Source organism: Pongo pygmaeus, chromosome 2, assembly GCF_028885625.2.
Source record: "Pongo pygmaeus isolate AG05252 chromosome 2, NHGRI_mPonPyg2-v2.0_pri, whole genome shotgun sequence".
Classification (NCBI taxonomy): Eukaryota; Metazoa; Chordata; class Mammalia; order Primates; family Hominidae; genus Pongo; species Pongo pygmaeus.
In genome coordinates this window covers 157,539,381-157,656,140 of record NC_085930.1, presented here as the reverse complement: position 1 = coordinate 157,656,140, position 116,760 = coordinate 157,539,381, and the positions used below count along the sequence as shown (strand labels likewise).

The following is a 116,760-nucleotide window of genomic DNA, read 5'->3' as shown; positions in this document are numbered from 1 at the left end:
ATACTTCCCAACATTAGCATGTTCAATTCCAATCCTGGAAAACATCAAGTCCTGGAGTGATTTTTGCCACTTTCATTGGTCCAAGTGGTCCAGTCAGGGTCCCTGGCATCCTCTTGTCCCACTTCTGATCTGCTTTCCACACCCTAGCCTAGTTGGTGCTCCAAAAACACTGTGACCATTTCATTGATGACTCAGTCTCTTCAATGGATTTTCATTGTTCTTAGACCAACGTCCCCAGTCCTTAACGTGACCTCTAAGCTCTGCCCGACATGGTTCCTACCACCCTCCCCAGCCTGTACACATGCTCCTCTTTCCTCAGCTCTCTAAATTTCACCCTCGCTGGCTTTCTTCTTACACTTTTGGGATAGTCACAGGCCTGGAAGGGGTGCTCCCTTTGTCCAGCTAACTGTGACTTATTTCTCAGGTTACAGCACTTTCTGAGGGAGGCTTCTCCCCTACATCAAGCAGGTAGACTTTTTGTATGTTCTTTTTGTGTAGTTCATCCAGCACTTATTTGATTAATGTAAATTAGATTACTAATTAATAAATGGTTAATTAATGAGTTAATTATTTGTGTAATGTCTGTCTTTCCAAAGGGCCTATACACCCATTAAGGGCAGAAATGTCATCTTTTTTTTTCATTGTTCTGTCTTCAATTGCTTAGCAAAGTGCATGGCATGTAGTGGACAGCTGATAAAATAACTTCAGTGAGCCGAGACAAAAGCTAGACCAAGAAAGATGGTGTCTTTTCATGTATGCCAGGTTTAATAGTCCTAACTTTCCCTTTACATTTCTTCTTAGCTCACAAGCCTCCCGCTGTAATCAGTGCATCTGCACCCTGACGGTCTTGGCCAGCACCCCAGGATGTTAACTCCTATACAGCTGACCGGATCCTCACTGTGCACGGCTTGCTTAGTCATTCGTTTACATCAGTTTTTCCCCAAAGAAGTAGACCATATGTCAGGCTTTCCAATGGTAATGATTCACTTTTATTATGATCAATATGAAAGGATCTACCTAGTTTAATAGACCCAGAAACTTAAAAGAAAGATTGGGATCTGTAAAACATCCAGGCAAACCAAAATAAGAATTCAAGAAAGAAAAGAAACGAAAAATGGGAATTTTGAAACAAGGCCATCAGCTTTCTCAACTAGTACAGGTGTTTCAGGACGTAGCTGGCAACATACTTGATTGCCAGCAAGGTCTCCTCGCAGGTAGCCCGGATCTGGGATTCCGGAAGGAGGAAGCCATATCTGCCTGTATCTCGGAGTTCAAAGGTGAAGGAATATCTGATTCCTTGGTCATAAGCCCAGTCGTCAGAGCCCCCAGCAGCAGGATCTGAAATGTGCAAACAGCAGTGAAAAAAAACTTTAAATCTAGGAAGGAGCTTTAAAAAATTGCTAGTTTCTTTTTTTCATTACAAATGTTTCACTGTGCAAAATATTTTGAGTAGGCCAATTTTCTAGTAAACTGGATCATAAATGTTATGGGGGCTGTTTTAAAAAATTACTCCAATCTTATTAAATGTGTCACTACTTCACTTTGTAGAAATGATGTGTTTAATACTTCAGAAAGGATGTAATGTGTAATGCAAAATTCCCAGTGTGCTTGTATGTTACGGTAAACTACACTTTATATGTGAAAGGATGTGTATCTCTCAGGAAAATAAGGAAAGCCATATGATGATTGGCAAGAGGAGAAGACTCTAAACCCAGCTGAAACTGTGCCAAATGATAAGATTGAAGAAGCTGAGGCCAGGGCTATGCCTTCATTTTCATATTTTTACTGTTTATCTAGCATAGGGCCTGGTGTAGATAAGGTATTTGTTATTAATTTATTCAATAACAATCATGTTGTCACTAACACACAGAATATGTATTAATTAATTCATTTGTTCATTTATTCACTCATCTGTTTTTTCAGTCAACAATTGTATAGCCCCCACTGAACAGCAGACTATGGGCTCAACTCTGAAGATGCCAGAACAAAGGAGAGATGTTGGCTCTGCCCTCCAAGGTCTTACAGTGTAATGGAAAAAGAAACCTAGTTGAACTGAATAAAACATGCACCAAGTTCACCATATATAAATAGGTGGGCTATCTCTGCTAGAAACCCCTTAAGAAAACAGTATGCCTCATATGATTCAGAGCAGTTTTTTAAAAAAATAAAAATAAAGAAAATTGTATTCTGCATAAAAGCTTAAAATAAATCCCAACAACTCAGGACTGGAGCCTCTCCAACTGCACTGGAGGCCACTTGATGATGAGACCGAGTCTTTTTTCATGTGTGTGTTTCAATTTTTTTCCAACCTCAGGCAGAAAGAAATCATTTGAAGGCAAAGGAAGATATACGTAGAAATTGAAAACGAGGACTGTGGAATGTGCCTTCCAGATAAATCTAAGCTGCAGCACCCAGAGCTCTGGGGTCTAGCCCCTACCACTCTAGCCACTTGCTTGCATACACTGAGTGACTAATTAGAGGGACTGGTGTCTACCTCTTGAAGGTGACTTGTGCCTCAGGTAGCCCTGGTACTTGTCGTCTGTTTAGCCAAAAAAAAACACTCTGTCTTTTTTTGTTTTTTTGAGATGGAGTTTTGCTCTCGTCGCCCAGGCTAGAGTGCAGTGGCAGGATCTCAGCTCACTGCAACCTCCGCCTCCCAGGTTCAAACGATTCTCCTGCCTCAGCCTCCCGAGCAGCTGGGATTACAGGTGCCCGCCACCATGCCTGGCTAATTTTTTGTATTTTTAGTAGAGATGGGGTTTCACCATGTTGGGCAGGCTGGTCTCTAACTCCTGACCTCAGGATCTACCCGCCTCGGCCTCCCAAAGTGCTGGGATTATAGGCATGAGCTACTGCTCCCGGCTGAAAACACTCTGTCTTATATTTTCCTCCAGCAACAATCCTTTCAGATAAAACTTTTGTGTCATCATCTCGGGAAGTTAATTCTGATACTGTGGGGTTGGTTGGTCTTTGGGTGTGTTCTTTCCTTGTGCCTCCTAGCATCACAGCACTTAGCACCTGTATCACAAAAGACTGCTTATTTTTGCTGCTTCCCTACGGCTAGTTCTTTAAAGACTGCCCTGATCTCCCTCCTTCCTTTTCTCTTTTCATCTTTTCTTCTCTCTTTTCTTACTTTCTTGTTCTCTTAGTGCCTAGTAAGGCCCTGGCACATAGTAAGTGCTCAGTAGATGCTTACAGACAGCAAATGTCTCTGTGGGTTGAAAAGGGTATTTTTCTCCTCCTCCCTTTTTATTTTGAGATAGGGTCCTGCTCTGTCACCCAGGCTGGAGTGCAATGGTGCAATTATAGCTCACTGTAACCTTGAACTCGTAGGCTCAAGTGACTCTCCCACTTCAGCCTCCTGAGTAGCTGGGATTACAGGTGTGCATGACCAGCTAATTTTTTAATTTTTTTTAGAGAAAAGGTTGCTATGTTGTCCAGGCTTTCCCTCCTTTTTTTTTTTTTTGGAACAGAAAACTGATTACATATTTTAGAAAAATTTGCTGTGAGGCAAAAGCCACATGCTTTAAACTATCAGAAAAGAAAAGCCCCAGAAACCATTTGTTGGCTTTTTAGGCACATGGTTCTTTGCACAGTTCTGAAGCCAAGACTCACAGATTGTTGTAGCTCCCGGGCCATATGTGTACTTGGTGCCGTGCAGTGAGGCAAGTTCTTTCACAGTAGCTTTAGCCAGGGCATTCTGCAAAAGAAACAGCAATAAGTAAGGAAATAAATAAAAGCACACTGCCAAACAAATGTCCTGTACATTATTGTTAAGGCATTCAAAGCATGTAAGTAACAATTTGGATCATATTATATGCTTATTCAGGACCCATTTTCATTTTTCTACTTAACCTAGTGATATGATCCAAGTAATTCTTGTGCAAGAATGTCTTCCCTAATACCCTCCCCAAGCATTCACTCTGAGCCTCTATTTATCTTGTCTTGTAAGAGTTTGTAAGAGAAAAGCAGGAGACAAGGAAGTCTTTATGGTTGTGCAAAGAAGTTGTTTACCTGTTTGCAGGCAAACAAACCAAAACTCACGCACGCAAAAACTCAAAGAAAACAAAGCAAAAAACAAAACAAAACAAAAAACACTTGGCAATGTGGCAGGTTATAAAGCCAGATTAAGTTACAATAGGGTTGTGTGAGTCAGGGCAGGAGAATTAGAAACTGCACATAGGAATGGCTAGTCAATGCAACATTCAGTGCCAGCATGAAAATGCTTAGGAATTGGCAGTTCCAAGGATGAGTGGTAGCTCCAGCTTGGAAATTTTTTAGACTAAAAAGTTAGAGAATATTCATTCTATTTCAAAATGCAGAACATTTGAATTTCAGAATTTAAAAAAATTGTTAAGTATTAACTTACGTGTAATCTTTTTTCTTAGAAGCATCATCACCTTCTCATAAGAACCATTGCCCTCCAGTTCCCTGCACCCCACTCCTAGGGAAAGGCTCTCTGCACTCAGAAACTCTGTGGTAAAACTCCACTGTCATACTGCCTACTTAAATAAAACACTGGAGAAGCAAGGCCTGGCTCAGCTGTCTGGGGAATACAGATTTGAAAAACAAATTGTTTACTGCAGAAGAATTAGCCATAATTCATTCTGGTTATGAAACCAGCTATATTTCATACTTTGGCATTATAATTACTTCTTCTACATATGCCTGGAAAACTGTGAGGTTGGTGATGAAATCAGAATAATATGATTTTTACAAAGTAGGAATTTTCCTTCCCTTATTCTAATGTTGAAACCAGTTTAGTAGAATCTTATGTCAAACTGATGAGGGCGTGGCCATAAGACTTCAAGGATTCCAATTCCTATAGCATTAATACTTCATCAGCCAGGTGGTAAATTAGAAAACTTAAAAAGAGTTATAAAATGTAACTCATTATTTTCTGTTCTGGTCCACTGAAATGATGCAATCAGCTTCCTGGAACTAACATTATTCTCAGAGTTTTGGGTCGGTACTTGCAAATTTTAGGGTTCCATTTTCCTATTTCTAAACTGATAAACTAAGACATGCTTTCTCTAACTGCATGAAATCTTTACTGTTGTGGCCTAAATATATTGCTCCTCTTGTTTAATCTTATTGTAACAAAGACACTAGATTTAGGTTTTTTTAACCCTTTGTTTAAACCCTTAGGTTCCCCTGCCAATTGAAACCAGAACCAGTTAAACATTACATAATGCTCATAATAGATTTAAAACCATCTTCTAGAGATGTGAAACCTGGTGAGGCAATAGTTCTTTTTGTAGGTAAACATGATATTTTCTACCATTCTACAATTTCTTTAACTTGCCATTTATCAAAGGAAATCTCTAGTTAGTTATTTATCTGAAAGGCAGAACCTCTGATCTTAAAGAATTCTTATTCCTTCCCAGGTTGCCTTCTTCAGGCTTTACTTCAATTTTTCCTTAAGCCTTGAATTATTATTTTTAGTTAGTAGAAATATGATTCTTCAATATTAGTTCCAAACATATAAAGTTACGAAGACTAGAGAAGATTTAATAGTCATTGTCATTATCTATCGGACTCGTGTGTTGATTGATTGTCTTTCAAGTCTCTCAATATATTTACTGGTGCAATGTAGTAATACAGTTTTCAGCCAAAACCAAAGGGGGCTACTTGTGATCTGTTATCTCTTTTGACCTATTATATCAATTTAGACATGATTTCCATTAAGGCCACAGAAAAATGTTTAGTTGTCCTTTCCTCAAACCACACTCTGGGCATGTGAAGTGACATCCGAGTTCTCTCTACACTGTCATCGGCATCTTTTGGAAACAGTTGCTCTATTTTTTTTTGATGCTGAAGCAATATCTGAGGTTGATGTGAGCTTAAAAAAGTTGTTATTTTATTCCTGTCACAGGCGCACACTGGAGGAACATTTAGTTTGTGTCTCAGTTCTCAGCTCTTGTCCTCAGTTGCTCTCTCATCTTGATATCTACCTCATCTCTCATCTTCTGAAGATCACCTCATCACCATGTCTTCGATGGCTCTATCATGTCAAACCTCTTTTGGCAAAAACAGTTGTTGCAAACCAGGTCCGGCCTTGTCTCTCAGGCTACATCATTTGTTGTGCATTCCCGTGTTCCTTCTGAGGTAGATTTTCCTGAATTACTTCCCTGTACACCCTTTCCTGCTTCTCCTGACCTCCATGACTGTGGGTACCCTTTTCTCTTCACTGGAATCCTCTTTCTTTCTTTGCTAATATGGATAATTGCTATTGTTTTTCCAGATTCAGTTTTAGTGTTATCTTCTTTGTGAAGCTGCCCCTACTCTCTTAGGAAGCATTGAGCACCTCTCCTTTTTAGGGGCCCACACTTTTATCAGGGTTCACTGTATGCTATAATCAGTTGTTTTTGCATCTGTTTCCTTACCAGGTGAGCTCCTTGAAGGAAGGAATTGTTGGCTATTCATTTTGTAACCTCAGCAGATTGCACAGCACCTAGCACATGATTAGTCGACTGAGTCTAACACTCTGGCTTAGGGGCATTATGAATAATCAAGATTTGGGTGGAGGTGCAGAGTGCTGAGCTTTGCAGAGGCTGAACCCACCTGAGTGGAGATTGGGGATGCTTCTGGGGGAGGACAGTGGTACCATTTATTGATGGTTGATAGGATGCCACATTTAGACGTTGACATCTTCTGTGCATTTTACTTATTTCTATTAATTAAAAAAAAAGTCTATGAATCCTTTCTCTTAGCCCCTCCAAGGCCAAAAGACAAAAAAAGTCAGAACAGACATTGATCAAATAAAATATCATATTTTAAATTCCAATTATGTTAACAAAAATCCCTGGAATCAGTGTGGGTCTTTTCTTTAGAAGAGTTCAAATAATTTCACAAATGTTACTCATTTATCTTCTCAACATTATCTGTCCACATTTCACCGACACAGAATTTTCTAGCAGAATGGAATGCCATCTGGGGCAGCAAGCTCAGTGGGAATGTTCCAATCAACCCGGATGACTGACCCCTGCCAAGAATGGTAGAGAGAAAGGTAATTCTTGCATTTGCTACAATTTAGAGTGGTAACTCTTTTCCCTTCATGTTTCTGTAAAAAGAGATGAGGGCAGATGATGGAAGAACCGAGAAGCAACGACACAGCAGAGAGCTCGGTCCATATCTTGAAACTCCAATTAGTGATGATTTCTATAAAACTTGCCTTTTGAGGGACATCTTACATTGTTTCTCAGTGGATTCAAAATCAGAACTAACATTTACATAAAAACTTAAGCTTTACAAAGAGCTCTTGATAAGAGCTAGATATTTTTATCCCCATTTTACAGATAAAAGAACTAACACTCACAGAGGATAAAAGAACTTGCTCAAGGGCACACAGCCCCATAAGTGGCTGACTTGAGCTAGGTTCTTCTTTCTTTAAATCCTCTGCTCTTTTTCACTTCTCCTTGTGGCCTTGGAATACTTCAAAAGAAGTGTTGCTGGAGCTGGTTTTACCAATTGTAAAGAACAGAAGGAAGCTAAATATAAACCAGCCTGGGAGAAAACTTTGCTTTCAGTCAAGGCCAAACATGGTCAGCTTTTATTAATCCTTAGCTATGAATTTTCACATCTTATGCATGTTCTCTTTTGTCATCTGTTTCCTCAAAATGAGGCCTTGGTCCTAGAGCAAAAGACAGAGAGAGTCTAAAATGTCACATCTAGCTCACAGCCCAAGAGACAAAGTAAAAGCTAGTGTAATGTTTCTCCAGGCATTGAATTCCAAGGACCTGGTGAGATGAATAAGGAGAGGATATTCTTTTCCACTGACCTGCATTCCCATCGAATACATGATAAAGAAACTCCCCTTTCGTGACTGTGCACACAGCCCTTGTTCCAATCTCTTGTACGTGGCCAGCATCATGACGGGGCTGCCTCTTCTAATCTTCCAGTGACCCATTATTACAGTATAAGGAAACAAAAGCTCCAAACCAACTATAAGGTATAAAACAATTTAAAGAAAATTTTCTGTAGAACTTTGTTTCTAACTGAAAGTTCTGAGTTTAGCCATCTCTATGGGTGAATATTTGTGATAAGAGAAACATCAAAATAACCCTTAACTGCAGTTTCCTTCCTTCTGTCCTGCGATAATGGGTAAATTACACCAAGGGACCAATAAGAAACTTAACTTTTATAATTTTGGTGCAAAAGAAGAAGCCCTTACGGTCTATAAGCAGGAACCAAGGAAGAAAGCACTTGAGACCTGAAAAAGCAAATATGTTTTGAGAAAAAGGAGGCCCTGAGATTAGAGAAGGGCAAGGAGTTAGGAAAAAGTTTGGCTTAGGAGAACCAGGCCTGCCGATTTCCACAGAGCCCACGGGGAGTGTGGGAACGCTTTCACTGATGAAAACCAAACTTTTTATTTGGCTGATCTGCATACATATTTTTAAGCTCTTTGAAATTCAAGGGAAATATGAAGTGTGAGTCAGCTGAAATTGCGAAGTCTAGAGAATGTATTTATTTATTTATTTATTTATTTATTTTTTCTGGTGGAAGTGGAGTTTCTCCCAAATAAATAAATACTGTCTAATGGGGGATTTGTAGGTTCTCTTGCACTTGAAATTTGCAGAACATTGTAAAGTTTTGTGAAGAAAGTATAAGATCCTGTGAAAGGCAAGAGCCTTTGTCCAGGAATGTGACTTTGTTCTTATCTTTATTTAAAGCAAGTTTCTCAACCTTGGCACTCTTGACATTTTGGGCTGGATAATTTGCTGGGGATGGGAGGGCTGTTCTGTGCATTGTAGGATGTTTATCAGCATCCCTTGGCCTCTACCCACTAGAGGCCAGTAGAGCTCGACAGTTATGACAACCAAAGATGTCTCCCAAACATTGCCAAATGTCATCTGGGGGTGGGAGTGGGAGTGGGGGGCAAAATCAGTTGAAATGGAAGTCATATAAAATATTTAGTTATGGTAAACTAGAATTTATTTTAGGAAAAAGATTAAAAAGAAAGACAACTGATTTTAAAGGTGCTATGAGAATGCCTTTTTCTCTGTTGATGACATTACAGGTATCTTTTAAACACCTCTGCTAGGTCACTCTTGCTAAAACATCACTTTATTCCCAGAACTTTCAGGCTTAGCAAAAAATACAGACTGACCAGTTAAATTTAAATTTCAGATGAACAATAATTTTTCAGTATAAGTCTGTCCCATGAAATATTTGGACATGGTTACAATAAAAATTGTTTGTTGTTTGAATTCCAAATTCTACTGGAAGTCCTGTAATGGACCTGCAATCCTATCTTCCAGGTCCCTGGCTCCGGGGCCCACTGTGACACAGGATTCATCCTGGCATTCAAATGCCTACACAACCTGGTTACCTCATTGATTGGCTGTTGCCCCTACTCTTCCCTGAGGGGAACACTCGATACGGGATGACCCCCTTCTACTTCCTTCCTCAACTTCATCTTTCAGTTTCTCCATTGCTCATTGTTGGCTCTTTTCTCTGCCTAAAACGCCCTATTCCTTTCTCTGCCACTCAAATCCTGCCCAGACTTCAAAGCTCAGAACAAATTGCATCCCCTCTCTATAATCTTCACTGAGCAGCTTCAGCAAACATTGCTATATTCCTCTCCTGAATTCTTACTATTGCACTCATTGGAAACTCCCAATTCTGTTCTCCTTTTGTTTGGTTTCTGGTACCCAAGTCTTATCATTTCAGTAGGATTGTAAGTTCTCAGTGGCAGGAAACATACTTTATAATGAACACTTAATAGGTGCTCAATGAAATTTCTTTCTTTCTCTTTCTCTCTTTCTCTTTCTCTCTTTCTTTCTCTTTTTTTTTTTCTCTTTTTCTCTCCTTCTCTCTTTTTCTTTCTTTCTTTTCTTTTTTTTTTTTTGAGACAGGGTCTTGCTCTGTCACCCAGGCTGCAGTGCAGTGGCATGATCTTGGCTCACTGCAACCTCTGCCTCCTGGGTTCAAAAGATTCTCATGCCTCAGCCTCCCAAGGAGCTGGGACTACAGGCATGTGCCACCACATCCAGCCAAATTTTTGTATTTTTAGTAGGGAAGAGGTTTCACCATGTTGGCCAGGCTGCTCAAACTCCTGACCATAGTGATCCTCCTGCCTCGGCCTCCCAAAGAGCTGGGATTACAGGCATGAGCCACCAGGCTTGGCCATGAAATTTTCGATGATTGATAAGCCATGTACTGACCAGGCCTAGTAGGAGAATTTTATCAGGCCAAGAGGTCACTTAAACAGCATAATGGTGAATAAGCAACTAGTTTATTAAATGAATTCTGAGTTTGTCATTTAAAATTTTTGTCTTTTAAGTGAGAGTATGAAGTTGGAAACAATTCCTGCAGCAGATGTTTTGTGCCTAAAGCCCTGTTCACCTAAGCCTGCCTGAAAGCAGAATTGTGGCTTGCTACTCTTGCTATTAGGCAGGGGCATGGTGCAGCTGTGAAGAGTGATGTGCATGGGTGTGTGCATGGCCCTGCAACTGTCTGCCTTCTAATCACAATATTTCTTCCCTCTGATTTTTATCTTTAATCATAATTTTGCATTATACTCACATTCTTGAGGAGAGCAGTGGACTTCTTAGTAATGTCTTAATTAAAACTTCAATTAAGCTGGGCACGGTGGCTCATGCCTGTAATCCCAGCACTTTGGGAGGCCGAGGTGGGTGGGTCACGAGGTCAGGAGATCGAGACCATCCTGACTAACACGGTGAAACCCCGTCTCCACTAAAAATACAAAAAAATTAGCCGGGTGTGGTGGCGGGTGCCTGTAGTCCCAGCTACTCGGGAGGCCGAGGCAGGAGAATGGCATGAACCCAGGAGGTGGAGCTTGCGGTGAGCCAAGATTGCGCCACTGCACTCCAGCCTGGGTGATAGAGCCAGAATCTTGTCTCAAAATAAACAAAACAAAACAAAAAACTTCAATTAAGAGGCAGTGAGTGAGTTGCCACTGGACTGGAAGGTGTTAGAATTTGGAAGTAGCTTTCTATCTTTTGTTCACATTTAATAATTTTTCAGAAAGTCTGTCATATTTCTTCTGGTTACTGTTATCTTTTTCCTCATTAATGAATATATCTCTCTCAAAAGAATGGGCCAGAATCATAAAGACTAGGCTATGAGAAGTTAGTCATCTTAGCTAACCAGAGTACATCTTTATTAATGTCCAGAGGCAGAGGTAATTATGATGTACTGTGTGGGATTAAAGACTTTCTGATGAATGCTCTTCTGCAAAGCAGTTATATGGGGTACCACCATAGAATGTGGCCACTTAAATATGTGTCTGTGTGTCTTTGGAAATTGAGGCAGCCTAGAAGATTCTTCAGAAGCCAGTAGCCTTAGACCCAAGGCTACCCTGACTACTAGTGTTGGCTTCGCCAAGCATTCCATGTCTCAGCTGGAAAATGAGAAACAGACCAGATAATTTCTAAGACTTTTCTAGGCATAACATTCTGTGCTTCTAATGCAGAGAAATGGTGCAAGACTCATACCCTGGATTGGCACCTTTGTATAGTGCACTCTGCTTTCCATTTTGTTAATCTGTGGAGAGGGACAAGATACTTGTTGGCTGGATATTCTTCTGGCTTCCCGTTTTTCACTTTGAAGTTGTATTATTATTATTATTAACAGTGTCATGTAGACATCTTTGCAGGGGAAGGTGTACCAAAGATTGGGAGCTTCTTCCTGCCCAATAAGTGCAGCCATATGGCTAGGTTTGAGAGCCTTTTCTCCCAGTTTTAATTTCTCTGACAATAACAAGGTCACAGAATTCAGTATTTCATTGTCCTTTAGAATTTTGGAAATCTAAATTCATTGTTTTTCTTCTAAGTCTTAAAACTTCCTTTGATGGTAGTGGCAACTTTATATTAAAGAGGTCTACACCGAGAGACTGGACAGTTTATGAGGCCATTAGAAGCTCCGAGTGCACTTTGTATTCTTGCTTTAAACAATATAGTATGAGTAAAAGCAGTTTGCAAATGGGAAAGCATTATATGTGTAAGATATTCTTGTTATTCCATCTACTTTCTACTGCTTTGCTAAACATATCTTTTCTAGTAGTCTTCTCTGCAATCCATACAATACTTTTCCTGTTCTTTACTTCATTGGTCTTTTGCATTCTTATCTCTTCCTTTCTTCTGAAGGTTGTCTCATGATATGAGCAATTATTAGGCAAGCTGCATGTAAAATCATTCAGAAATGAAGCCACGTACATTTTTATCATGACTCAGATATCAAAGGACTGCTGCTTATAGGATGTCCTAAGTTTGGGCTGAAAATGCTAACATAAGCACAAAATAATTTCCTTTAGTCTAGTCTTATTCTCCTTGAAACATATATATTTTTTGCTATAAATAAAATAATAATTTTATAGGTATAAAGAAAAATAGAAATCTCTTGTACACCAATGACTTGGCAGAACGCTGTATAAGTCCTCATTGTTTCCTTTAAATTTTAATGTGGTATGATGCAAGAATTCATCTTCCTAATGTTTTACTACCTTTTGTTTTCTGCAGCAGAGTCACATTTCTCTATGTAAGAATTAATATGGAGGCACTAGATTTGGGTGGAAAATTAACTTTTCTAGACCAAGACTTATTTTTTTCCCCTTGAAATCCTCATTGTAAATAAAAACTGTAAAAATGTTAATACTGATATTTTTGAGAGACTCATATTCTTTTTTGTCTATACATATATTTGTAATTGCACTATAGTTAATGAGCTTGTTTTAGCAAAATGTGCTCTGGAAGTAAGTAAACTAGAATTCTACAATATAAGAAAAAGTTGGAAGGATCTCCAGCTACTCAAAATATTAAAGTTGCTTTGGTGTGCTAAACTAAATTCAGACGCCAAGTGAATCAGATAATCAAATAACAGTCACCTTAAGTAGCATGCCACTTACTAGTGGCATTTAAATATTTCTTTTAAGATACTAGAGAAAAGCTTAATCAATAGAGAAAATTATTGGAAATTAAAAATAACTTTTAAATCAATGAGTATGATACATCAAATTAAGTTTTTGCGTTTTAGTCACCTGTCTTGTACTCTGGTAAAGATAAAAGTGGCATGTACTTTTATTTGAACTTTTTAGTTTTGAATGTGTAGAAACAAACATCCGAGATAAGATTATTTTGTGGCTTGTGCTTTTTCTCCTTTCGAGAATAGATTATAAACATTTTACTTTGGTAGAATTCTACTTATTATACTTCTTTGGCAATTAGAATTTAACAATTTTGGAGGACAGGATTTTGAATAGTATCTCTTTTACTATTACCTCTCCTTGACTTTAAACAAAGAAGTGACTCTTAGGGAAGAGTATCAGTGACTCATGTTCTGTTGGAACATTTTTACACCATTTGGCACACATGTGAATTGGCCCATTAAACTTGCTAACTCTGAGGCTTGGTTCTTTTACTGGAGAAAATTCCCTTAGGAAGTAGCAAAAATTATTCATAATATTCTAAAGGCAGGACTTACTTGCCTTTTTTTTTTTTTTTTTTTTTTTTTTTTAAGAATGATTTGGAGACTTTTAGGGTAGCCCAGATTCTGGTTGCTATTGTACACAACTAGTGGCAACAAAGCTGTCTCATCACTAAAAGAGCTTAAACTTATTCCTCCAATAAGAAAATGTACTGAATAAGAAAACTTTGGCAGCTCACCTTCCTGGAACACTTTAAGCTTTATTCTTTAGTGTTGGTCTTTTAGTAGTTACGTCTAAAACTAGTTGATATTGAAGCAAACTGGATATATATACGTTATTGCTACCCTTAATGTGTTTTGTAATTTTAATTTTTATATTTTAATTAACTCACTAGTATGCAGTTATGACTTTGACTTTCTCTCTTCTGATATGGCACAACTTAAATATATTTACATGAGTTATACAAACTACATACCCCCACCTCCTCTTTTCTGGTGGCCAGAAATTTTGGACAGAAATGAGAAGCTAACCACACCCATCTGTGGGAGAGCAAGACTGTGAGCACCCATTGGGAACACATACAGACCAAGCTTAAGTGAAAAACTGAAATGCTTAGTGGTGCTAACATATATACATACATACACATATATATATATGTGTGTATATATATATGTATATATATATATATGTGTGTATATATATATGTATATATATATATATTTTTTGGCCATGGATGGGGAAAAATGAAAAGCTTTTTGAAAAATTGTATTTTTTTTAAAGAAAAGGGCCCATCCAACTATTAGCTATCAATTTTCTAGGAGACTGGGTTATTTTTCTGACTTGTTCTCAAAATATTTACAGCATTACATATTTTGGTCTCTGAAAGACTGAATCTGAAAGTATAAAACAACAATTTTCAGTTTTAAAGTTACTAGGTCTTCAAATTTATGCATTTAGGTAAGCCAAATATCCATGTCATTGTCTAAGTGGAATACATTTTTTTTTTTTTTGGCGTAACTCAAATGCTTTAAATCTTATATTTGCTCTTTTAGTTTATTGGTGCCAATTTCTGGCAGCCAGATGTTTCATAAATTAAAGAAATATTGTTTGAAAGATTCGAACATGCTTATTTAAAAAATTATTCATTGACATGTGATATTTCTCAATGAGAAAACTCATTATTTAGCTGCTCAAGTGATTATGTCTTGATTGTTCAATAAGATTGCTAGTTTCATTGATGTCAGAGATTCTTACATTTCTTTGCTTTATTCCCTGTATGTGGTAAAGACTCATTCACATTATTTGTTCATCGATTGATTTACTTTTGAGTCTCACCCAATCAAAAAGTGAAATAAACAATTTTAGTATTTAATAACTAAACTTGATATCACCCAAATGTGACAAATCCTAATGACATCTGCTGTGCTCTGCTATGCTCTAGATCTGTGACAAATTCAGCTCAGGGCAGCTTGACAAAACTGACTGAAAAAAAAATATGTATGTGATCAAGCAACTTTGTTGATTATCTCACATGCATCTGAAATCATCATGTAAGTCAGCATTGTGGTGAAGCCAGAGGAAATGGAAATATTGTCATTTTGAAGATTAGTCAATAAATCACATGTGGGGAACAATTTCCTGAGTGAAAATTGTATTTCTTTTAGCCAACTCCAGATTCCTTATAAATCTGTAATAAGTTTTTCAATTCTACTACCAAAAAAGTCAATAAAGGGACTTCCAGAAATTGTTCTTATAATGATTTTTTTTCAGGATTAGAATTTAAAAAATCTCAACAGTAAAATGTCATACCTACTACTTTGCTACTTACCAACTCAGCATTGTTCTCACCGAGTTTGTAAGCATATGAGTAAGGGTAAATCATCATTTGGGAGTATGAGTGGATTGTCAGATATGCCTTGATGGAAGAGAGGTTGTTGCGGATGAAATCAGCCAGGGCCTTGGTCTCCTTTTCAGACTCTGCAGCAGGTCCACAGTAAGTTTCGTCACAGGGGTTTCGAGAGGCTCCAATTTCTGGAAAAACATATGATGTTAATGGCAAGGATCACCTAGTGAAGTTCTTGTGAGGATGTTTCAAACTTTCAAATTAGGGAGTTGTTTTCGTAGGAGTCCTTATCAAGGAGTCCTTAAAGTTGTCCCTATTATGTATATATTATATAGTAAAATAGCGATTTAATCACAGGATTAGGATGGTATGTTTTTAAGCTAACGTGGTAAAAAGTGGCACAAGGAATCACCAATGTGTCTCCGTGTAGTATTACACAATGATATCAATATAGTGTAAGAAAATTAACAAGTAAGGGACAAACTAATATCCATGAAAAAATTATTACTATGATCATTCTTAATTGCATTATGATTTTATGTAAATATTTATTTAATAGCTGTCTCCCCCTCTAGACTATACATTCCATGAGTAGTAGGATTATGTCTGGTTTGTTCAGCCTTATATTTTCAGCATCTAGCACAGCTGGGAACACAACAGAGTTCTCAATATGTTTTGGTCAAATGAATTAAACTGTTTTTTTTTTTTTCGGTGCTTTTAGAAAGTTAGAACTTTAAAATATAAAACTTTGCAGTTTTTTTTATTTTAGATACTGTTGTGTTTTCATATTTTTCCTCTTATGTTTTTCAACAGATACATGCAAAATGGCTAGCCAGATACTTACCACACCAACCAGCATCAAAATTTCTGTTGGGGTCTGTGCCAATGCAGCTAGATCCAGCATGGGTGGAGCGAGTCTTTCTCCAAAATCGGCTCTGAAAGTGGACTACATAGTTAGGATAAATATAATAGAGAGTGGTTGGTTTTAATTTCATCAGCCTCTCTCAGTATTGGTGCATATACCTTGGTCCAGGTGTAGATGTAGCCATCAATATTGAGCACAGGCAGGACATAAAAGTCTAACTTGTTGAGAAGCTCTGTCACTTGGATCTCACGTCCATAGGTACGAACAGCCTGTATGTGAATTATGAAGAGGAATTTCATGGAAAAATGGAATTATGATGCTGTTAAAATTTACAAAGACTGTTGAATGCTAACTTTGGTAATAAAAGCAGCATTTCCTATTGAGGTGGACAATATTAATATTTAAAAAGCAATCAGCAGATTACTACCAATACTTGATATTTTTATTTATAATTGTTATTTCTAATTCTTCTTTGCTTCCAGGATATTTCTATTGCATCCTTCTTATTTTAACTTTTTACTTTAATGAGAAACTTATTTAATTAAAGACTCCTAAAGAACATATATACTCATTTAGGATAACAACTACAGTAGCTTTTTACAAAGTTAGTAGTGTATAAGTGTAAGTAAGGTATAGAACTTACTAGTTCTAGTAAGTAAGAAGTGTCTGTGGATAGCTGTGTATGTTCCTAATAATGTCATTTAGAAATGTATTTCTTTTCTATAAAACCTCCTGTAGATGGTCTCACTAGAGGGAATGTCCAATATAACAAGGTAATGAGAATGCCTCTCATAATAAGCTCACACTCATGGATTTTGGGGAGGCTCTCACCAACACTCCAAGCTGCATAGTAATGGGAGTTTCCTTTGTTGTCTTTCTCAAGGGACAATCCTGTTGTCTCTGTTAAATAATGTAGATACTTATCTACGAATGAGGGACATCATGCCCATTTAATACGTTCTCGTAGTCACAGTCCCTCTGCTCCAGCATCATATTAAACTTAAATTCAACCCTTCCCTAGGCTTGCTTGAATAAACTTTAAAGTAGGTTAGACTTCTATGTGTGAACAGTTTTTATATACTGTTTGTAATTATATATATAAATTAATTACAATATTACATGATAAAGCATGTGCTTTTTGGGTTAGAGGAGCTATACAATCATGTTCTTTTAATTGTCTACAAATTGGAAAAATAGTAAAATTTAATTCTAACATCCAGTTATCCTCTTCTGAAAGGCAGATGGTGAGCTACATAGTGAAGCTAAGTGATGCCAATCTGATACATAATGTCTAGAAACCAAGACTACATAACAAATATGTACGGAAGTGCTTCACAAAAAAATTATGTTGTATATAATAATATTCTTATATATTTAAAGCACTTCAATGTTTTCAACTTTTAAATTTGAAATAATTTTAGATGTACAGAAGAATTGCAAAAATAGTTCCGACATACCTGTCATCCGGCTTCCTGAATGTTACCATCTTACATAACCATGGTATAATTATTAAAGTCAATAAATTAACATGGATACAATACTATAAACTAAACTATAGACTTTATTCAAGTTTCACAAGTTTATCCACTAATGTCCTTTTTCCATTCTAGGTTCCAATCTAGGATCCTACATTGCCTTTATTTGTCACATCTCCGTAGTCTTCTCTGATCTGTGACAGGTCTTCAGTCTTTTTCTGTTTTATGACTTTAACACTGTTGAAGAGTGCTGGTCAGTTTATTTTGCAGAATGTCCCTTACTTTGAGTTTGTCTAAATTATTTTTCAAAATTAAATTTTGTTTACGATTAAAGGGAGGTCATTCATTTTAAGGAAGATTATCACAAAGGTGATATGTCTTTTCACAGCATAATATCTGAAGCTACGTTATATTGATATGTCTTATTTATTATTGGTGATGTTAACCTTGATCACTTAGTTAAGGTAGTTCCTTCTGCTAGGTTTATCCACTCTAAGTTTTCCCTTTATAATTAATACTTTTTGCGAGGAGATAACTTTTAGACTCTGTAAATATCCTGTTTCTCCTTGAACTTTTACCCACTAATTTTACTTCCATCTGTGGATTTGCCTGACATGATTATTGCTGTGATGTTCTGGTGATGATTTTATGTTTTGCTCATTCTTTGTACATATATTAGTTGTAATTCTTCTGCAAGAAGGAGTTGTTCTTTGCCTCTCTTTTATTTATTGAATCATCTATACATATCAGTAGAGACTCATGCATATTTTAAAACTTGTTTTTAAAAGGCTTTTACATACATCTTATTATTAGAATGATAAGGAATGAAAAACAGTATCATTTAGAGTAAGGACTACTATGCACTCTTTTCTTTTAATCTGAAGTGTACAATGATTGTTAGCCAAGAAATAATGATCAAATTGGTTTAACCACAACCATTAGCTGTTACATGACCAATCACTATGCTAGTTGTTGGACTCTCTACCAAATGTGGGTGAGAAAGTTCAGATGAGTGAAATTCAAATAAATACAATTTTTCTTTTTTAAAGAGATGAGGTTCCACCATGTTGCCCAGGATGGTCTCCAATTCCTGGGCCCAAGCAATTCACCTGTTTTGGCCTCCCAAAGTGCTAGAATTATAGGCATGAGCCACTGCACCTGGCCCATAAATAGAATTTTCTGCCTTATAAAGGTCTGTTGGTGGAAGTTGAAACTAATTTCCAAAATTGGGAACTTGTAATTGTGTATTTTTTTCTGTGTTATTATTCTCTCTAGGTTTTAAGGAATTAATTGAAAATTAAAACATACATTTCTCTTTGCCAAAAACCACTCTACACACTGACCTCTCTTACAAACCACTGGCAGAATGCAGGAGAAATCCACTCTCTGGCATGGAAACCACAGTCCATGAAAATGGCAGGCTTATTTTGTCCAGCTTTGCCAACCTATTGCAAACAAAAGGAAAAGGGAAACCATGATTCATCATAGGACATTCAGGGGTTAACCTCCACTACCCGTCTGGGCTTGAGACTCAACAAGTGAAACCTGACAGCAGCAAGAGCTGGATCCCATGATTAAATTAAAATATAATACTAACACAGTATGTTCTCGCTTCTAGACTCACAGTGTTTGAGCTGAAAGCTTATATGGCTGTTTATTATTTTTATTAAGCTTGACAAGCTCATATTTTCAGATGATGCTTGATTACCCTGCTTAATTGTACTCATGTGGAGGTTATTTTCAGCTGCTGTTATTAGGTGACATGACCAAGACAACTGGATGAGTAATTAGAAGTAATCATGATTGTTGCTAATCTTGTAAGAATTTTTACTACTCTTTCACTTATTCCCTGTCTTTTTATTTCCTTCATTAGAATTACATGACAAAAATGGTGTTAGAAAATGACAGAAACAAATTGTTGATGTACTTTGTAATGTTGTCTGATAGACATGAAGTTTATGAACCTGTTTAGCAAATGGATTTGCAAATGACAGCTGGGAAAGAAGAATTTCATCAAGGCAGATAATCATTTACATTGCTTACAGGAATGTGGTTAAATTTATAGGTCTTCTCTTATTTTATTGCATTTTTCCTTTTGAATAAATCAAAATAATGATTTAAAATCCACATATGATAAAAGAAGCTGGGGAATCTGGTTCCCTCTGGGATGTAGGCAGGAAAGAGTTATAACAATGTTTGGGATAAGCATGTCTGTGAAACAGATGTTCATGTGTTAGAATTCATTGATTTAAAGCCCTCAGACATGGCAAGGTCATGGTTAAAAATGATTACCTTTAGGAGGTAAATAGCACGTCCTTCAAATGTGGTTCCGATAACACTGCGAGAGATGAGGGCTGGATTCTCAGTGGCGACTTGTTGAGTCCAAGCCTCTATCTACCAAATGGAATCATTTGTAGATCAATGTGGCATTCTTGGTTCAATTCCCAAAGCAATATCTGTCTAAATCATGTGCACATCATACCGTTTCCCAATTGTTGTACTTCTCATAACTGTGTCCTGTTGCACGAACCCGGCTATCAAACTGAGCCTCCACCACATTTCTCAGGTTGCTTATCAGTACCCTGCAACGAACCAAAGTGGGTGTTCCTGTGAACATAAGTGTATTTTTCCCCAGTGAACACACATAAAACCCCAGAGCCACTGCTTTAGTAGATGGAACATTGCACTCTCTATAAATTCTCATGTTGTCCTCTGGTTCTTCCTGATGACCTTCAGCTGCTCCAGAGAGATTCTGTTACTGACCATAAAGAGTGAGTAAGTCACTAAGAAGGATACTGGAGAGTGCAAGCAAGGTAGGATCTTCCTCAGCCCAAACCTCAGGTATTTGACTATCTGTGAATCTTAAACTTGGAAAATGGTTGCTCCTGGTACCTGGGACATTTTGGGTCAGGGCCTTGGGCTTCCACACAACAGTATGTACTCAAAGCCTATCTTTGGTCTTTCTTCCTCAGGACTTTTCTGAATTTAGAACTAAAAGTCTTGCGTTCCAGGAAGCTACTCAGTCCTGGGTAAATGGGAGGAGTTGTCACTTTGGACATGTCTCTAGGTTCTGAGAAAAATATCTTGTCTGGAAATTCAGAAATATTAACAAGCTGAAGATTTACTTGGTAAAAGAAGAATGGGTTTAAAAAACTAGTTTCTATTTGCTTGTCTTTTGGGTGGTTTAAGTAATCTAATAATGGTTCTGTAGCAAGGTAATATGAAAAGTGGTAACAGAAACCTTTGAGGCCTACCTATTTAGAGAAATGAATTGTCCAGGTGATAGTTTCTATTATGAGGCCAGTCTGAAGGGGTGTGTGTATGTGTGTGTGTGTGTGTGTGTGTGTGTGTGAGACTTCACTTCCCTTTCTACTTTGAGTGAAAAGTATGCTTGGAAGAGAGAAAAGTTTATGATCATTAGTATCCTTGATCACAGTACTGTGAATATTACAGACAGAGGCCACTTTGCAGAAATTTCTATTATCCACAATTAAACCTTGAAATGATTTTATCTGACATGCAGAGAATTGCAGACACACATCAAAAGTGTGTCTTCTCCTCTGGTTGCCCCAAGGACATTCTGATGAAGTATGTCAGGGACATCCTCTGAACCTTCCTCCTGGTCACTCCTTCAATTGGTGAACTTGGGTACGAACTTGTGTCTGTTTTTAGGAAGTGTAATAAATTAATACTAACTGGGATCTGTTTCCTAGCAAAAGACAAACACTTTCTTAAGGTCTTAACTATCTTAAGGTAGTATTTAAAAAGGAAAAAATGCAGATTTTAAAAGTTATTCCATGGAGAAATATTTTCTATTGAGCAGCTGCCAATGCTTTGTGAGTGTATTAGTTTTCTATGGCTGTTGTCAGTTGCCACAGACTTAGTGGCTTAAAACAACATGAATTTATTATTTTATAGTTCTGTAGGTTAGCATTCCAACACAAGTCTCACTGGGATAAAAATGAGGTGTGGCTAAAAAAGAGTTATCAACAGGGAAGCTCCAGGGGGACAATCTAACTCCTTGCCTTTTCTAATTCCGAGAGGTCACCTGCATTCCTGGGCCATACCCTTTTTCTCCACCTTCAAGGCTTCAACAGCGGATAAAGTCCTCACATCCAATCACTGTGACCTCTTCTCCCTCTCTCTTTCACTTTAAAGACTCATGAGTTAGAGTGGACATATAGGACAATCCAGAATAATCTCCCTATTTTAACATCAGCTGATTAGGAACCTTAATTCCATCTATAACCTAAATTCCTCTTTGTGATAAACATGACATATTCACATGTTCTGGGGATTAGGATATAGAGTTTTTTGGGGACCATCAGTCTGTCTGCTATAGTTAGGAACAGTGATTTTAGTCAGCACTATAATTATATTCACTATCCCAGTTGAATTGTTAAGGAATAGGGTGGAAGTAGAAGGAATCACGAATGAGGAATCAAAAGATCAAGGTCATAGTTTTCCCTAACCCATAAATTGGCTTTAGAAAAGTCATCTAATCCCTGGACCTTCATGTCATAAGTTTCAGAAGGGGGTCGTTTGATTAGTAAATATTCAACATCCTTTTCAATTCTAAAATGCAGTGGCTTGATTCCAATCCATAAGCCTTAGTCATTTACATATATGTCTTCCAAGTTTATGAAAAAAATAAAAATTTGCCAGTTACCACTGTCATAACTCAGGAAAACGTGGAGGAAAACTAAAAAATAGTTCAGAAAAATGATATTCAAGGATAACAAAAAACTAAAAACAGACTAACCAAACCAAAACAAAGCAAGCCAAACAAGACAAAAACCTGGAAACAAACAAACAAAAAAATCAACCGGCAGAAACTGCTAAGAGGACAATTATGTCTCGATATCATAATGTGAAAGAACAAATCTTACCTAATAAGGATGAGCTTCTCGGAATGAAAAAAAAAAAAAACCCAAGAGGACCAGAAAATGACATCCTCTTTCATTTCAAAGCTTCCAGAACATATTGCTATCCTCTTACCTGCACCCAACCCTTGAGTTCAAATTATTATTATTATTTTTGTTTATTTATTTTTGAGACAGAGTCTCGCTCTGTCGTCCAGGCTGGAGTGCAGTGGCGCGATATAGGTTCACTGCAAGTTCTGCCTCCTGGGTTCACGCCATTCTCCTGCGTCAGCCTCCTGAGTAGCTGGGACTACAGGTGCCCACCACCACGCCCGGCTAATTTTTTGTATTTTTAGTAGAGACGGGGTTTGACTGTGTTAGCCAGGATGGTCTCGATCTCCTGACCTCGTGATCCACCTGCCTAGGCCTCCCAAGGTGCTGGGATTATAGGTGTGAGCCACTGCGCCTGGCCGAGTTTGAATTATTTAGGAGGATCAGTGACTGTGTGGGGGCTGGCATTTTGTTTGGTACTAAGACATTCTGTTAGAGTTATTACTACGTTAAATATTAAACATTTTCATCAATATCCAGGACAAAGAAGCATAAAAAACCAGTTAGTTAAACTGAAGATGACACCCAAGAGTAAAAATATCCTCTAGTAACTTGCAAAAGAGCATCAGAGTGAGGCTGAAATGTGTTGCTGACTTTTGCTTGAAGGCGGGGGACTGACCTCAAATGATCCTTCCCAGCCCTGTGGTTATTTGATTTTATTAGATTTAGGACAAAGTACTACTTTAGCTATATTACAAAATATTATTACTAAATAATGAGCTTCCATTCTAGAAGATTAAAACAATGCCTCACAGCTCCAAAATAGAGAAGCATGTATAGTATTTTATACTTTTATATGCTCGTTTTATAGTGGTGCCATCCAACTTCTTTTTTTTTTTTTTTTTTTTTAAACACACAAGCAAATTAAATAACTGGGACTCCCAAAAAAGCAAGGAACACAATGTCTGAGAAGTAAAGAAAGACATGACTCAGTTTTATCCCCTTTCAGATTTCTGGAAAATAGAATATTTGATCAGTACCTGGACTTTGTACCCACTGTTGTTGAAGAACATTACTATGTGCCTATTGCTGTCCTAGGACACCTTCCTGTATGCCTCTGAAATATGCAGAAAAATGCTGATATACGTGTCAGCAACAATCAGTCTCCCTGGATCAAGTAGGGCAAAGCAATCTTTCTACAGTCTGTAGCAAGGAATTCCATGGAGGGCAGGCCACCTAAAAGTTCTGTCAACTTAGCTTCATAACCATAAGTTGGAGATTTACACTATCTGATTCCTAGTCTTTCTGTTACTAAGAGTGAAACTTTGTCATTTAAAACTACAGTTATCTTTCTTTTTGCACATATTTTGATTTTTTTCCTATGATAATTCAGGATCTGATTAAAGCTGCCAAATAATACAGGTCTTGGTGAAGAGGGTTGGAAACACTGAAAAAATCTGAAAAGTTATTTTGGTAGAACTTGTGTGCAGTGGATGGCTCTTGTTATATACAAACACTACTGCAAATTTTTGCCAGCCGGAAATCGTCTAAATACAAGTTAGTTACCATATGAAGTAATAATGGGATGCACAGGGACTGCTTGCAACCCCAGCAAGGATATTGCTGGTATGCTTCTCCAGGATTTCCAGGGACTTCTTATTATTTAATATTTAGAAAATTATATGCTACAAATGTGCTAAGCAGCGAACAGAGAAGCAAAAATTAACAAGCTCTTAGCCCTCAGGGGATGTCCTATGTTCTAGAGGAGACAACATTCATACACAATTCCCAAAAAGTTCACCACTAAAAAAGAAAGTGAATTTTCTATCTGATTAAATAGAGATTGAAATTCTATCAGAAACATTTTACTGTTTTGTGATAACGATGGAATTAAGACATTCAGGTAGCTAGGGTTAATCTGTGGTCACTGATCTTTGTTTTTCTTAAAGAATTACAAAGAAACTCATCTTTTTGAATGCTACTGAAGGCTCCAAGGACTAGAATTTTAGATGTCCTTTTCAGTATAATAAAAAGAGCAAAATGTTATAGACATGAATCTTAATCACATTTTGAGACTTACCAGGTTATATCTTTGTTTTAAAAAGACAGTCAATTCTTAAGGTCACATTTTGACACTTCCTTCAGGCAGAAAGCACATAAGCTTTGTGAGGCATGATAATGGGGTTAAACATAGCAGTTACTGTTGACTCTTAAAAAAAACGTATATCTTTGTACAACAGTAAACCATAGCAGCATTCTCAGCAATATAATACCAGTTGTAATTTATTTATATATATATTTTTTATTTTTACAACAGCCCTTTGAGAGAGGCATTATATCTTCATTTTATTGATAAGAAAGCTGAAGCTCAGAAAGGTTGAGCAAATTACCCACAATCACACAGCAATGTGCAAAGCCAGGATTAGAATCTAGTCTGTTTTTTTCCCAAAGCCTTTACTTGTTGCACTATGCTACCCACTTCTCCTGATGGAGGTACAGATTTTATAGGTGACAATTCTGACATCTTCACTGGCACAGATACTATTCTTTTACATTTTTAAGATGTGAAAAACAAGAGAAATTTCTGCTAAAATTATATAGGCTACATTTTTCCAAAACATAATGAAGACTTGAGCTTGTGATGGGGGATTGCTGGATAAACATTTGAATGTTCAGGACTGGAGCCCAAGACTTTGTCTTTGTTCCTCCCTAATCTACCCCCTGGAGGAGGACCTCTGCTGTGTACTTGAGACCTTATTTCTTCCTTCCCTCTTATGCAAATGTCCTGGGTTAGCATGGTCTCTCCCACTTCTAAGCCTTAGCATATGGTCTGTTCTCTGCCTAAAGTATGGTTTTTTCCTTGTCTTTGTCTGGCTAATCAACTCCTACTCATCTTTCAGTTCTCAGCTGAAGAATCATTTCCTAGGACAGCCCTCCCTGACCCCTAGACTTGGTCTATTCTTCTGAACTCCAGCTCTTTACTCTTCTTTCCATCTATTAAATACTACTGCAATTCCTTACTTAAAGTCTGTTTTCCCCTAAAGGATGTGAGGCCATATCTGTCCTTATTAGAACTTGATACATGTAGACATTCAATATTGGTTTGTTGGATCAGCAAATGGACAATTGCCTTTACTTAGGAAGACATTCTTGTCATGAAAGACCTAGATGAACGAAAGTGGTATTCAGTGAGGGAGACAGGTTCAGCTTAGCCAACTACTCTAGTCCTTTCTTTGCATCTTTCTCTCCATGCCTTCTTCTACCATTAGAGATAGTGGTGGGACTTTAGAGAAAAAAGGACAGAAGGGCCATTCAGACTGACTCTAGACTTATCCTTCTACTAAAAAAAGCATAAATAGCCCTCATAACTCACAATAGGTCTGGCTGATCCCCTGGAAAGAAGAGCTGATAAGATTTGGGGTTAAAACTATGTCTAGCTGAGAATAGAGTATCCATTGGTTAGGCCTGTACTCTATACATTGCTTGTAAAATGGACCAAGTCAGATATCTGGCAGAAGACTTGGGGTTCAAGAATAAAAACCATTTTCATTAGAGCAATAACTAAACACAAAATCCATCAGAACTGAAGTCTTAAGACTTGGAATCCAGGGCCAGCTCTGCCATTACCTATTTGTGGGGTCCTGGGGAAGGCATTGGTCTTGGTCTCATTTCTTCCTTCCCGGAGTTATTCAAAGGCTCAGATGAAAGCATGCATGGGAGAGAATTTTAATATTTATAAAACATAAACTTACTTGTATTGTAGTTCATTCTGCTCTAGAACATTCTCCACAGTGACAATATCTTCTGCTTTAACATGGAAGTCAACTGTACTGTGAGGTTTGATTTGTGTGACAGAATCTGGCTTCCAGAAGTCAACCTGAATAAAGAGCAAGATAAACTATATTGGATACCTATAATTCAATGGGTGAATGATAATCTGCAAGCACATTATTGCTCTACTGAATTGAGTTATTTTCAAAATCAAATCATCCATGAAATCTGTTGAAAATATTTCCTTTGAGTGAACAAGGGTTGGAACCAAGCACTTAGATGTTGATAAAAGTGTTTACAAATATATACATAACCTTGATTGATTATCAATGAACATGAAAAAACATATAATCATTTCCCATAGTGCTAGTTGGTTGTATTCTGTAACTGTCCTTTTCTATTTATTGATTTTCTGGATCACTAACTTGTTGGAATAGCAGTGTTGTGGTAATGGATCTATGTGCCAGATGAATGATGAATTAACTAGAACTACAAAATTTAATGGAGAAATATGAAGCTGTTTTACTTTTTAATGGACTTATTTTATGAGTTTATCTTGGAAGTCATAGTAATATGTGGAACCAGGAGCATCCCTGACCTGTGGTGGATACATCAGGAAGAAAAATGGTATCTTTTCACAATGGATATATTGGCACTGTGGCTGGAGACAAATTGCTCTTGGGGATTCAGTCATGTACTGACATTTTCATTGATTCAGTTACTCATCAACTATTGTGAGAACCTACAATATGCTAGGCTCTGTATCTGAGACTAGGAATACATTAGTGGGCAAATCAAACATGGCCTTTGTCTTTATGGGGGAGACATTAGAGAAGATGAAGCCCCAAACATCTTTTTTTTTTTTTTAATCTGTGGATGTATGGTTTTAAGTATCACTTTTCAGTGGAAAAATATTAACTAAAACATACTGTGTCTTGTAGGTGTCTGTTTTTCTCTTCCTTGCTTGTGCTGAGTGGAAGCCTACAAGTCTGAGGTCAGCCTGACATTGGGTCTTTCTTTGTCCCTGTGTCTCAGCCAATCTCTGTTCGGATGTTTGCGCACTGCTTTGGGGCTAGAGATGTGTCTGATGGTGATATTTAGGACCACTGATTGGAAACTTGGAAGGGAGTTTGGGCAGACTTAGAGGTTGTGCAGCAGAAACTGACGAGGTAATACTATAAGACATCTCAGTTTCAGATACACTTGTGGGGCTCCCAGTAACCTATATTCTGTCCTGGTAAGCTTCAAACCACTGTAGAAATCTAGAGGTGGTGAGTCACGAATCAGGCCCATAAGGAATGTCAGGGCAATGGGAGGCAGGGATACTGGTGTTCCAGAAGAAAAAAGCGTGAGTGAGGTTGTCACAAAGGGATTGAAAGGATAGAGTATCAATGTTTGGATAAGCATTGGCTGTAGAAGGTGACCTAGTGAGTCAAGGATGAAAGGTTAAATGAAGTGAGGAAGTATAAAGACATGCTAAGATAAGGACAGGGAAAGCAAGGGGCTGGTGACAACTTCTAGTTAGCCAACATTGTGGAGAGAAGGGCAATGACGATAAGCACATTATAAGAGAAAGCATATTTTTGAAACTTAGCTCTGAATTTGTGTTCCTAATAAACACCTGTCATTCTATGGTGTGGTGGGAGAGAGAGGTATGTCTTTATTATAGACAACAAGGTTGAGAATTGGCAAAGTACATAAAGTCCTCCACGTATCTGTAGCTGACCAGACAGTTTCCTGCTGATACATAATTGCTGGGACCTTTTATTGTGCTCAGTGTACTGCCCTTGCTAAGATCTGCCTCTCTGTACCTGAGGGCTCTTTCCTCTAGAACTGGGAAAACCCAAATTATCAGCTCCAGGTAGACAGGAGATACCAGGGAAATTACTGTTTGTGGTTCAACCAATAATCCTGAAAAGCAAATGTTGAACTACTCCAACTCCTTCACCTCTCAGGTGGGATAATTCTGAAGTGTGTTGTTTGTACACATTCCTAGAGTTTCCCTGTGGGTTTACCTCCAGTTGTCCTCTGTGGTAGCTGGCTTAACACTGTTTCCTTTGTTGGCTGCCTTTACTTCTATTTAGCACTCCCCACTTCTTTACCAGGGCTCCCTGCACTTCCCAGATAAAATTCTTTCCCTTGAATCTTTGTCTCAGGGTCTGCTTTGGAAGAGCCTGTGTTAAGATGCTAGCTTTCCACTCAAAGCATCAAATGCTTGGCATGATGTTCTTGGTGGTGGTTCTAGCAGAACCTTGTGTATGTCTAGTGCCACTTCAGAACAGCTTAATTTCTTATAAATGGTTTTCTTTCTAATATTAAACTGAAAATTGCCATCTGTATCCTCCTAAGCTCTTACCCATTGGTCCTACTCTGCCAAATATTAGAAGAGTATATATATGTAGAGAAAGTGTTACTTTTAAGATTACAGTGTGAGCATTATGGATTCTTTAAAAGGGGGCAAACAAATCTCATAAATATATTTGACAGAAACTTACAGACCTAACCTGAGGTTGCTTAAAAATTTCCATTTGACATGGAGAAAACCAGGATAGCAAATCCGTCAACATACAACACTCTGGAGTGTTGCATGTGTGACACAGACCCACTATACTGGAGTTAGTCTCTGGTACTTCCTAGGAGAAATATGGCTGGAAATCAGGAGCAATGCTATAGCCTCACAGCTGTTTACCAATGTACCAAATATGAATATAGGTAATAAAGTCAAAGTAATAACATAAGGTGATAAATATAAATTTCAGAAATTACCAGGACCTTGTGAATGAGATGTATGTCTGAAATATAAACATGGAGTGAAATATAGGATGTAGATGTAGGGAATTAAACTATACATTATGAAGTTAGAAAACTGAAGTTATAAAATTATAAAGGTGACAAAGAACCATATAGAACATTTGTTGGATGATCAAGAGATATCTTTAAATGATAGCATTATAAGAATATCAATTTAATCAGCCGGCTGCCTAACAACTAAAGAATCCTTCCTAAAATATCTCGTAAAACTAGCCTAAAAGCAAGATAAAGTAGCATGCCAACCTGAAATTTTTCCAGGAATAAGATTGGCCAATAAAAAAATAAATATTGGTGTTGGGGATCTTTTTTTCTTCAAAAATTTGCATGAATTTGTTTCTTCACATTGCATTTGACTATAAGTCAAACATCTGATAGATTTTTCATTTATCTTGGTGAAATTTTCCTTTTTTGTTGGAAAAGAAAACAACTTCTACTCAAGCCCCAATTCCAGACAGCAGGGAGGAACTTACTGGTACAGTAGGAATGATAAGAACATTGGAAGACAGTAACCATGTTACTCCAGGCATAGAGAAAAATGCACCTTAAATTTGAGAAACACAGACTTCAAGACAGTCCAGAGAAAAGTGAATAGGTTTTATGTTGAATGCCTTCAATAAAGGAACAGGCACAACTCTGATTGTGAGGAGATAAAATAAAATCCTTACTATTCAATTATAGATTAGAAAAGAAGGGCTGCTGGAGTACAGTGTGGTCACAGATCTGCCCAATATATTCAGCATTTAAAAGGACATGTTCAAAAGCTGAGAGGAAGGACACATGGCCAAGGATGAATACAAAGACTGGATGCCCTTGTAATGATCTTATCAGGAAGGCTACAGCCCAGAATATGCTGTTCCCATAACTGCTAAGGAGAATGAAAATCTCATTTCAATCATGTTGAAAATAAAAGAATAAAGAAGAAATATGTGTCCCACTGCTTGGAGCTAAAGCATGATGTTTGCAGCCAGAGGAAAGAAAGAAGCCCTATTTAACTGTTTTTTGGCTTCTGTCTTTTCCAAGAGAGAGTTACGCTATTCCTTGTTTATTCTATTACTACTGAGAGATGAAATTACCACAAGGATAAGTACAGATTTTTTCATGTTATGATTTAAACAGAAATACCTTCTTTGGAAAGAGAACATTGAGGCCCAAGGTAGATGAGGACATAGGTGATTGATTATACTAGCCATATAAATTGTATTCAAAATCCCAGATCTAATGATAGTAATAAGAGCAAACACATATAATTCTTACTATTTAAGTTCTTTCTAAGTGTTTTATCTATATTAATTCATTTACATCTCACAACAATCTCCTATGTAAATAGTATTATCATCTTCATTTTACAAATGAGGAAGTTGAGACCCAGAGAGGTGTCCAAGTTTGACTAACAAGTAGTAAGGCTAGGAATTGAACCCAGGCAGTCTAAGTCCAGACTGTCTGCTCTTAACCACTATGAAATGCTGAATTTTGGATAACTAAAAAAATACCGCAGATGTGATTGCAGAACTTTCTCAGCAATCTTGGAAGAATCAGAGCTTGAAGGGCTCACTGGGGAGTAGAGGGGGCAAGTTTTAGATTTTATAAACAAGAAAACAGGTGAAGCCCAGAAGCAGGAGCTGCTGGGGCCTGGCATGGATTCTGGCAAAGCTGCAGAGTGAACTGGAAGCAGATGGATTGTGAATGCTGAGGAAAGGAAGCTGTGGTCTCTGGGAGCCAGTATGGTTTAAAGCAAGAATAAGTCAGGCCCAATTAACTTCACCTTAGTTTTGGATGAGAGCACTAACCTGGTAGAATGTTGAATCTTGATCTTAGTAAAGCATTTGATGAAGTCTCTGCATTGATATCTTTCTTTATAAACCAGAAAGCACCAGGCAGAGTTACCACTAGGTAACACCCCCCTAGCTTGGGTAGTCGAGTAAACTTATGCAAGCAGAATAGGTTAATGAATCTCTTCAGTGCTTAACACTATGTCTGGCACATTGGAGATTCATGATAAATATGTACTGAATGAGTGAAACATCAAGAAGGCCTCTAATTCTGTGACTCCTGACCTACTTAATGTTTTCTTTTATCAGTGACAAGGATAAAAGTCAAAAAGACATGATTATCAAACTTGTTGGAGATACAAAGATAGGGGGAAGAATTATTGCCCTGGATGACTGAATTAGTTTTCTAAAAGATCTCAACATGCTGAAAACAGGCTGTCAAGATAAATCTTAAAAGTGTAAATTTAAAATCCTACATTTAGGTGAAAAAAGTCAATTAGGTAAGCACAAAAGGAGGGATATCCTGTTTGAGGGTGATTCATGTGAGGAAAAAAAATTACCTAATGGTTTTGATTGAACACAGGTTAATATAAGCTCATAGTGTTCTATGACTGTTTAAGATGCTAAAAAGAATCTTAGGCACCATTAATAAATGTCTGCTTTACAAATGAAGGCAAGCAATGGCCCTGTAGTATATATTAATCAGAGCACACCTGGAGGTCCATTGTCAATTCTGGTAACTACATTTAAAAAAAGAAATATAGACAGAAAGACTGAGCTGTATCTAGATGTGAGCAGAATGATCAAGAGTCTGTAAACCAGTGCTAAGAAAAATTACGGAAAGCTTGAAAAAGATAAATCTTAGAGGTAACATGATATTTGGCTCAGCTAAGCCCAACAGGTCAAAGTTAGAGAAGGAAGCTTTCAGCTCAGAATAAGGAAGAAAACAGTTGGAATGATTTGTAAGGCAAGTGGGCTATTCCAAAAAGTAGTATACGAACTATGCCTGGAAGTATTCAAACAGGTATTACCAGGGGTAGTAACTGGGGATGCTGTTTCCCAGAAGGAAATTCCAGATTTGAGTGGATTGCTGGAATAGATGAGTTTATATTTCTTTCAATTCTGAACTTCTAAGACTGTGGTTATGACACTCTCCACCTTCTTCTTCCTTCCTCTATGCCTTAAAAGCTACAAAATGACTATACATGTGTATATATGTATATGTGTGTGTGTGTATAAGCTAGCAGATTATTTTATATATTTATGAAGAAACAGCATTGGCCCAAGTGGAACTACTGTATTTGTGGTCAGCAATAGCTTCCTGCCACATTATATATACAGTTTAAAATGTCAGTTCTCACCTCATATATAGTGGATTAAAAAATTAGCACAGAGATGTCAGTTTTTTGAAAGCAAAAGAAAAGTGTGAAAATCACTCATGGCTTTTTACCTTCTTTTTCCCGCTCACGTCATATCATTAAAGGGACCTGAATCGAGGTCATGAAAACCCAAGCTGTTTGATTTGGAATGAAAGAAAATCAAAGAGGACAGATGATACATGGGATGTGGAAATGAATTTGAAGTTGGACAAAAGCCCAGTTTTTCAATAATATACAAGTTGATCATTTTTCTCTTTTGCCTCAGAAGGAAAGTGACTGCACATTAGATGTTCTGTGACCTTCGTGACAGTTCCAACTCATCCAGTTGTCACACTGTCAGCTCTTTTAAAAGTTACCATGGATTTATAATACTACAGGGCTTATGGCAATCTAATTTAGGCAGAAAAAGAAGACATTATGGCACTAAATGTTTTCCAAGTTTTTATTTCTTGCTACCAAAAGTGCTATAGTTAATATTTCATGTTATTTTTTTCCATTGTTGGAATCAGAGTGCGATCTAAGATTTTAAATTAGATGTGAAGTAAATCAAAACTGTTACTTACCTGGGTCGTGCTGGCCAACTCGCGGATTATGTTAATGTGATTTTCATCTTCAACTTTAATACGGAACACCTTCTCGCTGAATAGTGAGATAATAGAAGCACAGAAAATTTGAAATGAGTAATGTGTCCAAATTTTGGAGCTAGCAAGGAAGAAGGACTTGCTCCTTAAAGATGGCTTACTTACCCTTCAAAGTGCTCACCACCATGATGAGCAGATGCCAGGGCCACAGTCGCCAGAACCAAGAGCGCCAACATTGTGTCTGACCAGGTCTAGTGGGTAGGTCTCATCTGCTTTTATAATCCTGAATGTTCTTTGCTTTCTTCTCCTGATTGCAAACAGGAACTATCATATCTTGATTAATAGTTTTCCTGGCATTGTTGCCTTGGTAGCTGTGTAAAGTCTGAGAGGGTATCTCTCTCAACACCTGTGGAAATAGAGTAAATACTCTCAAATTCAACTTATTTAATTTGGATCAGAACTTGATTAGTCTGAGAGTAAATTAGATTTAAATAAAATCTATTTTGTATTTTTTTCTGTTTTGAATTGAGAATTACATACAATAAATTCTACAGATTTTAGTGTAAAGTTTGATGAGTTTTGACAAATGTGTAAACCCATGTAATAAACATCCCAAGCAAGATATAGAACATTTTCATCACCCTAACAAGTTCCCTTGAGCACTTTTCCAGTCTATTTCTGTACTCCTCTCAGGCAAATGTTACTCTGATTTCTAGCTTTATACATTAATTTTGCCTGTATTAAACGATGTAAATGAGATTATACAATATATATTCCTTTGTTTCTGGCTTCTTTCATTCAAGATAATGTTTTTGAGATTTATCAGTATTTTTGTTTGTATTACCATTATTACCATTGATATTATTTTTGAGACAGAATCTCGCTCTGTCACTCAGGTGGGAGTGCAGTGGTGTGTGATCTCAGCTCACTGCAACCTCTACCTCCCGGGTTCAAGTGATTCTTTTGCCTCAGACTCCCGAGTAGCTGGGATTACTGGAATGCACCACCATGCTTGGCTAATTTTTGTATTTTTAGTAGAGACGCAGTTTCGTTGTGTTGAACTCCTGGCATCAAGTGATCTGCCTGCCTTGGCCTCCCAGAGTGCTAGGATTACAGGCATGAGCCACTGTGCTCGGCTTTGTTGGTATTATTGGTTTATTCCTTTTTATTAATAAGTGATATTCCATTGTATGGATATGTCATAATTTGTTTAGCTTTTTGCTGTTGATATATATTTATATTGTTTCCAATTTTGTGTTATTGTTAATAAGGCTGCAATAAATATTTTTGTACAAGTTCTTGGCATGTGTTTTCATTTAAGGGGGTGGACATGTGAGTGGAATTGTTAAGCAATAGTGTAAATCTAGGTTTAACACAATAAAATTCTGCTAAACAATTTTCCCATGGTGGTTTGTACCATTTTAAGCTTCCATCAGTATCTAGTGGCTTTGTGTTCTCTCCAACACCTTGTTATTTTTAGTATTTAATTTTGGTGTTTCTAATGAGTGTAAAGTGGTATCTAATTCTAATTTTAACTTGTATTTCCCTGATGATTAGTAGTGGTGAACATCTTTTCATGTGTTTATTGATCATTTGTAAATCTTCTTTTGTGAAACATCTATTGAAGTCTTTTGCCTTTTTAAAGAAATTGGTTGTCTTTTAATTCTTGTGTTGTAGCCATTCTTTATATAGTATGGATACAAGTCCTGTGTTAGAAATATATGTTCCAAATATTTTTCCCAGTATATGGCTTGCATTTTTATTTTCTTAGTGTTATGTTTTGATGAACAGATGTTTTTAATTTTGATAAAGTTTGTTTACCAACATTTTTCTTTTATAATTAGTGCCTTTACATTTTTTCAAAGGAATTTTCCTTATCTTAAGGTCTCAAACACATTCACTTACTTTTTTTCTTATAAGAGATTTGTAGTTTGGGGTCTTTATGTAAGATGAGTCTTTAGTGTAAGATACGAATCATTCATTATTAAAATATGGATATTCAGTAGATCCACTATTATTTGTTGAAAAGGCTTTTCTCACATGTTCTAGCACTTTCTCTATGGATCGTAATGTATGGTAATGGCTCTTTAACCTTTAAGAAAATTTGTTTATCATGAGAAACAAGGAGACAAACCAAAATGAGGGACATCCTTCACAAAAACTGACTTTTACCCTCTAGAAATGTCAATATTATGAAGGATAAAGGCTGAAGTACTAGTCCAGATTAAAGAAGACTAAAGAGACATCCTAGATTGGATCCTAAGTCATACACACACACAAAATGCACTAAACATCACGTTAGCCCTGGGAGGCATTAAGGTCGGCCCCAACTCACTGGCCAAGGTTGTTATGGATGGTAGAATTACCCTAGACTTCCTCCTTGCAGGCCATGGTAGAGTTTGCGCAATAGTTAATATTGTTAACAATAGTTAACCATCAATGTCTGCCATAGACAGACAGGCAGCTTTTTCCTTAAGTTTCAGTATTGACTGTTCCACTTCACCTGAGGCAAAAATCTGCGTACAACACATTTTTTTTTAAAAGTTAAAGAGCCATTACCATAATTTGAGATCCATAGAGAAAGTGCCAGAACAAGTGAGAGCTGGTCAGGCACTAGATGACTCCATGCCTCACTGAGGAAAAATAACCAAACATAGGCAAAGGAAATCCTCAGAAGCCAAGAGACAAAATGTCATCATATGCAATCTTTGTGCAAATTTGCCAGGAGGAGCACACAGATGCTTCAGTCGATTTCTCAGAGTTTTGTAAGAAGCACTCAGAGAAGTGGAAGACCCTCTCTGCTAAAGAGAAAGGAAAATTTGAATACATGGCAACGGCAGACAGGGCCTGTTGTGAAAAGGAAATGAAAACCTATATCCTTCCTAAGAGGGGGAAGAAAAGTTCAAGGATCCTAATGTGCCCAAGAGGCCACTTTCAGCCTTTTTCCTGATTTTGTCCCCAGATCAAAGAAGAACATCTCGGTTTATCCATCAGTGATGTTGTAAAGAAACTGGGGGAGATAGGAAATAACACTGCTGCAGATGACAAGCAGATTTACGAAAAGAAGGCCGTGAAGCTGAAAGAATAATATGAAAAGGATATTGTTGCACTCTGGGCTAAGGAAAGCCTGATGTAGCAAAAACAGGAGTCATTAAGTCTGAAAAAAGCAAGAAAAAGAAGGAAGAGGAAGATGAAGAAGATGAAAAGGATGAGGAGGAGAAAGAGGAAAAGTTGAAGATGAAGAAGATAATGATAAGTTGGCTCTAGTACAAGTTGTTCCCCTTGTCTATAAAGCATTTAAATCCCCTGTAAACCCTCACTCCTTTTAAAGAAAATATTGAAAGGTAAGGCTGCCTAAGATAAGTTTTTAAACTGCATACTATCTTTTTCTGTATGGTTAACACACTACTAAATGTATCTTCTGATTGTCCTGTCCTGGTGGTATTTTCAATAGACACTAACGTTGCCTGCCACAGTACTGGGATTATAAATGGGTGTGGAAATTTAAAGTAGGTTCTTGTCAGTGCACAGCCCAAATTAGTTATATATGAGGATGGTAGTTTTTTCATCTTCAGTTGTCTCTGATGCAGTTTATATAAAATAATTGTTGTTCAGTTAACTGAATACCACACTGTAATTGCAAAAAAAAAAAAAAAAAAGTTACAGCTGTTTTGTTGATGTTCTGAATGCTTCGATGAAAATGTTTTTATTAAACAAATTAAAGCCTAATTACATAACCTTCTGGATATAAAGGATATAAATGGTCTATATATTGATACTCTATCAACACAACTGATTAAAAAGTTGAAAATTTAGGCAATTCATTGACTTTGACAAGTCTGATTCTTTTGTGGGTGTTAATTATTTCCTTTTCTGTATAGTCTCATAGTGTTTTGCTTTTATTTCTTCATATTGTTTCTTTATTTTTGTATTCGAGTTGAATATTTGTGAAGCTTTCTCCTTTCCCTGAGATTACAAGCTCCTTGAGATATCAAACTGTCTCATTCACTTTAATTTGTTTTTTAGCAAGTGCAAAGTACTTTGTTGAGTGGAAGGATATAGAAATAATGACAATCTGACATTTTCACAAGAAAGCCAAATTATTTTGGCATTGTTCAATAATGACATTATAGGGAGAATAATATGAAGACAAATATTGCTTTCCTAGGAAGTAGAATTTTATTCTTCCCTTGGGTTAATAGCAAACATACGTTCCAGAATTCCCTTTTGGTTATGAAAATTTACATAAATAAAAATTATAAACTTATCTGAAGCCATAAAATCATCTTACTCTGACCCATGTATATATTCTTAGAATTGAGTTTCCTTTTAACTTCTTAGAATCTTCTCTATTTTCAGAATTAATGATCGAGTGGTGTACATATAAAATGTTTTTTCCTGAGATCAGTTGACTGGGTGCATTCAGGGTGGTGTGGTCATAGACACATAGGATGTCTTTTTTATACTATGCTTTGGGTACCACAAAAATGATACATCACATTTGCTTATTATTCATGGATTTGTTCTAAATTGTCCTAATGTAATCTGCTTCGTACACCACATTTTATTCTGTTGCTGATTCTTCCAGATTCTAACCTCATTGCTCACTGTTCTGCTTTATGTATTTTCCTCCCCACTGACCTTGCCTTTTGGATTTGGCTTTTGTTAATGTCTTTCTAGCTTCAACTTTTGCAATCCATCAACCCCAATTTGGGTTCTTTCTTCACTTCACTTTCCTAATTTCCCCTTGTTTGCAACCAAAACTAAAAGTAAACTAGCTAAAAGAGAGAACTTGTTATTTATATAACTAAAAAGTTTAGCAATAGTGTTGACATCACAGGTTTAGTTGATGATATTGAAACTGCCTTTGCAAAAATTATAACAGCAAGAAAATTATGACAGTGAAAAAAAATCTGACCTAACCAACTCCATTTTGCATCTGACCTCCAAGCTGTTCTTGTTTATTCCTGATTCCTGAGTGTAGGGTGAACTAACTTTAGTTTATAATTGAAATTTGAAACAAATATGATAATATCCCTTTCCCGAAATAAACCCCCTCCTTGCCTGGGGACCAGACTGCCTTTGTAGGACTAACAAATTAGTCACAAGGTGAGAAATTATGGCTTAGGAACCAAACAGCTAGAGGCCACAAGATTCTAAACCTCTTCAATTGCTACTGGGGATAATATGACTATTGTAAAACCTAAGATTGTTGCTTAAGATATTTTTCAGACCCTGTAATCAATGGATCAGCTAGTGCCACCCAGATCAATAAACTGGCTCATCTGATCCTGTGGCCCTCTCCAGGAGCTGATTCAGCGTAAGAAAATAGCTTTGACTCCCTATGATTTCATCTCTGACTCGACCAATCAGTACTCTCTGCTTCCTGACCCCCTACCCAACAAATTATCCTTAAAAAAAAAAACCCAGTCTCCAAATTTTCAGGGAGATTGATTTGAGTAATAGTAAAACTCCGGTCTCCCATTCAGCCAGCTCTGGGTGAATTAAACTCTTTCTCTATTGCAATTCCTCTGTCTTGATAAATTGACTCTATCTGGGCAGTGAGCAAAATGAACCCTTTGGGCAGTTACAATGTTTGTTAAGCCTAGGCCTCTATTTTTGGTCACCTGTGTCGTGTAGTTACAGAATGGCCACTAATAAGTACAGTTTTGCATCCTAGTGGATTGGTAACCCTATTGAAAAGATAATTTCTTTTTCCCCCAAATTCTATTTTTTTTTTTTTTTTTTGAGGCTGAGTCTTGCTCTGTTGCCCAGGCTGGAGTGCAGTGGCACAATCTCTGCTCACTGCAAGCTCCACCTCCCGGGTTCATGCCATTCTCTTGCCTCAGCCTCCCGAGTAGCTGGGACTATAGGCGCCTGCCACCACACCCGGCTACTTTTTTTTTTTTTTTTTTTGTATTTTTAGTAGAGATGGGGTTTCACTGTGTTAGCCAGGATAGTCTTGATCTCATGACCTCGTGATCCGCCTGCCTCGGCCTCCCAAAGTGCTGGGATTAGAGGCGTGAGCCACCATGCCCGGTCTTTTCCCTCAAATTCTAAACCAAATATTTAGATTGAATCTCAGTGGACCAACTTAGACATGTGCCTCTCTATCTGGAACCAATTCTTGTGGTCAGGATGGTGGGATGTGCTGGGTTGCCAGGCCAGGGTAACAGGATCATCCCTAGAACTCTGGCATAAACTCCATGCAAAATACTTAATGCAGCTACTACTGCTGCTGCTGTTGCCACCCTTTCCAGAAGAGATCTTGAGCAATCCTCACTTCTGTTTGTCACCAGCTTCCAAGTCAAAGTGAAAGTCATAGGAGGTTAGTGCCCTTGCTACTAGGAGGCTGGGAAAGTGAGGGTCTGACTTTAACTTTGATGGTAGGAAGTGTCTCTGCCTCCTATGGCTCCTTAGCTAGAGCATTCCCCAGTCTTAGGGTGTGGGGTTCAGATCTGGACAGCTAAAAAGAGTGACCAATATCCACTAAAGGAGGACATAATTATTTGTAGATGGCTTGTGGTGTGCTGTACTTGGAACTGTTAACACACTGGAATGTTTATCTCAATCCATACACTGTGATTCCAAGTGGAGGGCGATTAAGATTTTCAGTTAGTAATTAAATTTTTTTTTGTTAGATGTGAGGGAAATCAAAATATCTTTCCCCCAAATATACTTCTTTGACATATTTTGAGTTGTCTGTTCAGAAGGCCTGCAAACAGAAGTAGCCCTGCAAAGTCTTTCGTGGGGGAAGTATGCATCTGTGGAGAATCCACATTGATGCAGCCAGTTTTTCTATGAGGCCTTCCTTCTCTCATTTATCCAGATCTAGGAAAGATTAATTGAAGAGTCTGACCCCTTTAAAGGTCTGAAAGAAACATTTACTATCTCTTCCCTCTTAGGGCTGCTACCTGTGAGGTTTCATCTGCATAACAAGGCCACTTTTGCTAGCCTTGCCTCTTCTTCTTCCCCTCCCATAACCTGTTTTGTCATAGTCCAAGCCCTCATTCTTTCTGTAACCTCAAGATGGCATTTGACCTTCTGAACCCCATTGGAAGGTGGAGAGTAATCAGTCTGTAGTTCTTCCCTGTGTGCACATTAATACATTTGTTTATCTTTTCTCCAGGTAATCTGCATTTTGTGAGTTGATTTTTCAGCAAAACTTCTGAGGGCGAAGGGGAAGTTCTTCCTTGGCCTCTACAGGCACACAATAATTTTTCCATAGATTTTGAAATTTCTGCTTTCCGTTTCACGTACATGTTTTAAATTTCTTTTTTACTTAAAGTTTAGTGATTAATAAGGCAAGCGGCACCTTTGTGTCTGTTTGTGTTTCATGTAACAGCGTGAGATTTTGGAGACTCTCTGAACTGTCCATGGTGTGATAATTTATCCCATGTGATGTCTCAATTTCTGGAAAAGGATTTCCCCAAGCCTTCCATAATATTAAGTAGAAAAGGGTTCTGAGGTCAAATATGTTTGCTTTAAACTAAAACAAACAAGCTCCTTTAGCGTAAGGTTTCTTGGAGTCTTTAATATGCATTACAAATCATCAAAAAGGGACTCTGCCATACAGCTATTTCCCAAGCATGTCTCACAGTAGAGGGTTGGGATAACCAAGTCCAGCTAAAATTAGAAGACTTACGACCACTCCTGTGATTTCAGTGCATTTGGCTCCGGAATATTTTCTTCAAAGGCATCAATTCAGACCAGTTATTTTGAGAACACATTTTGGGATCTTTAGACAGAGTACATAATTACAATTATGTAAACTTAAACATCTGGCCCTGTGGATTCGTGGTCTCTTGTTCAAAACCAAAGAATTTATTGTGATTTCAATGTTAACGTTCTTCAGCTAATTGTTACGGGGTATTCAGAGATGAAAAGGGCTTAATTGTGTTCTTTAAGACCTACAGTGCCAGGCAGGCAAACAGGCACAAAAACTAAAGGAGTAGTTCTCTTGACTCTTCTTTTTTCTTTTAGGGTGTGAGTTTAACAACTGGGCCAAATGATGATTCTGGAAAAACCATTCTCTCAACCTGAGTGCTACCTAGAACTGATAAGTAAGGAGTAAACAGAAGGCTGTCTTCCTCTCTGTTAAAATGGCCAGATGATACCAGGGAAGAGAGAGAAATCAGAGAATGAGTAATTCCTGTTAAGTCAGAGGAAACAGTTCTAATTACTTGGAGAAGTTCAAGTACTTTGTACATGCATTTGTGTCTGTTAGATACCGAGTATGCTAAATCAAGTTAAGCCTAAAGCTGACTACTTACATATTTTAAGTTTGGCCTATAGGTTTCCCTGTACATACTGAAGTACAAACTAAATAGAGGTGTATACAGATGTAACCTACACTTGTGCCAATAACTGAGTTTTGGCCAATCAAAGGGGGCTAACTGTTCAAACCATGTTCAAATAAGGTAAATGCTGAGCTGTACCCAGTCTGGCTGTTTCTGTACCTCACCTCCATTTTCTATATGCCACTTTTCTTTTTCTGTCCATAAATCTACCATGTGGCTGCGCTGGAGTCTCTGAGCCTACTCTGGATCAGGAGACTGCCCGATTTATGAATTGTTCTTTGCTCAGTTAAACTCTGTTAAATTTAATTTGTCTATAAACAACTAGGAACATTTTTATCTGAAAATTATTCTTTCAGAAATCCTGCATCATTTGCAAATTAAAATCACAATAAGATACCATCTCACACAAGTCCGAATGACTATTGTTAAAAAGTCAAGAAATGACAGATGTTGGGGATGTTGTAGAGAAAAAGGGATGCTTATACACTGTTGGTGGGAATGCAAACAAATTCAGCCCTTGTGGAAAGCAGTTTGGAGATTTCCTGAAGAACTAAAAATAGAACTACCATTTGACCCAGCAATCCCCTTACTGGGGATATACCCAAAGGAAAATAAATCATTCTAATGAAAGACACCTGCATTTGTATGTGTGTTGCAGCACTATTCAGAATAGCAAAATCATGAGCTCAACCCAAGTGTCCATCAGTGGTGGATTGGATAAAGAAAATGTTGTATATACACACCACGCAATACTACACAGCCATAAAAAAGAATGAAATTATGTCTTTTGCAGCAAACTTCATTGCAACTGTAGGTCATTATTCTAAGCAAATTAATGCAGTAACAGAAAGCCAAATACTGCATGTTCGCACTTATAAGTGGGAGCTAAACATTGGGTACACACGGACACAAAGATGGGAACAATAAACACTGGGGACTCAAAAAAGGGAAAGGTAGAGGGGGACAAAGGTTGAAAAGTTACCTATTGGGTACTATGTTCACTACTTGAGTGACAAGATCATCAGAAGCCCAAACCTCAGCATCATGCACTACACCTGTGTAACAAACCTGCACATGTACACCCAGAATCTAGAATTGAAAAAAGAAATCCTGCATTTTATCATCATCATTGATAAAGTTCAGAAAATGCTACTCCAAAATATGACCTTAGAAGAACAAAATATGCCACCTCAAAATATGCCTCTTAAGCCTAAGGATTATTTTGAGTTGATTATTACGGGAAACAAGAGACATAGGAGAAACTCTAAAAATAGAGTAGAAGTTACCATTTGTAAAAAAGTTACATCTTTTAAAAAATGTTCCTTTTGTATGAGTATCTCTGCTTTGTTCCAGGAAGAGAAGGATGACTCCAAATCACTAGGAAGTATTATTAATAGAGAATATTGACTGAAACCTGCATAGTAAACCTCTTTCTGTTTCAGTGGATGATGGTATTTACTCTACCTTCTTAGATGTATATTCTTGATATTTACTCATTTTGCTTTGGGTAGCTCCCATGTATACATGATGTATACATGTTAATAAACTTCTGCTTGTTTTTCTCTTGTTAATCTATCTTTTGTTACAGGGATCCATCCCAATTGAAAGAGGAAAAATTATTTTTCCTCTCGTATTATTATTGTCATTATTTCCTCCTCCTCCTCCTTTTCATCATCATATTCTATCATCAATTCCTAGACCACTTACTATGAAAATAGAACTTTGTTGCTTCAATTCTGATGTTAAAAAGGCAATAGGATTTTATAGTACAGAAGAGGCAAGCTCCTAAATGGGGAGTTATTTCAGAAAAGAGTTAGCTTTTGTTTGTTTGCATCCAATCAAAACAACTGATTCGTTCAGTCAATTCAGTAAAAATTCTCCTTTTATACACCTTTCTTAAGTGAACTGTCCAGTTGTTTGTGAGGCAGCCAGAATTACCCTGTAACTTGATGGGTATAACTGATTGATGACCTGATCTACTGGTATTGCTCCAAGGAGGGCAAAAACAACCTGAAAATGTTGTACAGGTGCACCTATGGCCAGTTAGTTTTGTATAATTATACTTAATATTTGAATAAACTCTCTTTTTATGGTTATGAAAAGAGAGGCTAGTAAACGTTTTCTTGGCTGGGTTTCCTTTTTGGCATCTACTAATGTTGGTATATGGTTTTATTTTTATTTCCAAACATGATCATCATCATTAATGGGCATAGTCTGCATATCTCTGGTGGGAATGTTGTTTGTTACTGAATTGCAGACCAGTATTTTGAAAGCTAGGAGATAAACACAATTGCTTCATTCCATAAATCTTACCACCTGAGTCATCAATTTGAGGTTCCTTATTGAAATAAGGAAAACATATTTAATCATGCAAATATTTGGAAACTCCAAGCATATCTCTATTTGGAATTTGGGAGATAATTAAAATGGACAAGTTATGATTGATTAGTGCATGAAGAATGGACTAGTTAAAAGGCAGTTGGTTCTCTTTCTATTCTTATATCAACACTTCATCAACAGGAATTAAGAAAACAGCATAACTAGGCTCCAGCTCCTCGCTGAGGGCAATTAATCAGGACAGAAGAGTGGGGAGGTAAACTGGAATGCTGCCAAATAAATCAACCTGTTTTTGTTCCTACATTTATCTTTGTTAATTCTCATAGGCCATCTTAAGAGTCTGATCTTTGATTCATGTAATAGGTAATAAATTTCAGAAAAAAATTCCTAGGTATTTTGAATTAGTAAATTACATGTTATATTTTCATATTAATATTTCTTGGAAACAAACTTATAAGAAGAGGTACATTTCTACTTTTAATTCAAATATGAGAAATATTTGTTTTATTCCAGTTTATAAGGTAAGGGGAAACTATTTTTATTCTTAAAATGCTGTAACAGAACATTAAAGCTCTTTAAAACCTTTTGAGGAAAGGGCAGGGTTTTAATAAATAAATGTTAATAATATAAAATGCCATATTGGGTAGGAAATAAAAGCATAAAGTCAATTCAAATGTCAATATTTTCTGACAACCTGTTTACTATTTACCTGATATGAATCTTCAAAAAGGTCTTTGTTCTACTTTGCATGGCTCCAGTTCAATTTCAATTTATTTTAAAAATTAGTTTGGAAGGGCAAGCCCCAGGCACACAGATAATGCCGGTGATGCTGTCATTTGGCAATCCAGTTCTAACCACCAGATTGATTTCTTTTTTTTTTTTTCTGTTTCCGATTCTAAATCATTGAGACTCTAGTTTCTTCCTACTATATTACCAAACGGTAATTTTATAAGCAAACCTATAATCAGCATGGTTGATACTTGAGGGAAACAGGTTGACAATAAGTTCTCTTGGAGTCATTTGAAAAAGTTGGCATTTGAGTGCTCAAAAATATGATCAATGTAATGGATGTTAGACATGGATTTTTACCCTTTAAGAGTGAAATATTTTAATATTGGGATGTTTCATAGTTCCTTTGGAAAACTAGGTATTATATTACCATACTTTTATGTAATAAAAATCCTTCCAAAGAACTCTGAGAATTAAATGGCTAAATTGACAACTTGTTTGAGATTTAAAAGATGATTCCAGAGTTTTTGATTGTTCAATTTTCTTTTATGTCAGAATTTTGATCTCCAAATGCAAGAAGGGTTGTGCTTGCTTCACAATTAATGACCTAATTTTGCAGCACTGCATGATGCTCCCCAACATTGATCTGACTCGGAGGCAAGTCTGTTCAACATGATGTCAGCAAGAATTATTTTGACAGCTGCCAGAGCAGTAACACAGACTCAAAAAGTTTTCATTTTAGTACGTGGTGTTCCAGAATATTGGTTTGGTGTATACATGCCAACGGACAATCAGACAGTAGCATAACATTCAAGAGAACTCACAAGGAAAAGTGATCACAACAATTAAACAAAGCATCAGTTTTCTCAGTGAACATTAGAAGATAAACCCAAGCACACAAAAATATCCCCTTGAATTTCAAATGGGAATAACAGAATCAAAGGCGTATTCTTCCTCTTGACGGTCTCTGGTATTGCATTACAGCCAGAATAGTGATTCTAAACCACATGAAATGCCTTCCCTGATCTATGGAGTATTGGCTGTTGACAGGTCCTACTTACTCAGAGGAGAGTGCCTCTGTGGATGGGCTACAGTTTTCATTCTCAGGATTGATGGTCTAGCATCAGATTCCATGATAAACTTGCTTGAAGCATGGTCTTGTGTTTTCTAACAGTGTTATTAGATAAACATTTGGTATCTGCATTTCAGAGTGGTAACACAAGGATAAATCAAATAGCAAATTAAATTTAGGTATGCCATCTGCTGCCTTTATTTTATGAATTCCAGCCCATAGGACATTGACTGGGCATGAATGTCTAAGCCATTGTCTTTTATGGTCAGACTTACTACAAACATTGGACAAATGTTCATCCAAGCTGTTGGTCTTCTTGGAAAGAGTAAAATTCAGCAAAAGTGAATTTTTTTTTTAGTTGTTGTAAGTTTTTTGTTTTAATAAAAATAAACCACAACAGAAGAAAAAACAGCATGTACTCATTTCTCCGAGTGCAACATCTCAGCAGGCTTTAGGAACTCATCTGCGAGGGGTAAATTGTTTAATGCGTAATTGTAAGCAGAACTGTGAAAAGCCATATTAGGCTTCCATGATTTTATTCTCTTCTTCTGGTAAAAGATCATTACTTCTCCCTGGGCCCCTAATGGTTAAACCTCTTACTACTTTTCTAAGAAAGTTCTTGATTTCTTCTGATGGTAACTCTTATGCCATGTCTTTACTCCCCAGTGGTTTCATTAAGAATTTATATTTTCCTAGTGCTTCTGAGGAAATTTCTCTTTATTTCTTTTATGTAATTTTTATTTGTAAATTAGAAATAACTTTACAAATAAAAATTAAATATATTTATGGTTCATTTCTTGTTTTGATATAGTATGTATATTGTGGAATGGCTAAGATGTTTAACACAGGCATTACCTCACATACTAGTCTTTTTTTTGGTGATGAAAACATTAAAAATGTATTCTTAACAATTTTCAAATATTCAATATATTCTTATTAACTGTAATCGTCATGACATACAACAGATCTCTCAAACTTATTTTTTTCTAACTGAAATTTTGTGTCCTTTGACAAGTATTTTTCTTACCAAATCAGTATAAACAGAATAAGACATTTTCTTATTCTTTTCAACACCTATATTTTTAAAACTCTTCATTTCTTGGGAAGGCAATAGGTATATTTTCCTTGAGTAGTCTAATGTAAAGTATGAATTTACAGACATAAAATTACATTTTGGTGCTCTCGTTTGGAGGCGGTTTTATCTTTTAATATTGATGCCAACCTGGTTTTTTAACATCATTTGCTCACAGTGGTTACCAGGGACTAGTAGTGCTGCATTTCAAGGACTTTTGCAGGTTTTTAAGCTAACACCATAAAATGAGTTCTCTATTTCTGAGGCTAATAAAAGTCTTAATGATATGTGCATCCAACAGATGGGACAGAGGGCTATTTTGGCAGTGGGCAGTTGAAATCAGCCCTCAGTTGTTTGTATAAGGCACTCACTAAAGTCAATAAAAGGTAATTTTCACACACAATTTAGTTCAGAGTGTAAAATGTTGGGAAGTGTAGCTGGTATAAGTCCAATGGGCATAAGGGTAGCAGTTGGTAAAAGTTGTGTTTGATGGCAAATTTTAACTGACAGAGTGACAGGTTGATCAAGAGAAATACAGACCAAGTCACAAATTGTCAGCCATGGCAGGGCTTCAGAGGCAGTGTGAAGAACACAGCCGAAGCAATTACCCCCAACATCTCTTGCACAAGCATTAAAAAAAGGATTAAAAAAATCCCTCTCGCTCTCTTTGTGCTCCCAGTCTTCTTCCTTCTCCACTTGCTCACTCCTGCATTATACCCATTTTTGAAATTATTTGTTTGCTCATCTTTCCTCTTAGCATTTTTTTTCTAACAAATATTCACAAAAATCAATACTTCAGTGTAGGAGCATCATAAATGATACCAGGAGGATCCAGAATATTGTCCATTCTGGCCACACAGGGTCAGGTGTGTAGCTCAGATCTCCTGATGTGAAAGAGGGACTTCATACATTCTCCCTAGTTACAGTGAGGGATATGATGTTCAATGAAGAAAAGGTTTTAGCGAGGCTGAGAAACCACTCTGGAGACAGATGGATAGTAACTTTTAGTGACTTTACTCTTTTATGCATTTATGAAATGAATTGTTAATGATTTATGCATATAAATAGCTTACATGTATTTTGGAAATTAAACAAAATATGAGTCAGGCCAGGCGTGGTGGCTCACACCTGTAATCCCAGCACTTTGGGAGGCTGAGGTGGGTGGATCACCTGAGGTCAGGAGTTTGAGACCAGCCTGGCCAACATGGTGATACCCCATCTCTACTAAAAATACGAAAATTAGCCGGGCATGGTGGTGGGCGCCCATAATCCCAGCTACTCCCTGGAGGCTGAGGCAGGAGAATCGCTTGAACCTGGGAGGCGGAGGTTGCAGTGAGCCGAGATTGCGCCACTGCACTCCAGCCTGGGTGACAGAGAGAGACTCTGTCTCAAAACAAACAAACAAACAAACAAAAAAATGATTAGACAATGTTTTTGACATTTTGTTTATCTGATACTGCTGAACTCTGTATATGTTTTAAATATATGCATGGCAGGTATGTAGAACAGGCTCATATTCTGGTTCTTTCCATTGTTAAATCTTTGAAGTTAGGTGCTGCAATTCTATTCACCAAGAATGTATGACATGAGAAATGAGATCATAATTACTGAATAAGTAATATTTTGTTAGATTACTACAGGGTTTCTCAATCTTAGCATTGTTGACATTTTGGGCTGGATCATTCTTTGTTGTTGAGGACTGCCCTGTGCATTGTAGGATATTTTGGAGCATTCTTGGACTCTGCCAGTTAGATGCCAATAGCACCACCCAACCACCTGCTCAAGTTGTATGTATTAGTTCATTTTCATGCTGATGATAAAGACATACCGGAAACTGGGAATGAAAAGAGGTTTAATTGGACTTACAGTTCCACATGGTTGGGGAGGCCTCATAATCATGGCAGGAGGTAAAAGGTACTTCTTATGTGGCAGAGGTAAGAGAAAAATGAGGAAGAAGCAAAAGCAGAAACCCCTGATAAACCCATCAGATCTTGTGAGACTTATTCACTATCATGGGAATAGCCTGGGAAAGATCGGTCCCCATGATTCAATTACCTACCCCTGGGTCCCTCCCACAACATGTGGGAATTCTGGGAGATACTATTCAAATTGAGGTTTGGGTGGGGACACAGCCAAACCCTATCATTCCACCCCTGGCCCCTCCAAATCTCATGTCCTCTCATTTCAAAACCAACCATGCCTTCCCAATTGTCCCCCAAAGTCTTATTTCAGCATTAACCAAAAAGTCCACAGTCCAAAGTCTCACCTGAGACAAGGCAAGTTCCTTCCGCCTATGAGCCTGTAAAATCAAAAGCAAGTTAGTTACTTCCTAGATACAATGTGGGTACAGGTATTGGGTAAATACTCCTGTTCCAAATGGGAGAAATTGGCCAAAACAAAGGGGTTACAGGGCCCATGCAAGTCCAAAATCCAGTGGGGCAGTCAAATTTTAAAGCTCCAAAATGATCTCCTTTGACTCCATGTCTCACATCCAGGTCACACTAATGCAAGAGGTGGGTTCCTATGGTCTTGGGCAGCCCCACCCCTGTGGCTTTGCAGCGTACAGCCTCCCTCCTGGCTCCCACCCTTGTGGCTTTGCAGGGTACAGCCTCCCTCCTGGCTGTTTTCATGGGCTGGCTTTGAGTGTCTGTGGCTTTTCCAGGCTCACGGTGCAACCTGTCAGTGGATCTACCCTTCTAGGGTCTGGAGGATGGCAGCCCTCTTCTCACAGCTCCCCTAGGCAGTGCCTCAGTAGGGATTCTGTGTGGGGGCTCTGACTCCACATTTCTCTTCAGCACTGCCCTAGCAGAGGTTCTCCATGAGGGCTCCACCCCTGCAGCAAACTTTGGCCTGGACATCCAGGCATTTCAATACATCTTCTGAAATCTAGGTGGAGGTTCCCAAACCTCAGCTCTTGACTTCTGTGCACCCACTGGCTTAACATCACATAGAAGCTGCCAGGCTTGAGGCTTCCACCCTCTGAAGCTATAGCCCAAGCTCTATGTTGGCCCCTTTCAGCCATGACTGGAGCAGCTGGGACACAGGGCACCAAGTCCCTAGGCTGCACACAGCACAGGGACCCTGGGCCTGGCCCACAAAACCACTTTTTCCTCCTAGGCTTCTGGGCCTGTAAGGGGAGGGGCTGCTGTGAAGGTCTCTGACATGCCCTGGAGACATTTTCCCCATGGCCTTGGGGATTAACATTAGGCTTCTTGCTACATATGCAAATTTCTGCAGCTGACTTGAATTTCTCCTCAAAAATGGGTTTTTGTTTTCTACTGCATCTTCAGGCTGCAAATTTTCTTTTTTTCTTTTTTCTTTTTTTTACATTTTATTTTATTATTATTACACTTAAAGTTTTAGGGTACATGTGCACAATGTGCAGTTTAGTTACATATGTATACATGTGCCATGCTGGTGTGCTGCACCCATTAACTCGTCATTTAGCATTAGGTATATCTCCTAAAGCTATCCCTCCCCGCTCCCCCCACCCCACAGCAGTCCCCAGAGTGTGATGTTCCCCTTCCTGTGTCCATGTGTTCTCATTGTTCAATTCCCACCTAAGAGTGAGAATATGTGGTGTTTGGTTTTTTGTTCTTGTGATAGTTTACTGAGAATGATGATTTCCAATTTCATCCATGTCCCTACAAAAGACATGAACTCATCATTTTTTATGGCTGCATAGTATTCCATGGTTCACTATGCAGCCAGGCTGCAAATTTTCTGAACTTTTGTGCTCTGTTTCCCTTTTAAAATGGAATGCTTTTAACAGCACCCAAGTCACCTTTTGAATGCTTTGCTGCTTAAAAATTTCTTTCACCAGATACACTAAATCATCTCTCTCAAGTTCAAAATTCCACAGATCTCTAGGACAGGAGCAAAATGCTGCTAGTCTCTTTGGTAAAACATAAAAAGAGTCACTTTTGCTTCAGTTCCCAACAAGTTCCTCATCTCCATCTGAGACCACCTCAGCCTGAACCTTATTGTTCATATCACTATCAGCATTTTTGTCAAAGCCATTCAACAAGTCTCTAGGAGATTCCAAACTCTTCCACATTTTCCTGTCTTCTTCTGAGCCCTCCAAACTGTTCCAACCTCTCTGCCTGTTACCCAGTTCCAAAGTCGCTTCCACATTTTGGGGTATCTTTTTGGCAATGCCCCACCCTACTGGTACCAATTTACCATATTAGTTCATTTTCATGCTGCCAATAAAGACATATCTGAAACTAGGAACAAAAAGAGGTTTAATTGGACTTCTAGTTAAAGTCCAATTTAACTGGAAGATGGTAGCCCTCTTCTCAGAGGAGACACAGCCAAACCATATCATTGTGATATCACTGTGATAACCAATAATGCCTTCAGACATTGCCAAATGTTCCCTCAGGGCTAAATCCTGTTCTCCCTATTGAGAATCACTGGTCCACCAGTTTACTGACATGATTATCTGTTTCCAAATCAAGCTATGGCTTACATGAACTTCAGTATGATTGTGGACACAGATGGAGACAGAAATCAGGGAGAAAGGTATATATGTAGAATGTTTAGCTTAGACATTGTCCATGGCTTTTGAATGGCTCCAGCAGCATCTGTAAGAACCTATTAAGGCATTAAATAACAGGACAATACCAGAGACAATGAGGCACTTAAATGCCAGCATGAACACATTGCTTGCTGCAGTAGATTCTTCTCTGGAACTGTGCAAAGCAGAGGTTGGTGGCCTTGGAGGCAGCTATGTATTTGTGAGATGAAGTGGAACAACAGTACCAAGGGCAAAAAAAGAGCCCTGAAGCATGATCTGAGGAGTTGAGGTTGAGATGTGACAAGCTGGAAGGCAACAGCAGTTGACCTATTAAGAGGGCAGCAATTACTGAGTAGGAGGCTTTTCTTGAATGGAGGTAACTTGATTTCTTTAAAGTTCCTTGGCACTTGTTCCTTCTGACATCTGCAAGCGCTGCCAGTCTCCCAGGAAAACAGTTCCCTGCACAGTCCAGCTGGGCCTAGAAGCTGTGACCATAGTTAATGGGACTGGATGCTTTCTTACTATTTCTTACCTCTCTTTGGCTCAATTCTCTCTGTTCTTTCCAGGTGAAGACATGCTGGGCAGGGGCAACTAGGTGCTGTGAACTTATTTCTGTTTTCCTCCTGTTTTAGTTATATCCTCAAAGGGAAGTGAAGAAGAGGGAAACTGTTTCTTGCTGGTTATTGTCTATGATCTAATTAAATATTTTCTTGGCATACTTGACATTTTCCCATACACCTTAACACATTGTGGACTTTGGACTACCTAATAAAAGTAGGAAAAATCTGGGCAAGCACTAAACATTCTTCCTTCCTTATTTTTTTTTCTTTCACGTTTAACACACATTTCAAAGAAAATTGTTTCTCATTCTTAAGAGCAAATATCATTAGCTGATTTCTAAGTTACAGAATTCTTAAAAATGTGTAAATGCTCACTGGGTGATTTAAAAGAGGGTAGTTTCAAGACTGAAGTGAATGATGCATCTTTGTTTAAAATGAGACAGAACTTCTCTGAGAGTTTGAATATGGGGCTGAAATAAATTTCAGAGGCAAGGAATTATAGACTATTATTGTGTGGGGGACCAGAATATGCCACTCCAAAATATAAAGAATTGTTGAGCTGAAGGCAATTAAGAATAAGTAGATACAGGAAAACTCTCTACTCTCCCTCTACTTGCCTACAAGCAGAACGAAGATTTACAAAGACAAAAGGTATCTTGCCCCTGCTCTACCAAGAACAACAATCACGGACGGCAGCTTTAAACATGTATAGTCCTGGGGGTGATGCCGGAGGAATCTACAGTTAACAAGCTTTACTTACTTAACCATTTTTTTGTTGGTTATTTGTCTTTCGCAAGTTGCTGTCCCTAGAGAGTCCCAGTCCTTTTCCTTTGTCATGTCACTTCTCTAAAAATTTACTTTTCTTTGTTAAATCTGCAATATAAGCTGAAATTCAAAGCCACATCTTTGAGAGCTACTCAACTACTCATTCCCTGGGTGTCTCCCATGTATATGTGAAATATACCTGTTAACAAACTTCTGTTTGTTTCTCTCTTGTTAACCTGTCTTTTGTAATGGGTCTGTTCCAACTAAGAACCTAGGGAGGTTCTTATTCATTTCCCTGAATTTCTAGTGATGAGGAGGTGGGATTTTTCTGGGACACTCACTTGCTTCAGAGCTCACAGATGGGATCCTGGGGAAACGGCAGAAGCAGGCAAAAGGTTAAGAATTTACATCAAAGTCAGCTCTTCGTGATCTCTATCTATAGTGCCCATTTAAGAGAGCAAAGTAAAAATTTCTCCTTGTCCCTTCCTTTCCAAATTCATTTTAGCTGGAGGAAAACATTTGTATGATTTAGTTTGAAATGTGATTCTCTATCTAACAAGTGGGGGTACCCACTTGTTATTGATCCTTTTCATTCAATGGACAACCATCGTTTTCCTGTTTGTTTTGTTTATGTCCTGAGAGTTTGGCTTTATGACTGGTAAAAATATTTTCTCTGGTCCTTGCTGGTGTTGGGGTGGGGTTGTAGGTGTCAACTTGTGTCTGGAAGCTAGTCGGGTTGGGAAGCTGAGAAACGAAGTGTTCTTTGTGCCAGCTCTCAGGGGAGTTTGTCTTAATAATAGGTCCCAGTCCACAGCGGGCTTTCATCGTCTCAACCTTCTTTGCTTTTGGTTAGTGCAGGGAAAATCTATCCCAGTAAAATGCATGCATGGTATTTCAAATTAGCAGGGCTGTGATTGGAGGCATCCCACATTCCCTGGGACACATTTTTGCACAAACACTATCCTTAACCGCCTGTGGCAACAAAGATCTTTGATTTTTTTCGGCTATCTCTGAAAGTGAACTTTTAAATCATGGAGGCGGTATCTGTGCACCTCTGGAGATGGCTAGTGTATCTGTGGTTAAGCCATAAAAGGTTTATTGGTTTTGATCCTGAGTTGCTTAGTAGATAATACCTTCGGTTAAAAAAGTTTGGTTTCTGATATTCATAGCCTGATAGGAGCAACTTTTTAAAGGCCACTCTGTTCTCTCCATTTGATCCTGCTCCTCCCATAGGAATTCCTCCATGGGAAGCCCTTCTTCTCAAACCCTTGCTAACTGTAGGTTCTGCTGCCACTTTCAGGTTTCTTTCTCGTTGACATAAATTCTGTTAAGGGTAATATGGAACTTCATTAGCTTCTTTAAGAACTTAAGATCTCCCCAAGTTGGCTTCTTCCTTCTCATTGCTTCTGTTTCTCCTTTTTTCTTTTGTTGCCTTAAATCTTCCATCAGTTCCCTTACATTGTTGATATGTCTCCTTCCAGCCTCTGCCTCCTCTGTCCCTCTGTCCTTCTTTGACGGACCTTTTCCCTCCCGCTCTAGTCTCTCAGTCACTTGAGCTTTGGAGTCCTGCTCTCATGGATCTCAGGATTCCCCCAAAGCATATATCTGAGACTACAAAGGTTAATTGGAAATATACTGGCACTTAAAATTTAGTCAACAGCCTCCACAGGATTGAGCTCTGATGATAGAAAAATGTGACCCAAGGCTCCTTCTTGGAGAGAAACTTACATTCTTTTTCTGTACCTTTGAGATATAAATGTTCTACCCTGTCTTACCTGAGAACCATCCCTTTTGAAATGCCAACTTCAGGGAGATGATTCATCAGAAGGAAAAAAAGCTATTTGGAAGTTGGGCAAATAAAAAAATCTAAGTATTTTCCAAAAATAGTGGTAGAAAGGTTTGGCCATCTGAGCAGGTAACCCTGGCTTGTCCCATTTGTCAGAAACAATTTGGATTCTGCTTATTCTTTTATAAACTAGTGAGTTTTGTATTATAGTACCTGGAACATGGCTGAAGTTTTAGAATGAAAGCTATAAGATCTGCTACTGTCTACATGTCTATATCTGTCTTTGTATGTATGTTAGCATATGTGATATTTTTCTAACTCTGGATGGCATTGCCAAAATTAATACGTAAAAGAGCTCTATTTAATTGGCTTAAAGAAAAATGAGTGCTTATATAAATTATTCCTAAAACTGCCAGAAGTATAGGAACTAACCCAAATGCTTTTCAAGTTCACATGACTTGGATAAATCTTTGGTGGATAAGACTACTTTAATATTGTTAGTTTAATAATAACAAACAAACAAAAAATCCGATGTATTTAACTTTTAAGTTGTTTTAATGATGTCTGCCTAACATGCATATGCAGTGCAAGTAGTTAATGGAAATAACTTGAAATGATGCTTAGCTTTGTCTGAGGTCCCTGAAAATTTCATGGGTAATCCAAGCACAATTGTGAAGAATAACTGAATTAAATAGGCGTAAGTGGGGTAAGAATTTATGAATATGCTTTCAAACAATAATTACGTTTTATAATATATCTACTTAAAAAGTTTTGTAAATCTCTTTGGTAACTTACACCCTTAAGTTTTGCTAAGTTAAGTTAAAAAATAGATACTTATTCAATATCTAGATCATTTCCAAATAAGATAAAATACTGATGCACTAATTATTAAGCATAAGTTTAAGTTTGTATACTTTTGGCATTTTGTTTTCATATAGTATAGAGAAGCTGAAGATATTTGGGTCTGTTATTAAACATGTCTTGTGTCACGTTAAAAAATTATACTATGAGGGAGCACATGTTTCTAGAAATTAAAGTTACTTAGAGTTAAAAATTTGGATTAACATATATAATTAAAACTACTAGAAATAATAAGGGAAACAACTCTGAGTGCAAAGTATACAAGGAAAATAAGATGTGATTTTGGTAAGGAAAGTTATAAGGTATGAGGATCTGTTTTGTTAAAGGAAAAAGAGTAATTAATTCTGTACTAAAGTGAAAGGAATGGTTATTTTAGAATAAAAAAGGAAAATGAAGGAGAAAACTGAAAGGATATAGAAAGTTATGTGGGGGAGGAGAAGAGGGGTCAAAGAGAGAGAGAGACTATCTTTTGTGCTGAAGCTGGCTAAAATTGAATAAATGTATTATATGGGTTTTAAAAATGAGTCTTACTGTCAACAAGTTATTAGTGTAAAACTGGAAGCTGTTTTTCTCTCTGTTAAAAAAGCAAAGTGTTCTTGGAACATTAAATCTGCTCTTGATAAGAGACACTGAAAGAGTTTTACCTTTGGAGGGCTCTGACTAGAAAACAAAGATTTTGTGTCTTATCAAAATAATTTTCTGTGCTTTATGTTTTCTATTGTTAGGTCTTTGATTACTTAAGACAACTGAGTCCTTTGTATTAAAAGAGCAAAGTTGTTGTTGTTGTTTCTGCAACTATGTAACTTTCTGCATTTGCCTTTGAAGTCTTTTTTTTTTTTTTTTTTTTTTTGAGACAGAGTCTCGCTCTGTCGCCCAGGCTGGAGTGCAGTGGCGTGATCTCGGCTCACTGCAAGCTCCGCCTCCCGGGTTCACACCATTCTCTTGCCTCAGCCTCTTGAATAGCTGGGACTGTAGGTGCCCGCTGCCATGCCCAGCTAATTTTTTGTATTTAGTAGAGACAGGGTTTCACCGTGTTAGCCAGGATGGTCTCGATCTCCTGACCTCGTGATCCACCCACCTCGGCCTCCCAAAGTGCTGGGATTATAGGCGTGAGCCATTGTGTCCAGCCCAGCTTTGAAGTCTTTTAATTCTCATTCTGGTTAACTGAATGACTATTATTTCACAGTGATCTGTGATCCTATGGATTCAAGTGATTTAAACATTTTGGCATTTTTAACAACGCCCTAAATCAAATTCTGAATTAAGTATTTTTTAACCTAGAATTAACTTCAGGATTTTTCAGATGAGCCCCTTGACTATCTCAAAAAATTTACCCTCTCTCTTTATAACAAGAGACATATTAAATTAATTAGGCTTATTTGATATGCTAAATCTGCATAGGAAGCATTGTCAAATAAGAAATGGACTGGGTGCAGTGGCTCATGCCTATAATCCCAGAACTTGTGGAGGCCAAGGCAGGAGGATCACTTTAAGCCAGAAATTCAAGGCCAGCCTGAGCAACATAGTAAGACCCCGTCTCTACAAAAAATGAAAAATAAAAATTAGCCAGATGTGGTGGCATGCGCCTGTAGTCCTATCTACTTGGGAGGCTGAAGTGAGAGGATCTCCTCCAGGGGTTCGAGGCTGTAGTGAGCTGTTATTGAGCCACTGTACACCAGCCTGGGTGACAGGCTGTCTGTAGTTTTAAGAAACTAAGATTGGCTTTTTGGAACCTATAAAGCCCCCCACCTCAAAAAACCTGGCCTAGTACCTAATTAAAAGTGTTGCAAACCTTATAGGTGAGTATGGAATGTCACTTCCTGGCAGAATCAGGAAACTCAAAATATTTCAGGAACCTTAAGAAGAGAAGAATTTAATCAAATCTATAGGTATTGTGGTCAAAGTGTTCTAGCAAATCCTTGGCCTTGAGTCAAAGCCTTTTAAAAGTCTAATCTGAAATTTCTTATTAAAAGTTCCAGCAAAGCAGACTTAAAAAAAGCCTATGTGATCAATCACTGTTTGGGCTGCACTTATGTAAATAATCAATTGAAGTTTAATAACACTAGACTTATTTTGAAAATAAATTAGCCTTACTGTGATTTTCTTTGGTAAAAATAGGGGTGATTACAGAGAAAAAATATTTCAGAATAAAAGTACAGTGCACCTATTTTTAGATTCTAGTCCTATTCATTGTTTTTGAGGTTTTATTACCTACCTGTAAACTGAACTGGATTCTGAATTTTTCTAGTTTCCTCCAATATTTGACTATGGGTCTCCAAATTAAGATTTCCAATATTCTCTCACCTTTCTGCCTTGGCATCACTAAGAACAAAATCTACCCTTTTCCCAAAACCCTGCGAGTTGATACTGGACAACTTAACATAAACTTAGGAGAAATAACCACAATAGCTCACATGTGGACTTCCTTCATGCCTCTTGCCTGTGGGCCACTCAGACATCACTGGAGTCATTAAAACTGCAAAAGATGCTTGAGCCCAACATTTAGAATTCTTTCTGACCAGCCACCCTCTGAATTCAGTAACTGGTTTAAAATTTGCTCTAATGATTGATCTTTGTTTTTCTCTTGTTTTCATATAAATACCTCTTATTAAATAACTATGTGCTTGCACCATATAGGCCTAACTTTGGTGGGAGCCCACTTGTAATACCACCTCCTGAAATGAGACACTGAACTGAACTGACTTATTTCAGCTCAGTTCAGTTCAGTTCAGTTCAGTTCAGTTTAACTGAACTGACTTATTCTTAGTACTAAGTGACTGATTCAATAAGGTATGGGACAATGTACTCCAATGTATTTTTTTTTTTCTGCTTGTTTCAATTTATGTTTTTCTGTCTTTTGCCCATCTTTGATCTTGCAACTTGCAACCCAAATCTTTCCATAGCTACCAACCCTACTTTTATTTTGCAAAGTTTTATATAAATAAAGTTTCAATGGCGGGACTATGAAAGACCAGAATATACCACCCCAAAATATAAAGAATCATTGAGCTGAAGGCAATTAGGAAGGAGATACAGGAAAGCTCTCTGTCTTCTCTCTATTTGCTTAAAAGCAGGACATAGATTTATGAAGACAAAAGGTGTTATTTTCCCTCTAATACACACAATTTATAGGCTTAGGGGTGATGCCAGAGAAATCCACATTAACAAGCTTTACTAACTAAACTTTTTCTGTTAGTCTTCCCGAAGTTGCTGTCCCTAGAGACTCCAAGTCCTTTTCCTTTGTCTTTTTACTTCTCTAAAAATTTACGGTTCTTTGTTGAAGATGTTATATAAGCTGGAATTCAAAGCTACGTCTTTGAGAACTTATTCCCTGGGTGTTGCCCATTTATACATGAAATATACATGTTAACAAACTTCTGTTTGTTTTTCTCTTTTTAATCTGTCTGTTGTAATGAGTCTGTTCCAACTAAGAACGTATGGGGGTTATTATTCCTTTCCCTACAGTTTAAAATCTGCTTAATTACTGAGATATTTTTGATAACAGACTGTCACAAGTTGGCCTTGGTCTTTCTAGATGCCATAGTTTTCCAAATAGACCAGGCATTTTTAAACAGCCGTGACTTTGCTCATGCTCTGCCATCTACTTGAAACATCTTTCTTTCTGAAGATGAATCCTCCACTTCCTTGTTGATTAAATTCTTCACTTCCTTGAATCCTTCACTTCATTGAATCCTTCCTTCACTTCATTGGTCCCTGTCTCCCCCTATCCCCCGCCAATTTTTTTTAATTTATTATACTTTAAGTTCTAGCGTATATGTGCACAACATGCAGGTTTGTTACATATGTATACACGTGTCATGTTGGTGTGCTGCACCCATTAACGCGTCATTTACATTAGGTATATCTCCTAATGCTATCCCTCCCCACCTACCCCCACCCCACGACAGGCCCCCATGTGTGATGTTCCCCTTCCTGTGTCCAAGTGTTCTCAATGTTCAATTCCCACCTATGAGTGAGAACATGCGGTGTTTTGTTTTTTGTCCTTGCGGTAGTTTGCTGAGAATGATGGTTTCCAGCTTCATCCATGTCCTTACAAAGGACGTGAACTCATCCTTTTATATGGCTGCATAGTATTCCATGATGTATATGTGCCACATTTTCTTAATCCAGTCTATCATTGATGGACATCTGGGTGGGTTCCAAGTCTTTGCTATTGTGAATAGTACCGCAATAAACATATGTGTGCATGTGTCTTTATAGCAGCATGATTTGTAATCCTTTGGGTATGTACCCAGTAATGGGATGGCTGGGTCAAATGGTATTTCTAGTTCTAGATCCTTGAGGAATCACCACACTGTCTTCCACAATGGTTGAACTAATTTACAGTCCCACCAACAGTGTAAAAGTGTTCCTATTTCTCCACATCCTCTCCAGCACCTGTTGTTTCCTGACTTTTTAATGATCACCATTCTAACTGGTGTGAGATGGTATCTCATTGTGGCTTTTATTTGCATTTCTCTGATGGCCAGAGATGATGAGCATTTTTTCGTGTGTCTGTTGGCTGCATAAATGTCTTCTTTTGAGAAGTGTCCATATGCTTCACTCACTTTTTGATGGGGTTGTTAGTTTTTTTCTTGTAAATTTGTTTGAGTTCTTTGTAGATTCTATTAGCCCTTTGTCAGATGAGTAGATTGCAAAAATTTTTTCCCGTTCTGTAGGTTGCCTGTTCACTCTGATGGTAGTTTCTTTTGCTGTGCAGAAGCTCTTTAGTTTAATTAGATCCCAATTTTTAACATCTCTCAATTTGCTATGATTCTCACAATGAATAGCATAGCATCAACAAATTAGTGGCATTTTTTTCTTAGTGGTATATAAAATAATGGGTTATGTTATAACTGATGAAAATTTAGATCTGATGAAATACAGTATATGAATCTGCACAGTCAATGTGTTATCCAAGTGGAAATGTACAATAAGCAGTTGGAAATGATGATCTGGGTCTTTGGAGAGGTGAAGGTATAAAATACATTCACTCTGTTCCAGCATTCTCCAGTCTCAATCCTTTCCAGGATCAACTCTAAGGCCCAAAAGCATACTACCGAAACAGCAAGTAAACTAAATATTGATGAGGAAACAGTGATGTAGCAACTGGCACGTCATTGCTGATCTTAGACAGGACTCAAGAGGAGGAAGCAGGAATTTTAGCCAGATCTTTCAAGGAAATGGAGGGATAGAGGGAAAGAGGAAAGTTGCTAGAGGAGTTTGTAAGTTTTAAGAATACTTTTAAAATAGTGAAAGATCTTGAACATGTTTGTAACTTAAGGTAAAAGTACCAATTAAGAAGAGGTTAAATATACTAAAGAGAGTTGAATATTGACCCCTGAGGGAATAGGAGGGGCTGAAGGGTTGGGAGGTGAGAGGAATTGTCAGTGGGTGAGTGGAAAGAGACATTTTCTGCAGGGTGGCTTCAATTTTATCTTTGAAGTAAAAGGCAAGGTTATTTGCAGACAATGGAGCGATGTGGCTGGAAGGGAGTGTGAGGAAAGTGAAATCTGGGGAAGGGGTTAGGGCATACACTGATTCACATAGATGGCTCAGCCGATGTTGGAATCGGAACGATAAATCTACAAGTGTGCTTGTCCATGCCTTTTGAGACAGTCTCTAGATCAGTGAGGCTAAAGAAGGTCTATGGCTGGAAAGCCAAAAATAAATAAATAAATAAATAAATAAGTAAATAAATAAATAAATTTTAAAAAGGAGGCTTTGATTAAAGTTGTCTCAATCTTTTCACTTTTTAAGAACTTAACATGATACTTGACACACAGGAGGCACCCACTAAGTATCTACTCAGTGACATTGTTGAGAGAACATATTGGAAGGTAGGGCAATTTAGGGAATGTCTGTTCTCATATTTCTATCATATTGTTTAGAGAAAAAAACCACTTCTCATTGACAATTGCTTTACATATTAGTAAAAGTATTTTATATTTCACAGGTGATTTTTTTTTGTACAGGTAAGCATTTTAATCAAGCTTTTCATCCGTAACAAAAGTGTTTGGTCTCACTTTTATTAACAGCTTTATTGTTTATATATCATAAAATTTACTCACTTTAAGTGTACAGTTCAGTAGTTTTTAAGTACATTTACAAGTTATGTAACTGTCACCAAAATCCAATTTTAGACTCTTTCTCTCACCCTGAAAATATTCCTCATGCTTCTTTGCACACAATTCCTGCTCCCTTTCTGAGCTCCAGACCTGCTTTTTATTTCTATAGATTTTTATTTTCTGGACATTTCATATATGTGGAATAATATAATGTGTGATCTTTTGCATGTGGCTTATTTCATTTAGCACAATGTTTTTGAGGTTCTTCCGTATTGTAGCATTTATGAGTAGTTCATTCCTTTTTATTGGTTAATAATATTCCATTGTCTGGAGCAACCACATTTTTTTTATCCATTTACCAGTTCACGTGCCTCTGGATAATTTTTACATTTTGGTTATTATGAATACCACTGTTATGACCATTCACATATAGATATTTGTGGGATATATATTTTCATTTCCCTTGGGTTGATATAGAATAATTTCTTGACCAAACTATGGATTTTTGTCTCAAGAGTGGAATGTTGTTCTGTAGACACTTGTAATTTTCTTTTTACATGGTGTAATATTGAAACCTTGAGTTATGTACCTAAACATTGAAATACTATGAATATATGAATATGAGAAAAGCATCTATAAAATTGTTAAAATTTACTTGGCATCTGGTACAATTTACTGTCACTCACTAGTAACTACTACTCTTTCCATCTGGAATAAAAATGACATATACATTATATTTACTACTCTGCTAATACCACCAAAAAGCCTAGCAATTGTCATTTCCAGACTATCTGCTGTGAGGAGAGCTAGCAATCTAATTCTTTAAAACTGATTCTTTGAATATATAATTTCAACCCCTCCCTTTTAAGGGCATTTCAACATTTGAAAAGTAGGATTGAGGTTGCTCCTGAGACAGGCCAAGAGGAAAAAGTAATTTGTTTTAAAACCTTTTCAAACCCAGAGCAACGTGCAGGAGGATACCTTACTAATTTACCAGAGATGCTAAAAGATTGAAAGACTTCCCTTGCTTTGATTTGCTCTGCTCCCTGGTTTCCTACACTGGAGAAATCTGGAGTGGAGTTCTACATTTGCCGCTTTTAACAGTATCAATAGGAAAAATGTGATGAGGAGGAATGTGAAAATCAGCACTTCTCAAGACATTTCTGCTAAATTAGTAGTGATAAGGATTAAGACTTAGAATATGGTCTTCATTCATTCATTCAATTCACTAAACTAGACTCTTATGAATTCTAAATATATTTATGTGATACCTTTCATGTGCCAGGCACTAAGCTAGTCATGTAGATTATGGGTGTGAACAGCAGTTCAAGTTGTACACAGCAAAGAAAGAAGCTATGTAGCAGATGGTTTTCCCAACTAATTAAAAAAAAAGTTAATTTGTTTTAGAAGAAGTAGCTGGCAACTTTTGGTTACTGGATTTAAAGATCATTAGGGCTTTTCTTCAGCTCTTTGGTAGAATAGCTTGGTTGGCATTTCTTTTCTTTCTTTTTTTTTTTTTTTTCTGAATCATCTGTGGGTTTGGTATTTAGCAGGTTCTAAGACCAAGAAAAATATGACCAAGGACAAGAAGAATCATTCTGTAAGGTGAAAATCCCAAGACCTCCAAGATGAGGTCTTCTGGATCCTACATGTTTTGTTGAAATTTAACATAAAGAAATCTATACAAATATTGTTCAAAAAATACAAAGCTAATTACAAGTACTTCATTTGGAACAAAAATACTGTGCTGTGTCCTAGTCATTCGTGCACATTTACTGCCACTACTGATCTTGTACAACATGCTTAGTGTTTGTTTCAGTTCAATGTGGCATAATATCTGCTCTCTTGGGTAACAGATTCTCAGATAAAGCATGATTTGGTGTTTAAATTCAAACTTTTCTACATCAAAATGATCAATCATCAAGTGACATCCATGGAGTAAAACTTCTTACACATTAGAAAAAATGCTATGCCTAGAAACTAGTGATGTTATCATCCAAGATAAAAGCCATTTTTAACATATGTATTACCAAGTTACACTTAACATACCAAATTCTAGCTCTAAGGGGTATGGAGTTGTCCAGTGACCCTAAAAAACATATCACCACAGTCTAACATCTATACATTTTCCGAAGTGTGGACATCCATAATCCTGGTTGAGCTACAGCAAGATCACTCCTGTTTCTTTCTAGACTTTTCTTATATAACATTAACAAAACAGTGAGTTCCAGTAACAACTAATGTTAAATTTGGAAGTGCACGTTAGAGACTCCTTATTTGTCAGTGCAATAGCTTTTAAATAGATAGAGCTTTGTTTAGTACTAAAATATCAGAATGGAAACACAGCTATGTTCATTGTCTGCCAGGATTAGGATCAGAGATGATCTGAGTTCCATAAATATGCCCCCACTACTGTGGGCCCACTGGAGAAAGTGGAGAATTTGAATACCAAAGGAAACAGGCCCAAAGGTACACTCAGCTGCCTGTCTCCTCCTGGTGCTGTGCATATGCTGATGGTGGCCAGGTGGAGGATTTGGCTAGCCCAGTGAATTGCTTCTATCTGGAGGAATAAGCAAATAGTGCAGCAACAATGTACTACCCCTAGATACAAATTAAACAGCACTAAAGTGCACTTAGAAGAAATTAACAAAGCTTTAGAATGGAAAGTGACTTTAAAAAATTCATTCTCTTTTTATTTCAGTTTTACGATTAATGGGAAATGAATAAATGAAAAGACTAAGGAGAGAGAGGAAATAGTAAGGGATTATTACCACAACACAAAGCTTTTATAGATATTATATTTGAATGAGCCAAATAAAATAGATGGATTTTTAATCATTTTCTTTTAAAGATCCCTATTACTTCTTAAAAACTTATTTTGGAAATCCCCAGGCTGAGTCAATGTACTTCAAATTTTAACGTAAAGAAATCACAACATTTTAATTTATTCCCCCTATAGAAACAATGCTATAGCTATCTTCATGTTCTCCAGGTGGATGTGATTTTTCTTTATGCTATATCAAGGCAGATGTCATGGTCTTAAGCATAATATGAGCTGCTTACACTTGACATTACAGTAATACTTCCACTATGGTGTGTGAAAAATACCACAGCATTAGATCACCATTGGTATGTATTGCACCAAATAGAAGAAGAATAAAATGGATTTCTAAACGGGTAAAAGGCATTACACATCATATAAAATTCAACCATATTTTCTTCTTAGAGTTCAAAGTATTATCTGGCTAGTTGCTTGGATCAGCTAAAGGCCATCACCATATTATTGATTGAGAACTTACTCTGTGTCAGGCTCGGTACTAGCAACTTAACATGTGTTGTCTAACTTGGTTTTCATGATTGCTCTATGAATTACCCCATATTACATTTGAAGAAACTGAGGCTTAGAGAAAAATGTAATGACTGCTTATGGTCACACATTTGGTTAGCGAAGCCAAGATATGCATCATACAGCATGTTTATTTGCACTTGAAACAATCAGCAGGGAGAGCTAGGTAGCTTGGAAATAGGTGAGTCACCTGAAAAAGCCTGTGGACTGAGGTGTGGCTTCCATACAGATGCTTCTGTCCACTTCCTGATCCGCCCTTCCTCACGATAAATTATGACTATCAAAGTAACACAAAATGCTTCATGTCAGAGTATTGAAATAATTGGAGTGGATCTCATTTTCTTTGGCTAGACAGCATAATAAGTGCTTTTCCCCAATTGGCATTTTTATAAATTATCATTATTTTTTCAGACAGTTTATTACCCAGGTGGCTGTTTTTTGTGGCAAAATTAGCTCACATGGTCGTACACACAATTATATTAGATGTTGTTACATGTGCTTTACTGAAATGAAAGACTTAACATTTAATGAATTCCCTTTCTTTATTGGTAAGCCTAATCCAGCACAATTTAAAAATAAATTTCATTTATGAGTCTCTTGTTTTCCTATTGTTTCCATATTTATTCAGTATTTTTCTTCATCTACTTACTGGGAAATTTATTTTTGTTTTTATGTTTTTGAGACGGAGTCTTGCTCTGTCACCCAGGCTGGATGGAGTGCAGTGGCATGATCTTGGCTCACTGCAACCTCCGCCTGCCTGGTTTAAGCAATTCCCCTGCCTCAGCCTCCTGAGTAGCTGGGATTACAGGTGCACGCCACCATGCCTGGCTAATTTGTTTTGCATTTTTAGTAGTGACGGGGTTTCACCATGTTGGCCAGACTGGTCTTGAACTCCCGACCTGAGGCAATCTGCCTTCCTCAGCCTCCCAAAGTGCTGGGATTACAGGTGTGAGCCACTGTGCCTGGCCCTTACTGGGGAATTTAATGGTCTTCTGGATTACTCAGTGGCAGCCCCAAGAGATCAAGCAGAAAATTCATGGCCTCTAAGAGCATAATCATACAAGTTTTTTTTTTTTTTTTTTTGAGACGGAGTCTCACTCTTTTGCCCAGGCTGGAGTGCAGTGGTGCGATCTTGGCTCACTGCAACCTCCGCCTCCCAGGTTCAAGTGATTCTTCTGCCTCAGCCTCCTGAGTAACTGGGATTACAGGCACCTGCCACCATACCTGGCTAATTTTGTTTAATTTTTAGTAGAATGGGGTTTCACCATCTTGGCCAGGCTGGTCTCCAACTCCTGACCTCGTGATCCACCCACCTCGGCCTCCCAACGTTCTGGGATTACAGGCATGAGCCACCGCACCCTGCCTAATCATACAAGTTTTAGCTAGAATATTATTTGAGCAGGAGGGTGGTAAATGAGTGTGGTGTTATGACATTTTTCAATGCCAATGTGTGGTTGTGTATTTGAGGTATGTGGAGAACAATTTTAAATGCTTGCACTTTCTTATAATCTTGACTGTATAAATATTTTTAGGGTTTTGTTAGTGATAATAACTTCTATGAAGATATGAGATTAACTAATGGAAACAATCTACAGGAAGAACTTGATATTTATGTGATAAAAATGACTGCAAATATTCTACTTTGATGATTAGGTAATTTTACTGACTGTATTATATTGACTAAGGTAAACAGACAATTGCGCACTTTTATCCTGAGCTGTAAAAACTGCTTTCTTTTTTTTACTTATGACAAAGGGCCTGGCTTGGAGCAAGGTGAATCCCTCCTATACCTTGGCTGCATTTCTTGGTGCATTTCTCTCTTTGCTCAAACTTCTACTGTGTGCTATGGACAGACTCATTCAAGGGCTTGCCCTGATGGAGCTGCTCATGTGCTAAGTGTATTGAGAAATGAATTATGTAAAGGGGGGAAAGGAAATGAAGTGAAGGAAAAGAAGGGAAGGAATTTGGAAGGTAATAATGAAAAAAGACTAATTCAAAGAGAAGAAATATAGATAAAACTGAAGGAAAAAAGAATATAGGTAAAGGGATTATGAGTGATTCAGGAAAAGTCTGGGGACAGGGAAGAAGAGAGTGCAATAGAAACATTTTCCTGTAGCTTTCCTCTTCTAAAGCAGGGTTTTCTTAGGGGAAAAAAATCTTAGGGGTCCATGAGTTGGCATTTGAAAAAATTGCATCCTTACTTTCTCTCAAAATTTGTCATCTCCCTCAACTATAAATATAGGCTACAAACTTCTGCAGTATTAGCAACACCCATGACTAGGTCTCTAATAGAAACAAAAAATATTTTCATATTACAATGTAATGGTTGCAAATACATTGAAAATTACTTATACTTACAATTACTTTGAAGTTGCCACTGATCTTAATTGATACTTCAAAAAGAAGTACGTATATTATTATATCATACATTTGTTTTAAAGTATTTGCTAACTGTATTTCAATATAATCAGTTTCCTTTCCAATCCTATAAATTTTATTTCATGCATTTAAAAATATTCTGAGAAGGGGTTAATAGATGTCAACAGATAGCACGACAAAAAGAGTTAGCAACCTCTACTGGACAGCAACCCTTCCCAGATGAATGGCTTACAGTGTGTCTGAGGTATTTATGCTCTCAGTCCTCAGTGGGGGAGGCCCTGAGGCCCTGAGGCCCTGACCTCAAGCTAACTTGTCTGTGCAAACATAAACTTCATGTGTTCTATGACAAAGGAAGTTTAGGCAAACTGTTAGGTTACTAGTGGTTTGACTTTTAAAATATTGGTCTTCTAAAGACACCACATTAAAAAAATTATTGCATATATGATGTTATTATCTTTTATTTTAGGGAGAGAGAAGCTTTATTACAGAGAAGGACAAGAACTTAGAGGAATAGGAAACTCTAGGAGGCTTGAGAGTTCCTTAGGGAAAGCCCCTTTGAAAAGAACAAGATCACCCACTGGCCAGGGAAAATGAAGTTCACTTAAAGGAACTCTTTTTGGCTTTTTTTGTTTGAGACAGGATCTCCCTCTGTCACCCAGGCTGGAGTGCAGTGGTGTGATTATAACTCACTGTAGCATAAATCTCCAGGGCTCAAGTGATCCTCCCACCTCAGCCTCCCAAGTAGCTGGGACTACAGTTGTGCACCACCACATCTGGCTAATTTAAAAAATGTATATTTTTATAGAGATGGAGTCTCATTATGTTGCCCAGGCTGCTCTTGAACTCCTGGCCTCAAGCAGTCCTTCCATCTTGGCCGCCTAAAATGTTGGGATTGTAGGTGTGAACCACCGTGCCCAGCCCTTTTTTTTGGGCACAGGAGATGATGTTACACAGACTTTTCCTAAGAAACATACTATCCCCAAGTCTCAGAGACTCCCTTTTATTTGTTTGGACATAGAGTCCCAATGACTTTGATCATGCCAACACTCATCAAAGCCACATAGTTTGTTTGTTTGTTTTTGTTTGTTTTTTTTGGAGACAGAGTCTTGCTCTGTCGCCCAAGCTGGAGTGCAGTGGTGTGATCTTGGCTCATTGCAACTTTCGCCTCCCAGGTTCAAGCAGTTTTGTGCCTCAGCCTCCTGAGTAGCTGGGATTACAGCCATGCACCCCCAATTCTGGCTAATTTTTGTGTATGTGTATATATATGTATGTGTATATATATGTATACATATATATATGTATGTGTATATATATGTATACATATATATATGTATGTGTATATATATATTTTAGTAGAGATGGGATTTCACCATGTTGGCCAGGCTGGTCTGGAACTCCTGGCCTCAAGTGATGCGCCTGCCTCGCCCTCCCAAAGTTCTGGGATTGCAGGTGTGAGCCAATGTGGCTGGCACCACACATTTTTTAATTCATGAAGTTTCATCTCATAGAGCATAACACTAACAGTGTTTTTAAAGATAGGTAGCTAAAAAGGGCTAATTTCTTATCAATGCCCAAAACTTCCTGTGAGAGGCTTGACTAAAACCTTTATCTTCATGTAGTCATTTTCCCCCTCTTATATAATATATAAGGTCAAATTTTGATAAATCCATACTCTCTCTCTCTCTCTCTCTCTATATATATATCCATACATACATATTCTCTATATTATTTGGTAGTCTCTTCTCTAGTCTAGTATGTGTTTCCATGCCAATTTATCTTTAGTTTTTGAACAATGAAATTATTAGAACAATGGGCATTGTCACTGATTGAATTAGTGATGCTTTGTATAGACTCCTGAAGTCTTCTCTGACTGTATTACTTGGTGTCTCTGAGTCCCAAACTTTGCAGTAGAAGGCTTTAAAGAAAATGGAATAATTTTCTCTTTAAACTGTAATGAGTGACAGTAGTCCAATGACAATACAGAAAGTGTCACACTCAGATGAGCAGTACTGAGTGTAGAACAAGATCACTAACTGGCCATCAATGACATATCCCGTTTCTTGGTATCCAGGAGACTGAAAATCATTTGGTTTTCTTTATCTAGGCCACAGCTGTCTTGGGCCTCATTCCAATCATTTTGATCTGGTGAGGATTCCTCTTGGCAACATAAATGCAGTTAAGGGGGGGCTATAATGACATGGCAGTGACAGCTGAAATACATTTCCTCATTTTGATCTAGGTGAATGTTCTCAGTAGTATTGCTTGATGACCATATGCTTATCTGTCTCACACTTATAGGAGATTTTTAAAAGGGATTAAAAGGTATTATTTTTTCCTCCATTAAACTTCGGACAAAGAACAATTGTGAGCCAATGTTGGTTAATCCATCATATTATAATGTATGAAAATCAATAAAGAGAAAAATGCAAAGTACTCCTATGTGTCTACCCCTCTATCTACACAAAATTTATTCATCAGGAGAGGCAGCATCACAGCAGATTTGTTAGCCTAATTATGATGTATTTCCTTTTAAACAATTTGCACACAATAATTGATCAAAAGTCTTCATAGAGCTTCCCAGAGCAATTCATTAGTTCAATAAAACAATGTGAGCAATAGTTGGAGCACATTTACTTCATAATCATTTTGTTAAGGAAAAAAAAACACAGCAGCTGCAGTTCAGTGTAGATAGCCATCAGAAACAGTTAATTTATCAAAGTGAATTGATCTTGGCAGTTTTCATTCTAGGGCTTAGATTGAGAAACACAATTAGAATTCAGTGCTGTGCACACAGCCAGAACAAAGTAATGTTGGCTCATTTTCCAGTAACATTATGGGTTAAACCATGGATAGACAGAAAATCCAGAATTTATCCAGCCATACAGATTAAGTCACACATCTAAGTGATCAATAAATGGAATAAAATGCTCCACTTTTATAGGAAAATGACAGGTCAATACCTTCTTTTAAACCTAGACTTACAACCTTATTCCAAAACACAGAGCATCAACAGTAACAAACCACATTCAGCATACCAGGAAAACAGTGTTAAAGCTGACCTTGTTAAATGCCCTCTCCCAACTCCGCCAGTGAAACGAAATGGATTATCGCTCTGACCTCACATAGGGTTGCACTTTGGGAAAACTCTCCATCAGTGCATATAATCCTAATTTTTAAAGCATTGATCATAGCCCTGCACAGCTGCATACATTCAAAACTTTTATCCTTTTCCAATCTACACTTTTCCTTCTTAAAAACTGTGGCTTGATTCATTTGGTTTAGCAGCTGCCTTCTTATAGCATATGCCTCCCAGATACACAGATTACATCGATAACTGGCCATCTGTGCTCGACAGTCACCCGCACCAGCTCCAAATCTTCTTGGCTTCTCTTTCCAAGCTCTCAGTGGGATACTTGACCCTCAGGTGCTGGGAGGCAGTCAAAGATACAAAGAACTCTGGATCCCCCACAAGGGATGCAGAACTGAATGATTCCATGAAAGTGGCCTGAGAGTGTGACCAGTAAAAAGAAAATTTAGAGAGATTTTGTAAATACATCAAACTTATTTTCATATTACCTGCCTTGTTTAGCCTGATGGGAGGTAGATTTTCCAGGCCAATGCTTATTTGTTGTTGCCACTAAGCTTTTAAGGTCCAAATCAGGCTCCTGCTCCCACTGCCAGGAAGAATGCTCAGCTGAATATGTTATTTGCTTCCAACATTTCCTCATTCTGGAGACTTTGTGGTCTGCCTGTGTTGCCGTGGGTGCCAAATGTGTTCTGTGGGGACCAATTGGAGAGCTCAGCAGAAAGACAATGAGCTCTATCACATGCTAGGAAAGTCATGGTCACAGGGTTTAGGGAAAACAAACCAAACCCCAAAACCCCACAGGGAAAAAGTCTTTGATTTGCTGCTGAAGACAGGAATCAAAGGGCCATTCTTGGCCTCTGTCTAGAGTATGGGGTGACTGAAAGAAATTTATTGAAGGTCCAAATCTACTCAGAAGCCCTAGGCTCTGTCTTGGCATTCTTTCTACTCCAGTTTAGACAACATTAACTCATTAAAGCTGCCACGTTTTTATGATCGATGTGTTCTTGAACCACAGTGTACTGAAAATAAGTCAGTATCTGGAACAAAGACTAGAGATCTGATCTGTACACTATTACTTTGCTTTCTAAGTGAGAAATAGCCATTACTCCCCCTTCCATGTGCAGAAGGCAGTCTGATTAAACAAATGATTATAAGGACTAAGAGCCTAGAATGGGATTCACAGCTGGCCAGCCTCCAGGGCCAATCTGGGTTTCCAACCTCCCCTTTGTCCATGTTTTTAGGATAAGAAGTAAACTGAGATTGGTGACTACTGAGCAATGATGAGTTCCTCTCCTTAAAGGTGATGTGATAAAGACTATGTGATCTCAGGCTATTTTCACATTTACCCAAATCACCTGCAGTTGATTATTAACTCTTGTTGCTGATAGATTCCTCCACTTAGGCTTTTCTCCAAATTAACCTTTCCTTATGGATGTTGTTTTTCACATATTTACACGTATCAGTAGTGCCCAGCAGGGGATGGTCACAGGGAGACTCACCGCTTGGGATGGAGGAGCGCTGAGCTGGTGGAAAGGTACACTGAATAGCTGTGTGATGTTAACCTTTCTGAACATAGTGTGCTAAAGGTTGAGCATCTCTCATCAAAAAATCTGAAATGTGAAATGCTCCAAAATCTGAAACTTTGAGCATTGACATGATGCCACAAGTGGAAACTTCCACACCTGATCTCATGTGACGGATATCAGCCAAAATGCAGTCAAAACTTTGTTTCATGCATAAAATTATTAAAAATACTGTGTAAAATTACCTTCAGGATATGTATATAAGGTGTATATGATACATAAATGAATTTTGTGTTTTGACTTTAGACACCCCAAGATATCTCACTATGTATATGCAAGTATTCCAAAATTAAAAAAAAAAATTGAAACCTGAAAAAGTTCTGGTCCCAAGAATTTCAAATAAGGGATATTCAACTTGTACTCTGAAAAGTGAGTCTTCCTTTGACAATAAAAGCCTACTTGTGACCCTTAGATAGAAAAACTAAACGATGCCTACTGTTTTCAGCACATATGATAGGATTCCATTAGCATTTTAAAATATAAGCTTACATGTGTTAGTATTAGCATACTATAAATAGAAAATAAACAGTACATCTGGGTAGGTATGAAAAAGTCAATGTACTTTCATCCCCCACCCATTCTATGTCAGTGTATAGTTTTGCTGTTTCCCAGGAATCCTGAGAATGTCATTTAATATTAGCAAGAATCAGACATAATTGGATGTTTGCTGACGTAGTGGTCTTTAGTAGCACATGAGAAAGGCTATCCCCAGTGATGTGCTTATGAAGTTGTGTTCTCATCGTAGCCTAGGGCTTTTCCTCGCCTCCTCTGTTTCCTTTTCCCTAGAGCCCTGTGTCAGCGGCAATGAATGCTTAAGTAGGCTCTGTCAGGAAAACTCTCCGTGACCTTGGAAACGGTATTTAACCTTTTTGTGGATCAGCATCCAAATAGCAAAGCAATAATGACAGGAGCTGCCTCCTTCACAAGCCTATGAGTTATGACTAAGAAAAGGGATTGTAAAACACTCTGAACATCTTAAATACTACAGACAAATCTAACAATGTTAATCACTCACAGGCTCATGCCCAGTGGTCATCACCAGACCCTTAAAAGCGTTGCTTTCTAGGAGTCCTAGGTCACTTCCTGCTGGAAATGGCAACAATTTTCACCAGCATTAGATGCTTGTTTATAAGAAAACTGTGGATTTTCTGAAATAAATGTGAGGTCGATCAATGCTATAAGAAAGTGCTTTTCCCGTGGTTAAGCTGAGGTTATGAGTGCTTTAGTGTGGCTCCTTTGACCAGCACTAACTTCATGAAAATATTTAGAAAAAGTTTTTGAAAACATTTTTTTTTAAGGAGAAGAAAACAGATTTGGCATAAGTTATATGACAGCCACAATGAGGCTTTCTTATGTATGAAAGACATTGACAATCAGCCCCATGGGGTTTAGGTAATTTGAGAATATAGCTTTAAAAATCATATTACAGGCAGCAGTACTTAAGATTAATACAGAGGCCATTTACCTTTTTATTACGTGTTTTATTAGCACTTAGCAGCTTGACTTATGAAAGAAAAAAATTGAATATAGTGTGTCACAAGAGAAAGACTGCTCTATAAAAATTAACATAAGAAGGTGACACTAAACTCCTCAATTTTAGGAGAGAATTGTTGAACGTTTTTTTGCACAAAGTGTGGCTATGGGGTGCATAGGAGGTGATCTCCCAGGAATGTCAGCGAGGACTTCACTGTGGAGGTGGCAGTTATGGGAAGACCAAAAGGAGTGAGTTTATGAAGGGAGGATGGGGGAAAATGGGAGACCAATCCAGACACAAGGAACAGCATTCACAAAGGCCCTAGGGCAAAAAAGAGGTTGGCCTGTTGTGAGAGTAGGTAGATGGATGGTGCGGTGGAGCCTCATTGATAGGGTGGAGCACAGTAAATGTAGTTACATTTTTTAAATAGAAAAGTTATAGTTTGTTAAGTAAAACCTTTGTTTACTTGTTAATGAATTGAGACATTAATGTGTCTGTAATTTTAACATAGCAATTCTATTTCCAGGGATTCTGAGGACATTTTATAAAACATAGAACAGTTATATAATGTCTAAGGACATTTATATAATATCCTATCAGGTAGCACTTGTTGTTAATTTGTCCCATTTTTGGTGATCAGTTAAAATGGCACTGTCAGGTTTTTCCACTGTAAAGATACTCTTTATCCCTTTGTAATTAATACGGATTTTGTAGGAAAGTACTTTGAAACTATATTAATATCAAATATTATATAATTTTAAGTACATTAAATATATATATAGAGAGAGAGAGAGAGAGAAGGAGAGACAGACAGACAGAGAGAGAGGTTTATATCCAAGGATGTTTATTATAGTGTTGCCAACTTTTATTTTTTTAATCACACTTACATACTTATTCAGTTTCTATGGCTTTCTTCTTCCATGCAGCTTTCTAGAACATGGATCATGTTTTTGTTATTACTCATTTTCACCTCTATGAGCCTGAAAGTTTTTCATTCTTTTTCTACTCTATATTACCTTTAAATTTTTACATGACTTCTTAAATTGTGAAGTTAAATAGCACATCTATCTTGCTCTGAAACAATGTAAGGCCCTTTGAAATCCTTAACCCCGAAGTCCTCCACTCACTTTCTTTGTCTTTGTCCAATATTTTAATTCCATTTGTTTTAAAACAGTTTCTGTTCTAGGTTCCAAATAATTCACTCAACTGTGTCTTGCACTACTGTTTGGTACATGAGTTTTATTTTTTAATATGAAATAATTTCAAACCAGGAGAAAGACAGTAGCATAGCATAAAAAACTTTTTTTTCCCTTGACACACTTAAGAATAAGTAGCTGATGTAAATCCATGTCACTTCCAACTATTTCAGTGTGTAATTCTTACAGACAACGAAATTCTCCAACATCTAAACTAGGAAGTCAACACTGATAAATTACTACCATCTCATCAGGCTCAATTTAAGTTTGGCCAATTGTCTCAATCATGTCCTTTAGAGAAAAGGATCTAGCAAAGGATCATGTATCACCTGTAGCTGTCATGTCTCTGCCATCTTCCTCAGCTTGGAATGTTCCTCAGTCTTCCTTGACTTTCATGTTGTGACTTTTAAAGATGACAGACCAGTTATTTTGTTGAATGTTCCTTACTTTTTGTATCTTTGATATTTTCTTATGGTTTGATTCAGGTTATGCATTTTGATAGGACTATTATAGAAGTGATACCATATTCTCACGGAATCCTATCAGGTGGGACTCAGTGTTGATTTGTCCCATTATTAAAGGGGTACAGTCAGGTTTTTCCACTGTGAAGATTCTCTTTATCCCTTTGTAATTAATAAGGATTTTGTAGGGAAGTACTTTGAAACTATATAAATACTGGGGTGGTGGGGGGGAGGTTCCAAGATGGCCGAATAGGAACAGCTCCAGTCTACAGCTCCCAGCGTGAGTGATGCAGAAGACGGATGATTTCTGCATTTCCAACTGAGGTACCAGGTTCATCTCACTGGGGCTTGTCGGACAGTGGGTGCAGCCCATGGAGTGTGAGCCAAAGCAGGGCAGGGCATTGCCTCACCTGGGAAATGCAAGGGATCAGGGAATTCCCTTTCCTAGCCAAGGGAAGCCATGACAGATGGTACCTGGAAAATCGGGACACTCTTACCCTAATACTGCGCTTTTCCAATGGTCTTAGCAAACGGCACACCAGGAGATTATATCCCGTGCCTGGCTTGGAGGGTCCCACGCCCATGGAGCCTCACTCATTGCTAGCACAGCAGTCTGAGATCGAACTGCAAGGTGGCAGTGAGGCTGGGGGAGGGGCGCCCGCAATTGCTGAGGCTTGAGTAAGTAAACAAAGCAGCTGGGAAGCTCGAACTGAGTGGAGCCCACCATAGCTCAAGGAGGCCTGCCTGCCTCTGTAGACTCCACCTCTGGGGGCAGGGCATAGCTGAACAAAAGGCAACAGAAACTTCTGCAGACTTAAACATCCCTGTCTGACAGCTTTGAAGAGAGTAGTGGTTCTTCCAGCACAGAGATTGAGATCTGAGTATGGACAGACTGCCTCCTCAAGTGGGTCCCTGACCCCCGAGTAGCCTAACTGGGAGACACCTCCCAGTAGGGGCCGACTGACGCCTCATATAGCCGGGTGCCCCTCTGAGACGAAGCTTCCAGAGGAAGGATCAGGCAGCAGCATTTGCTGTTCTGCAATATTTGCTGTTCTGCAATATTTGCTGTTCTGCAGCCTCTGCTGGTGATACTCAGGAAAACAGGGTCTGGAGTGGACCTCCAGCAAACTCCAACAGACCTGCAGCTGAGGGTCCTGACTGTTAGAAGGAAAACTAACAAACAGAAAGGACATCCACATCAAAACGCCCTCTGTATGTCACAATCATCAAAGACCAAAAGTAGATAAAACCACAAAGATGGGGAGAAACCAGAGCAGAAAAGCTGAAAATTCTAAAAATCACAGTGCCTCTTCTCCTCCGAAGGAAAGCAGCTCCTTGCCAGCAATGGAACAAAGCTGGACAGAGAAGGACTTTGATGAGTTGAGAGAAGAAGGCTTCAGATGATTGGTAATAACAAACTTCTCCAAGCTAAAGGAGGATGTTTGAACCCATCGCAAAGAAGCTAAAAACCTTGAAAAAAGATTAGATGAATGGCTAACTAGAATAAACGGCATAGAGAAGACCTTAAATGACCTGATGGAGCTGAAAACCATGGCACGAGAACTGCGTGACACATGCACAAGCTTCAGTAGCCAATTCAATCAAGTGGAAGAAAGGGTATCAGTGATTGAAGATCAAATGAATGAAATGAAGTGAGAAGAGAAGTTTAGAGAAAAAAGAGTAAAAAGAAATGAAAAAGCCTCCAAGAAATATGGGACTATGTGAAAAGACCAAATCTACGTCCGATTGGTGTATCTGAAAGTGATGGGGAGAATGAAACCAAGTTGCAAAACACTCTTCAGGGTATTATCCATGAGAACTTCCCCAACTTAGCAAGGCAGGCCAACGTTCAAATTCAGGAAATACAGAGAACACCACAAAGATACTCCTTGAGAAGAGCAACTCCAAGATACATAATTGTCAGACTCACCAAAGTTGAAATGAAGGAAAAATGTTAAGGGCAGCCAGAGACAAAGGTCAGTTACCCACAAAAGGAAGCCCATTAGACTAACAGCTGATCTCTCGGCAGAAATTCTACAAGCCAGAAGAGAGTGGGGGCCAATATTCAACATTCTTAAAGAACAGAATTTTCAACCCAGAATTTCATATCCAGCCAAACTAAGCTTCATAAGTGAAGGAGAAATAAAATCCTTTACAGACAAACAAATGCTGAGAGATTTTGTCACCACCAGGCCTGCCTTACAAGAACTCCTGAAGGAAGGACTAAACATGGAAAGGAACAACTGGTACCAGCCACTGCAAAAACATGCCAAATTGTAAAGACCATTGATGCTAGGAAGAAACTACATCAACTAACGAGCAAAATAACCAGCTAAAAGCATAACGACAGGATCAAATTCACACATAACAATATTAACCTTAAACATAAATGGGCTAAATGCTCCAATTAAAAGACACAGACTGGCAAATTGGATAAAGAGTCAAGACCCATCAGTGTGCTGTATTCAGGAGACCCATCTCATGTGCAGAGACACACATAGGCTCAAAATAAAGGGATGGAGGAAGATCTACCAAGCAAATGGAAAACAAAAAAAAGCAGGGGTTGCAATTCTACTCTCTGATAAAACAGACTTTAAACCAACAAAGATCAAAAGAGACAAAGAAGGCAATTACATAATGGCAAAGGGATCAATTCAACAAGAAGAGCTAACTATCCTAAATATATATGCACCCAATACAGGAGCACTCAGATTCATAAAGCAAGTCCTTAGAGACCTACAAAGAGACTTAGACTCCCACACCATAATAATGGGAGACTTTAACATCCCACTGTCAACATTAGACAGATCAACAAGACAGAATGTTAACAAGGATATCCAGGAATTGAACTCAGCTCTGCACCAGGTGAACCTAATGGACATCTACAGAACTCTCCACCCCAAATCAACAGTATATACATTCTTCTCAGCACCACATCACTCTTATTCCAAAATTGACCACACAGTTGGAAGTAAAGCACTCCTCAGCAAATGTAAAAGAACAGAAATTATAACAAACTATCTCTCAGACCACAGTGCAATCAAACTAGAACTCAGGATTAAGAAACTCATTCAGAACCACTCAACTACATGGAAACTGAACAACCTGCTTCTGAATGACTACTGGGTACATAATGAAATGAAGGCAGAAATAAAGATGTTCTTTGAAACCAATGAGAACAAAGACACAACATAACAGAATCTCTGGGACACATTTAAAGCAGTGTGTAGAGGGAAATTTATAGCACTGAATGCCCACAAGAGAAAGCAGGAAAGATCTAAAATCGATATCCTAACATCACAATTAAAAGAACTAGAGAAGCAAGAGCAAACACATTCAAAAGCTAGCAGAAGGCAAGAAATAACTAAGATCAGAGCAGAACTGAAGGAGATAGAGACACAAAAAACCCTTCAAGAAATCAATGAATCCTGGAGGTGGTTTTTGAAAACATCAACAAAATTGATAGACCACTAGCAAGACTAATAAAGAAGAAAAGAGAGAAGAATCAAATAGATGCAATTAAAAATGATAAAGGGGATATCACCACCGATCTCACAGAAATACTAACTACCATCAGATAATACTATAAATACCTCTACACAAATAAACCAGAAAATCTAGAAGAAATGGATAAATTCCTCGACATATACACCTTCCCAAGACTAAACCAGGAAGAAGTTGAATCCCAGGATAGACCAATAACAGCCTCTGAAATTGAGGCAACAATTAATAGCCTACCAACCAAAAAAAGTCTAGGACAAGATAGATTCACAGCTGAATTCTACCAGAGGTACAAAGAGGGGCTGGTACCATTCCTTCTGAAACTATTCCAATCAACAGAAAAAGAGGGAATCCTCCCTAACTCGTTTTATGAGGCCAGCATCATCCTGATATGAAAGCCTGGCAGAGACACAACAATAAAAGAGAATTTTAGACTAATATCCCTGATGAACATCGATGCAAAAATCCTCAATAAAATACTGGCAAACCGAATCCAGAAGCACATCAAAAAGCTTATCCACCACGATCAAGTTGGCTTCATCCCTGGGGTGCAAGGCTGGTTCAACACACACAAATCAATAAACATAATCCATCATATAAACAGAACCAAAGACAAAAATCACATGATTATCTCAATAGATGCAGAAAAGGCCTTCGACAAAATGCAATAGCCCTTCATGCTAAAAACTCTCAATAAACTAGGTATTGATGGAACGTGTCTCAAAATAATAAGAGCTATTTATGACAAACCTACAGCCAATATCATACTGAATGGGCAAAAACTGGAAGCATTCCCTTTGAAAACTGGCACAAGACAGGGATGCCATCTCTCACTAGTCCTATTCAACATAGTGTTGGAAGTTCTGGCCAGGGCAATCAGGCAGGAGAAAGAAATAAAGTATTCAATTAGGAAAAGAGGAAGTCAAATTGTCCCTGTTTGCAGATGACATGATTGTATATTTAGGAAACCCCATTGTCTCAGCCCAAAATCTCCTTAAGCTGATAAACAACTTCAGCAAAGTCTCAGGATACAAAATCAATGTGCAAAAATCACAAGCATTCCTATACACAAATAACAGACAAAGAGAGAGCCAAATCATGAGTGAACTCCCATTCACATTGCTTCAAAGAGAATAAAATACCTAGGAATCCAGCTTACAAAGGATGTGAAGGACCTTTTCAAGGAGAACTACAAACCACTGTGCAACGAAATAAAAGAAGACACAAACAAATGGAAGAGCTTTCCATGCTCATGGATAGGAAGAATCAATATCACGAATATGGCCATACTGCCCAAGGTAATTTATAGATTCAATGCCATCCCCATCAAGCTACCAATGACTTTCTTCACAGAATTGGAAAAAACTAATTTAAAGTTCATGTAGAACCAAAAAAGAGCCTGCATTGCCAAGACAAGCCTAAGCCAAAAGAACAAAGCTGGAGGCATCACACTACCTGACTTCAAACTATACTACAAGGCTACAGTAACCAAAACAGCATGGTACTGGTACCAAAACAGAGATATAGACCAATGCAACAGAACAGAGCCCTCAGAAATAATACCACACATCTACAGCCATCTGATCTTTGACAAACCTGACAAAAACAAGAAATGGGGAAAGGATTCCCTATTTAATAAATGGTGCTGGGAAAACTGGCTAGCCATATGTAGAAAGCTGAAACTGGAGCCCTTCCTTACACCTTATACAAAAATTAATTCAAGATGGATTAAAGACTTAAATGTAAGACCTAAAACCATAAAAACCCTAGAAGAAAACCTAGGCAATGCCATTCAGGACATAGGCATGGGCAAGGACTTCATGACTAAAACACCAGAAGCAATGGCAACAAAAGCCAAAATTGACAAATGGGATCTAATTAAACTAAAGAGCACAGCAAAAGAAACTGTCATTAGAGTGAACAGGCAACCTACAGAATGGGAGAAAATTTTTACAATCTACCCATCTGACACAGGGCTAATATCTAGAATCTACAAAGAACTCAAACAAATTTACAAGAAAAACTCAAACGACCCCATCAAAAAGTGGGCAAAGGATATGAACAGACACTTCTCAAAAGAAGACATTTATGCAGCCAACAGACCCATGAGAAAACGCTCATCATCTCTGGCCATCAGAGAAATGCAAATCAAAACCACAATGTGATACCATCTCACACCAGTTAGAATGGTGATCATTAAAAAGTCAGGAAACAACAGGTGCTGGAGAGGATGTGGAGAAATAGGAACACTTTTACACTGTTGGTGGGACTGTAAACTAGTTCAACCATTGTGGAAGACAGTGTGGCGATTCCTCAAGGATCTAGAACTGGAAATACCATTTGACCCAGCCATCCCATTACTGGGTATATACCCAAAGGATTATAAATCATGCTGCTATAAAGACACATGCACACGTATGTTTATTGCGGCACTATTCACAATAGCAAAGACTTGGAACCAACCCAAATGTCCATCAATAATAGACTGGATTAAGAAAATGTGGCACATATACATCATGGAATACTATGCAGCCATAAAAAATGATGAGTTCATGTCCTTTGTAGGGACATGGATGAAGCTGGAAACCATCATTCTCAGCAAACTATCGCAAGGACAGAAACCCAAACACTGCATGTTCTCACTCATAGGTGGGAATTGAACACTGAGAACACTTGGACACAGGGTGTGGAACATCACACACTGGGGCCTGTCATGGGGTTGGGGGACTGGGGAGCGATAGCATTAGGAGATATACCTAATGTAAATGACGAGTTAATGGGTGCAGCACACCAACATGGCACATGTATACATATGTAACAAACCTGCACAGTTGTGCACATGTACCCTAGAACTTAAAGTATAATAATAATAATAAAAAAGAAACTATGTAAATGTCAACATTCTTCATTAAACCTTTCCTAAGTAGCTTTAGTATCCCTTCATGTTTGGTGGCTGAATTAATTACTACTCAGATGGTTGTCATATTGTGATTTTCTAGCTAATTTATTCTGTTTACATTTATCATTTGGCAGTTAACTGTAAGAAAAAGCTTTCCTTTTTCTAGATTTAGATAATAATTTATTTATATCATTATAGATTACTTATTTTTATTCAACAGATTATAATTTGTTGCTATAATTATTTTGATGCTCAAATTGTCCAAAATTTGGCTAGAAGTTTCTTTACAATGGTGACTTTGACATATTCCCACAATTCTTTGAGTATTTTCTTACTTTCTGTCCCAAAGATGTTCTAGGGTCGCCTTATGCTTTTCCTGCGCCAGCCCTGGAGGCAGTCATTTCACCAAGGAGCCCTGGTTCCTTTTAGTGGTGAGGGGTTATTTAGAAATTAAGATCTGGGTGTTGAATGTAATCATTACTATTGTACCAAGGCATGTATCTATCATCTATCTACATATACATAAATATATATACATATATATTTTTATATTTACTTCCAGATTTGTCTATATTGACTACCATGAGTTCCACAGTTCTAACCTATTTTATTTTTTCTCTTTTCATATTTGCCACTGTTTTCTCCAACAGTGGGGAGACTGGCTCCCATTATCCTCAGTATATTTATTTATTGCATTAGTCCTACCTGGATGTACCCCATTTGTCATTGTAGCTATACTTCCTCTTCCCTGACCTTGACCGGACAATCCCCTTGCTCAACTCTGCCTAATGACTTTTGAACTGAAACATTCAAGTTTTTTAAAATTACATTGATCATATATTTATTTCAAGAATTTCTTTCTCTTTTAACAAAAACACATTTTAATTTAATTTTCTGTTCTTGACACAGTTTCTACTCTTTTCCCATTCCTTTAATCAGTTTAAACTCTTATATTTGCAAGTATTTTTTTAGACCGCTCTACCATCTTCAGTTCTTGGGGTTCAAATGATCCCATTAGTTGCATCCACTCACTGTGCTTCAACGTGGCTCATTTCTATGTAGGGCTTATAATTTTTTTACTGTGGGTAATTTTTCAAGAGGGATTGTTTACCAGAGAAATCCCAACGTCTTTGGTTGTAGACTGGTCCCTGTGGAGTCACTCCTATAGAATAATTTTGTATTTGCCTCAGCCAAGTATTTATGGGTTTTACTGATTTAGAAAGCTATTCTGTTAGCTTCTCATGTTGAGATGTCCACATCCAGGGAATATGACCCTTAGAAGCACGAGTGGCACAGGCTTAGCATTCTGCTTTACAGGTGACTTGTTTTCACCTTCTGTACGTGCGTGGCTAGCTTCCTTGCAGCTTTCCCAGGATAGCAAGCAGATCCTGCAGATTAGAGTGCAGACCCTTTGGTGGCTCCTTGTTTTGTGCAGTTTAGTTCTGACTCATAGGCATGACTTCTCTATCTTCCAACTTCTGTTAAATCTCAGCCTCCAGCCCTTACAGCATATATTTGACTTTAATACCCCTGGTGAAAGGTTTCATCTTCTACTTCTACTTAAGACTTTTCATTTTCTCTTTGTTTCTGGCACCTAGAAATTTCCCTAATGTGTTTTGCACTGGACTATGTATTAAAACAGTTTTTTTTTTTAATTTTGATTTTTTAGTTGTACTTCAGAGCACATTTTAATGTTTTGACCAGAGAAGTATATTGTATCTAGTAATGAAATACTGCAAGTAATTAAAATGTTTAACAATAGTTGACTGCTGAAATAAATTATAATGTAGTTGTAGGGTGAAATAATATGTAACTATTATAAAAATGTAGTTGAAATATAATAAAGTAGATAGTATATGCTTGTGACATATTAGGTTAGAAAGCATGATACAAAATTATAGAATGTTAATTATGTAAAAAAATAAAAATAACATGTATATAGAAAAGTGTCTATAAGAATATACTATAATATTAAAAGTAGCTCTCTTTGGGTTGTGGGATTATTATTGAGCTAATTTCATTATTGGTAGAGATAAAAGAAAAATAACTTTAACAAACATTTATAAATTATAGAGTTCCTCAAATAATAACAATAACAATCCCAGTGATGGTTTGTAAGTCTAATATTAGCTAATTATCTGGATATTGGTTGAAATAAAATGCTTGGAAGTTGGGTACTAGGGAAAACTAAGCGTTTAAAATTGTGATTTGAGAGCTAATTCTTTCAGTTTTGATGTTGTTTTAAAACAAACAATGAAGGAAATGCATAGAGTGTTCAAGAACTGTGAAGACTTTACCTCTTGATTGACTGGGCCTTAAAAGTAAAAGTAGTTTCTAGGAGATTAAATTGTAACTTTTTCTCCTTACATTAGAGATTGAATAAAATTTCCTGAAAATGAAAAAGGTACTTTGATTTCAAGCCATTATGGGCATTCTCAAAAGGATTTTTATCACTTTGAGTATTAATACGAAGCAACCTTCACATAATTATCTGAATTGAGTTTAAATAAAATTCTCTGTAACTTTGACAATCACTTATTTTCCTTTGTGCCCTAAGGACTAAATTTCAAATTTTATACCTCCTGAAAGAAGAAATACTACTAATTATCAGTACCTGGAATAACATATATATTTGCATTTAAGCAAATTCTTGTAGTTACCAATAAGAAATAATGCCTTTTAAAATCTGGCTGTGTAATTGAAAGCTGAATAACTATGTCTAGTTAGTGATAAAATCTTAGACTACACTGAAGAGAGTGCAACTTTGAGTTGTACAGCTTTAAGAAAATCAGACAAAAGAAAACAAAATGGAACATTTAGTTATTTTTCTGTGCATGTATCCCAGAAGCATATTTTATAACAAAATAGTATTTCTGACACTTTACCATCACTAGAGCATTTAATGTATTTATTTGACTGTTTAACTCAACTCCATTATCTTGTCCAGAAATGCTCACAACTATAACTCATATTTTTAATATTATGCTATTTTGAATTGACTACATCTCCATAATAATTTGAAATGGTTTTTCAATGACTTTTCCACTTATCTGTTTGAAATCAATAACGTTCTTTGTCCATCTTTACTAATATTATTTTATAGCCTCTTTTAGTGCTTTCCTATCTTTTTTTCACACATAGAAAATGGCACTATTTTTATACGTGGATAAACAGGCCAGGTTGCTTGCTCCAGTAGCCCCAAGTCTGTGGAGACGCTATCTCAGATCACCTGTCTCCTGTTGTCACACCTATACAGCAGCATGCACATTGGGAAGCTTTGGGTTATTACACTTTGTCTCTATTTCATTAGGATTTTGTCTATGGGGTCTCAAAGTTACCATAGACCTCAGCCATCTTTGTCCTTATTAATGCTTTAAAAATTCTTGGTTAAGTGAATCAATGCTTAAATTTTATAAAATTGTTTGATTAAGTAATCAAACCCTCAAATGCATCTAGCTTTTAAAAATGGTTATCCCCTACGTGACACTTGTCTTCATCAATGTTTATAAATGAATGAGCGTGGCTTTTCTGGGATAACTGGATGCTTGTTTGTGAGTTGCTATATTAGTCAGGGTTCTCCAGAGAAGCAGAACCAATAGTATATTTATAGAAGAATTGGCTCACACAATTATGGAGGCTGAGAAGTCCTACTATAGACTGTCTACAATCTTGGAGAAGCAGGTAAGCTGGTAGGGTGTCTCAGTCCAAGTCTGAAGGCCTGAGAACCAGGGGAACTGATGTTGGAATTCTCAGTCTGAGTCCGAAGGCCTGAGAAACTAGGGCACTGCTTGTGCAAGTCCTGAAATCCAAAGGCCAGAGGACTTGGAGTTCTGATGTCCAAGGGCAGGAGAAGATGTGTATCTCAGCTCCAGAAAAGAGAAACAGAGAGAGAGAGAGAGAGAATAAGAGAGAAAGAGAATCAGAGAGAGAGGAAATTTGCCTATCTTACACTTTTTTGTTCTATGCAGGCCCTTTGCTGACTGCATGATGTCTGCCCATATTGAGTGAAGGAAGATCTGCCTTACTTAGTCCACTGATTCAAATGCCAATGTCTTTTCAAGACACCCTACAGTCTTATGTAGGAATAATGCTTTACTAGCTTTCTGAGTATCCCTCAATCTAGTCAAGTTGACACCAAAAATTAACCAACATAAGTCCACACTTTATCAACTTCTCAGCCATACACATCTTCTAAAACTATACAATTTCTATCTTAATTTGTTCATGCTGCTATAACAAAATACCTGAGACTGGATAATTTACAAAAATAGAATTTTACTTATCACAATTTTGGTGGCTGGGAAGTACAAGATGAAGTTGCCAGCGGGTTTGCTGTCTGGTGAGAGCCTGGTCTCTGCTTCCAAGATGGCTTCTTGTTGCTGCATTTTCCTTACATGGTAAAAGGCAGAAGGACAAAAAAGTGTCTAGCTACAGGTCTCTCAAACCCTTTTATAAGGGTGCTAACTTCATTCATGAGGACAAAGCTCTCATGACTTAATCACCTCCCAAAAGGCCCCTCTTCTTAATGTTGTCGCATTGAGGATTAAGTTTCAACATGAATTTTGGTGGCGATGCAAGCATTCAAACCAGAGCAATTATGCTGAGTGATTAAGGGAAGTATACTGACAGCCAAATCTTGAGGTCTTGAAGAAATCTACTTAAATGTTTACAAATATGCACATGAATTAAATGCTTTTTTTTTTTTTTTTTTTTTTTGAGATAGAGTCTCCCTCTGTGGCCAGGCTGGAGTGCAGTGGTGCAATCTCGGCTCACTGCAACCTCTACCTCCTGGGTTCAAGAGATTCTCCTGCATCAGCCTCTCAAGCAGCTGGGACTACAAGCATGTGCCACCACGCCCAGCTAATTTTTGTATTTTTAGTAGAGATGGAGTTTTACCATGTTGGCCAGGATGATCTCGATCTCTTGATTTCATGATCCGCTTGCCTTGGCCTCCCAAAGTGCTGGGATTACAGGCATGATCCACCGTGCCTGGCCTAAATGTTATTTTTATATGATGAAATTTCATTTCTCCTCCCTTTTCCTCCTTTCTTTTCCTTCCTCACTTTTTGTCTAATCTTTTGAGACATTTATGGTTATAAAGAATTTATTGCTCATTTTGTGAATTTTACTTTACAAAATAGGAGTTATTTATTTATTCAATAAGGAACAAATTGTGTCTAGGAACAACTCCCAGCAGAAAATAATTTCTGCTTTAGAAAGGGATATTACCCCCTAAGCTGGAATTTGCGTAAAAGAAAAAAAAAAAGGCTGTTTAAGGAGAAGCAGGAAGAGACACTTATTGAGCGACTTACTTTGTTGTAGGCACTACCTCAACCTTTCGTATAGATATTAACTATTAGCGTCATTACATAATATGAGTTACATTATCTACAAATAACGTTTTCCATTTTTGCCCTTGCTGCCAAGATGTAACAAATGGAACAGATCTTCAAGTATAGTCATAATCTCCTATTAGTTTTCTAACTTGAAATGATCACCTTCCTTCCTATATAGCTCTTACTTATCTTTTTGTCTTTAAATGTATCAGTTCATTTGTAATTTTATTACATGTTTCCTCAAATCTTTTTTCTGATGAAATAAACCTAGATTAAAAAAATGAGAGTGGGGATATATGATCTCAAAGGTAACTTTGAACCAGGAATAGTCTATTATTTTATAGTGAGAATTAAAAATTCTATAGTGGTAATTATATTATTATATAATAATATAAAAATTATATAGTGGTAATTAAAAATTACCAGATATTAAAAATTCTTTTATCTCTTCTTTCAAATTGAGGGTAATTTCTCTAGCTCCTTATGTCCTAATCAAAATACTTACCAAATTTGCATTTCTGTGAGATAATCCCACTTCAAACTAGAAAATGCCTAATTGAAGTTTTTGTCTCTTCATAAGCATTTTGCAAATTCCTAGATCTATGGGGGCATTTTTCTCTGAAGGAAAATATAATAGTTTATAAGAAACAATAATAGATTTGATTTGATAAAGGGAAAAAGTCATAGAGAAGGTCTTTGTCCCTTGGAATGACTTTGTTTCATCTTGAAAATACATATGCAAACTCCAGTTGTGAAATAACATCTTGGAAAACAAATTTTTAAGAGCAAATCAAGAACTTATGTAATAGTTAAGTGGACAATAGACTGAGACTCAAGGGAATAATCTGGGGTGTTTGGAAAAAGTATGGACTTTGAAGATAGAAATATATAGGCTCAAATCCTGAAGTGGCAGTTTACTGGCTATATTGCCTCAAATAATTGACTTAAGAATTGATTTCAACTTTATTATATATGAAAAGAAGACAACGGCACTTACTTAGTTGTTGTTTTGAAATATCAAGTACCTACATCAGTGCCTGGCACCTAGTAGGCTCCTTATAAATAGTATCTGTTATGACTAGTATCAACAAAGCCCTGGTTTAAGTTCTGGTCTTGCTGCTGTGTGATCTTGGACTAATCACTTTGCTATCCTGATGGAGTTTGTAATTCTTAGCTACTCTTCCCTGGAAAGAATGTTGTGAGATCAACACATGTTGAGAATCATGGATTTGTGTGGTGCATCCATCTCATATAATGGTTGAGAAGAACAATGATAAGTCTTGCTGTCTGGATTTGAATCAGAGCTGTGACACTCACCAGCCATTTGACCTTGAACAAGTGGTTTCACTTCTCCAGTCTCAGTCTCCATATTTGTCTTGAGGATAACAATAGCAATTATCCCCTAGGTTTGTTATAAAAAGTATATAATTTAATATATAAATGTGGCTGGCACATTGTAAATACTGAGCAAATATTAGATATTAGTAATATTTGAGCCACTTTCAGAGGAATTATTAGAGCTAGAACTGAAATGCAAAGCAGTGCGGGACTAAGAAGGGAATATGAGTTTTGGCATAAGACAGAGTAAAGTAAAAGCTTTTGCTGTTTTCCAGACTTTCAAAGTTTCGGTTTCCTGTCTGTTATATGGCAATATTATTATTTACCCCTTATGAGGGTTGGTTGTGAGGTAAGAAGCCTCTTGACTTTTTATCACAGTGGTGAGAAATTTACTAGGGAGTAATTCCATTTTCTTGGTATTGAAAAAGTGTAGTGGGAATAGTAACTCAATTAAGAACTCATAATGACTGTTAGTAGTCTGTTTGTAATCTAACATACGTCTTTAAGCACTTAAAACCACCCAAGTGTGGACATTTTATCCCCTATTTTTTTTTCAAGCTAAGGAACCAGGAAGAAAATCCCTTTTGATTTTCCCCTCTGTCTTTCTGTTTTGAAACACACAGCTATCATCAATATCACTAACATTTGGTAAGGGTCTGATATCTGTCAAGCATTTTGCCATACATTAATTTACTCTATCCTTCTTATAAGCCTGAGGTTGAGTAGGACCCTATTTATAGATGAGTAAACTGAGGCTCAAAGATGTTAAGTGACTTGATCAAGGTCGTATGACTCATGAACAACTGAGCAAAGACTTAAACAGCTCAATCTACTGCACTCTGATTTCTCCCCGTGAACCAAACATGAACTTCCCATTACACCTGCAGAGGTCTGTGTCCATCATTTGAGCATGCCAGAATAGAAAAACAGAGCTCTTGGCATTGATGTTAGCTTGATAGGGAAATTTGCCTGCTAAACTTGGAATCTGTGACAGGACAAGCAGATGCCTTGCCAAGCAAGAGGGCATTTAGCTAAGACAGCAGATTTGCAGAGGCAGACCCCGATCCAATAGCACTTTTTACTCTGATCCATTTGACCTGTGGCCATGCCATTCTGGAATAGACCAAACCAATGTCAAAGGTGGTCTCTATGAGAACTGCATGCCTCCAAAGTAATCGATGGCAGATGGGAAAGTGGAAGTAGAGAATATACATTTTTCGTTTACACAATGAGAAGCCTTGGGTTCCCCTTCAAGAATATTCTGTCAGATTCTATCACAGTGCACTTTTGCTACTATTTTCACATGTAAAATCTGCATTTTGTGAGTGTGTATTGAGTAATTGAGTGCTTCTTTGTTCAATTTGCATAACAGGGGCATACTGACATTTTCATGTATATCAGATGTGACTGTCATACTCAAGACTGATGCAATTTCAGAATATGGCTTTATGGTAATACCACAAATGGCATTTTTTTTTCGGCTGTGTGCAGAGTTTTGCAAATACTCAATTAGCAGCAGAGGAAAAAAATGTGACATGGCTTTACTAGTTGAGCTGTCTTCTACAGAAATATTAAAATAGAATAAACCCATGGTTCATTTTATGTTTTATGATCTACAGATTCTTGAGTGCAGACTTGTGACATTATTTCTAGATGAGACTAAAGATATAATCACATGTACCAAGACAGGCTTGATGAAGAATACATTCATTATACAGGTTTGCCTTATGCCCCATTACTGGGCTCTTTGATGTACTCATTAACTGTATATGTTTATAAATTATGTTATTTTCTTGTGAATAATATAATTACTGCATTTTTATTCATATAAGTGTCTATATACTAATGTAAAACTTTAAAATATATTAATATCACAATAACAACAATCCTGTTTTGTCATTTCTTCATTTTTTAGTATATTGGGAGCAAAAATGGAAGTTGCCCGAACCCCTCTTCATCTTTTAGGCTGTGCTTCTACATCGTTTTGTGTTGTGTATTAATATTATCTCTCTAAATGAGCTACAAACTTCTAGAAAGTAGGAGCCATCTTTTTTTATTTCTGCTCTTTATTATTTTCTTCCTTATTTCCTTCCTTCTTTGGGTTTGCTGTATCCTTCTTTTTCTAGTTTCTTAGATTGTGGGAACTTAGATTATTGATATGATATTTTTCTGTTTCCTTTTTACTAATGTAGGCACTAAAATGTGCTGTAAATTTTCATCTCAACACTGCTCTAGTTGAGTCCCATAGATTTTGATATATTGTATTTCTGTTATCATGCAGTTCAATATATAGTTTTGCTTTTCCTTGAGCCTTCCTCTTTGACTCATAGATTATTTAGAAGTACAGGCATCCCTCAGTATCTGGTGGGCGATTTGTTCTAGGGATCCTTGCAGATTCCAAAATCCGCTTGTGCTTAACTCCCTTTATAAAATGCTGTAGTTATTTATATAACTTATGCACATCCTCCTGGATGCTTTAAATCATTATCATTTCTCGATTACTAATAATACAGAATACATTACAAATGCTATGTAAATAGCTGTTATGCTGTATTGTTTAGGGAATAATAAGAAAAAGAAGTCTGTACATATTCAGAACAGAAGCAACCATCCTTTTTTTTTTTTTTTTTTTGGAAGATTTGTGATCTATCTGTGGTTGGTTGAATCCATGGATGCAGAATCCATAGATAAAGAGAGCTAACTCTGCGTTGTTTAGTTTGCAAGTGTTTGGAGATTTTCCTGTTTCTTTCTATTATTGATTTCTAGCATGGCCATAACAAAGTACCATAGGCTAGTTGACTTAAACCACAGAAATTATTTTTTTTCACAGTTTTGGAGGCCACAAGTCCAAGATCAAGGTGCTGGCAGGTCTGGTTTCTCCCGAGGCCTCTCTGTCTGGCTTGCAGATAGTTGTCTTCTCACTATGTCCTCACATGGCCTTTGTTCTGTGAGTGTACACCCCTGGTGTCTCTTACTCTTCTCATCAAGACATAAGCCATTTTGAATTAGGGCTCCACCATATTCACCTCATTTAACCTTAATTACCTTTTTATAGGCTCCGTCTTCAAAAAATCACACTAAGGGGTTAAGGCTTCAACATATGAATTTTGGGGTGGGGGGACATAATTAAGCCCATAATACACAATGTTTATGATTTCAATTCTTTTAAAATTGTTGAGATTTACTTTATGGCCCAGGAATATGCTCTATCTTACTATATGTTCCACAGGCATCTGAAAAGAATATGTATATTCTGTCATTGTTGGGAAGGATATTCTGTGAATATCAAATTCTTCCAGTTGATTACTTTAGTTTGATATTTATTGAATACCTCACCCAACAACAACAGAATACATATATTCTTGAGTATTGAGTTCTTCTATATCCTTGCTGCTTTTCTGCCTATTTGTTCTATCAATTGTTGAGAGAGAGGTGTTGTAGTTTGTCATTATTACTGTAGATTTGCCTATTTTTCTCTTTTAGTTCTGTCAGTTTATGCTTCATAAATTTTGCAGCTCTGTTGTTTGGTGCATATACATTCAGAATTACTATATCTTCTTGGTGGATTGACCCTTTTCTCATCATCTAATGTCACTCACTCTCTCTAGCAATTTTTTATGCTGCAAAATCTACATTATTTGATATTAATTTAGCCACTCTTGCTTCTTTAAAAAATTAATGTTTGCATGATATAGTCTTTTTTGTATCCTTTTACTTTCAACATGCCTATATAATTATACTTGAAGTGAGTTTCTTGTAAATAGCTATAGTTAAATCATGTTTCTCAAAATCACCTTGCCATTCTCTGTTTTTTAATTGGTATATTTAGACTGTTTACATTTGTGGTAGACAGTATAATGGCCCCTCAAAGATCCCTGCCTCCTAATCCCCAGAACCTATGAATATGTTACCTAATACAGCAAACAGAAATTAAGGTAGCAGATAGAATTGAAGTTGTTAATTAGGTAATCATCAGATGGGGATACCTAGATTATCTCAATAGGCACAGTGTAATCACAAGTGTCCTTAAAATGGGAAAGCAAGGGCAGAGGAGGAGGCCAGGGTGATGTGATGTGAGAAGGATTCTATATGCCTTTGCCTTCCTTTTTAGAGAGCTTCCTGTAGCCATTCTTTTCAAGTAGGTCTGCAGGTAAAAAATTCTATTTTCCTTCATCAAAGAATGTCTTAATTTCCCCTTCCTTTCTAAAGGATATTTTCACTGGGCATAAGATTATGGGTTGATGGTTTTTTTTTTCCAGCAATTTCAAAATATTGTGCCACTTACCTCTGCCCTCCATGATTTCTCTTTTTTTTTTTTCTTCTTCCACTTTTATTTTAAGTTCAAGGATATATGGGTGGGATGTTGGCTTCCATGGTTTCTGTTGAGAAATCTGTCATTCAAATGGTTTTTCCTATAGGTAAGGTGTTGTTTTTCTCTGACTACGTTCAAGATTTCTTTTTTTGTCTTTAGTTTTCAGAAGATCAATAATATATTTTGGTATAGTTTTCTTTAGTTTTATCCAATTTAAGATTCGTTAACTATCTTGAATCTTTAGGTTTACATCTCTTGCTAAATATGGAAAGTTTGAAGCCATTATTTATTCGACTACTTTTTCAGCTCTATCATCCTCCTCTCTTTCTAAGGATTGAGTAACACAAATGTTAGATTTTTTATTATACTCCCACAGGTACCTAAGACTCTGTTTATTTTTTCTTTTCAGCCTATCTTATCACAGTTTTTATTATTAGGTAGGTTCTATTTTCTATCTTCCATTTCTCTGTTTCTTTCCCCTGTTGCCTTCATTCTGCTGTTGAACCCATCTACTGAAATTTTTATTTGCTTATTGTATCTTTTAGTTCTAATGTTTTTATTTGGTTCTTCTTTATATCTTCTGTTTCTTTGCTGAAATGCTATTTATTTGCTGAGGCTTTTTATGTTTTTAAGTGTTGTCTTAGTCCATTTGGGCTGCTATAACAAAATACTTTACACTGGGTAGCTTTTAAATAACAGAAATTTATTTCTCACAGTTCTGGAAATGGACATTGAAGACCAAGGTACAGGCAGATTTGATATCTGGTGAGAGCCTACTTTAGAGTTCATAGATGATGGCTTTTAGTGGTATCTTCACATGGTGGAGGGGCAGGGGTCTCTCTGGGGCCTCTTTTGTAAGGGCACTAATCCCACTCATGAACGCTCTTTGCTTATGAGCTAACCATTTCCCAAAGGTACCACCTCCTAATTCCATCACCTTGGGGATTAGGATTTCATTGTATATATTTTAAGGAGAGATAAACATTCAGTTTATTTCAAGTGTGTTCATAATTGCTCAGTAAAACATTTTTATTAAGGTTGCTTTAAAATCATTATCAGATAATTCTAACATCTTTGTCATCTCAGTGTTGGCATCTATTGATGATTGATTCTTTTTTATTCAAGTTTACATTTCCTGGTTCTTGGTATGATGAGTGCTTTTTAATTGCAAACTGAACATTTTGAAAGTCATATTATGAATCTCATATTATGAGACTCTGACACTTATTTAAGCCTTTCATTTTATCTGACTTTTTCTGTGTCAGAGAAAGAGAGAATGCCTCCCCATTACTGCCAGATGGAGTTAGAAGTCCATGTTTTCCACTCAGCTTCTTTTGACACCTGGGTGGGAAAGCTCTTCCTTGCTTCTAGACAGGGGTTGGAGTTCTGGCTTACCATGTAGTCTCCAATGATACCACAGTGGAGGGTGGCCTTGATACTCCATTGGGCTATAGTGAAATTCTTGACTTTCTACAAGGCCTCCCTGATACTGTCCCAGTGCAGAGAAGAGGTGCCTCATTATTTCTGAAAGGGAGAGGAATTCCAGGCTCCCCAGTGGTCCCCACTACACAGTCATAGGACCTTATTCCCAGCCAGTGGGGATGAAAGTTCCAGCTTGGTACTGGGCTCTAACTCAACACTGGCAAGGGTGTCTGGGTACTTCATTACAGCTTCATGAGAGTGGAAGCTTCTGCACTTGGCCTTTATTGGTGTGAATGAGGCTAAGGCCACAGGGTTTTCTGTGGTATTTGTTCAGGGTAGAACAGTTATTATCCAAAGTGTTCTGTTTTTCTAGACTGTTCTTTTCCTGGTCCTTTGGCTGGACAGAGGAGGCTTGTATTGGGCTTATTTTTGTCTGTGTCCATTGGTGTTTCTGGGTGGTCATATTATTTGACTCCAAGTCTGGTATACATGAGGCAGAAAGAAAACCCACGAACTCATCACCATGTGTTTCCAAGGGTCCTGAGATCTGTAGCTAGTTTTCTTTCTTTTCTTCATCTTTCAGTTTTCTTGTTTTTATTTTATATATAATGTTCAGGATTTTAGTTGTACTTAGTGGGAGGAATAGGAAAAAGCATCTCGATTCAATCCTTTTAGGGACTTTTTGGTATCTCCTTTGGTATTTTTGGTATCTCCTACTGTGCCAAGTTCTTATGCAAGGTGCCAAGCATATAAGTTTTGCAAGAAAATATATGATCTCTTGTGAGGCTTGTATCTGTATTCATTCATTCATTCGTTCATTCATTCCCTCATACCTTCAATAGACATTTTTCTAGGTATAGAGGACATCAAAATGGCTTCCTAATTCATCTGTCTGTGTCCACCTGTGCCTTCCCTAAGGTCTGTTCTTCATACGATAGCCAAGAGAGCCTTTATACAGGTTAAAAAAAATCAGAAACCTCTTCTCCCTAAAATGCTCCAGTGATTTCCCATCATAATTTAGAATGAATCCAGAGTGTTTGCCATGAATAATTCAAGCAAAAAGAAAAATCCAGTGTGAGGTGCAGGAAGAGCATGGGAATAAGACTCTAGAGTTCCGAATTCTAGCCCAGGATCTGCCACCAGATAAGGGTGTGGCCTTGAGAAACCATCTAACCCTTCTTGGCCTTTCTTGGGCTGCCAAAATCAGAGACTTTGGTGAGCTATCCCAAACTTCTCACTATCCCTAATATTTTACAAAGATAACAGCCATGAAAACTTATGTGCTGTACTTAGAATTTTAAATATTTGTGTAGTAGAGTAAATCTCTTCTCTGAATGAATCCATAAAGTTATCTACAATGATATTACTTAGAATAAAAGTTTTGGAATACTCCCAAATTCCTGTACAATTCATACACCTTTCCCTCTTTGTGTTTGCCATTTTCCCTGCCTGGAATGCTCTTCTCCCAGACATTGCATGGCTTACTCTCTCATTGTCTTCAAACCTTTTCTCAAGGTCACTATCTCAATGAGGTCTTTCCTGATACCACCTCATTTGTCCCCCCCTCCAAACATGGCAATTACTATCTGTTTGTTCTGTTTTATTTTTTCCCTAGCACTTATCACATATATTAAAATAACCAGTGTAGAGAAGTCCTTAAATGACCTGATGGAGCTGAAAACCGTGGCACAAGAACTACATGATACATGCACAAGCTTCAGTAGCCAATTCGATCAACTGGAAGAAAGGGTATCAGTGATTGAAGATCAAATGAATGAAATGAAGTGAGAAGAGAAGTTTAGAGAAAAAAGAGTAAAAAGAAACAAACAAAGTCTCCAAGAAATATGGGACTATGTGAAAAGACCAAATCTACATCTGATTGGTGTACCTGAAAGTGATGGGGAGAATGGAACCAAGTTGGAAAACACTCTGCAGGATATTATCTAGGAGAACTTCCCCAATCTAGCAAGGCAGGCCAACATTCAAATTCAAGAAATACAGAGAATGCCACAAAGATACTCCTCGAGAAGAGCAACTCCAAGACACATAATTGTCAGATTCACCAAAGTTGAAATGAAGGAAAAAATGTTAAGGGCAGCCAGAGAGAAAGGTTGGGTTACCCACAAAGGGAAGCCCATCAGACTAACAGTGGATCTCTCAGCAGAAACTCTACAAGTCAGAAGAGAGTGGGGGCCAATATTCAACATTCTTAAAGAAAAGAATTTTCAACCCAGAATTTCACATCCAGCTAAACTAAGCTTCATAAGTGAAGGAGAAATAAAATCCTTTACAGACAAGCAAATGCTGAGAGATTTTATTCTATGTATTTTATACGTTTACTTATATTCTACTTATTTTACTTATCCATCTTGTTCATTTTCTTTTTCTTCCTTCTAGAATGTAATTTCCATGATGGCAAAGTTGCTTTTTTTTTTTTAATATTTCCTAAGTGCTGTATATACCTAACAATTTTAACAGTGCCAAGTGCTCAAAAATATTTGTTGAATGAATGATTAAGTGCATGTCTGTTGGACTCTTCTTTTCATCAGCTTTTAGCCTTGTGTACATCAGTCACCCAGCACATTCAACCAGCACATTTGACCTCTTGAAGGTACATTTCATTTAACTGCGATATCAAATTAACATGAAGAATCAGAATCCAGCAGTGCAGGGAATATATGAGAATAATAATTATTATTATCATTTAGGTCAACAAAATGTCTAACATAATAACTGTGTACTGAACCTACCAAGATTTTGTATGTTGGAATATGATCTCATGCAAAATGAAAGCACTGATTCACTTAGAACGTAATATTATTACCAAGACTGGCTCATTTATGTGAATATTTTACCCCCTTGACTACTTCACTTCAAGCTGGTGCGGGAGATGTGGGGTAGGCAGTGTAGAGTCCTTCTTAGCATTAGCACACATGCATTTTTATGGACCAGGACACCTTAGTTGGTGTCTGTCTGCTCATTAGCATCTCCCTTTGAAAATGAATGGCTCATGCATGAACCAAGAAGGGCTCAAAGGAAGAGTTGGCACTATCATCTTCCCAATTTGCTTTGAGGTAGGATTTATTCTTTTTAAGAATAATTCTAAAATGCCAAATGAAATGGAGCATTTTGTTTTTTTAAAAAAAGCTGAAGACATAAAATATTCTGGTTTTCAGTCTGCCAACCAACTTTGAGTGTGGTGAACATCAGTTTAAGGGTGTTAAAAAAAGGACTGCTTTTAAAAATCATAAATCTTGATTTCTTTTAGGCCAATTTTTCTGATGACCTCAACATTCTTAGTTAAGAGTGCCTAGCCAAATGCTGGGTGAGATGTATGTAGGAAAAGCAAAGAAACTGAAGCCTGAAGGAGAATCTTCAGTTTATTTGGCTTGTGTGTTTGGCATCCTCCCAATTGTTCTTGTGTCTTTGTAAGTTTCTGCTGAGTTTTCAGTAACAAGTGAGGCCTGACATTTCCCTAGCCTATCTATAAGGACAGCTTTATTTCTTTTGCAGATTGTTTATCTAGTTCATTATGTTGACAAACCATTGGGATGAAAAACAAACTGCTGTGGATGGAGGCAGCTTTCCTAATTCTATTAGCTTATAAGACAGGGTTACAACATCTCCACTCTATTAAAAAAAATTAAAAAGCTGAAAATCAGCCCACCAACCAACCAAACGAAAAGTCCTCTCCTACGGATTTGGCAGAATCTCCAAGTTGTCTTATGCCCTCTCTTAGTCAGAATGTCTGCTTAGATTTTGCTCATCTTACATTGCAGACAATTAAGCTGTTAGTAGAATTTACCTTCTTATTTATTTTATTTTATTTTATTGACAACCAAAGCCCACATAAAATGCCAAACAGCATTTAAAAGAAGACCAACTGGAAATGGAAGCCATCACTAAGTCCTGAAACATGGAATCCTGAGCATGAGTGTTGGCTTAAACATTCATTCCATCCTAGATATCCTGACTTGATAAAGCTAGACTAGTGAGAATCTCATGTACAATGTGGTGTGTTTACCATGTTACAGGTCATTTCCTTTACTTTCCTAAACATATTTTTAAAAATGCTTTCAAGTTTATCCAGCTGCCTCTAGTGGAGCATATTGAAAGTATAACTGCCCTAAATATGACAGATTGATAGCAACTGTTGCTGAAAAACTGACACTGGGTTGGAATTGTCTCAGCAATAAAGTTGTGCTTTGTAAAAACCACATGCTCTGAAATATTTGCCTTTGTGATAAGCTTTTGCGTGAATTCTGTCCTGATGTTAACATTGACAAGGTGCATCTTACTATCTTCAAATTTTGTGATATAAATATTTCCAAAAAGGCAAACTAAATCAAGGGATGTTATTTATATACATGTATTGATTCAGGTTCAATATTTCTGCACTGATTTTACATTCACCATATATCACAATATGGGCTCTATCTTCATTAGCCATTAATTATGTACACTTGGATTTACTTTAGGAATTTTGGCCCGATGAGTATATTATTTCTGTGTAGGTAGATAATATAGCAATATATAATGTTAAGTGGTGCTTTGAAAAGGAAATAGAATTTATAAAAATATAATCCATGTGGCTATTTTCCAGCTCATGTGAGTGCTCTTTTAATCCATGCTTTTTCTTAAATACTGTATTTGCAATTTAAGCACTGCCACATGCTGCCACTGCTGTTACAAAGATACATTAGATTGATAGAATGATGCTACATTCTTTATGACTGGAGAAAATAATGACTTCCTCTGTTCTCTCTAATCATGTTTTTATGGTTTGTTTTCCAAAATACTGTATACTTGACCTTAAAAGGGGAAAAAGACTACACATTTCATTTAACGAGTAATAAAAAGTTGGGTTCTCATTTTGCGTTTTAACCTATGGGGAATACATTTTAGTATAAGATATTTTCATTATGATGCCCAGATCTTAGACAATTTTGGCTTACTCTGGCTGGGACTATATGTCTCAGTAATTGAAAATAGATGCAGTGGACGTTGACCTAATTTACTTTCTATGTCTCCAAGTTGAAAACCACTTTCCAGTGTTCCATGAGATTGTAGAAAGTCATTATTTCTAGTAGAAGAAAAAAACCAAACTCATGCTTGATTTTTCCTCCCACTTCACTAAGTTACCTTTTATTAGTTCTTCTATTAAAAATTCTAGACTAACAGGTGATAATGATACTGTCTGTTGCATCTTATTTAAAAGGTAGAGCACTTCTAATGCATTCCTCTTAGAAAAGTACATTATTTGAACATTTGCTGCTTTGAAATACGTTTTAGAAAGCTGGTCCTCTTCAAACCTTTACATCAGGCAATTTATATATCTAACATTATTCATATAAATGGGGAGAGCCTCACCCCCTCCGAAATGCTAAAGATAGTTAAAATAAAGCTGTTTTAAGTATAATAAAAATATTATGTATTCCTTTGGGAATGAAATAACATTGTAGATAAGACAAATTAATTCAGAACTTGCCCTTTTTTGATTAAGAAGCCAAACTCCCCCAATTTTGGATACCCAGAACTTATTCCTAAGTTATGAGGTTGAAGAACTGAATACTTTTTTTTTTAAAGACAGATTTACCACATTTTTCACCTTTCAATTAAGTCCAGGGACTTTTAATAAAAGTGCATTACATTTTGTAATGATATGCCTAAAGCACTTCAGTAATGTTGGTTAGTTTAGGAGATAACATAATTTACATATAAGTCTGATAACCATATAGTTTAGAATTCCTAGTTTTGCTATTGATGGTTATACAATGTTCATCTTTAAGAAGTTTTTGGAAATTTCAAGTAATATGTTTTAGAAAATTACTTCAGAGAATCTGTATTTTTAAATTATACTTTAAGTTCTGGGGTACATGTACAGAACGTGCAGGTTTGTTACATAAGTATACACATGCCATGGTGGTTTGCTGCACCCATCAACCCATCATCTACATTAGGTATTTCTCCTAATGCTATCCCTTCCCCCACCCTCTGACAGGCCCCGGTGTGTGATGTTCTCCTCCCTGTGTCCATGTGTTCTCATTGTTCAACTCCCACTTATGAGTGAGAACTTGTGGTGCTTGATTTTCTGTTCTTTTGTTAGTTTGCTGAGAATGATGGTTTCCAGCTTCATCCATGTCCTTGCAAAGGATATGAACTCATCTTTTTTTATAGCTGCATAGTATTCCATGGCATATATATGTCACATTTTCTTTACCCAGTCTATTATTGATGGGCATTTGGGTTGGTTCCAACTCTTTGCTATTGTGAATAGTGCTGCAATAAACATATGTGTGCATGTATCTTTACAGTAGAATGATTTATAATCCTTTGGGTATATACCTGGTAATGGGATTGCTGGGTCAAATGGTATTTCTAGTTCTAGATCTTTGAAAAATCACCACACTGTCTTCCACAATGGTTGAACTAATTTACACTCCCACCAACAGTGTAAAAACATTCCTGTTTCTCCACATCCTTCCCAGCATCTGTTTCCTGACTTTTTAATGATCGCCATTCTAACTGGTGTGAGATGGTATCTCATTGTGGTTTTGATTTGCATTTCTCTAATGACCAGTGATGATGAGCATTTTTTCATATGTTTGTTGGCTGCATAAATGTCTTCTTTTGAGAAGTGTCTGTTCATATCCTTCACCCACTTTTTGATGGGGTTATTTGTTTTTTCTTGTAAATTTGTTTAAGTTCTTTGTAGATTCTGGATATTAGCCCTTTTTCAGATGGATAGATTGCAAAAATTTTCTCCCATTCTGTAGGTTGCCTGTTCACTCTGATGACAGTTTCTTTAGCTGTGCAGAAGCTCTATAGTTTAATTAGATCCCACCTATCTATTTTGGCTTTTGTTGCCATTGCTTTTGGTGTAATAGTCATGAAGTCTTTGCCCAAGCCTATGTCCTGAATGGTATTGTGTAGGTTTTCTTCTAGGGTTTTTATGGTTTTAGGTCTTACATTTAAGTCTTTAATCCATCTTGAGTTAACTTTTATATAAGGTGTAAGGAAGGGATCCAGTTTCAGCTTTCTGCCTATGGCTAGACAGTTTTCCCAACACCATTTATTAAATAGAGAATCCTTTCCTCATTTCTTGTTTTTGTTAGGTTTGTCAAAGATCAGATGGTTGTAGATGTGTGGTGTTATTTCTGAGGCCCCTGTTCTGTTCCATTGGTCTATATATCTGTTTTGGTACCAGTACCATGCTGTTTTGGTTACTGTAGCCTTGTAGTGTAGTTTGAAGTCAGGTAATATGATGCCTCCAGCTTTATTCTTTTTGCTTAGGATTGTCTTGTCTATGCAGGCTCTTTTTTGGTTCCATATGAAATTTAAAGTAGTTTTTTTTCCAATTCTTTAAAGAAAGTCAATGATAGCTTGATGTGAATAGCATTGAATCCATAAATTACTTTGGGCAGTATGGCCATTTTCACAATATTGATTCTTCCTATCCATGAGGATCACATGTTTTTCCCTTTGTTTGTGGCCTCTCTTATTTCCTTGAGTAGTGGTTTGTAGTTCTCTTTGAAGAGGTCCTTCATATCCCTTGTAAGTTGAATTCCAAGGTATTTTAGAATCTGTATTTTTTAAAAATTCTCATTATCCACAAATAAGCAGCAATTTGATAAATCTATTTATTTTTTCTTCGGCTATTTGTAGAAAGGTTCTCAGAGCTTCCATTATTCTCAAGCTTCTCTTCTTTTCAGTAGGGTATTGAATCCATGTTTTGTAGCCTTTTTATAGAATGAATTAGTTTGAACAAAACATAAAGTACTCATAATCCATCTAATTAATTTAATGATCATTCAAGAATTTAGTGTTTCTATTGCTTTCTAACACAGTATACAAAAACATGCTTCACTTGTCATTAGGACTTATTTGACAAATGTCAACTTCTTTTCAAAATATCTAAGTTGACCAGCCTTAAAATGTAATCAGAAATTAGTGGCTAAATTGTCACTCTAAGTGTGCTCATAATCCAGGCAATGTACTGCCATATTCTGAACAGGTTTTTCAGACTTGTTACTTTCAGCGTTCATAATTGGCACTCACAATCATAGAAGTGTACTCCATAAGGGAGGGCAAATAGCAAAACACGTATGGAGGTTATGTGTGTGTGGAGGAGGGGCAGAAGTGGGAGGTGGTTTTTGGTGAGTGTCCACTATACATCAAGCACTGTGCTAAGTAATTATGTAGGACTCATTTTGTGATGTGACATTAAATATCAGTAAAGCATGTCATAGCTCAACCAATTTTAATTTCTCAGTCTGACTGCTGGTTTCCTTTCCGTTGCTTATAAGTAAAATGACAGAGTGGAAAGTCATGAAGCCTTTCTTATAGAGCAGTGGAAGGATTTATTTATAACACCTTGGAGCTGTTAGAAATTTTAGAACTCATCAAATCCAATCTCCCAATTGTATGGAGGAGGAAACAGACTCAGGGAGGCTCATCAACTTTTTCATGGTCTGACCATCACTAAATTGTGGGCTCATGATACTTTGGGACCATTTCCAGGCATTCTAAGTGTTGTGTGATGTGCAGATGGTGTTTCTTGGACGTGGGATTTGGGGATTAGGTGGATTCCCTTATCTGTTTTTATTCTATTTTTAGACATCCACTTCTGCTTTCTGTGTAATCTTGTTCCATTTCCTCTGGTGGCATCTGGATCTTTCCAAGTATCTTGCTGTAGCTGTGTTAGGGATGGGGGATTCTGAGAAATCAAACCAGAAGTTTGACATTATGAGGCTTGACTGAAAGTAAATTAGGATTTATCGAAATGTACACCAGGAAGCTCAGCCACAAAATTGATTGAAAGACTCAACCTGAATATACAAGTCTTCCTTTGTGTTTCACAATATATTCTTTTGTGCCCACATTACCTATTAAATTTTTATAAGTGTTTTTTTATTCACGCTATAGCTAGAAGAATGAAAAGTTTATGAAAGGATCAAAGCATTTATTTCTCAATTTCCTTGAGCTATAGTATGAATCCCTTCACATTGGTGAATCTATTCATAGAAACTTATGTGTTTGTCAGAGAAAATCACCCAGTATCCCATCAGTGAAACACTCATTTATTTTATCTCTCTCTGTGTGTAGTGTATATCAGAGTGTGATAAAGTATTATTTCCACAAACTCATATTTTCTCTGGGCTGGCTATAGGATATTATTCAGCATGCTATTTTGAATTCAATGTGAATATAATTTTCCTTTGGGCTCTTTAGCAACTATATTTTGTAATTTTACTTCAAGAACTGTAACTATTGAAGATATCTTAAGATAGCTCCTTAAGATATTTGTTATAACAAATGAAAATAACCTTCCTGGCTCTCAGCTTTCATCTTCATGAAGTTCTTTTCTCAATGATAGCTGCAGACACATTTGTATTTCTTATGTGTTTCTACCTTTATTTTACATAATAAGAGAGCTGCCCTGTAAAGTGTGCATAGGTACATATGGAGCTGGTTTTGGTTGACACAAATTAATAGGCATTGGAAATTATTACATAACTCTTCCATTCTTCACTGGGAGCTGCAGTTACAATGCTGGCACTGGCTAATTAACAGGCTCAACCCTGTCTTTTCAGTGAGATTAGTCAGTGAAGGATTTGATACTTTCTTTCCTGAAACAAACAAAAACAGCTTTGGAACTGTCAGAAATAACAGCGGCTCTTGAAGGCTAATCATTACCAGCTTTTGTCATGTGGCTGTAATTGTTGCATGAATTCTGCTTCAATCAGGGAAAAATACGCTTAAGTGCCAGTAAAAGTTTTTATGCTGCTATGAAATTTTGCAATTTATGGCTTTGTACAGATCAGCCTGTGTTACTAGGCAACACTGTATGTGTCGTTCACTCAAATTATTCCTTAATCCCCAGCATTGCTACAAATTCCAGATTTTAAAATGTAATAAATTATTATAACATATGTTAATTTCTGATGACAAAAGTGAAATTGAATTTTTGATGCTGAAAAGGAAGTAGTACTTTAAGAAAAAACACATTTGATGGAAAACAGTAAGAATATTTACAGCTTAACTATATTTACCTCAGGGTAAAAAAAGGTTCTGAATGGATTGAACGATCATGTAGTTCTCTGATCGGTCATTAAGCGGGCCAGGTTTTTGGCACTTAAGCAATCGTATTTGTGATGCTGGTTTTAATTAAGAAGTACACTGCAGGATATTCAATGACCAGGGAAGTGTGGCATTGAGGTTTGCTTGCTGTGCATCCATATGCATTTGAGAGAAGATAAAAGTCTGAAAGAGATATAATGGCTCTATCCCTCCATCTTTAAATAGACAGTCTGCCTGAGATTGTGGGTTGCTGTGCAGACTGAGTCTTTGAATCTGCACAAAAGTCCGAGCATTCTCATTTACAGACAAGAAATTGCACCTTGTTCCTCAAAGCAATATCAAGTTAAATGGCAAAGAGAGCTAAAGATGCTTTGGAGATGTTTGATGACTCAGAGTGATCTTAGAGAAACCCTAGCACCAGTGTTGAAATAGGCATAGTAGCTTGGTTTGTGGTTTGGAAGTGCTTTCTTGCTTGAACACTTTTAGTGTTTTGAATTTCTGTTATTGTTCTCAAGCAGTCTAAATGATATTTCAAAAATAATCACCATGCCAAAATAATAAAAGTTATGTTTTGAGCAAAAGCTCCCCAAGTTTTATTGTAGTATAACTCTCACATATAGGAAATACTTCTGAGGTGAGAGCACATGGTTTACATGCCAAGGAGTGGGAGATTTGAGTTTAAACTCTGGCTGAACTCTGACCTCATGTACTGGATCCTCACTACTTGAAGTGTGGCCCACAGATCAGCAACAAGAGAATCTCCTGGCAGCTTGTAAGAAATACACACTCTTAGGCTCTGTCCTAGACCTACTAACGGAATCAGCAGCCGCACAAGATTCCCAGGTGAAGTGTTCTGAATGCTTTTAGAGTTTGGGAAGCACTGCCTTAGAAGCAGACTGGATTACTCGCTGCCACAGGCCCTTTGCTTTGCTCGGTGTCTCTCTAGCTGGAAGGTGTAACCCCTGGGGGCATGTAGGAGTTGTCATTGTGAAGAATTAAATAGGACAAGCTGCTGTTGAGCTGGGATGGCTTATTACAGCGGCTTCTGCATGAACCTTTAGGCCTCTCCTTCCTAATTACTTGCAAATCTACCTTCCCCTTTTCCCCTTTTTCAGATCCCCTGGGTGGGGGTGATCTGTCATTTCTTTTAATTGCCTTTTTCTATTCTCAGGGCTGGCCTAAGGTGTGATTTTAAGAACCCTAGAAATATCTTCTGCTCCAAAGTTCTCTCCTCTCTGTCTGATATTTAAGAGTTGGGATTCTATTTCTAAAGGTCTGTTGCTCTTAAAGCGTTGTCCTATGTTAAAGCAGAAAACCTTCCTCTATGCCTGGGTTCACCTACTGGGGACTCGGTGTCTTCATCTGTAAAATAAGGGGGTTGGAGAAGACCTTACCCAGTGACTTTTCTTTTCCTAAAATTTATAACATACGAAGGTTTATTTGAGCCTTTTGACATAACTGAAATCTGACTTCATAAGAGATGGGGGGAAGATTTATGAAATTAGTTTTTATGGTAAGTAAGAGATTAGCCAAGAGTTACCTCTTTGGTTAGTGAAGAGATGTGGGGAAAGAGGCCAAAGGAAGGAAGGCCAGGAGCCCAATGCAGAGGCAGGCAGTAGGCTGACACCAACAGCAACTGTCATGGCTTTCCTGTTGCATCCAGAATGCGCTCTCATCATTATCATTTTTTAACTTGTCCTTTCCTTCTTGGTAACAAATGTTTTTTGGAGAGCTCATTTATTATTTTTTGGTTGACCAGCAGCTGAACATGGAATTGGTGCTGCAAACAAGCCAGCAGGTTTTGGGGAAAATTCTGGGGCTGTCACCATAAACCCACCCTCAGGTCTCTCGGTCCAGCAGTGTCAGTGAGGGCAGCGGATGAGGGAAGAACTCAGTGTCAAGTGCCAACAGTCTGGGTGGCACTTGAGTCAACCATTGATGGCAGGAGTGTCTTCACCAGGCTGTTTAGTCAGGGAGGGTTTAAGCTACATACTTTTCTTCCTTCCTTAGTGTTGGTACTCACCTACATCAGGTAAGCAGGAGACAGAAGAGGTACAAAACAAGGGGAGATGTGAGTGGGCTGAATGTTGGCAGAAATCCGGAATAGTGTACTATCCATGAAGGCTAGGGAAGAGAGAGTTTTAAGAGAGCCAGTTGCATCAATACAGAAGACAGATAGCTGGATCTTCCTTTTGTTCAGGTTTGTACATAGAAAGTTAAAATGAATGATCTGAGTATGTATTTAGGTCAGGATAACTTCATGACAAGTTTGGTCATGAAACAATACTGATTGTGTGCTTATGTTTTCATGACTTGACAATTTTTCACAATAGGAAAAAAGAATTGCTTGGGGCCTCAAAAAATATTTGGATTATGATTATTTGAAGCCCCCTGTCTCTTTTTTCAATCTATAGGAAACAGGAAAATCACTCCAGCACTTTAAATTTCAAGTGTTTTCTATGAAGGGTGAATTCTTTTATAGGCAAGTCTCGTGTTCTTTTTCTTGTGGGCTATGTAGGTTTTCAGGTTTTGGAAAAAAAAAATCTAGGGAAAGCTAACTCATTTTTTCACCTTGCTTAAGAAGAAATTTGGAGATTCTTCCAGCAACCAGAATGGAGAGGAGGAATAGAAAGGAGGAGGGGAAGAGTATGATGCTAGGGAGAGGAGAGAGGGCTCCACGCTCCAGGATGCGGCACATCTTCCTCCCCTTTTGAGGAGATTGAATGAAACACAAAAGTGCTTGATGTGAGTGGGTTTCTTAGGCACAATGAAGAAAGAGCTGTGTTTTGCCCCAGGGCAATGTGGTGTAGAATGGAAGCAGTTTGTGCTAAAGGAGGAGCCCATGGGGGAGCAGGAGAAGAAAGGAGAAGTGGACACCACAGGGCTCTGCTCAGATCCTTTTTTCAGCGCTGAGACATCCCTCAGGGGATGAGTGCTCATCCCCTCAGGGGCTGGGAGGATTTGTGGCCCACACCTGAGAGCCGAGTTTCCTCATCAGGACAGTTGTCCTCTGCTGGTGAGAGCTATCTAGGTGGAACCTGTTTCTGAGGGCAGACCACATCCACAGACTGGTCAATGTAGCAGTAGAAAGATCAGCTCTATTATAAAGGTATAGTGGTTACACCCCAACCTGATGTAACTGTGCACGGCCATTCTGCCCCAGAACTCCCTGTGGGATTGTCTGAGACCTGCGTTGAGATCATCTCCTCGCAGCCCAACTTCATCCTCTTCCCAGTCCCATTTCCTTTATTCTCCCCCAGGTGTTGATCCTGGGAGCATCAAGGGGAACTCCATCTATGAAACCTGGAGGTCCCCTCAGGATTTGCAGAGATCTAGGGGAAAAGACCCAGACTCTTTTTTTTTTTTTTTTGGAGACAGAGTCTCGCTCTGTCGCCCAGGCTGGAGTGCAGTGGTGCGATCTCGGCTCACTGCAAGCTCCGCCTCCTGGGTTCACGCCATTCTCCTGCCTCAGCCTCCCGAGTAGCTGGGACTACAGATGCCCGCCACCACGCCTGGCTAATTTTTTTGTATTTTTTTAGTAGAGACGGGGTTTCACCGTGTTAGCCAGTTTCAGCGTGTTAGCCAGGATGGTCTCGATCTCCTGACCTCATGATCCACCCGCCTCGGCCTCCCAAAGTGCTGGGATTACAGGCGTGAGCCAGCGCGCCCGGCCAGACCTTTATGGATTTTAGGGTTGATGAGGTAGTGTCACAGCAATTTTACCTGGATCTAATGAGAGTGGCAGAAAACTCCAGGTGTTAGTTATTTACATAATTCTAAACTGGTGTTTTTCTCCAGGAAACTTTTGGAATGAGCCCCAAATGCGTGTAGGCAGTGTATCCTATACTTACTCCTGAATTTGCTTAGAGCAGTATTCTAGAATCCTTCCCAATATAGTCACCAGATCATGGTGCTGGCAGATCTCTTTTCTTGAAGTAGAACATCTTGGGTTTATATCTTGAATAAGAAAATAACAAGGACTTTTTGGAAAAAGGATTCAGAGAATAGTTTCAAATTTAATTTGGAGTCATAACTTTTCTGGAAGGCATTGAATATGGAGAGGGAAAATAAGGGAGAGCAATACTGGGTTCTCTCATCTAAAGAGTGGGTTCTGGGCTCTCATCAGAGAAAAATATACTATTTGATGCAAGTTTTTGATATTCTTAAGTAAAAAAAAATCTAGATAAGCACAGGGTGTGGATTGCATCCTTTACATTATTGCTTCTAACAACATCTGGATATGGCTGTTACTATTAGAAGTTATAAAAATAACATATATGTTAAATATGAATTCTGAATTTCTCTTCAAAGAATTAATATGTCAGTATGTTCAATTCTTTGCCTTCTACTTTTAAACTTAACTTCCTCGTAAAGCAATCTTTTTCAATTACCTACTCCACCCTGATTCATTCCGATTACTTACGCCACCCTGACTCATTCCAATCACCTGCTCCACCCTGACTTATTATTCTCCACCCTGCATAACCATTTTTTTCCTGCCAAAGCACTCACCCCATCACTCTCTTTAAATTAGCTAATTGGAATTAGTTTAGCCTGTGCAGTCTAACCCTAGCCAACAGGGGAACGACACAGCAGCAGGGGCCACGTGCGTCAGGGATAAGAATCCCTTTCCCTCCCTTGTCCAGATGTGCGCTCACCATTGCTCCATCTGTAAGGGTGCACCCTTCTGTAGAAGTAACTTGCCTTGCTGAGAATTAAAAAGAAAATTTTATATTCGAGTGCTATTTCTTTGGCGGCACCGAAACTTTGTATATAACATATATTTCAAGGGAACAAAAGTTAATTTTTAATTTCTGTAAAATTAGTCACTTACCCCCAAGTAGTTTTAAAAAATGCGTGGTTATATGAATAACATTGACAATTTTTACGCCTGTATGTGTAAATAGAGAAAGTGGTTATTTAGAATGTATAATTCTATGTATTAAGCACATAATGATTTACATTTTACAATGAACATATTGTTGTAAATTTTACAAAAAACTGTGGGTATGAGAACATAAAAACTAAGTCCAGTGATGTGTTAATTGAATTTGATAAGAAAAAAGTTGAGAAGATTGTTGGACTTAAAAACATCCATTGGATGAGCCCCATGAGCATGCCTTCAGGGTGAATGCTTACACAGGGCACAGGGGCCCTGCCACCCATGAACCATTGGGTAGTCCCTGTCAAATAGAAGCAGCAGGAGGTGATGCATCAGATAGGAAGGAAAACATGGGGTTTGATGGAGCAAGGATTCTGAATAAATCAAAATATGAAGACACTTCATTCCTTGAGGAATTTTTTGCTTCCCACCATTAGCACTGGGTACTACTATTTGAGAACCATTGGATTGTTAGTGATGAGGTGAAGAATTCATTATCTGCATAGTGTGGCCTGGAATTTCTCTAAGAAAATATCCTGAAAGTCTGTTTGTGGGAGAAGATGAAACTTTGCAGGAAAGAAAGGATGTCTGACATTCAGAAGGGAGTAGTTAATGAGACGAATGGCTAGGGTGCTAAGGGTGAGGAAATAGAAAGTGGATTTACTTCTTCAAGGGAGTTGGTGATAAAAAAGGAAAGGATGCAGAGAAGGAAGGGAATGATGTGTGAGATGGAGTGAAGTCTGGGACTGCATGGAGTCCAGAGGAGAAATGTTCCAAGGGACAAAGGACTTTTTGACTCAAAGGTAATCCCTAATGACGTAGCATGTTAGTGTGCTGTTGAGTGTGTGTGTGTGTGTTTGTGTGTGTGTAATTGGAGCTGTTTCACATGGAATACGGCATCTTACAGCCATGGAATAATATGGCATCTTACAGTGTGGAGTAGTGAGATCATAATCTCTAAACTGAACTGGAAAAGCAGATGGCAAAAACTAAACGAGACCATGAACACATAAGCTCCTCAGGCTTCTGTGGAAATTTCTGGAGATCTTGCACTATTTCAGGGAGTCTAAGCCTATCTTATCTAAGGTTTCAGTGGACCCAGAGGTCCCCATTGACATCATAAGGACATTGCTGTGCCTGTCAAAGTACACCATTGGGTGACTCTTATCTCACAGTGCTGGATACCCTTACATCACCAAGCTTCATTGAATTGGTGTCATGCTCTTGGCTTTTAAGAAGAACATTCCAAGAACAACCAACTAAGAATCAGGCTGAAATAAAAAATGATGCTTAAAAATGATTCCTCTGTGACTCTATGTCTCTATCCACAGTCCAACGTGAGAAATTTCCTTAGGAATTCAGTGTCGAAAAGACTGCTCCATATGGGGACCTGTTCTGCACTTGTTTTGATAAAAAGAACTGGAGTTTTAGTGATGCCTTTTCAACCTGGTTGCAGGAAGTTCTGAACCCAATATTCTTATCTGTCACAACACCTTTTTGTCCATACAGTCAATGGTTTTGCTTCTTCCTTTTTGTGATTCGTCTGTCTGGTTTCTTTTGCATTACCCTGTTTTAATGTGCTTTTCATTGAAAGCCACTCAAATCCCTATGGAAATATTTAGAGTAAAAATAAAATACACCTTTGATTTTTTTCAATAAAAATTTTCATCAGACTCATATCAAATGCTAAGATACTGTAGAGTGTCCTGATGAAGCAGCCAGCAGCACCACATGCTTACATGTTTTATTTCTGCACTTAGTGTCTTCTCTGAGGATTAGTTTCCCACTGGAACACACACCTTCATTTTGTCTCCCATGGAAATGAGGTTATAACCCTTTAGGTTTATGCCATGCTACCAGCTGCCTTTGTTCTTAACGTTAATGAGTGAGTGAATAATTTTTTTTTTTTTGGCAGAAGCTTAATAGACTTGTCTACTTAGCCCCAGAAATGACACTGCCTTTTTTTTTTAACACGATTTCCCCATGAATTAGGTTATTTGGATGAAGTTCACATTCAATGAAATTTGAGAAAGCAAGTGGGAGCACAGGAAAAAGAGAGAGGAGAGACACTTTAGAGGTTATAAGAACTGGGAGACTGGTACTTCATTATTTAGCACAATTTACTGCAGCATTCACATAGCTTCACTGGTGCTCTTCCCTTCCTTATCTACCCCAGGGACCTCAGCCTTGGCACTACCGATATTTTGTACCAGATAGTTCTTTGTTGTGTGGGACTGTTCCGTGCATTGCAGGATGTTTGGCAGCATCCCTGGCCTCTACCCACTTAGTGGCCAGTAGCACTCTCCTCTTTCAAGTTGTGACAACCAAAAGTGATTCCAGACATGGCCAAATGTGCCCTGGGGATGCAGTCACACTTGGTTGGTTTTTCGTTTTTTGTGTTTTTTTTTTTTTTGAGACTGAGTCGGTCTGTCGCCCAGGCTGGAGTGCAGTGGCACGGTCTTGGCTAACTGCAACCTCCATCTAACAGGTTCAAGTGATTCTCCTGCCTCAGCCTCATGAGTAGCTGGGATTACAGGCCTGAGCCACCACTCCTGGCCCACACTTGGTTGGAAAACACTGATCTATGTCTATGCCCAGCTTTCCTATCATGATAGGCTACATAGCTACTTTCTGATTCATCTTGGCTGCTGGAACTTCCATCATGTTATGATCATTTCCTCAGCCTTTAACCTAATTGCTTTTTTTTTTTTTAATGTTTTGGTTGTAATTGCTCCTTTCTACTTGTTCTGCAGCCAGAAGCAAAAGATGAAGCAGTAAGCATATTTTATCTTTTCTGTTTCAACTGTCTCCTTATCTCTCATGGTCTTAAATAGCATCCATTTTGAGGTAGTTTTCAATGATGCTGCTACAACTGTCCTTAGGACTCATGGTATGATCATAACATCTTTATCCTCTGGGTCTCTGTGCACAGTTGAAATAAGTCATACTTTTGTTTTAATTATTCCAGGTCTATTCTTCACCAAAATCTATTGCCAAACCTGAACTGCACACCTTAAAAGGAAATTTTTCTCAGAATATAATGTAGTTTCTTTAAAACATATATATTTTAAAGAACATCATTCCGTTAGGCTGTAAGAAGTTAAAACTTTGATATGAAAATAAATTTAGGAACTTCCTTTCCCCTACCATTTAGTAAGTGCTATCTAAATTCTTGGCTGCAGAAAGGACCAGAGCATTTAACTAATTACTGTGACAGTTAACAGTTGTAGCCTGTTTATTTGCTAGACCCAATATAAGCTCATCCAAATTCACATTACAATAAACGTAAAATCCAGTGTTATGCTTTTTAAGGTCAATTAGTGCTTTCCATTAGTGAGCCCAATTTTCAAGGACAAAGACTATTGAAATTCTATCTTGAAATCCAGTAAGATCGGTTTCAGACAAAGTAAAATATTACTGTATTGATTTTGAATAAATAGGCTTGGACAATATATTGGAAAGTACCTACATGACTCATATTTTGTAATGCCATTTTTGGGGGGTCAGGGGAGATGTGAGGAGCAGAGGAAAGCAACATAACTTAGCAAATAATAGCACAGATTCTGGAGTCAGAATGCCTGATTTCAAATGTCAACACCAACATTTACCAGTCATGTTACATTGGACTGATTATGTAAAATCTGTTAAGTGTTTTTTTTTTTTTAGTCTCATTGGATAATAACAGAAGTAACATGACTGGGTGTTGTGAGGATTAAATAATATAATGCATATAAGCAGAGAATTCTATGCCTGTCTTATAATCAGGACTCAATATATGATGACTATAATAATTTTGCAGAAGATTAAATTCTGGTGGATAATTTTGACAGAAAACCCATCCGCAACTGCTTAAGATAGGGAGGTCTGGAGGACAGTGCAAATTTCTAGCACAGAAAGTCAACTCTCCAATGATGTCATCAGGACTTGATTCATTTCCATTCTTTGTCCAGTCTTTCACCATGTTGGCTCCATACTTATGGTATAAATACACACTGTGACAACTTCTGGAACCACCACCTCTCCTTTGGAGTGACAAATGGCTACAACAACTCCTTGCATCCACTATAGAGTGGGAAAGAACAAGCTTTTTGTCTGCTAGCTCGTGGCAAAACCAGGAAATTCACCATAATTGGGTTCATTTAGGTTATGTGCCCAACTCATTGCAGCCAGAGGAATATGACGGATTGATTTGCTGAAGTCTTCTCACATCCATGGTCCAAATCATAGTTGGCAATAATGGGAGTTGAGCCCCTATACAAATTCTGCAGCAAGAGTGGGCATGCAAATTGTAATAGGGGACTATTTCTTGAAGAAGGTGGAAAAGATAGGGAGACTCAAGAAATAGCTATAAAGGTGATATCATCAGTGGAAAGGTTTTTTTTTTTTTTCTCCTACTATCAACCTACTACAAGAATTACTGAGAATAATGATTGCTTGTTTGAAGAATTGCCTATATAGCCTCTACTTAGTTTTGTGTGCATTGAGTACTGCTTAGAAACTTCTCTGTAACAGCAATGGCCAGAAGAAAGCCACCAGTCAGGACGGATCCGCATCTGTGGGTTCTTGTGTCACATGGCGCTGGCTGATTCTCAGCAGATCTGCTCTGGTGTCTGCAGACATGATGCTCTCCTCTCTGTGGTGAGCTCTAGGAGGGCTTATCGCTGTTGGGTAACACCAGCTGCTTTCTATCTGCCATTTTGGAGAATTGAAGCTTATTTTTGGAAAATTATCATTTAGCAACTGTACATGTCCATATGGCACAGCAGAACCTCATCAGGCTTGGGAAAAAGTTCCATGAGATATATCCCAACTCACTGGGAGGTTGAGCCAGGATCCCTATTTCTCATCTTGTTCAATTTTTCTAAAGAATCTTTATAGGATGTGGAATGAATCAAGAACTGGGCTCAGGGGCATATTTGGCTCGTCATCATTTGGATACTTGAAGCAAAATAATCATAATAGCAAACTGGCTTTTAATAGTTTTAAAATTAACATCGTTTTTTCATCAAATTTACATCTCTTGTGCATATAGATAAATATTTTCCTATTACACTGCTTGAAGGGTAAATCTCATGGTCTTTAAACTCTTAAAGGATTATTATACAAAGCTTCCTAGTATATGAATGATTTAGAATTAAATATTACTAAAGCTAAATTCTCTTATTCTCAGCTTCTGGAAAAAAAAAAAAACAGTCTGATTTCTAATTCTGGCTCTTCCTGATTGTTGAAATGCAACTTTTCAACTTCAGTTATATAATTTCTCATGTAAGTTGTGTCAGCTTGGTAAATGAAGGCCTTTTCCATTGGATTTGGGCAGGTTTGGATGCTGTGCTCACTGGCTCTATGAGACCCAGAGAACTCCCAGGTCACTGTCAAGTAAAGAGAGCCCATGCAACATGCAAGCCATGCATTTGGGCCCTCAAGTGGTGAAAAGTACTAATTTCCTCTCTCTGCTTATGATTTCATGGTCCAAATCATATTTTTTATAATTGCTCATGCAACAGAAGTGTATTTTACCCCTGTGCCATCTCAGGGAGAGACTTCAGTTTACAATAATTTGCAATAGTAGACAGCGTAGTAGCCTCAGCCCCCTCTCGCTGTTGGTCCGTCTACATCTCCACACCTCTTCCCCCTTAACACACACTATTGAATGTCCGGGCTGTTACCATCTCATAAGGAGACATATGGAAGTGGGGTAGCACTTGTGACCCCTTATTAAGATAGGGACCAATAAGTTTTGGGATGTAGACGGTATCACTCCTACTGGGTTGCCAATGTATGATGTGCTGGACACTACAAAAGGGAAATTCTTATCGATCATAAGCGGGAAGAAACACTTGCAGATCTTAGCTATAGATCACTGTATTCTGGTCCCTTGATTAGAGAGGAGTGGGCAGGGATATAGCTGGACATAAGACACAGGTAGAATCAAGGACTCAAGCACCTTCAGGGCTCTCTTGCCTTTTGTTTACTTCACTCTGCATGCAGACTAGCTTCTTCCACGTGGTGAGAGATGCGGCTGGTGTTGAGCTTACATCTCAGAAATGCCAACACTGGGGCCAGCTCTTCATCAGTGCCTGTTCAAAAAATCCTCATGAAAAACTATGATTGGTCCACTTCAAGCCTGGACCAATTAACTGTGGCCTGGGGATGGAGTTAGGTAGGAAAATGGTTCATTCTGAGGTGGTGCTGTCCCTGAGTGGGCCAGAACCATTCCTGCGATGACGGGAGAATGGACACTGTTCAGATGGTTCCATGAGTGTTCACTACACAAGTAGACAAGACTGGATATAGTTACAGATGTCATATGTTAACTGACTCAGTCAAAATTTTGAATTTGGAAAATGTGACTCTCTGATTAGCTCCAATATACAGTCATACAGCCTGAACTATATAAAATCCATACGGTTAGGGCTTGCCCCATACCATTCCGTCTACTGTTTATGGCTTGCTTCCCACCCTAATATCTGGGTTCCCTCTTCCTCTGGTTGGTCTGGGTCCAGTGGATCCAACATGGTCCTGGGGCCTTGAACATCTGTGTGTAGCTCTCCTGTGAGGTCTGAACCCTGGCCTTGGGGGCAGTGTATGGCTGCTTCCAGCCTCCTGTCCACTCAGTCTCTCTGTATCTCTCTTACTCTTGATTTACTTTCTTTACCCTCAGATATCTCACTCTTCATACCAAGTATCTGAAATTCCTTGAAACTTGTTTTCTTCACTCAAACTTTTGTGACCTGCTTCAATCTATTTTCTCTTCTTGGGCTTCCTAGATTGGCACATATTGTTGGAAAAAAATACACCAGTATACAGAGTTATGAAACTGAAAAACCTGTGGTATCAAAACTCTGAGAGCCTTTCTGTGATTTGCAATCGAGCTGCTTCTCACTTGGCTCTCCTTCATACTGCTCACAGCAGCTGAGCAACAAGTTTATCCTACATGCTAAGCTGCTATGTGTTACACAGCATTTGTTACCCAGCACAGAGTAGGGAAACAATACAACACTTATTAAATCCATGAATGAGTGAATTATTAACTAAATAAAAGCCTTCATGCTGGGCGCGGTGGCTCATGCCTATAATCCCAGCACTTTGGGAGGCCGAGGCAGATGGATCACTTGAGGTCAGGAGTTGGAGACCAGCCTGGCTAACATGATGAAACCCTGTCTGTACTAAAAATACAAAAAGTTAGCTGGGTGTGGTGGCAGGCACCTGTAATCCCACCTACGCGGGAGGCTGAAGCAGGAGAATCGCTTGAACCCAAGAGGTGGAGGTTGCAGTGAGCCTAGATCATGCCATTGCATTCCAGCCTGGGCAACAAGAGTGAAACTCCATCTCAAAAATAAAATAAAATGTAAAATAAAATATAAAAGCCTTCTTTCACCAAGCCAACTCACCGTACTTGAAAAATGATGTAACTGATGTCCGAAAAGATGAATTTCCACAATGAGAAAGAGCCAGCATTAGAAATCTGACTAGCCTTTTTTTTCACCAAAAGCTTAGAATGAGGTGAATTTTAATATTGTGTATATTGAAATTTACACCTCAGAAATGGGTGTAAATGGGTGTATATTGAAATATATATTTCAATATAAATGTAGCTTTTGCATTCTGTTGAGCACCTAGATCTCTAAGGTAAATATTCTTTTCTGTATGTGTTTTTTTAAATGTACCAAAAATAAGGAGTCTACCTAACCTGTAAATATTTTCATGAAGAATACATAATGGCATCCTATCCTAACATTTTGGTAAGTAGGGTCTCAACTCCAAGATTAGGTTGATATCACTGAAAAAGAAAGAATAATCATCAAGGTTAGTAACATCTATTTCACAAGTGAGATGGGGTAAAATCCCAACATAATTTGATGAAATTAAAATGAAAACGAGGCATGGAACATGTTATTAACACCATTAATAAATACATGATATAGGAGACATCTAAATACAATTATCTATCAGAAATCTTGTCAACTATAACCTATGAAATAGTTCAGCAAGTTTAAAATGCTTACAATCACTTGGCTTAAAATGACTGTTGAGCAGGGCATGGTGGCTCACACCTGTAATCCCAGCATTTTGGGAGGCTGAGGCGGGCAGATCACCTGAAGTCAGGAGTTTGAGACCAGCCTGACCAACCTAGTGAAACCCCATCTCTACTAAAAATACAAAAATTTGTCAGGCGTGGTGGTGTGTGCCTGTAATCCCAGTTACTTGGGAGGCTGAGGCAGGAGAATCACTTGAACCTGGGAGGCGGAGGTTGCAGTGGGCTGAGATCACGCTACTGCACTCCAGCCTGGGCAACAGAACGAGACTCTGTCTCAAAAAACAAAACAAAACAAAACAAAATGACAACAAAAAAAACAAACACACACAAAAAATCCTCAACTATTTAAAAAAAAAAAAAACCAAAAACAACAGTTATAAAGCTGACCTGGAGGCCTGGAGGGATTTCCTATAGGATGTTTATGCTATCACTTGGGATAAGGTAAAATTTATTTTTTCAAGGTGATCCTTTGTGAAAATAGTAGAAGACCTTTGGGGTGAGTGGCTGGCATTACATTAATGAAATTAAAAATAATAATATAAAAATAATATAAATAATATAA

At 37.7% G+C, this 116,760-nt stretch overlaps 1 protein-coding gene across 2 annotated transcripts; it reads right to left on the bottom strand.

Moving 5' to 3' along the window:
- Nucleotides 1–966: 966 nt before the first annotated feature.
- Nucleotides 967–70,300, bottom strand: CPB1 (carboxypeptidase B1). 2 transcript variants are annotated; one of them, XM_063662325.1, is made up of 13 exons: nucleotides 70,165–70,290; nucleotides 48,571–48,603; nucleotides 32,960–33,200; nucleotides 32,777–32,852; nucleotides 26,236–26,360; nucleotides 20,053–20,152; nucleotides 19,863–19,964; nucleotides 18,914–19,015; nucleotides 16,254–16,364; nucleotides 16,075–16,165; nucleotides 15,216–15,418; nucleotides 3,616–3,700; nucleotides 967–1,338 (listed from the first exon to the last, which is right to left on the bottom strand). In XM_063662325.1, the coding sequence occupies exons 3-13, from the start codon at nucleotides 33,028–33,030 to the stop codon at nucleotides 1,151–1,153; spliced, it is 1,254 nt and encodes a 417-aa protein (XP_063518395.1). In that variant the 5' UTR covers nucleotides 33,031–33,200; nucleotides 48,571–48,603; nucleotides 70,165–70,290; the 3' UTR covers nucleotides 967–1,150. The 2 variants fall into 2 exon arrangements, with proteins under 2 accessions (XP_063518395.1, XP_054338253.1); XM_054482278.1 differs by lacking the exon at nucleotides 48,571–48,603 and having other exon boundaries at nucleotides 70,165–70,300.
- Between the last annotated feature and the right edge of the window lie 46,460 nt (nucleotides 70,301–116,760).

What these genes read in the sequence shown, in the direction of transcription:
- CPB1 (XM_054482278.1), bottom strand. Translation starts at nt 33,030, where the DNA reads ATGTTGGCGCTCTTGGTTCTGGCGACTGTGGCCCTGGCATCTGCTCAT. An exon ending in ACATCTACACCTGGACCAAG is followed by an intron (nt 16,166 to 16,253) that starts GTATATGCACCA and finishes GTCCACTTTCAG; the next exon opens with AGCCGATTTTGGAGAAAGAC. An exon ending in CCCGGGAGCTACAACAATCT is followed by an intron (nt 1,339 to 3,615) that starts GTGAGTCTTGGC and finishes TGCACATTTCAG; the next exon opens with ATCCTGCTGCTGGGGGCTCT.